This window comes from Pygocentrus nattereri, chromosome 21 (genome assembly GCF_015220715.1).
Source record: "Pygocentrus nattereri isolate fPygNat1 chromosome 21, fPygNat1.pri, whole genome shotgun sequence".
Classification (NCBI taxonomy): domain Eukaryota; kingdom Metazoa; phylum Chordata; class Actinopteri; order Characiformes; family Serrasalmidae; genus Pygocentrus; species Pygocentrus nattereri.
Genome location: NC_051231.1, coordinates 13,577,501 through 13,680,714, shown reverse-complemented (window position 1 = coordinate 13,680,714; position 103,214 = coordinate 13,577,501). Strand labels below are relative to the sequence as shown.

The 103,214-nt window shown below is 39.1% G+C and overlaps 3 protein-coding genes across 4 annotated transcripts in view; all 3 read left to right on the top strand.

Annotated features, from left to right (window-relative positions):
* Positions 1-964: 964 nt before the first annotated feature.
* lima1b (LIM domain and actin binding 1b) lies at positions 965-59,775 on the top strand. Of its 2 annotated transcripts, none has more exons than XM_017692755.2 (11): positions 965-1,129; positions 25,660-25,809; positions 31,033-31,078; positions 38,807-39,196; positions 48,746-48,806; positions 49,654-49,751; positions 52,272-52,355; positions 52,815-52,854; positions 53,767-53,843; positions 56,289-56,428; positions 57,886-59,775. In XM_017692755.2, exons 2-11 carry the CDS (start codon positions 25,688-25,690, stop codon positions 59,003-59,005), a joined length of 2,178 nt encoding a protein of 725 aa, XP_017548244.1. In that variant the 5' UTR covers positions 965-1,129; positions 25,660-25,687; the 3' UTR covers positions 59,006-59,775. The 2 variants fall into 2 exon arrangements, with proteins under 2 accessions (XP_017548244.1, XP_017548243.1); XM_017692754.2 differs by lacking the exon at positions 965-1,129 and adding an exon at positions 6,788-6,935.
* Positions 59,776-94,114: 34,339 nt separating this feature from the next.
* Positions 94,115-98,164, top strand: igfbp6a (insulin-like growth factor binding protein 6a). The gene is made up of 4 exons (XM_017692753.1): positions 94,115-94,557; positions 95,500-95,534; positions 95,737-95,856; positions 96,966-98,164. Exons 1-4 carry the CDS (start codon positions 94,230-94,232, stop codon positions 97,077-97,079), a joined length of 597 nt encoding a protein of 198 aa, XP_017548242.1. The 5' UTR covers positions 94,115-94,229; the 3' UTR covers positions 97,080-98,164.
* A 1,137-nt stretch (positions 98,165-99,301) lies between these two features.
* Positions 99,302-103,214, top strand: part of pip4k2cb (phosphatidylinositol-5-phosphate 4-kinase, type II, gamma b) — a 25,020-nt gene continuing 21,107 nt past the window's right edge. Inside the window, exons 1-2 of the mRNA XM_017692750.1 lie at positions 99,302-99,840; positions 101,593-101,690. Coding sequence (XP_017548239.1) covers positions 99,685-99,840; positions 101,593-101,690 — 254 coding nt within the window. The 5' untranslated portion in view covers positions 99,302-99,684. The remainder of the gene's footprint in view (positions 99,841-101,592; positions 101,691-103,214) is intronic.

Below are 103,214 nucleotides of genomic sequence, written 5' to 3'. Positions count from 1 at the left end.
CTTGCTCTGATAACAAGCTGAGTGGTCTTTAGCCCAGAGGACACAGTGCCCATGATTTCCAAAACGAATTTAAAATGTTGATTTGTTGGACCACAGGACACTTTTCCACTTCACCACAGTCAATTTTAGAGTTGAGGTGCTAAACTGATCTGCCTCCAGTCCAGACTTTCACTCACTGAAAACATTTGGTGCATTATGAAATAAAAAATATGACAAAGGAGACCCTGAACTGTTGAGTAGCTTAAATCCTGTATCAAAACAAGACTGAGAAAACAATTACCTTTCAAAACTACAGCAGTGTCTCCCCAGTTCCCAAACACAGAGTGTTGTGAACAGAAGAAGTGATGAAACACTTTTTTGTCCCATCTTTTTTGGAACGTGTTGCTGGCATCAAATTCAAAATGGGCATACATTTCTCAAAAAACAATAACATTTCCCAGTTTCAACATTTGATGTTTTGTCTTTGTATTATTTTCCTTTATTATTATATTTTTTTAATTATTATTATTATTTTTTTTTTTTTAAATATTATTGCATCCTCTTTTTATTTACATGGTGCACAGCGTCCCAACTTTTTTGGGAATGGGGTCGTATATATAGAACACTATAGCATGTTCTCCATTAATCTGAAGAACCCTTTCACGATGGAAAGAACTATTCAAGCACAAAATGGTTCTGTATAGAACTCAGGTCTAAATAGAACCGTTGCCTTTACTAAAGATCCACTGAAGAACCATCTTCTGTAAGTATGTAATGAATTGTGCTCCATGGCTCAGAGTTGAAATAGTGGTGCGAGAACAGCGCCCTCTGCTGGACAGAGGACAGAGTTGACAGAGCTGGCTGTGAGTTCGGCAACGTCGCCCATGGCCGCTAGATGGAGCCAGAGTCTCAGCCTGTGGGGAACTATGAGGTCGCTTTTGTTGCGTTGTCCCAAAACCTCTAGCATACAAGTGGTTTGCAGACAACAGCTGGAGTTTATAGACAGCGGTGTGCAGTTATGTGCCTTTTTCGAAAGGCTGCGTTTATCTGACTGACTCTGAATTGCCTGCTGGATGTCTGCAGTTTGCCACGTTCATCCCAGAGGATCAGCAACTTACTTGCCCCTCCTGTCCACCCCGTCCATGCACCTGTAAGTAAGACTAAAAAGATTGAAAAGTAAGACCAGACTGTTCAGTCCATTTTTGTAGATTTACACCGAGTTGCTTCTTGTTCTGATGGTCGTGCTCGGTTCAATCGAGTGTTCCAGATCTTGTTTGTTGACTCATGTTGACTTTTGTGGTATGCAAAGACAAAGCTTCGTCTTATTGGAATTCTCCGTTCCACCTTAAATACTGTAGCAGCTACGTCCTGCACGCACCGCTCAAATGATAGTTCAACATTGCATAGTTCAGTTGTTGAGATGTGGAGTCATTCAGAGTGGTTTGGTGTGAGATGGTTCAGATTTCTTTACACTAGTAGTGATAGGAATCAGGGGTCACCATGACAACACAAGTGGAACCATTTTATTTACTGTCCACAACCACCAGTGAACCTAAATTACACGTGTCTTTTGAGTTTTGTGTGGAATGTTGATGATGGCAAAATAGTGATAAATCTGAAAAATAAACAATAATGAACATTTCTTTGGGGACTATTTTGACTCACAACACCTGTCTGGTATCCTTCCAGCATTCCAGTATGAATTGATTATGATAAATTTATTAAAACAGGTTTAGACCAAAAACCTCAGAGAAGTGCTGAACTACGTCTCGGGCATCAGGCAGTGAATCCATGACCATTTCATTAATAACCTTCTGTGAGGGAGCTTTTAGAGGTGGACGTCTGGTTCCTATCACCACCACTGTGAATAATTCTGACTCTGCAAGTTTCTCTAGAACAGAGCATTTCACCCCAAACCGCTCTGAATGATTCTGGTTACATCTTAACCATTTAATTGTGCAGACGTTTAGAAAAATTGGTGCAGTTTTCCTTTAAGGTGAACAAAAGAATCTAATAGGAAGCCTCATCTTTCTCTGTATTTACACTGAATGCATGGAAGCACAGGTAAAAGGAATCATTGTGTGGGTTGAAGACAACTCATCTCCGACAGATGATACACTATAAGTCCAAAAGTCTCCAAACATTAAGCAGCATTGGGCTGTGGAGTAGTGGAACTCTGCTCGCTGGAGTGATGGACCTCCATCCAGTACATTTGGGAGGAGTAGGAGTGACACAGAACTGACCATCCAACATCAGTACCTGACCTCAATAATGCTCAATCAAATCCTCACAGCAATGGTCCAACATCTAGTGTAAAGCCTTCCCAGAAGAGTAATAATAATCTTTATCTATAGAGGACTTTTCACACAGGTGGCGGCTCAAAGTGCTTTACAGACAGGAGATAATGTTTCACAGTGAAATAAGGTGGAATTAAGTTCCACAATTTAGAAGCACAATCATAAAAAGATGTTTTTAAGGGTTCTTTACCAAGGAAAATATTCTATACAGAACCCTGAACACTCTAAGAACCCTCTGCATGCTTAAAGGGTCCTTTGCATTGGGAAATGTTCTTCAGATTAATGGAGAGTGTTGTAAATAGAACATTTTGGAGAGGGTTGTACGTAGCACCAAAAAGGGTTCTTTTATTGATATGATGTCAAGCCCGTAACAACAGAGGAATCCTTTCTGGTGCTACGTAGAACCCTTTCGAAAAGGATAGAGAGCCATGTAAAACACGCTCTCTATCAACTCTTTCACCATGCAAGCAACCCTGTAAACATGCAGAGGGTATTTTGAGTGTCCAAGATTCTATCTAGAACCATTTCTTTGCTAAAGAACTGCTGAAGAACTTTTTTTAAGTGTGCAGTTTAACAGAAAGAGTCTCTCTACATTTTCTGTATTTTATGGAAGGTGTTTTCAGAAGGTCAGTATCTGCAGATCTAAGATTATAGACAGACATAAAGGAGCTTTAAGGTCATTTAAAGCTTTGAAAACCAGCAGCAGAGCTTTAAAATCTCTCCTTAAAGACCCAGGCAGTCAGTCCAGTGTGTAAACAGGGGTGATATGAGCTCTCTGTGCTAGTGTTGTGAGGATCTGTGCTTCTGCATTCTGTACGAGTTGTAGAGGATGGGCTGTTTTTTTCCAGGGAGAAGATCATTACAGTGATCAACTCTGCTGAACAAATGCATCAACAAGTTTCACGGCATTGCTGTAAGATAGAAAAGGCCAAACCTCAGTGATCTTTCTGTATTGTTAAATTAGAGGCTGTTACTGCTGCAAATGGGTGTTCGTGCCCTTCATTTCAGAAAACAGCTTTGTCTACAAACTTTTGAAAGCACAGTGTAGCAGCACTTCCATAGAAATACTCACGAACACTACACACTATGCATGAGTGTCTATTGTAAACCAGCCTGACGGTGATTTGAATAGATGATTTGAATACGGATCCTGCCTCATTTGAAAGATTATGCCAGGAAATAAAAACAGACTAGCTGGCAGTGTCCAAGATAAGCATAACTAAGACATTGAGAGGGCTCTCTAGGCAGACAGTGTGTTAAGAATGTTCTCAGGGAGTAAATGCTTTTTATTTAAAGGGAAATTACACCCTTACTCCACTTTTTAAAAAATGTCTGCATAATTCAGTGGTTGAGTTGTAAATAGTCATTCGGAATGATTTGGTGTGAAATGGTTCTTTGTAGAGACTCAGATTTCTTTACAGTGTACCCCTCCACCAGGAATAGATGTAAAAATATAACAATTTCATGTATTAACTTTCTGTGAGGAAGCTGTTGAGGTGGACGTCTAGTTCCTATCAGCACCACTGTGGTGACTCAGTAAGTTTCTCTAGAACAGAGCATTTCACACCAAACCGCTCTGAATGACTCTCTTTGCATCTTACTCATTTATTTGTGCAGTAATTTTAAAGAAAACGTGGAATTTCCTTTTAAGATTACAGCCATAATAATTTAGTGTAAAAAGTGAATTTAACCTTCACTGATATGCAAAAGAGTAGATCATTAGTAGCATGCCATAGCAGTGCTCCTGTAGCTTTTTCCTAGTGAGAGCACTGTGGATTAAGCTTGTCATGCATTTTACTCGATTTCTAACCGTCTAGTCCTGTGTTTTCAGGGCTCTAATTTGGCATCATATGCAGTTCTGTGTATAATTCAGAGAGGATGAAGCAGTTTTTTTAAAGGGCCCACATCCTTAAATTTTCTTACATTGTATTTTTTCCCTGAGGTCCACTTCACGTGGTTTATGTACCAACATACATTATATAGACAAATGGATTGGGACACACCTCTTAATTGTTGAGTTCAGGTATTTCAGCCACACCCATTGCTAGCAGGTGGATAAAATTAAGTACATAGCTTTGCACAAAGACAAACACTGGCAGTAGAATGGGTCATACTGATGAGCTTAGTGACTTTAAACATGGTGATGTTGCAGAATGAAACCTCTGCCACAAGTCAGTTTGTGAAATTTCTGTCCTGCTAGATCTGCCCCAGACAACTGTAAGTGTTATTATTGTGAAATGGAAGCAACAAAGGCTCAGCCACAAAGCAGTAGACCACACAAACTCACAAAGTGGGGCCAACGAGTGCTGAAGTGCACAGTGCCTGTCCTCTGCTGAATCATTCACTAAAGAGTTCCAAATTGCCTCTGGAAGCAGCATCAGCAAAAGAACTGCCCATTAGGAGCTTCACCAAATGGGTTTCCAAAGCCAAGCAGCTGCACACACGCCTAAGATCAAAATGCACAAGGCCAAATTTGGGGGAGTAGTGTGAAGCACGGTGCCACTGGAGCAGTGGAAACGTATTCTGTGCAGTGACAAATCACACTTTTCTATTATTTCAAAAACTGAAAATGACAAAAATGGAGATACGAGTTTTTGTTCCGACAGCAGCCACATACATTGTTGTTTATTCTTTTTTACATGATCATTTTTCAACCTATCTTATCTCTCTCTTACCTATCTCGCTGTTTTTGTTGCTGTGCCTTTATGAAAATAGCCAATACATTCTCTGTTCCGATTGGCTGCTCTGTATTATACCTAATTCCAAAAGCAGTCCGTACTGAAACACCCCTTGTAACTTGTAACTGTCCATTCTCTGGGATTCAGTAACCAGAATTAGTTGTATTTCAATCTCAAGGCAGAAGACTTATTAAGGAATTACTGTAAATGAACAATTACAGCATTTTATCGTTCAATACCTTTGGGATGTTCCCCAAAATCTATAGCAGTAAATGATCTTAATCAGTAAATGATCATTTAAATGATCTTAATCATTTAATCAAATGTGCCTCCTGGTGTCGAGCATATAAGTTCTTTCTGAATAAAATAAGAGCTATTATTAATATGAGAAGTGATTCCGAACTTTTGAATGGTGGTTTATTTAGAAAACGCCTTTGCATGTGGCAGCAGGAGAGCAGGGAGCAGTATTTTATCTCCAGGAATAATACATGAGGATGGAGTCAAACGCATACGTACAGAGTACACCTGGCAGGTGAAATGCAATACACGAGGTGCAGGGTGTCGCATAATCAAGTTCTACCACTCGCAGGCTGCATGTCATTACACATTTCATCTGCTATGCCCTTCATTATGTCTAAACGGGGGACGTTGCATGTCATGAAGCTTCATATGCAACAGTCTGAACACCTGTGGTGAAAGTACACACAATATATAATCAGTATTTAATGTGGAAACTAGGCCATTTCCACAACTCAGTGTGGTAATTTTCTCCTGGCTCTAAATGTAGGTATTGTGATATAAACAGAGTCTGTTCTACAGTTTCTCATTAGGCTGAATGAATAACTGACTTTAATTGTAGGTATTGTGATATAAACAGAGTCTGTTCTACAGTTTCTCATTAGGCTGAATGAATAACTGACTTTAATTGTAGGTATTGTGATATAAACAGAGTCTGTTCTACAGTTTCTCATTAGGCTGAATGAATAACTGACTTTAATTGTAGGTATTGTGATATAAACTGAGTCAGTTCTACAGTTTCTCATTAGGCTGAATGAATAACTGACTTTAATTGTAGGTATTGTGATATAAACTGAGTCACTTCTGTAGCTGCTCTAAATGTAGGTATTGTGATATAAACAGAGTCTGTTCTACAGTTTCCCATTAGGCTGAATGAATAACTGACTTTAATTGTAGGTATTGTGATATAAACTGAGTCTGTTCTACAGTTTCTCATTAGGCTGAATGAATAACTGACTTTAATTGTAGGTATTGTGATATAAACTGAGTCTGTTCTACAGTTTCTCATTAGGCTGAATGAATAACTGACTCTAAATGTAGGTATTGTGATATAAACTGAGTCTGTTCTGCAGTTTCTCATTAGGCTGAATGAATAACTGACTTTAATTGTAGGTATTGTGATATAAACTGAGTCAGTTCTGTAGCTGCTCTAAATGTAGGTATTGTGATATAAACAGAGTCTGTTCTACAGTTTCCCATTAGGCTGAATGAATAACTGACTTTAATTGGAGGTATTGTGATATAAACTGAGTCAGTTCTAGAGTTTCTCATTAGGCTGAATGAATAACTGACTTTAATTGGAGGTATTGTGATATAAACTGAGTCAGTTCTAGAGTTTTTCATTAGGCTGAATGAATAACTGACTTTAATTGTAGGTATAGTGATATAAACATAGTCTGTTCTACAGTTTCTCATTAGGCTGCCACAGACAAGCTCCCTTTAGGGAGCAAAAGTAAAGAAGGGGACGCTTTTCGGGTGGAATGAGACGCGCTCACTCAGCTCCGCCCTTTACAAACTCTACACCCTCACGGAGAGCAGGCAGTGTCAGGTGTCGCAAAGGTCTTTCTCTGGAAGCAGGTGACGCGTCCAGAGTGTGGAGAGTTAAAGACTGGACTGATCCTTGGGAAATGAACAAAATCTGAAATTCTCAAGAGCACAGTAGTGGAGCAGCACAACAACATAGGTGGGTCTCACTTTATTTCATTTCATTGTGTGATGAGCACATCCAGTTAAAGAGATCCAAGAGGTTCTCTGCATTTTGAATGAAAGCAGAAACCCCTCCCGTCTGCTATTGTTGGTTTTCTTCTTAGGATTTTCTCTCAGCGTTATTTCTTAGAGTTCAGAATGTCCTTGGCTTGAAGCGCTGCATTAGTCAGATCTTATGAGACAGCGGAGTTGAATGGGGAGTTTGGCTGCTTCAGGCACTTAATGCTGTGGCCTCAGCTGAAGAGCCAGTTTGACTACCAGCTCCTCTGCAAAAGAAAGAAAGAGCGAGAGAGAGAGGCCTTTGTACTTTTTCAGGAGGAGGAGGAGGAGGAGAAGGTCACACTTGGCACATTTGAAGAGATATTGTTGTTAAAACTCAAAACAGACAGAAAGCAGATAAAAAATTTTTTTTTTCCTCTTCAGAGTTTATATATGGTACTAGACATTCTGTCACTTTCTGTTTTCTTTAGTAGTTTCAGTTTTCCTGCAGGCACAAAAGAAGGTACTTTCCAGGTAAATGTATAATCCCACAAGGTAGAAGCAACATAAATGCCCCTCAAATGTACAACATGGGATTGAAGGTATAGTTTTGTACCATAAAAAGTCATGAATATGTACAAATGTGCACATTTTTTCTACAAAGTCAGTAGAAAGATAAAATAAAGAGGCCAGATTCAAGACATGGTGTATGGAGCCGGTGTGACCTGAAGGGGAATTCCACCAATTTTTCAACATTTCTGAGGATAATGTAGAGAAACCTAGAGACATGGAGGAAAATTTCTGAGTGGACAGTTTTCAGTCATCAGTGGCAGAATTTAAACTTGTCCCACTTATTGGAAAATAAACCAGTTTTAGCTAAAATATTCTAAAAGGTATGAATGTTATAAATAAGAAAAATAGATGGAAAGGTGTTAAACAGAGCCTGTACGTTAAGCTGCTCGAGCTGTATTAATTGTGTTAGAAAAATAATAAGCATAAAAATACAGTGCTCGCATTTCAAGCACTTAAATAAACCTATTAATGTTTACTGTACAGGGTATAACTGAGCAAACAGATTTAAAATTCAGAATCTGTATTTATCACTACACCTGCTTAGTGGTTAGGAATTTCTCAATATGATCATTAGAGCAAAAACACAACACATCAAAGAGACCAGACAGATACAACATAAAATCCACAAGAACTGTCAGTAATTTCACATTAAATTAAAAAGAAAATGCATTTATAACAATTAAGATGGTATATTAACCACAAAAGTATAAGTGCTATAAAGTAGTGTTAAAATTATTGCTGTAAGAGCGCACAGCTATTAAGCATCTGCAGTAAATCCAGCAATCAGTAATATTTATACACGGAGAAGGTTTTTATGATTGATCTGAATCTTTTTCCTGAAGGGAGGGGTGTTAGAAGGGGGCTAGCGAGGTGCTCAAAGCCCAGAAATCCCATCAGACCTTCAGAGTTTCATAGATATTCCTAAGCACATTCTTGAAAATGATTTATCTTGGCAATAAATGTGTCTGTGCCTGTAAAAACCCCACATCTTACCAGAATAGATGTGAATAAACATGGATACAGTAAAAAATGTACTATATTTCAGTTTAGTATTTCAGTAGTTGGATCTTTTATAAGCTTGTCTGAAGAGCACAGCCTCCATTCATCATAGATTTGGTGAGTTCCATCAGCAGCACACTGATTTAACAAAATAAAATACTGTAGATTTTGTAGATGGTATCTCTGGGCTTCCTTGGGGAAGGTAGGAAATGGCTAAACGAACATGCTGATATACATAAAATCACTTCTTATTGTGTTAATGCCAAAAATATATGCAAAAAATGTAGCATCACAAAGGTATTTTCATACCTGATCACAATATTTAGCTTTTTTGGGACATTTAGATAAATTGGAACAAAAAAAAAGTGATTTTTATTCAGTTTCTACACTAAAACTGGTTAAACAGGCCTAAATGTGCACTGTATTGAAATGCAGTTGGTCAGTGCTCTTTACCAACTGACTACTTGCCCAATATGCTCAGAAAAGAGTACTGCATACTGCATACAATGTCATTTATCATAATAAATATTATCATATTGTCCACCCCTCGTTAATATTTGTTTGTATTTATTGTAATATTAGTGTTTTTTCTGAGCATTCAAAGAATTACTGCTCAGATAAATAGCATTTTAAGCATAATTCTGTCAATTGCCTAGAACTTTTGTACAGTACTTTATTCACACTATATGACCAAAAGTATGTGGGCAGCTGACGATCACACCTATTTGAGCTTGTTGGACATCCCATTCCAGAAACATGGCCATTAATATGGAGTTGAACATTTGTGAGGCCAGGCACTGATGTTACACGAGAGGGCCAGGTTCACTCGACGTTCCAGTTCATCCTGAAGGTGCTCAGTGGGGTTGAGGTCAGTGCTCTGTGCCGGCCACTGGAGTTCCTCCACACTAAACTGGTCAAACCATGTCTTTATGGAGCTTGCTTTGTGCACAGAGGCTCAGTCACGCTGGAACAGGAAAGGCTCTTCCCCAAACTGCTGCCACAAAGCTGGAAGCATATAATTGTGTTAAATGTCTTTGTGTGCTGTAGCATTAACACCACCCTTCACTGAAACTAAGAGGCCCAAACCCTGAAAAACAGTCCCAGCCCATTATCTCTCCTCCACCAAACTTTTCCAGTGGCAGCGTGCGTGCTTTACACCACTGCATGTCAATATGTGCTTTAACTGATCATAACTCTACCCAAACTTTACAGTGTTTCAGTGGTGACAATTTTAGATCATTTTGAGCTCAAAAACAGCCAGTACATGACTAGAAAACACAGCTTTGAACAGCTGCACTCATGAAATCATGATATTTTTCATTGAAACACAAAAAATCTGTGTTTTGGTAGTGACAATTCAATGTTCCGCACTGATTTTCCGACTTGGGGACACATTTACTCCAAAACCATGGGATCTCACCATGTGGCCATGAGGAACAGGGATGCAGCCTCACTTCCTGAGCTAGAATGGTAGGGGTGTGGCTACAAGAGGCAGCTTAGAACTCTGTGGTGTACTTCTTCACGGATGAGCTGTTGTTGCTTCTAGATACTTCAGTTTCACAATAATAGCACTTAAAAGTTGACTGGAGCAAATCTAGCAGGGCAGAAATTTCTTGAACTAACTTTAAGCAAAGGTGGAACATGTTTAATGTTCAGTAGAGCAGTGTGCAGCAGTGTTTGTCTATAGAAATTGCATGGGTGTGTGCTTAATTTCATATGCTTGTTAGCAATGGGTGTAGCTGAAACACCTGAACTCGGTAATTGTTTTGGTCCTATTATGTGTAATGTGTATGTACACAGTCTGTGTACTGATGTTGGATGGTCAGTTCTGGATCACTCCAGCTCATGCCAAAGGTATTAGATGGAGCTCCATCACTCTAGAAAACACATCTTCACTGCTCCACTGCCAAATGTTAGGGGGCTTTATACCCTTCTGGCCTACGCTTGGCATTGGACATGGTGATGTTAAGCTCATGTGCAGCTGCTCCAGAGCATCCTGTTCTGCTTTCCGTCCCTACGCTTTGTAGAAGAAGGAAAAAGAAATTCCTTGTAGTCTGGAGAAGGGCCATCTTCTCTTGCGCTTGAATGTTATCAACATTATCATCACCTCGTAACATGACCTGCAAGATCACTTCGATCACTCACTGCTGAGGAAGTTACCCCAGAAATGCAGTTGACTGATATGCCAGCTGAGCTTCACTGGAATTAGCCAAATCAAAACAATCCTACCATACTGTGAGTGTAACAGTGGGGAGCGAGGATGCTGATGCATACGCTGAGATAAGCGACTTTTATTGAGGGCAAACCCAGGGTCGAACAGTTCAGGTTCATATATCCAACACAGATTGATATGCAGACATGATGAACAGAAACACAGAATACAGAAATCCAAAGCACTTCAAACAAACTCAAACAGACAAACAATCAGCACATCAAAACCAGCATACAAACAAATCAAACATACATCCAAACAAAGACCTGAGGGTAATACTTGAGGGTAAATGAGGGACAGTTGGAATCACAGGTGGAGACAACCAGGGGTGGAGTCACAAAACAAGAGGGCAGGACTGAAAACCAAAACAAAGAAGCACATGGACAGGACTGGGAAGTATAAAACCCCCTTAGAGGAAAAGGAAAAAAACTGCTTGTTTTTTAATTAACTTAAAGAAAAATTGCAAGTGGTTTGACATGAAATGTGTGCAGGCTCAGATTTCTTTACAGTGATGGTGATAGGAACCAGGGGTCACCATGACTACAACACACATATAGACATTTCACTTACTGTTCAGTACCACCAGTGAACCTACACAAGTTTTTATAAGAAATGTTGATGATGGGGAAAATAGTGACAAATATGAAAGAAATAAGTTTTCATTGGGGACTATTTTACCTCACCCAGCATGTATCCCTCCACCATAAATGGACTTTAAAGTATAGGTTTCTCCAGCTTCAGCCTCAGGCTTCAGGCAGTGCATTCATGACCATTTCGTGTAATAACTTTTTGTGAGAGAGCTCTTAGAGGTGGATGTCTGGTTCCTATCACCACCACTATGAACAATTCTGACTTGCTAAGTTTCTCTGCAATAGAGCATTTCACGCCAAACCACTTTGAATGACTCTGTTTGCATCTTAATTATGCAGAAATATGTATAAAAAAGTGTGAAATTCCCTTTTAATGTAGTGAGTTTCAATTTCAAATCATTTTGGGCTGTTCATCGCAAAAAATGTAACGTTTCCAGACAAAGAAAAAATGTTGCTATAAGGTGTTTAGATATGCCAACAACAAGTAGTCTGCTTATGAGAAAAATGAACTTATCTGACTATCTTTACTCTACATACTTTAAAAAAGAGGGTTCTTCATGGGTTCTTTAGTACAGAAAATGGTTCTATGTAGAACCATGAACAGTCAATTAAGCCATTGCATGATTAAAGGGTTCTTGGCATCATGACATGGTTCTGCAGACCAAAGCTTGTTTGATAGGATTCTATAAGGCACCAAAAAGGTTCTTCTGTTGTAATGATGTCAAGCTTGTTACAATAGAAACACCTTTTTTGGATGCAAAGAACCCTTTAATCATGCAAAGTGTTGTTTGCGTGTTCATGCTTCTATCTAGAACGGTTTTTCGTTACTAAAGAACCTTTGAAGAACTATCTCTTTTAAGTGTGTATATAGAGCTGCTTGACTTTAGATCAAAATAAACTACCAATAGAACAGGTTTCTGGTGATGTAAGGTTGTTGGCTCATCCGCTGACCTCTAATTCGGAAGTGTTCTATCTGCCGTATATTTATCATGTCTTTGTCATTCACTGTTTGTGTGCCAATCTGTTTTTTTGCTTTGGTTGCTCAAGGCGTTTCTAGGGTGAAACAAAGAACAGGTACAAAGGTCTGTCCTTTACAGCAGCTGACTGAGTTCAGTGAGCTGAGGAGCTGCAGTCGCAGCACCAGTGTTACAGTCTGTTAACTGTGCCTTCTTAACACACGGGACATGTGATTTTAAGGTTTAATAAGGTTCTTGAAACTGGCGAAGGCAATTCGTGGCATCAAAACTGTAGTATCTAGTCTATGTTGAAGATTAGTCTAGCATACTATGATTCTGTAGTAGAACTAATTCAGTTCAATGATATATACTCAGGTTTGATACGATTTTCAATTCTGAGGTCTTGATTTGACTCGATTTTTCATATTTTAAAGCGTTAAAGGGACAGTGTCCTATATTTTTATTTGCATGTTCTGTTTTCCCTTCAGGTCAACTTAATAAATTGAGTGGCTTTGTGTGCCAAAATCGGTCAGATATAATTTTTGCACAAACATTTTTCAACCTCTCTGATTTAAAGAGGCTATTTTTTTGTTGCTGTACCTGTAAGACTGGTATATGTAAATGAGCTCTGTCCTGATTGGCTGCCCTGTATTGGTGTAATGCAAAAAACAGCTGAAACACTGCTTAGACCTACACTGTGAGTGGGTGAATCTAAACTGCTGAAGGCGGAATAGATGGATTTAGCATTGGTTTTCGTGGCATCACAAAAACAATAAATTCCAAGGCTGTTTTTGCAGCTTGGTTTCCATATCTGGGCTGTATGGATTGAGTACAAAACAGTATCAATGTTAACATCGGAGTCCTCTATTGAGAGTAAGTACAGGAAATTCAGTTTTCCATGGGCCCTTTAACGTCTTCACTCCACACAGATTACAAAAAACTAAAGCTGCATGTCAATATGTGCTGCCATCTAATCAGCTACTTACTACTATGCAGTCTATGCAATTAATGTATGGATTATTTTACCAGATTGGCTTAGTCAGAGTTGAAACACATTTCAGACTTTTAACTGATCATAACTCTACCCAAACTTTACAATGTTTCAGTGGTGACAATTTTAGATCATTTTGAGCTCAAAAACAGCCAGTACGTGACTAGAAAACACAGCTTTGAACAGCTGCACACATGAAATCATGATATTTTTCATTGAAACACAAAAAAATCTGTGTTTCGGTAGTGACAATTCACCGTTCCACACTGATTTTCTGACTTGGGGACACATTTACTCCAAAACCATGGGATCTCACCATGTGGCCATGAGGAACAGGGATGCAGCCTCACTTCCTGAGCTAGAATGGTAGGGGTGTGGCTACAAGAGGCAGCTTAGAACTCTGTGGTGTACTTCTTCACGGATGAGCTGTTGTTGCTTCTAGATACTTCAGTTTCACAATAATAGCACTTAAAAGTTGACTGGAGCAAATCTAGCAGGGCAGAAATTTCATGAACTAACTTTAAGCAAAGGCGGAACATGTTTAATGTTCAGTAGAGCAGTGTGCAGCAGTGTTTGTCTAGAGAAATTGCATGGGTGTGTGCTTAATTTTATATGCTTACTAGCAATGGGTGTAGCTGAAACACCTGAACTCGGTAATTGTTTTGGTCCTATTATGTGTAATGTGTTCCGGTAGTGACATGAAAATGTGGGACTGCATTTTTAGAAAAAAAAAGTTTTGTTTTTTTTTTTATTTAAAAATTAAGTTATGATAAATCTAAACATTTTAAACTAAAACAAGTGTAAATTTAAAGCTTAGGGTTTGGGACAGACACCCACCAGTAGAAACTATCCTATAAATGATGTTTGTTTATGTTTAGCTCATGACTGTCTCAGTTTATGTCATTTGTTTATATCAGTTGTCTCCAATGCTGGTGTCCTGGAGGTCCTGGGGATCTGCCGGTTTGCCACAACTGCTTCAGCTAATCAGCCACTTGCCGCAAGTCCCTGATTGTCTGGATCAGGTGTAGTTAAATAATTGGTGAGGCAGCTTAATGGATACAGTTTGGAGCTGAACTTAGGAAGGAAAGTAGCTGTCCAGGAGGAGAGTTGGAGACCACTAGTTTAAATAAATCATGAATCAGTGATTTATTGTAAATGTCTAAGGCCTGAGCAGGCTTTTGTACATTGGTTTAGGTCTGTTTAATGTTTTCTTTATATAAATCACTGTGGTAGAAGCACTTATGACACTCATGATATACTGAGGAAATCATATTGTGAAGTGATTTCTCATAATAAAGATGACATCATCATATTGCTCATTTGTAATGCTGAGGCTTCCTGACCATCTAATGGCGTTCAACACAGGCCAGGGTTCAGTTCCAGTTGAAGAACTAAATGCATGTGTTGAAGTCAATCCATTCCTTTCAAAACAAATCTGCTCTGGATCTGCTTTGTTTGAATTTGTTTCTCTTGGATTACTTCAGTTCAACCAGAAGCCCCTGCAGCCCTTTCAGAATCCTGCAGCCTCCATAACGACAGTGAATCTTTCAGTGAATGCTTTTCATTTTTTCATTAATGACTCACATCCCTTATTATTATTTCCACTGGAAACCTTTCGGCTGTTTACAGTTCGCCAAGATCAACTCTGAGCAAACTGTGTTGTTCTGCTTTGAATATATGCAGAAATATACAGTCGTGTGCAAAAGTTTGAACACTCCTGGTAAAAAGACGTAGTTGATTTTCTACGTGTGAATAAGTTAACACATCCTCTACATAGAGCACACTCCTGCACATTTTAATAAACAGTTACTGCCCGTTTGCTGAATAAAAAAAACATACTGGGGGAAACAATGAAACAAAGTTATGGCACATTTTATATTTTGTTTTTCCCTAATATGTTAAACTGAGCAAATAAATAGAAATTGTGCACTAAAATGTTCCGTTTGGAAATCAACAAAACTGTTGAACAAGAGTTTAAAATTGTTTGATTCGAACTTTAACCATATTAAGCAATCTTGTATAGTTTCCACATTGAAGGGAAATACCACAGATTTTTCAAAATTTCTGCAGTTACATTTTTAAGACGTACCCAAATTCACTCCGAGTGGTTGGGTGTGAAACGGTTGATTGTAGAGAGAGATTTCTTTACAGTGGTGGTGATAGGAACCAGGGTAGGTATTGTGAGACGAACTGAGTCGTGTTCTATCGTTTCTCATTAACTAAAGACACTGAAGAACATTTGTACATCTGCAGTGGGGAATTTTCTGAAGTATAGAGGGAAAATGAAGTAGGTCACTTTAAAATCCACTAATCTTTAAATGTTCTGCATAGTTCAGGGTTTGAAATGTAAACAGAGTGATTCAGAGTGGTTTGGTGTGAAATAGTTGAGATTTCTTTACAGAAATCTGTGTATACAAATTACAAAATGTGTATGCTGAGAAAATCTGCAACGAACACCACCTTCAGCACCGCATCGTGGAGGATTGTGACAGCATAGAAAAATAAAATAAAACGGTGTCCTGTGACTTTTGACTCACCCTGTATTTTATGTGAGCCATAGCAAGCCACTATTATTTCCACATATAACCACAACTGAACTTTTAAACATGTTGGTGATGAGATCTCCTGTATTAAAGGAGAAGATTCCGATTTCTTTACAGAGGTGGTGATAGGAACCAGGGATCACCATTAAGTCCACTTAAAATTTGGTGTGTCTTTAATGTTTGTTTGTCACAGTTGTAATCTCCCTGAAACTCAGTGCTTCCTACATGACCTGGATATCATGTCAGGCCAGCGGAGGTGTGCAGTGTTGAGGAAGTTACTCCAAAAATGCAGTTACTAAGCAACCAGCTAGGCTTCACTGGAATCAGCTAATGCACAGCAGTCTTTCCAAAGAGAAAGAGGGAATTACATTAAAGGGGAAGTTTCTGTTTAAAAAAGTTTTGCATAATTAAATAGTTGTCATTCAGATTGGTTTGGTGTGAAGTGCTGCTTTCTAAAGAAACCTACAGAGTCAGAAGTGTTCACAGTGGTGGTGATGGGAACCAGACATCCACCTCTAGATCCCTCACAGAAATGGAAAATTTTAGGCTATTTTTCCAACATTCCATATAAAACTCAGAAGACAAGTGTAGGTCACTGGTGGTTCTGGATAGTAAATAAAACATTTATATTTGTGTTGTAGTCATGGTGACCCCTGGTTCTTATCACCACCACTGAGCCATTTCACACCAAACCACTCTGAATCACTCTGTTTACATCTTAAGCATTGAAGCTATTTAATCAGTACCATAAAATTTTTCAAGATTTTGTAGACTTTGTGGACTGTCATTATTGATTACTTTAGCCTTTTTATAATTTCCACAATTGTTCGAGTAATCTTTTTAACGCAAACAATAAAAATAGATTGTAACAGTAATAAATCAATAATAAAGTGTGGGTGTGGAGGCGTGCACACTGTGATAGTGGAATGGGATGCTTGATGTTAATCTCTTAGTCTAATGGGCTGAATCTATCAGCAGTCTGGAATGTGTAGATAATCTAGTATAATGTATATTGACTTACATAAAGTTCTTTTGAAACTCCTCCCAGACACGTCTGCACCAGTGCTGTTTTTTTCTGAGCTCTGAAGGCCTCACAGATCTTTGCATTCTGTAAAGATTAAAACCAAATCTAACCAAATCTCTCAAGTTCATGTAGACTTTGGCTCTTCAGTCTGTCTGTAGTAATTTGCTTAAAATTTGGACCTGTTTTACACATTATAATGACTTTTCCACTCTTGGAAATCACATTTATGGTGACCTGTTGGCTGGAAAAGTGTATAAGACATCAAGTGTTGGCATGCAAGGAAATCATTTTATAATAAGTCCTAAATTGTTATTTGTAATTCATAAAATGTGTGTTAGCATATGTGATTTTTGCAGAATGGAAAAAAAAAATACCCTGATTTCATGCTGCTTCTGATTTACTTTTCTTGTATTTACTGAAATGTCAAGGAACATAAACTGTTCCTCAACTGACACTAGGGGCCATCTATAAACAAACAAACATCAAATAAACAAACATCACTCACCGCTGCCCTCTAATAGGCTCTATTAACAAACATTAAATAAACAGTCACTCACCGCTGCCCTCTAAAGGCAACATTAACAAACATCAAATAAATAAACATCGCTCACCGCTGCCCTCTAAAGGCAGCATTAACAAACATCAAATAAACAAACATCACTCACTGCCGCCCTCTAAAGGCAACATTAACAAACATCAAATAAATAAACATCGCTCACCGCTGCCCTCTAAAGGCAGCATTAACAAACATCAAATAAACAAACATCGCTCACCGCAGCCCTCTAAAGGCAACATTAACAAACATCAAATAAATAAACATCACTCACTGCCGCCCTCTAAAGGCGACATTAACAAACATCAAATAAATAAACATCGCTCACCGCTGCCCTCTAAAGGCAGCATTAACAAACATCAAATAAACAAACATCGCTCACCGCTGCCCTCTAAAGGCAGCATTAACAAACATCAAATAAACAAACATCACTCACTGCCGCCCTCTAAAGGCGACATTAACAAACATCAAATAAACAAACATCACTCACCGCCGCCATCTAAAGGCAACATTAACAAACATCAAATAAACAAACATCACTCACCGCTGCCCTCTAAAGGCAGCATTAACAAACATCAAATAAACAAACATCACTCACCGCCGCCATCTAAAGGCAGCATTAACAAACATCAAATAAACAAACATCACTCACCGCCGCCATCTAAAGGCAGCATTAACAAACATCAAATAAACAAACATCACTCACCGCCGCCATCTAAAGGCAGCATTAACAAACGTCAAATAAACAAACATCGCTCACCGCAGCCCTCTAAAGGCAGCATTAACAAACATCAAATAAACAAACATCGCTCACCGCTGCTCTCTAAAGGCAGCATTAACAAACATCAAATAAACAAACATCACTCACCGCTGCCCTCTAAAGGCAGCATTAACAAACATCAAATAAACAAAACATCACTCACCGCCGCCCTCTAAAGGCGACATTAACAAACATCAAATAAACAAACATCACTCACCGCCGCCATCTAAAGGCAGCATTAACAAACATCAAATAAACAAACATCACTCACCGCCGCCATCTAAAGGCAGCATTAACAAACGTCAAATAAACAAACATCACTCACCGCCGCCATCTAAAGGCAGCATTAACAAACATCAAATAAACAAATATCACTCACCGCCGCCATCTAAAGGCAGCATTAACAAACATCAAATAAACAAACATCACTCACCGCCGCCATCTAAAGGCAGCATTAACAAACGTCAAATAAACAAACATCACTCACCGCCGCCCTCTAAAGGCAGCATTAACAAACGTCAAATAAACAAACATCACTCACCGCCGCCATCTAAAGGCAGCATTAACAAACGTCAAATAAACAAACATCACTCACCGCCGCCCTCTAAAGGCAGCATTAACAAACGTCAAATAAACAAACATCACTCACCGCCGCCATCTAAAGGCAGCATTAACAAACGTCAAATAAACAAACATCACTCACCGCCGCCCTCTAAAGGCGCCATTAACAAACGTCAAATAAACAAACATCACTCACCGCCGCCCTCTAAAGGCAGCATTAACAAACATCAAATAAACAAACATCACTCACCGCAGCCCTCTAAAGGCAGCATTAACAAACATCAAATAAACAAACATCACTCACTGCCGCCATCTAAAGGCAGCATTAACAAACATCAAATAAACAAACATCACTCACCGCCGCCCTCTAAAGGCAGCATTAACAAACATCAAATAAACAAACATCGTTCACCGCAGCTCTCTAAAGGCAGCATTAACAAACAGCAAATAAACAAGTGTTGCTCGCTGTCGCCCTCTGAAGGCACCACTAACGAACATCAAATAAACAAACATTACTTGCTGCTGCCCTCTAAAGGGGCCATTAACAGACATTGAATAACTAATGTCACTCACCGTTGTTGTTTTGGGTGATGACGTTAATAGGGTTGTTTAATCATTAAAAATGTATTGTTTAAGAAAAAGTATCAGTTCAGGATCAGCAAGTTTCAGTGTTGATATCGGAACCTTTCTACTAAGTTGAAGATGTATAGCCCAGTAAATCTATACTGCTCAGATAATGCTCATTTGTAGTGTAAGAACTGTGCAAAAATGAGGGTAAAGTGCAGCCACACTGTGCAGTGCATTGTATAAAAGGATTCTTCATATACTAGTTTCACAGTCGCACTTTATGCTTTTCTTGGCCATCAAATTCAGAGATGTCAGAGAATAAGTATGGAAGTAGGAGTAGCAGACTGGAAAATATTTTCACTCCTGTGAAGCCAAGAAGCTGAGGACCACTGTGTGGACAAACTTCCTTTCTCACCATACTGAAGTGTTATGCTTTACAGAGACTAGCGTAAATAAACAAGCGAGATAAACCACCTAAAGATCTGACCAGTCATCTTAAAGTGAGTAATGGTTCTTTACTTTCACACATAATTCTGATTACAAGCAAGGATATCATAAAACATAGTCAGACAGAGTTTGTATCAGGGGTCTCGGATTACTGTTAACCAGGTGGTCTTCTCCAAAATGCAGGGAAAAAAGGTTTTTCAAGGTATGAATTTTATCAAGCACACATACTTTATACACATACAATGCATCTCAGTCAGTGTTTATTAGCAGGTCTGCTGTCACCACCAACTAAAACCGCCAGTATTCCTACCTACTACTACTAATAATAAGAAAAAGACGGCGAAGAATTATTATTATAATAATTACTGTTGTTGTTGTTGTTAGTAGTAGTAGTGTTTGGTATTATTATTATTATTATTATTATTATTATTATTATTATTATTATTAATATTATTATTATTGTTTTGTTGTTACATTTATAGTAGTAGAAATATAAATGTATAGCGTTTAGTAAATATTTTACTGTTTAATTAAATTGGGTAAACTTAAATTTAACAGTAGAACTATAGGACTCTTATTTTGATAGCATTGGCATTCCTGCTGAACTTGATTGAAGTTACTGAGAGTGAAGTGTTGGCCAAACAAGCATTTACTTCTGTGTTTTCAGCATCATTTTTGATCATTCAGTTAATATATTCATTTTGATGTGCTGTATCTCCCTCTGTGTCCTGAATGAATCCATAAAGGCAAATGTAACTAAATATTGGACAAAATTAATTAGTCAGTCTCTGCTGTTAACATCATAATCTTCAGTCTGAACTGATTTTATCGCACTTCTGTTGGGTGACTAGACTATGTCTGGTCAGGGAAGCAAATCTGCATGTCAGATGGAAATATTTAGCCTCAGAAAAACAAAAAAAAAGTATGTTGGATAAATAGAGGTTTGTACTGAACCATATGCCATATGAGGCACTGATTTATATGTTTGGTTGACACTTTAACTATCTCGCATGTCAAAGTCCTGCATCACACTGCTGTAGAGCAGGTGTGGCTGTGATGATGTAAGTTTAATGATAACGTCATAAAGTCTCTGTGCGCTGTCGGGATTTACTGAATGAGTCAGACCGCCAACAACCTGAACAAACACATTCATCCCCACTCATAGAAAGTCTTATTGTTCCTTGGTGATAAATGACAGTTTAGGTTACAGTAGGTTTGACTGTGCTGGTGTTTCCATGTATGTGTGTGTGTGTTTCTTTGTGAGTTTGAAGTCACAGATGAATCCTAATGTCAACCACACTGATAATTTTTCAATGGGAAGCCTCTGGGCAGATGGTGAAACTCTGTGTTACAGTGGATGACTCATTATGTTGTGGACTCAGCAGTGATGAAGTGACTATAAGAAGTGTGTGAGCATGTTGGGTAATGTTGTCTGGGTAATATATGTCTTCAACCCTGTTCATAGAGTTTCGTTCCAAGTCTAATAGACCACTGAAGGCATCTTGTCATTTTGGCATCATGCCCATCATATGAATGCCAGAGCCAATAAACCAGCAATCTTTGTCTAGTTGCTTTGGTCGTGCTAGAGCACATTTTTAAAAGCTTCAAATGGTATTTGAATGATTTATTCTGATGAGGAATACTGTGTTTATATTCAGCTTTTTAATCAGACATTCTGTTTTCATGCAGTCGTTTTTAATAATCTTTTCCCCAAGGGAATAAATGTGGTGCAAAAGTTTGTGTGCTCAACGTACTTCATGTTCATACAGCTCCATTAGTAACACACTATTAACCATGGGGGGAACCATAGCAACCATTCGGTATACCATAGCAACCACCTGGCAACACCCCTGCAACTGCCTGGGATGCCATAACAAACACTTAACACCTTTGCAACTGCCCAAATATACCATAGTAACCACTCCACAACACCCTAGCAGCCACCTATAATACCATAGTAATCATTCCACAACACCCTAGCAACTGCTTGGCATACCATGGCGACCACCTAGCAGCACCCAGGCAACCACCTGGGATACCATAGCAACCACTTATCTACACCTTTGCAACCACCCAAATATACCATATTAACTACTCCACAACAATCTAGCAACCAATTTGTATACCAAAATAAACCACCTTTTATGCCATAGCATCCACTTATCAACACCTTTTCAACCACCCAAAATACCATAGTGGCCATTCCACAACACCCTAACAACCACTTGGCATACCATAGCAACTACCTAGCAACAACCTAAAATACCATATTAACCACTTATCAAAACCTTAACAACCACCTAAAATAGCATAGTAAACATTCTATAACACCCTAGAAACCACTTGGCATACCATAGCAACCACCTAGCAACACCCTAGCGTTTTTTCCCAATATGTGTAAATTCAGCAAATATGAAGATTGGGCACTAAAATTTTCAGAACAGTGTCATATTTACGTGCATTCTGTGTAGAAATTGGGTTAGCATAATTTTACTTAAGCAGTCATCAAAACATGAAACGTGACTGGAGTTTACAAACTTTTGTGTACGACTGTACATTAGTAACTAGTGTTGCTATGACCTGGATTAATGTCGGGTTCCAGTTTGTGCAGACATGCAGTCCAAGCTCATAACACCTCGTTTCATTATTTTTCTCTGTTTTGCTTTAAAACTACTTCTCTCCTCCTGATTTCTCAGTGCTGTTTTGATATTTAACAAACACAGTCCAACAGAGGCAAAAATTCATAGATTTCTGCATTGTTTTCATCTCTAAACAGCAATTTGAACAAGCATGGGCATGAAAAGAAATGCAGATCCAACCTGGACATGAACACACTCACCAACTAGATTTTAATATTTAGCAAACACAAATGCTGTGAATGTGTCGCCTGCGAGACGAAAGATAAGATAGAGTTAAACAGGAGAGCTTGTTGGTGCGCATGGCCAAAACAAACACCTGCAAGACTGTGCCCTTCTCCTGTAGCGGGGTTTGTAGAGGCTTTGATACTGAAACATTTAAAAGCTGTCCAAACAGTTACGTAAGCACAGCGCTAGACATTGAGGTGCTCTTTAAGAACAGACCATGATGTGATCGACTTAGTCTGTAATTTTAACGGAGCTCTCTGTGATTTTTATACAGGTGTAGTTTGGTAATAACCTGAGTCTCACAGTTAAGATAAAATATATATATATTATGTGAGTGTGTGCAGCTGGCTTTTCTCTTGTTCACCAAAATCTTTATGATGTTATGTTAGATCACTGAGGTCAGAGTTAACTACTGCTAGGCTAGCTATCAAGATTGGCTATGTATTTGTGTAATGAATGTTGGTCTGGGTTTGATTCCTAAGCCGAGTGACCAGGATCCTTTCTATGTGTAGTTTGAATGTTCTACCTATGTCTATGTGGGTTTCCTCTGGGTGCTCCTGTTTCCTTCTACTGTCTAAAGACACATTTAGTGGCTTCCGGCCAGTGAGCACTGGGATGGGCCCCTGCACCGCCTGTGACCCAGGAGGATAAGCGGTTTAGAAGATGAATGAATGAATACTGGGTTTTGAGAAAACATTGATGAACAATGTGCATTCTTGAATTCTGTCAGAATGCTGAGACTTAGAGATACAACATTGTATATAACAACTGTATATAATAACTGTATAAAATACTACATTTTATAACTACCAACACATTAAATGCTAGTTTTAGGCCCTTAAACATGTGGTGATAGTATGAGGGTAGACTGATTGAGGGAGGGCAATATTTCTGAGAGCCTGGGCTGGAGTTCTGGGCAGCTTCTGCCTGTCGCTAGAATGCCAAACCCCCCTTGTAGCCGTGGTAAGACAGTCGTGGGACTGAGGAACTGATGGGGTGGTGGTGGGAATTGCAAGAACTTTGTCACTCCTCTCACTTTGGGGATTTTGCATCTTATTTTGGACCAAAAGGTTGCAAAAAGAGAAGAATAGAGCCATACAAACTTCAGTTCCTGTGCTAATGGATGATGAATAGACTGGGAAGTTAGTGCTTTAAGTTGGTAAAAAAAAAATTAACAGGCTGGGTTAACAAGTTTTTTTTAATAATAAACATTTAGCAATATTCAGAGAAAAGCCACATCATTTGCTGCTGAAACTGACATTAGAGGGTCTAACCTTGATAACAGGGAGGGTGTAGCAGCCAATTTAGCATGAAATATTCCACCCAGTCACAACCTCAGCATGATGGGCTTGGAGTACTCCGTGTTGGCACAGTAAAATAAATATGCTGAGGTAAAAAGAGGTTTTTCCAGTGTCTTCTGCAGATTAAATATGTAATTATTTGTAATAACTATAGCAGGAGTGGTTTCCTCTCTTGTAAACAGTGTACATTTCAGTGTAAAGACTGGAAAAATAGGTATTTTCTGACTTGCGCCATTGCAACAGGATATGTGACATTTTAAGTAAGCTGATCTTTTGAATGCCACTTTCTTCCTGCTATTCAATGTTCATTCTGCCTTTCTTGGCTAAGAGGACCGGACACAGAAAGCAGCAGGCCTTGTAAGTTCTTGTTTGGATTGGTTCACGGATGATCAGTTCAAAGTTCTTAACTTGGTCCCAGAGGATCCTCCAATCTCCACTAATTGCCTCTGCGCTTAATGTCTGGTTGGCTATGTCAGCTAATCAGCTAAACTGTTCATTCAGGTGTGCAGCTGGATGGACCAAGCAGGGAGTCAGTTCGTATGGAAAGCACTTAATCTGCAGTTTATCTTCAGATTAACTTTACTTGAGCAATCAGACGCGCATTTATCTCAGATAAGGAAAATACACAGTAAAGAACACTGACGACCGCTTAGTCTGAAGCCTGACATTCACAAACCTTGACGTCATCATGATTTCATCTTACTGATAGTGATGGTTAAGAGAGTCACCATGGTAACAGCACAGTGACATAAAAAATTAAAAATGTCTGTTATTTGTTGATCTACAGGGTGAGTCAAAAGTCATAGGACAGGTTTTATTTTTTTTATTTTATTATCGGCTTTTATCTCTGAGGTCATCTTAAACAAATTGTGTATGCTGAGAAAATCCGCAGCAAACACCACCTTCAGCACAGCATCGTGGAGGATTGTGACAGCATAGAAAAATAAAATAAAACGGTGTCCTGTGACTTTTGACTCACCCTGTATTTTATGTGAGCCATAGCAAGCCACTATTATTTCCACATATAAACACAGTCCGTCCATCCATCCATCCATCCATCCATCCATCCATCCATCCATCCATCCATCCATCCATCCATCTTCAACCGTGTATCCGGGTCCGGGTCGCGGGGACAGCAGCCTAAGCAAAGAGGCCCAGGCCTCCCTCTCCCCCGCCTCTCCTCCAGCTCTTCCGTAGGGATACCGAGGCATTCCCAAGACAGTCTATATATAAACACAATATATAAACACAACTGAACTTTTAAACATGTTGGTGATGAGATCTCCTATATTAAAGGAGAATTCCACCAATCAAATTCAATCATTCATTCATTCTAAAGATTCAGATTTCTTTACAGAGGTGGTGATAAGAAGCAGGGGTCACCATGATTGCAATACAAATATGGACATTTTATTTACTATTCAAAACCACAAGGGAACCTACATGTGTCTTGTGAGTTTTATATGGAATGTTGATGATGGTAAGATGTTTTATTTGGGGACTGTTTTGCCTCACAACACCCTGCATGAATCCATCCACCATGAATTACTCTTTAAAACTCATTTTAGCCCCCAAAAAATTGTATTACGATATTAAAACTATCGTAAAACAGTGCATCAGACGTCATGCCTTCCTCCATTTTTATACATTATTATTATGTTTTCATGATGTGGACAGAATGCAGTATTGTAGTTATATTGCTACATATTGCTCATTTGCATATTGCAGCATTCTGTGATGTCAGTACAATTATTAATATTTTTCCAATTGTTCCTCATCAGAGTGACCTGAGTGTCATCACAGAGCATCATGGAGGCGGGGCCATTCAGCCGGAAGCAGTGGGCTTCACAGTCGCTGCGCATCACAGCCAAAGAACTCTCATTGGTCGGCGGTCGTGGCAAGAACAATGCCATCGCTGAGCGCTTTTCCAAGTGAGTGACAAGCTCTTTATTATGACTGTCTGTGTGGTGTCTTGGGTTCCTTCAGGACTGAACTAAAGACTGAGCTTTAGAATATGAATGTGGCCCACACAGAGAAGAAGAGTGACCCTTAGTGCAGGACTGTACAATGCAACAGTATTTGTCACACATGCTGGGAGAAATTATTACAAAAAGGTCCCATGTGATAGACCTTCAAGCTCCGTTCCAATATTTTGTGTACTATTGAACAGCATTGCCCTGCTGTCCAAGCCAGCTCCTCAGCACAGTCTTAGAAGCTGCGATGCAGAGTAAGTTTTGGTGTATATGCTCCATCAGATAGCTCTCGAGAACAAACCCAGATGACTGGAAAGAAGGGATTGCGATGTACAAAATCCCCAAAAATTGTGCAGTTTGGTACTATAATGTTTTACGCAAAGCCTGCAAAATGATTTGGGATTTTGCAGTTTTCCTGCTGAAAAAATATTCCCAAACTAAATGATCCCAAATCCTTGACTAATCCCATCCCAATAGACTGATACAGATTTTCCACCTTCAGTGCTTCCCACATTTACTATCTTTAGCCTATATATCATTATTATAATGTTTAGCTATTTTTATCTGTTCTGAAGTGGGTTTCCCTGTGCTCACAAATGCAGAAAGAAACGGTACTGGAGTGTTTATTGCGCCCCCTTGTGGGGAAGTAGAATTACTGTGGAGAAAATAAATTGACCGTCAAAGACACACACACACACACACACAAACACACACACACACAAACACACACACACACACATTTTCTATGCCGCTTCTCCGTCAGGGTGGCGGGGGAAACCTTTTACACCCTACTTTGGTTATTTTACAACTAAAATGACACTCACTGTGTTCCACTCATTGAAATGTATACTTTTAGAATCAATTTGTCATTTTTAAATGTTTTAACACATCAGCGCTATATGTTCCATTGCGTAAAGCCCTGCACTGGTGGCACATCAACTGCTAGCAATTTCTACATACTGCCATTTTAATTTTGTTCAGGCTAAGAAATTTTCATTGTGGTCATAATGTTTTGTAATCTCAGATTATTCCCTTAAACTCCAAGGAACCCACATAGGAACTCACCAACACCAGTTGCATAGCAGTTGCAAAATTATTAATTAATAATTCATTATTTACTAAATGCTAAGTCTTAAGATTAATAACTAAATAATAAGCCTAAAGTTTAAGTGGTTCATTGGTGGACCTCTAAAAGAATGATTAAACCACATTTTGATGCTTGTTTATAATATTCTTGAAATTAAATCTACCAACTGGAGTGTGGCTTTATATGTGCTTTAAATATTCTGTATAATTACTTTACAGTGGTGGTGACAGGAACCAGGGGTCACCATGACTACAACACAAATATAGACATTTTCTTTATTATCCAAAGCCACCAGTGACCTACATGTATTTTCTGAGTCTTTATATGAAAGGCTGATGGTGTGCCATTAGTGGTAAATGTGAAATAGTGAGGTTTTTTTTAGGGACTGTTTTTACCTGACAACCCCCTACATGTATCCCTCCACCATGACAGCATTTAAAAATACATTGTTGGCTGAAATCTTTATATAAAACCATCATAGAACACTACAGTGTACCCTAGGGTCAGCAATAAATGGTCAGCATGCTTGCTAAGATGCTTTGTGAATGTCAGTTCTACAAGAAATGCAGGAAAGGCTGGTGCCCCCTACATTCATGACTGGATAACTGCAACTACAAAAGAAAATAAAGATAAAAGTTGAGCTATAATATATGTTATAATATGTAATATTTTCATGAAATTTAATTTTTTTATTTAATTTTATGTTCTTGTTTAGATGTAGATTTTCAAAAACCTGCATTAGCACAGTTTTCATTGTCATGTTTTTAAGCCTGGGCTGATTTAATACATGATGATGAATGGCTCATGAGTGGCTCCATCCTCTTATCCTCTTCCTCAGCTCCTTTAATATTTAATATTTTTGTACTTTATTTATTTATTTATTTATGTATTTATTTATAGATAGCCATGTTAGTAAGATCACTGTTAAACCAGTGAGCACCAAGTCTGTAGAATAGAACACACTGCCTTGTACTCTTTTCTCTCCTGTTGAGCGTTTGTTGCTGGAAACATTCCTATACAAATCCATTAAAAGATAGATGGAGAGTGAAAAATCATTCAAGTGCAGTCATTTCTACGAGCATTTGTGATTCATAAATGATCAGTCACACTTCAAAAATTGCAGGCGTTCTTGAGAACGAATGTTGGTATGAACGTCAGGTTAACTCAACATCATGGAATGTGTTTGATTACTTCAGAAAATGATCCAAGACTGAACTTTGGAGGTGTGTCTGCAGATTTCTTTGAGAAACTGAAAGTGAGCCTCCTGAAAAGAATGGAAGCTGACTCTTAAAAATAATGGTTCTTCGGGGTTTTTTTAGTAAAGGAAATGGTTCTATGTAGAACAATGAAACACATGATTAAATGGCTCTTTAAATCATAAAATGGTTCTTCAGATTGATGGAAAATGTAGAACCTTTTTGGGTTCTATAAAGCACCAAAAGGGTTCTTCTATTGTTATGAAATCAAGCTTGTAGCCATAAAAGAACCTTATTTGGTGCTACATAGAACCCTTTTCAAAGAGGTTCTGTATGAAACCATCTACAACACGTTCTCCATCAACCTGAAGATTCCATAAGATATAGTAAGATAAGACAATCCTTCATTTGTCCCACAGCAGTGCTATAGCAGCAAAGGGACAGCAAGGCGAAGGGTTCTTTGAGTGCTCGTGGTCTTATATAGAACCATTTTCTTTACCAAAGAACCCTTGAATAACCATCTTTTTAAGTGTGTAGATCACAGAGCAGCACTACTAAAGGAGCCACTTGCTAACCAAGAATATTCATCTTCACTGAATCCTGTAATACGTGTCTAGCATTGTGGTCACTTCTATGATTAGAGACAAACCTATTAGAGCCAGCTATGATTAGCTGGGAGTGCTGCTATTGAGCCTTGAATGTGTTTGTCCTCAGGGCACCTCTGTTAACCAGTTTGTCCTGTTCTGGTTCTTCTGTACTACCTGGTGACAGACAATGATTTCATCTGTCAGTGTCTCAGTGGGATTAAATCCAGAATTAAGTTTACTGAATGAGACAGTAGCAATTAAAAGGCACACATGCTGCATTTTGCTTGTATTTCAGTTTTACATTTTTCCACTTATGATGTTTGTGCAGTTTTATGTACCAAAAAGTGTCATCATTGCTTTTATCCAAACATTTTCCTGTCTCTCTGTATCCCTTACACCAGGAGTGTCAAACTCAAACGCTATAAGGGCCATAATAAAAAAACCTCTACAAATCTATGATCCAGAGAACGTCTGTGCTGTTATCTGATGGTTAAATAATATTTTGCCATAACCTAAACTCGACATTATTTATTCAAAATACAGCAAAACACCAGCTTCAAAATAAGGGCAGTTGTAGTGAACCTTGAAATATTACATAATGAACACTTGAAATATTAAAAAATAAAATAAATAAACGATTACATTAAATGCACATTACAGTAGACTGTTACATTACATCATGCTGCAGTGCATGCTGGGGATTGTAGTGCAGCGTGTTGTGAAACGGGTTACTGTTTTGCGGGCCAGATAAGATTATACTACAGGCCTGATCTGGTCACCAGGCCTTGTGTTTGACACATGGGCCTTAGACTAAAGTAGTGTTTTTGTCACTGTGTCTTTAAGACTGATACAGTCATATGCAAAAACGTTTTAAGTGATTTTATTAAGTAAAATTATCTTACTTTATTGGCAGATCATTGTGCTTGTTTTAAGAAATGTGCTTGAAAGCAACTATATTATGTGCCAGTGTAGTGAGATAAATTTACTTAATAATATTACTTAACGCAGGTAAAAAGTGTCTAAAAATAAGCTAAATAATCCTATAATAAGTGCACAACCATATCAAAATAAATGGGAAATATTAGATATATTAGACTAGAATAAAGATAATTTCATTTGACAGGATACTATTTTTTGCAGTTACATGTGCAAATGTCGGTGGCGTGGTGGGTAGCGCTGTCGCCTCACCTCACAGCAAGGAGGGCCTGGGTTCGATTCCCCGGCCGGGTGACCGGGGTCCTCTCTGTGTGGAGTTTGCATGTTCTCCCCGTGTCTGCGTGGGTTTCCTCCGGGTTCTCCGGTTTCCTCCCACAGTCCAAAGACATGCAGTCAGGCCAATTGGACATGCTAAACTGCCCCTAGGTATGAGTGTGTGGGTGACTGTCTGTGTCTGTGTGTCTGCCCTGCGATGGACTGGCGACCTGTCCAGGGTGTATACGGCCTTCTGCCCGAAGACTGCTGGGATAGTCTCCAGCTCCCCCCCGCGACCATGACGGAGAAGCGGCTTAGAAAATGGATGGATGGGTGGATGGATGTGCAAATGTTTAATATATTGAAAAAAAAATCCGGGAAGTTATAAAATGTGTCGTAACTTCTGCACTGGCCATGTTTGATGTTTAATTTTTTCCCTCATTGTTGATTTAGCAAATAATAATGATGCATGATAAATGGTATTAATAATGATGCATTAACATATGTGCACATGTGTTGTCCGTAGAGGAGGTGTTCACTTATTTGCACTTAGAAAATCAACACAGTGTGCAGTTTGGCCAGGAACCTACAACCTTATAAGATATTCTTTTACTTTTAAGGAAATTTCTGACTAGAAAAGTAATGAAAAAGTAGAAAAGTAAATGTTTTTAACCATTTGGCTCCATTTGCCCTCGTTCAGCGAAGGAGCTGCTCGAGCACCCTCTAGTGTTTTGCAGTCTCATATTTGGTATAATGGGAGGAACAGGAAGTGAACAAGCTCCTGAACTGGCTCTGGGAGTAGAGTATGTTCTGTAGGAGCTGTACTACTCTCTTTGACCAGCAGAGGTAGTAGAAGATACAGTTTGGGAGGAGGAATATCACATGATTATTGCCACAGTTTTGAAAAGATTAGATTTCCTTTCATTGTCACTGCCGATTTACCTCCAGTGAAAATCAGACAGTATGCTTGTACATACAGGTATGAGGTGGGATGTGATTAGTGCCACAGTTTCAAGCTTATATGAGTATTTTAGTCATTGTAATGATAATTTTAGTCATTGTAATAAATACATGGTTTGTCTCCATGATTATTATTTATGAATAAATCTCCTTTTTTCAGATATCAGAAGGCTGCAGAGGAAGCAAGTGCGGATAGGAAGAAATCGGTGAGTTCCTATTAATAAAATTTATAATAAGTGCACACTCAAACACCATGTGTTCAAAAGAATCCAGACTGCTTTAGGGTGTGCTTCACTACTGCTAGTATTGTGTAACTTCCATAGAGAAGTATTACAAGGACAGTGGAGCAACTGCACATAAGCCTAAGGTCAACATGCCAAATGCCAAAACTGGGCTATAGGAGTATAAAGCCCCCCCAGCATTAGGCTGTGGAGCAATGGAACTGCTTTCTCTGAGTGATGGAGCTCCATCCAATAGCTTTGTGATGAGTTGGAATGTCCAGAACTGACCATCCAACGTCAGTGCCTGACCTCACTAATGCTCAATCAAATCCTCCAACATCTAGTTTAAAGCCTTCCTAGAAGATAGAGGCTGCTATTGCAGCACAAACTCACTATTATTACCCTTCATTTCAGAAGAAATGCTGGAGTCTACAAACTTTTGGACATACAGTGCTTATTAGTCCAACTTGCTGTCAAATGAATCACTTTCCTGCTTTTTTCCACATAGGCAGGTGTTTCGGAAAGCTCTGACACAGCTAGTTCTCCAATGCCACGTTTTCTGTGAGGGAATGTGGAACCAATGCACTCGGTTTAACATGTGGAGCAGTTGGCCTGGAAGTGCAGAGGACATTCATACAGGGTTTATTGATTTATTTATTTTTTTTCCTGGTCTTGGCGAGCACCACTCAGTGCAACTGTCTGCTTGGACGGTGAAGCACATTCCAGCCTCAAATTCACTTCTCTGCTCAATCAGTTCAGCTGATTCAGCAGAGAAAACACTGAAGTTTCTGTGTGGACGATGGTGTCGGCACTTTAACCATTATCTCTACACATTTTTAAGCAAATAGTATTTAAATGTCCCAGCAAGAAAATAGTTTTATATTTATTTAAAATATGTATTCGTCATTTTTGTATTTTACATTCATATTGTTACTAATATAAAAGGTGAGTCTTTGCAACTAGCATAGGAGGTTATCTGTCTAATGGTTTGGCTGATTTAGTGGTATATCTTGGTGTTTTAGCATCATTTACTGATTTATCTTTGTGTTTTAGTCTGATTTAGTGAATTATCTTTGTGGTTTTGTCTGATTTAATGATTAATCTTTGTGTTTTTGTCTAGTCTAGTTTTACAATTATTTTTTTTTCCTGGACAGGCAACCCTGAATTTGGACAAACCAGGGAAATCCTGGACATGTGGAAGCCCTACTGTAAGCTTCCACAAAAATTTTAGAGTAAAGTCTGTCCACTGTGCCATCTTAACACCCTTAGACAGTAATTTCCAGTCATACGAGAACAGCCCCCATCTCTTTAAATGAGTAGAGTCCATACAAACTTGAGCCTCCTGCTTAAAAATTCAATACAAATCAATATGAATTCCATGCTGGTCTAATTTCCCACTCACTTTTTATCCAGTGACTTGTCTCCTCTTCCTTTATAATGTCTCAGGCTTCTATTATAGTTTAGTTATGTTTGCTTCGTAGCTCCAGAAGAAGCAAACCTCAGAAGACAAACATGTTATGGCTGTTCGATTACATTTGGGGTAAAAGGGAGGGAGGCCTGGAAACCTGGATTAGATGTGTCAGGAACCGAACACTGACTAGCTGAGGGTCTTTTTGGAGAAAATCTGATAAACATGAGCCACATACTAGCCATTATTGAGCACTCAGGAGACGAAACTAAATCTGCCCCTGAGACCATCTAATCTGTTGTTATGTCCATCTGACATGTGTTTTAGTTCTATTCAGTCCCTTTTCTTTGTTCTAGACCACCTGCAGGGACGTCTCAAACACTACTAATCTTCTCCCGTACACTAAGGCCTTCTTATTTTTTACTCCTACCCGTTGTTTTCGAGTGTCCCTTGGAACTGAATTGGTTGAAATCTCCCCCTACAAAATGGAACACCCATCACCTAAAGAAAAACAAGCTCTGTAGGTGACCCTGCCAGTCTTCAAGAACCTTGCTGCTGGGCTTTAGATAAATTTAGGGCATCATATTTCTTCAAAGGGTGCCCTCCCCCTAATTCTTCAGTAATGTGAAGCTGAAATTTACCAGCTTCTTACTCGTATTTTCCCCTTCCACCATCTCAACAGAAATTGGGACACCTTACCCCTAGATGTAATGGATTTGGACCAATCTTGTTGTATAATAGCCTCTCATTAAAATGAATTCTGTGTGAGTTTGGTGTTGCCTGGAATTGGAGCACTAGTTTTGTACTGGAGAGTGAATGGAGTAGTGGAACATATCTGATATCATATTAGGTAACTAGTTTATAATGTGCTATGCTAACTCATTAGGCAGCTGCATGTATTATCTTTCAGTGTTGTTCCAAAATGAGCCTTTAAAATGTTGAACTCTGCTGACTGATCACACCTGTTTGCAGCTGTTTTCATGTTACTTAGGCCTACAAGAGAAGAACAAAATTCCCCACTGTGACTGTATTGCTAGTTATTGTGATATACTGTGCAGTATATTAACACATTGGTGAACACTTTATGTAGCATTACAATGAATTAATTACTTGTCTGATTTATTTTGACCAGAATAATTTGTAAGTTCGATCACATGAATACTTGAACTAATCGGAACACCTACAGAAGCAGTGTAAATGTTCTTCAGGGAATCAAAATCTGTTCTCCTATGACAAAGAACGCTTTTTGTGCCTTTGTCTTTAGGCGCGTAGCTGCATGAAACTGTGACTCACCGACTGCAGTTTCACATTTGAACAAAGTATTGCTTGAGAAGACTCAGGAAAAAAAGACTCAGATACACTCTAAGGACAAAAGTATTGGGACACCTACAGGAGCTTTTATGACATCCTATTCTAAATTCATAGGCATTAATATCGAGTTGGTCTCCTTTTGCAGCTGTAACAGCTTCAACTCTTCTGGGAAGCTTTCTACAAGAAGTTGGAGTGTGTCTGTGGGAATTTTGCCAGGGGATTTTTTTTTTTTGGAAATTTAATCCAGAAGAGCATTTGTAAGGTCAGACAGGGATGTTAGGTGAGAAGGCCTGGCTCACAATCTCTGTTCTAGTTCATCCAAAAGGTGTTTGCTGGGGTTGAGGTTTGTCAGGGCTCTGTGAGGGCCAGTTAAGTTCTTTCACAGCAAACTTACCCAGCCATGCCTTTATGGACCTTGCTTTGTATGCTAGGGGCTCAGCCATGCAGGAACAGAAAAAGGTCTTCCACAAACTTTTCACAAAGTTGGAAGCATACAATTGTCCAAACGTTTTCCCTTAACTGGAACTAAGGAGCCTAGGCCAAGATAAACAACCCCATAGCATTATCCCTCCTTGACCAAACTTTACAACTGAGACAATGCAGTCAGGCAGGTAACGTTTTCCTGGTATTTGCCAATCCCAGACTTGTTCATAACACTGCCCGATAGAGAAGTGTGATTTTGTCACTTTATAGAATACATTTCCACTGCTTCAGATTGTAGTGGTTTAAATCACTCTGTTTGATGCTTGGCATTGTGCTTGGTAATGTAAGGCTTGCATGCACCTGCTTGGCCATGGAAACCCTGACATGCAGTTTTTGTGCTGATGTTAGTGCCAGAGGAGGTTTGGACCTCTGCAGTGATTGAATGAGCAAAGCTTTGGCGACTTTTATGCACTATACCCCTCATCACTCGGCGATTCACTCTGTAACTTTACGTGGTTTGACACTTTATGACTGAGTTGCTGTGTTTGCTAAACACTTCCACTTTTCAGTAATGCCACTCATGGCTGATTGTGGAATATCTTGGAGGGAAGAACTTTTGTGAATGCCATCCTTTTACAGCACTCAAATTTAGTGAGCTTCAGTAAGTGAACAACCCATTCTCTCACCAATGTTTGTAAAAGCAGACTGCATGGCTAGGTGCTTGATTTTATACATCTGTGGCAATGAGACTGAAAGAAATTCAGTGATTTAGAGGTGTGTCCCAATACTTTTGTCCATATAGTGTATGCATTGAGATGACAAAATGGCCAAATATAGGAGAGCAGACAAGCTGAGGAGAAAATAAAACATTTTACCACATTTCAAAGTGCAGAGAACACCTTAATGTGACAAGCAGACCAGGAAACAGACTCAGTCACTCAGGGACTCATACTGTAGCGCAAACATTGTAAATGTTTTGTCTGAAATTCTTCAGAGTTGTTTGTCCTGCTGCGAAGAACAGGGCTTTGCAGTCTTTTTCACTTTCAGTCTCAGAAGAGTAATACTCATATCCTCTGTTTGCTGTGTCTGTAGGGGACAGCTGATTAGCAAGGACAGTAATATTGCTTTACTTAGTAAAATAGCAGAAATCCCATAATGTGACTGAAAACCCATTAAAAGAAGCAAGTGGTCTAGTGCTGAAGCTGATGCCCTTTAATGTCCATTAGTCTCTTTTGAATGTTTTCAGTAATCTGTTCTTGCAAGTATGAGAATATTATTGTCCTCTGGGATTGGCCGTGTGCTACAGACAAAGCAAAATTCACCACGATTCATTTATTGTGTTGAGGCAAATACGTGTAAATAAAAGTGCAGAATGAAAATAAAATGAGTGGGTAGTCATTTGTAATGATTTGAAATATAGATATTATAGTATAGTATATTGAATTTTTAATAGGTATTTGTTTTCTTTTCATTTTTCATTTGGGTTTTTGATTGCAGTTTAAACATGCTATAATCATTTTAGTTTAAGTTTTATTTTCTGAAAAGTACGTGTTCACATTTTTATCTAGTTTAGTTTTTAGTAGTATGATGAATACTGTTATTGCAGATGTTTACTGAGAGTAGAATAAAATAAAATAAAATAAATAAAATAACCCTACAGTAGAATGAGGTCAGCTCGGCTCCAGCTTTCCATAAAGATGCCTGAACTCAGAAGAGATCCACTTTAACTCTCATGCATGTTCTGAAAAAAGCTTAAAACTATTGTTTTTATTTTTATAATATTTAATTAGCACATTTTCACTGCTAGTTTTACTTTTTGTAATAGTTGTAGTGAATTATAACAACCCTGGTTTAAGCACCTCTTCAATGTACAATTTCTGATTATTTGATAATTCTTTTACATATTTAAAAAAAACACATAAAAAGTGCTAAAATTAAGCCACATTTCAGTTTTTCCTCAATATGTTAAGAATTCCACTTATTTTTCTACATTTCTGTGTAATTATGTGGTTAAGATGTAAACAGAGTCGTTCAGAGTGGTTTGGTGTGAAATGTGCAGTTCTAGAAAAACTGAATTTATCACAGGTGATGGGTATCAGATGTCTGAAGATGTCTGAAGGCAGCATAACGCAAAATAGTCTGATTTTTAAACCCTCATCTCAATGATGGATGTAAGGGTTCCCGAGTGGCCCAGCCATCTAAGCATTGGCCATATCGTCAGGGGATCGTGAATTCAATCCCTGATCATGCTACAGCCATCCGTAGCTGCGAGTCCAAGAGAGAACACTTGGCCTTTGAATTGGAAACAACTAAATTGGGGAGAAAATCCAAAAAAAAAATCCCAAAAAAAGAATGTAATCGCCACTTCAATTCCTCAAATAAACAGTAATTGTGCATAAAAACGTATTATTGTTCAAAATCAATAAAACAGTGAATGATGTTTGTTTATTTAAGTTTGAGCTGTTTCTGGTCTCCATTGGAAGCTACTAAGTCCTGACGGCAAGGAGGCAAAATAGCTAATCAACCCGTTTGGCCTCTTCAGGTTCTTGTTATTCACAATTATTTATGTCAGTTCATCATCAGCCGAAAATACACAAACATGGCAGGCCAAGTTAGAAATTGTGGTTAAATTTTCATGATGCATTGAATGCTTTCTTAAAGAATTATGAGGAAATGTACAATGACAACAGCAATTAAATGATCATTTCATAAGTGTTTAATGACCTGTATAATTTTAGAGCTTGCATTTAAACTTTCCCAGAACACGCTGGGAGAACGTGGAGAGGAAAGAGTTAATTTTCCTCACAAATATATCATTTCCTGCCTTCAGGTCCCAATGAACTTCTCTCAACTACTTCCTTTTCTCTCTCACTCATGCTGTCTCTCCCACTCGCATCTCAGTTTCCTCAAATTCTGTCTGTCTCACTCTCTTATAGCTCACTTTTCTCTCCTCTTCTCTCCCTCCACCTCTTTTTCTCCCCTATCTGTCTCATCCAGTATTCCACATAGTCTTCCTCCCTCCCTCCCTCCTTCCCTCCCTCCCTCCCTCTCTTCCTCTGGGTCGATTGGCGGGGGGTTTTCTCTTACACGTCTCGTTTTTCTGCCTGCTCAACATCTGGGAGAGCTTTCTCACTCATAAAGCTGCGAGCGCTGAAGGAGCTGAGAGAAAGGGAGGAGAATAAAGGAATAAAAGCAAGGAGGAAAAAGCGCCTACCTCATCCACCCAGGTCTTTACGCTCATTTCCTACAGCTACTCTTTTGTCCTTAACAAGTTTCAGCAAGAAAGACGTTTGTGTAAAGGTAGTTTCTCTCTTTCTCGCCACTTCAGCTGGAGATGTTCGGGGGGTTTGGGGGGTTTGGTGGCAGGATCTAGTCCAGGAGGAGATAACTTTGCTATGGAATGGCTGATAGCCTGCTGTACAGTCAGTTAATGTAAGTTTTTTTTGTTGTAGTTGTCACTTCCTATTTGTGCTGTCAAAGCCATTTAGCCTTAGGTCACCACGTTGCTGCGTTGGCGTATGGACGGGGAGGATGTACCAATTGTCCTGAGCTCAAACAAAAGAATAGTGGGTTTCAAACCACTTTAAGCTCCCAGAAGAACCTTTCGTCCAATGGAAACATACTTTGAAATCTTTTAGGGAACCATGGAAACATGCTTGCAAACGTGTTGTTTAAGGAACCAAGTGGCATCAGTCCAAAGACACCTTGTCGGCACCTTGATTTGTAGGTATGAAATCGAACACAGGTTCAGAAATCACATTGTGGCCCCTGTTTACTGTGAGCTATTGGTCCAGACATGTTAGTGTGATTGTTTCAGCTCTCAAAGTTATCACTGAAGCCTCTATCTCTGAACTAGATTGCAGTTCGCATTGGAGAAATGTGCTTGCCTGTCTTGTCTTGTCCGTCCTCAAGAATGACCGTGTTTGCTTGCCTCAACTGGGCTGATTTAGCTCATTATCTTATCTCAGTTTGCCTCAGGAAAGCATTGGACATAAACAGTGTAGAGCTTTTTGTGTAGTGAACCTAAAGCTACCCTTACATCTCATGTATAGGTTAATAAAATAAAAATAAAAGAAGGTTGAGCATCAAAAGATTTGTTCAGGCTAATTAACCCCTAGATTCATTAGTCAGCTGTTGATCTTAAGGATTTTTATCCAGCAACTGCTGTGAAACTAAAATGTAAGTTGCACTGTGTGTCCAACAATTTGTAGACACCAGCGTTTAAGGGCATAAATAGTGAGCTTGTGTTGCAGTAACAGCCTCTACTCTTCTGGGAAGGCTTTACATTGGATTTTGGAACATTGCTGTGAGGATTTGTTTGAGCCTTAGTGAGGTTGAGCACTGATGTTGGATGGTCAGTTCTGGATCACTCAGACACATCTCAAAAGTATTGGATGGAGCTCCGTCACTCCAGAACACAGGGGGGGGGGGGGGGTGGGGGGGTGGGTGAGGAATAGTAGAGTTCAAGTTCTACAGACAGAGTGTGTGTGCGCATTGTTATTAAAGCAGAAGTGAACCTAAAACTACTTTTTGTTTACATTAGCCTTCGTTCCTCTCATCTCCACTTTTAGCCTGTCGATAGCCGACCGCCGACCTTACGCTCGGGCAACCTGAGTGTGCTGAAGAAGCGCTGGGAGCAGGACAAAGCTGGACTGCAGCTCAGCGTCGCACCTCCTTTAGAAGCATCGAGACCAGAACCTCCAGCAGAGCCCCAACCTCCCACTCGCTCCAGCAGCTTTGTCCGGCAGGGCAGCCTGAGGCAGCCCCTGACCCGCTGGGAGCGACCTGTGCAGGTGAAGGAAGAGAAGGAGGCGGCAGAGATGGAAAGGAAGCAGGAGAGGCCGGTGGAGGAGGAGCAGGAGGAGCACCCACTGTCCCCAACCTCGCCCTGCTCGCCACTGGAGAAACCCAGCGTGCCCCTCAACAGCCTGAAGATGATGTTTGAGAAAGGGGAAAGCAAGGTAACCGGAAAACTTTATGCTCTGCTTGTAGTCTTTTTATACTTAACCCCTTAAACCTTAAGTTTACTATTCAGCTATGAGTCTTAAGGCTTAAAGTGCCTACACAATGAAAATTGTAATTTCTACCCTTTTTAAAATGTATTTGATTTATTAAAGATTTATTACGTAGATATTAAACCATGCCTCCTGCCTGTTCAGCTTACAGCAGTTCATGCTGAAGTTATAAGCAGTGTTTCAGCCTGGACTGCTTTTGAAGTGCAGTACAGGGCAGCCAATCAGAACAGACCTCCTTTACACAGATTAGTCTTAAAGTTTTAGAAAAAGAGAAGTTAGAAAATAGTCATGTAAAGTTGTTTTTGTTGGTACATAAACATAGACAAACATCATAAGTGGACACCAGGGAAGAAATAAAATACAAGAAAAATGCAGAATATAAGCCATTTAAGATCATTTAATAATTACTATGAATTAATTGAGTAGTATAAAGTTATTACAATGAGGAACTGAAGTGTGGGCCCTTGCAGTTGTAGGGTTTTGAATGATTTTTCCATCTTTAATCAGCTCAGACATGTTTGGTGTCTGAAGTTTCTTACAATGAAGCTATGTAACTAAAGTAGCTAACAAGTAATGAAAGCTTGAAGCCCACCAATTAGCACAGTGCTAACTGCATGTCTAAATCATCCTATACTTGCCTCAAACCACGTGGAGGTGTTCAGCAATCTAGTAATCCTAGTAGACTTGATAATGACACTGTATGACACACTGTTATCTATAAATGTGGACTAAAGTATAGACAGAACCCAGGCTTCAGTATGGCTGCTACTGTTCTGTGGCATAATTTTCTGGCCATATTTAGTGATACTGGTGTATCACATGGGGTCAGGAGTTATAAAAGCATATCTGCCTTTGGAGTACGTGGGGAAATTGCGCAAATTCAACTTCTTACTAAACTATCTTCAGGAAAATGAAGGTTTTCGTCATGTGTCACACAAAATGATGAAATATGATTATTTGGTCTTATACGGTATCATAAGGAAAAGCCTGGCAGGCAGTTTTTTGACACTGTTGTTGCATTTTTTCCCAAAGTTTTAGCACATAATGTGGAAATACAGTTGAAGTTTGTATCAAATGAAATGTGGAGGAATTTAGATTGCAAAGGACTACATATGAACTGTGAGAATTAAAGGGGACTTCTGCTAATTATTCAAAATCTGCCCATTTAATCGATATTTTTATAATTTAATCTGCCAGATAAAAGCAAAGTTATTCTCCTTGTGGAAAGATATTACACGAAAACGTTATGAATACATTATTTTATGATAGTTTTGAGAAGGTTTTAGCCTTAAAATATCTTTTTGTAGCACATTCATGGTGGAGGGATACGTGCAGGGTGTGCCAGGTTTCCAAAGAAAACATTATTTCAGATTTTTTTCACATTTTTCCATCGTCATCATTCCATATGAAACTCAGAAGACACATGTGGGTTCACTGGTGGTTTTGGATAATAATTAAAATGTTTATATTTGAGCTGTAGTCATGGTGATAGTTATTGCTGTAGTTATTTGACTATATAGACAGTGGTGGTAATAGGAACCAGTGGTAGTAGTTCCTATCACCACCATTGTAAAGACATCTGTTAATAAACATCACTATTAATTCTCATTCCGTTTTTACACTGTTAACTGCAGTGCATTTGTGCTAATCTACATCAGCATTAACTCCGCGCTCTCTTTTCACCCACCCTGCAAACGGCAAAGGTCAAGAATGCACTAACATTCCTTTTTAATTCCCTGCAAAGGATCCACCTTGGAATTTCTCTGGTGTTCATTCTGTTGTGCTCTTACATGGAGACAGAGATGTGCCTTGCTGGAACGTAATGGCTGATAGAGGGCCTTTGATGTGCTGATAGGCTTCGGTTGAGGTTGACTGTGGATTAACAGTGGGGGTGGCGAAGTCAGAATCTTTAACAGATGTTGCTGTTAAAAAGTCTTAAGCCTCCATAAAGGACATTCCTCTATGTTCCTCATAAAAAGCCAGCATCTCTGCTCGCTCATTAGGTGTGGATGGCTCTGTGGGAACTAACTTTGTAAGAAGTTCCCCTAAACGTTAAGGGCGTGATGCAGGCACAATGCTTCTTTGTAGTCCATTACAGTGACACAGTTGTTTGAGCCATTTCCTGCCTCAGGAAAAACGCTGATTCAGTAAAGTGGTAATGGGATGACAAAGTGAAGTCTCTTTTTGGTCTGGTCTGTTAACATTTAAGCCTAAGCTGCTGATAAGTTATTGGTCTGAAGCGTTATTTTTAAAGAACCTGTTTCAGTTTAACTCTATTTAACCATCATTATTATTCCATATAAAACTCAGAAGACACATGGAGGTTCAGTGGTGGTTTAGGGTAGTAAATAAAATGTGTATCTTGGTGTTGTAGTCATGCTGACCCCTGGTTCCTATCACTACCACTGTAAAGAAATCTGAACCATTTCACACCAAACGACTCTGAATCATGCAGTTTACATCTCAATGTCTGAACTAGACAGAAAATAGTTTGTCATCTGAAATAGACTTGATTGTTATTTTGGACACAGTGACACACTGTTACCTATAAAAATGGATTAAAGTACTGACAAAATTAGGGCTTTAATGTGACTGCTGTTTTTAGCTACAGTCGTATGTAGAGTTGCCAGATTTCAGTCCTATCAGAACCAGACAGCTTCTGCTTTTAAACAGTTTAGCAACTGTCTTGTTCTTTTAATAAAATAAAACTGAGAAAACAACCTGTTGTGTATTTGGAGAGTCCAAATACCGGCCCATCAACGGTCCTCTCCGGTCCAGAACCCTGCCACCCTAATTTTGGCAGTCATTACAAATTAGTAAATTTACAATGTTTTAGTGTCTCTGTGTTTGTATGTGCAATTCTCTGTACTTCTCTATCTTCTATCTACTTAAGTGATATTTTAATATTCCTTGCTTAGTATTTCTATAGTATAACCCCAATTCAAAAAAGTTGGGGCACCGTGTAAAATATATATATAAATGTATATAAAAACAGAATGCAATGATTTGCAAATCTCAGACCCATATTTTATTCACAATAGAGCATAAAACGCATGAACAGAGGGTGCCCAAACTTTTGCATAAGACTGTACATCCATGTTTATAGATAACAATGGGTCATACAGTGTCAGGAAGCATATAAATATATATGATGATTTAGGCATGTTGTTAGCACCATGCTAATCGGTAGGGTATAAGCTCCCATTATTTTTTACCTACATTAGCCTCATAGCTCCCATGCTAAGCTAAAAACACCAAACAAGCCTTGGCTGATAGATTATATATGGGGCAAAGGGGGGGAAATTGTGTGAAAGTGAGTGAACTATCACTTTAAGGCCAAGTCCATGCATATGTTGACTTCATCAAACACATCTGACAGTTTTTTAGTGCTGTTTTGAAAATGTCTGGTCACTTGTTCACTTTTACAGTCCCCTCTAAAACGCCTCAGCCATTGCTGGTTTTGTGTGGCTGCTCTGTGCTGATGTCTTGAAGCGATGATGTCATGGGAGCGGTATGCACATACCCCCCCCCCCCCCCCCCCCCACACCCCCAAACAAATCACTGGAGGCCTACAAAACCAGCCTCATGCTGACCAACCAGACTCAATGTCTGTCTGTCTCTCTTTCCTCACATCTCTCTCTTTGCTTTCTTCCCTCACCCGCAGGTCCACATCTCTTTTCTTACTAGTTTATGGTTAGACTTGAGGAATTTCTCAGGTAAAGGTCAGCATCCTGTGGATGAAACTAGTGGGGAGCAGTTAACATGATGTCATTTCTTTTCATTGGGTTGGCAGTTTACACTCACTGGCCATTTTATCAGAAACATCGACTGTACAGGTACACGTGGTAGCAAAGAGAGGGTCCTGTCTTGGTCTAATGTTTGCTAGCTAGGTACAACAAGACTGCAAGTTGGCTAACTAACGTTAGCTTCTTCCACATGGAACAAAGTTAAACTTACAGCAAATGGAAAAAAAACTGTTCAAGAAGTGCCGGTTGAAAAAAATGTGAAATGTTGTAAAAGTTACCCAAAAACTAAATTATGGGGAAAGGTGTTGCCCCCCCCCCCCCCCCCATTATGACTCATAAGTACATAACATACACTATATTGCCAAAGGTATTCACTCACCCATTCAAATAATTGATTTTAGGTGTTCCAATCACTTCCATGGCCACAGGTGTATAAAACCAAGCACCTAGGCCTGCAGACTGCTTCTACAAACATTTGTAAAAGAATGGGTCGCTCTCAGGAGCTCAGTGAATTCCTGCATGGTACTGTGATAGGATGTCACCCATGCAAGTCCAGTCATGAAATTTCCTCACTACTAAATATTTCACAGTCAACTGTCAGTGGTATTATAACAAAGTGGAAGCGATTGGGAACGACAGCAAATCAGTCACGAAGTGGTAGGCCATGTAAAATGACAGTGCAGGGTCAGCAGATGCTGAGGAGCATAGTGCGCAGAGGTCACCAACTTTCTGCAGAGTCAATCACTGCAGACCTCCATGTGGCCTTCAGATTAGCTCAAGAACAGCATAGAGAGCTTCATGGAATGGGTTTCCATGGCTGAGCAGCTGCATCCAAGCCTTACATCACCAAGTGCAATGCAAAGCTTCGAATGCAGTGGTGTAAAGGGCCTCCACTCTAGAGCAGTGGAGACGTGTTCTCTGGAATGACGGATCACGCTTCCCCATCTGGCAATCAGATGGATGAGTCTGGGTTTGGCGATTGCCAGGAGAACGGTACTTGTCTGACTGCATTGTGCCAAGTTTAAAGTTTGGTGGAGGGGGGATTATGGTGTGGGATTGTTTTTCAGGAGTTGGATTTTGGAGATTTTGGACGGTTTCATGCTCCCAAATTTGTGGGAACAGTTCGGGGATGGCCCCTTCCTGTTCCAACATGAATGTGCACCAGTGCACAAAGTGAGGTCCATAAAGACATGGATGAGCGAGTTTGGTGTGGAAGAACTTGACTGGCCTGCACAGAGTCCTGACCTCAACCTGATAGAACACCTTTGGGATGAATTAGAGCAGAGACTGCGAGCCAGGCCTTCTCGTCCAACATCAGTGTCTGACCTCACAAATGCTCTTCTGGAAGAATGGTCAAAAATTCCCATAAACACACTCCTAAACCTTGTGGAAATCCTTCCCAGAAGAGTTGAAGCTGTTATAGATGCAATGGGTGGGCAGACATCATACTAAACCCCTATGGATTAAGAATGGGATGTCACCCTAGTTCATATGCATGTGAAGGCAGATGAGCGAATACTTTTGGAAATATAGTGTATATGCTCATTCAGGCACATCATAATCAGTGTTTAGTAGCAATTCTTCTTTCACAGCAAGAACCACTACTACTTATAAGATATGTGAATGGGGTTCATTTAATAATTGCCTTAGTCTATTCATTCTGACATGCCTTATCGCCTGCTGTGTCCTGGATGAATCCATGAAGGCAGATTTAACTAATTATCAGTATAAATTGCAATAATAGCAGAGATATTTGTTGCTAAATTACAGTCATGCTTGCTTAGTGTGCATAGTTTAAGCTGCATCTCATAGGAGACCTCATAGGAGAAGTATTATATGGTTTATGTACATGTAATTAAGGCAAATCTGAGGGTAAATTATTTCTGGATAGTACAAAGCACGGCTTTCTAAGCATAACCTTTAAATTAGTCAGTTGTTCAGTGCTGACTATTCCCATAAAACATAAACAACATAATCTGAAGTAAATTATCATTATAATGATAAAGCATTATCATATTGCTCACTTCTTACTGCACGCAGCCCTTCTTCTGCCATATAGGCCTGCTAAAATGGCTGAAACAGGGCAGCACTGCCAAAACAAAGCAGAGAAAGCGTTCCACATGACTTTAAAGTAATGCCTTCTAGCCTAACAAGGTTCATGCATTGCAGCTGTTCCAAGCAGTTGGACAGTTTTGATTTTCCAGCAGAGGCAGCAGCCGCAGCCAAGGCCTCTTTCAAAGGAAAACAGATTTTTTGTAGCTGTTTTGAGTTTACTGTTGATTGTTATTATAGTTATTTCACTTGGTAGCAGCCAGCAGCAGTAACTCTGCATGAGCTGATTTAAACTGGTCAGATCCTCGGCTCACTTATCTGCATCCTGGATTAGGACTAAGCTCCCTTATCGGCCTTGGTCATCAGCCACCTTTTGTGTGTTTGTTTGTTAAACCCCCCTTTTTCGTATCTGTTCTCGTGCTGTGGCTTCCTTTGGATGTTTGTGTGCAGTCTTGGGTAAATGTTGGGTCAAATTATGTGTTTAGTGAAAAAATGTGAACACATCCTCTACAGACAACAAACAACTGCACATTTTAATGCAGAATTATTGTTTATTTTACCATGTTTAATACATATAAAAAAAAGCCAAAACATAGAAAGTGGCGTGTGCAGAAGTTTTGGCACCATATTTCATCTTTTATTTTTCTCTCATGTATTAAACTCAGCAAATAGAAACTCTACACTAATATTTGCAAAAAGATACAGTATTTAAATGTGTTCTCGATGATATTATTTACAAGAACTTTCTGCCAATACAGTGTTTACACTTTGTTTACTCGAGTACCGTGTATATCTTACCTCAGGAACTGCTGTGCTGACGTATTCACAGATCACAGCATGTTAATAATCTTTGCACCTTATTCCACAACCCTATTTCATACTCAGAAATGAGCGCTGTGTCAGCGCTGCACTGTCCTGTCTGTTTACTGTCTCTAATGTTTTTTGTGTGTTTTTTTACAGTTTTTTTATCGTATTTATTGTATTGTTTCTAGTCTAACGTTTTTTGCACACTTACGTCTGCACTTTGCACTTTGTTCAGCCTGTTCTCTTTCATGTTGCACCATGTTGTTCCTAGGAGGAGCATAATTTGGTGGTTGGTTAGTGTAGTGGTTAACACCTTTGCCTTTCACACTGTAGACTACGGTTCAATCCCCCACCAGGGCAAGCACCCTACACTATACCAATAAGAGTCCTTGGGCAAGACTCCTAACACTACCTTGGCCTACCTGTGTAAAAATGATCAAATTGTAAAGTCGCTCTGGATAAGAGCGTCAGCCAAATGTAAATGTAAATTTCACTCCACTGTGTACTTGTAGATAGATGGAATGACAGTAAAAGCCTCTTGACTTGACTTGTAGTAGGAAATGAACGAGTAAAACACCATTTGACCAGGGATGCCCATACTTTTGCACAAGACTGTATTTTATTGCACATTTAATGCACTGTTTATTTGCTGAATTTAACAGGACATAAAATGTGGTCAGTGCAACAGTTAGGATACAGTTACGATTTTTTAAAGTACTTTAGACTCAGCAAATACATTGTGCACCAAAAACTTATTTTCCTTAAAAAAATTGTAACTTTTGTACAACTGTATTTATTCTGCACACACACTTGTGCACATAGATAGCTTTGATAGTTTGATTTATTTGTTTATTAACATGTTTATGCTTGGTAAATATTCCATAATAGTCTTAATCTGCTAGTATATACTGTTTGTTTATATATTTCTGTCAGTTGTTGCTCATTTATTGGATGTATATGTTTGTTAAGTGTATGTCACTATAGGCATTTGTGCCACATAGTATTGAATATGCAATGCTGTTCTGTACCTGTTTTAATTTAATGTAGGACTGATTAGATAAACTAGATATTGGGCGATAGCTGTAAATACTGGACCTGCTTGAGAAGAGCTTTGGAAATGATTAAACTATTACACAATGCATTAATTACTTGTTTATTTGTTTATTCTAATGTTAGTGTTTTCCTTCCTGTCCAGATAAATAGCTTTGAATTAATAGCTTTGTTTAAAGGCTTCCTAGTTCATCTTTTCTACTAAAGCATTTTGAAAGGCTGTGCATGCTTTGTTAGCTTTATTGTTTAGCCTTGATTGCTAATAGGTTACTAATATAGTTAATAGTGATAGCCAGTGAATTTTTTGGGAATTGTTGCTATTTAGAGAATTTGTAGAGTCAGATTGGGGCGGGGGTGATAGACAGACTAATGACTGTCTCTCACTGCTTCTTAAACTCATTAGAGGATTAACTGTCTCCATCTGTTCACCCATCAGTTTGATCACATTGATGTAAAATTGACCTCATTTGACTGCATAAAATGTCTGTATCCAATTTATTTAATGTAAGAAGCTTAAATGTTCATATTAAAACTCCCAATAGACTCTTAAAATCTACTATAGAAATCTGCAGCTCTGTTCCAGTGTTTACAAAAGGCAGCCTTAAGATGCTTTGATTAACATGGCTTATTTAGCTTTGGACCCAAATGAATAGGAACCTTTACTATGCTAATGGAATTGCCAGACAAAAGACGGCTTTCCCCAGCGAGGCTGTTTGCAGTGTGGACTCAGACAAGAGATGATTTATTTGTCTTTCTGTATTCACTCATTGTGATGTTAAAGAGTATTGACACTTCTGTGAAGTGGATTACACCTTTGTGTGCTGGGGGTGGGGGCGCTTTTGTATATTTTCAAGAAGAAAATGTCCTGACTTGTGGTAGGAGAAACAGAATAAAACAAGACTGACCCACAGAACCAACCCGTAGTTTATTTAATCTTCAGTCAAAATAGCCACTAAGTACATGTTATTACTTTCAAGGGATGTTTCTGAGGAGATTGGTTATAAGATAATCCACTTGCATAAGAAAGAAGAAAGTCAAGGGAAAATAAATGAAAAATAAAAGGTTTAAAACTGGAGTTCATACATGATTAAAATTTACAGAGAAAACAGGCCTCCTAACAACCACCTGGAATACCTGGCAGACAACAAAACTGTCCCCATCAGATAAACAGCACTTAAAGCTTTCATCTTTGAGAGAGAGGAGAAAATCAAGCTGCTTCAGATCTGAAAACATTCACAGGTGTTTCTGTCCACCCTTCCACTATGAGAAGACAACTCAGCGCTAAGGGTCTGAAAGGATGTGTAGCTGAAAGAAACAAAGAAGCTGAACAATGGACTGACGACTGCAGAGTCCAGACCTCAACATCACTGAATGTGTTCAGTGATTTCTGATCAACCAGCTTCTAACACTGAACTTTGGAGGAGTGTCTGCATATTCTTTGAGAAACTGAAAGTGAGTCTCCTGAGAAGAATGGAAGCTGGAATAAAGTTTTTTTTACATGGCTGTCATAAGTGTAAAGTGTTAATGTCCTCAGACTGTATAAAAACAGGTGTGCGTGTGTGTTAGTGTGTTAAGGACAGTGTGGGGACGGAGCTTTGAGGCTGTGAAGGTGTAGAGGATGTAACAGTGGGGTTTCCTGGGGAAGACAGCGAGGGCAGCAGGAAGAGAGGGGGGCTGTAGTCAGCTGTGCTGTGGATTGTGTGTTTGCTACTCTTTGCACTCTTTTCCTTCCTGCTTTGTTCACAGATTGGAACTTTTCTGGATTTAAACTCTTCCTATGGCACCGGCCCGTTTTTCAGATCGCTCTCTGCTGGGCTGATATTCTTTCTTCTTTGTCATTCAGGTACGAGGGGGACTGAACAGCACTTCTTCAGAAGATATGGATATCCGACCAGCAGACAGAGGTAGAGCCAAACACTCAAACTGTTACACAAAGAAATGCACGCACATGTTGTGTTTTTTGCAAAGTTGTTGGTTTTGTTTGATTTACGCAACAACAACACTGATATTCCTTGATTGCCATGAATTGGAACACTTATGAATCATGTATGTTGATCAGAAGTTATGGAAAATTGTGGAAAAGGTAACATGATGCCAAATAGTGCACATACAGTCATGTGCAAATGTTTGTACACTCCAGTCAAGTTAACATATCCTCTATAGAGAACACACTTTTGCACATTGTAATGTACAGTTAACGTGCATTTTAACATATTGGAGGAAAAAAACAAAGGATGCCAAATCTTCTGCACAGGCCACATTTTATATAGATTTTTCCCAGTATGCTAATTTCAACAAATAAACAGTAGTTGTGTGTTAAAATGTGCAGAAGTGTGTTCTCTGTAGAAGATGTGTTCCCTTATTTACACTCAGCAAAAGGTCATTTTTCCAGGCCACCTAAACTCTTGTTCTGTATCAAATTAAAGCACAGAGCGTTGTATTGTATCTAATTTTTATCACAGCATATCATATCAAATTATGTCTTAGTGTTTATTTAATATATATTAGCAATATACATCACAGTGTTTCATTTTGTATCAAATTATATCACAGCATATCATATTGGATGAAATAATATCACTGCATATTGCATTGTTTTAAATTATATCACAGCATATTGTATTGTATCACTATTAAATATCTAAGTTCACCACTGTTTGATTTGATTCATTTTAGGGATATTATTTTCATATTAAGGTATTTAAAGTTTCGCCACCTAAAATTTAAACTAATGCTCTTGTGTTTTCTCAGGTCTGATCACCCTGGAGCGGACCAAATCACTCAGGGACAGGTTGGCCAAGTATCAGGCAGCCGTTTCCAAACAGGACGCCCGCTCCCCTCCGCGCTCAGTGAGTGGACTGTGTGGTCATTTGCTTGCATGTTATTAATGGTTATAAGCCTGTTTGGTCATGTGGGTGTAAGGATTATACGACTGCTTTCATAATCTGTACATTTATAGCCTTTCAATCTCTTCTTTCAGGTCAGGTTCTAGATAGCTGGTCTGTAATGTCTCATGACAGAGTACATTAGATTCTCCCCTGGTGTTTGTTAAAGTAATATTTTTCATTTTTAATTTGAAATGCTATTCATTAAAGAGATTATTGCACAGATGCAATGAAGGTCAAACTTGGCTTTTCTCACAGTTTCTTTTTTAAGAAGTGAACTGCTTGGGGTTCTCCAGTGTTTCTCAACCGCATCTCTGTCACACTGTCAGATGATGCTTCAAGACATTTTTCATAATAGACCTTATGCATCACGATAGTTCATTTTTTCATGTTGAAGTCTGTTTGTCTGTTGAAGTTGCAACAGACAAAATAGAACTTGTAGTGACACATTATAAATAAACTGTAATAATTCATAAAAATTAATTAAACTTACAACTACAGTTATTTTTTATTCAGTGTTTTACAAACTGCACTACACTAAATCTGTGTAGTCATGGAATAGATCAGGTTTAGGAGAAAGTCCATCAATGACACTCCTTTCCTGCCTTTATAGAAAGTTTCATCTCAACCTCCTATTTCCAGTGGTAAAGTTTATCACATACCTTCATTGAATGCACTGAAGGCAAAAGTTATTTTGTTTAGATTCACCACTGTTTCACCATCATGAGCATTACATATAAAATCTCAGCACTGCTGTTTATATCCTAACAATTAAATTATGCAGAAATGTTGAAAAAATGGTGGAAATGCCCTTTAAGCAGTGGAGGACTGGTAATTAGAGCTAAATAACTTTTATTTATGGGTAGCCTTTTAACATTTATAGTTAGGAATTTGTTTACAATGCAAAACTGAAAGCTGATATATTGAAACATCTAAAAATACCTCTTGATTTTACTAATTTCACTTTGATAGGGTAGAGTGGTACTTTCTCTTTGCTTCTCTTAAACACTTTGGATTTGGTCCATATTTTACCAACTGGATAAAAACACTATACAACTCACCTTCTGCCTCAGTCTCAACAAACAGACATATATATCCAGACCCTTTCAGCTACAAAGAGGAAGTCGGCAAGGATGTGCATCATCACCTTTATTGTTTGGTCTTTTTATTGAGCCCTTGGCTGCTTCTGTCAGACAGTGTAATAAAATCTCAGGTATACAGTCAAAGTCATACCCCCATAAAATCAGTCTATGTGCAGATGATGTTTTACTATATATTACTAACCTGTCCCTTCTATCAGTTCATGAACTGATAAATAAGTATAGCAGGGTTTCTGGCTATTCCATTCATTTTGTCCAAATCTGAGTTTCTACCTTTAAGTAAATTCAACTGGGATGACAAGGTCTATGATGGACCATCTGAACATATCGCGCAGTCTATTAAACATCTTGGTGTTCATAATTCTCCTAACAAAAACGATTTGTATAAACTTAACTAGATACCTTTTAATGCAAGAAATAAAGGAAAATCTAGAAAGGTGGAACAAACTACCATTAACTCTAATAGGCTGAATATCAGCAGTTAAAATGAATAATCTCCCTAAAATCAATCTGTTTTCTGTAACCCCTGTTACCCCACCGTCAGGCTGGTTCTCCTCTCTTGACAACGCAGTTCTATTGGAAGCACAAAAAGCCTTGAATTAAGTTAGCTACCCTCCAGAAACCAAATACAATTAAAAAAATACAATATACCAGATAATTGTAACTTTCAGTGTATATACAACTCAAAGGTGTTCTAAAGAGTTATTAGTGAAAAATTTCTGCAATCACCCCCCCACACTTAAAACTACACTCCTTTAAACTTCAGAAAATTTTATCTCACTCCCAATTGAAAAATGGACCTCAGATATAAAATAAACATGTAATGTCAAGTGGCAAAATATATGCAGTGACATCTTCTATATGTCCAGCAATTCAAAACTCCAGCTAATTCAATATAAAACACTTTACAGAACATATATTACAGGCTCTAAACTACACCGTATGGGATTAAAAAAATTAATAATAAATAATAATAATTATATAAACAGTAATACAGGCTGCGTGTTTCATTATAAAAAGAGCCTCATTAGCTGTTTGAGTGGATTCAGTGCAGTACAGGATGTAAAATCTTGAATATGAATCTTTGTGTTTGATGGTAATTTGAAGTATGACACTACTGGTTATTTATTTATTTATTTGCATGTTCCAACTTATGCCAGAAAAAGTAGATGCATATATCTGTATATATAGTATAAGTAAATCATGTATCTTGAATAGTTATTGTAGTATTGTGATATATTTTTTTTTTTGCCATATTGCCCATCTCTAGATTACAGTCAGACAGGAAATTTGTTCTGTTCTGTTGTATTTAATTCTGAAGACATATTTAACCTAAGCATGGTGTCAGATTCTCATTCTCACCTGCTGTTTCTCTCCACTGCAGTCTAACCCATCTGAAAGTGAGGGAAGCCCTTCCACCACGGACCACAAGGAAAATGTGCCCCCTGGTGGCAGAAGGCAGGCAGTGGTACGTCTCTTTGCTTCAAACAAGACACATTGTTTTGCTTATGCTGTGTTAAGTTATATTTTTTAAAGTCAGCCTCAAAACTGAGCCTTGTCATCTTGTTAGTTCACAACACAGCTTATATTAATCATGATCCATCATATTTAATTTAAAATACTACACTTCCGTTTTCCCTCAAAATGTAACGACTTTAGCCCGACCTATAAAACATCTTCAGATCTTTTTTTTTGATGATGTCATCGTGCACCAGAGGGTGGGGCAAAAAACTTGAACAATAATATGCTTCACTCTCAAATACGTCACAGTATGCAAGAAGAATGAGTTGCAAAGTCGTGCTTGTGCTGATTTGAAATTCTTTTAATGGCGTCTTTTTCTTACTTTTTTCTGACTTTTCTTTCCTTCCTTTTTGATTTAGTTTTGTTTGTTGTTACCTTTGTCCACTTATTCTTTGTTTCTTTTCAGAATGCGCCCTCTTCAGATACACCAAGCACAAAGACCAATGGTGAGTCAGCCCCCCGCACCCCGCTACCCCCCAAACTCTGATGTCATCAGTTTCTTTTGAAACTAGAATCTGAAAACATTTTCTCCATTTTAAGCCCCAATCCTGTTTCTTATTTGTACCCCTACCCCTTGTTTTCAAGTGTCACCTTGCCACTTGGAACTGAGTTACAAGCGGTAGTGGTTGAAATCTTCCCTCTGAAATGGGAAGCTTAAATAAAGAAGAACATTACTTCATTATCAGGCTACTAGTGGTGCTGCCAGACTGCAGTGATAGCAGAGGAGTAAAGTTCAGCAACCTCTGTGCTGGGCTTTAGTTACATCCAGGTAATCAATACATCGAGGCAATTATTTATTTATTATTTATTTATTTAACGCCCACCCCTAATTCTTCAGTTTCTTTCGTTATTTACGCAGCCATCTTGCCTTATTTGCCTTATAACACTCTGAACAACTTCCATTTGGAAGAGCATGTAGCCCTAACACTATGCCTGACCTCTCTATTTCATCAAGAGTAGGGACACCCTATCACTAGACGTGAACATGCAAAACAGAGGGGTAGAGCTGAGTGGTAGGGGCAAGGGGTGAAATGGGATTGGGCCTAAATGACCTCTTTTGAAAGTGAAACTAAGTTAACACATCCTTTACAGACAACACACCTCTGAACATTTACATCACTGTTTGTTTGCTGAATTTAACATAAACCCAAAGTGTCAACTGTGCAAATGTTATGGCACTTGATGTGTTTTCCCCCCAGTATGTTAAACTTAATATAAATTATGCATTAAACCAAACAGAAAAGTGCCATATTTAAACAGTAGAGGACATGCTAACTTGTATACGTCTATACATTAGAAGTCATTTATCTCTGTGTCTGTCTTAAAAAGTTGGCTTTGTGAATGTGTGGCTGTTTCAGGCGTGTTGGCTGATGCAGTGAGCCCCAGCACTGAAGCCTCTGAGCCAGAGAGCAGCGACACACCCAAACTGGTTCGGGTAAGTGACCGCTAATGTGGCTAATTTGCACATAGTGTCTCCTGTTCTGCCACTTCAGGCATGCAGTGTGCTTTGTTTTGGTTTTGTTTTGTCTTGCATGCTGTCTTTTCAACAAATATTGAATCCTAGCATTTTCAGTGACTTGGTAAAAATCACTCAGGGCTGCACAGTATATAGTTGGCTAACTGTTATCACGATATTTGAAGAAGGTGGATACATTAAAAAAAAAAATCTTTCAACCCCAGAACTAATAATCTTAGTATGTCCATTAACATCACCTATAATATATGCAAAAAGGAGAGCTCAATTCCAAACATATTTTATGGTCAGATGCAATTTTTGCATTGAGAGTGTTGGTAGAGAAGTACAAAGAAGGTCAGAAGGAGCTGCATTGTGTCTTTGTGGATCTAGAGAAGGCATATGATAGGGTGCCAAGACAGGAACTGTGCTACTGTATGAGGAAGTCAGGTGTAGCTGAAAAGTATGTTAGGGTGGTGCAGGACATGTATGAGGATAGTGAGACAGTGGTGAGGTGTGCAGTTGGAGTGACAAATGGTTTCAAGGTGAAGGTAGGGTTACAACAGGGATCAGCATTGAGCCCCTTCTTGTTTGCAATGGTGATGGACAGGTTGACAGATGAGGTCAGGCAGGAGGCTCCATGGACCATGATGTTTGCAGATGACATTGTAATCTGTGGTGAGAGTAGAGAGCAGGTGGAAGAGAATCTGGAGAGGTGGAGGTTTGCACTGGAGAGGAGAGGAATGAAGGTCAGTAGAAACAAGACGGAATACATGTGTGTGAATGAGAGGGAGGCAGGTGGAAAGGTGAAGACGCAAGGAGTAGAGGTCGTAAAGGTGGATGACTTCAAATATCTTGGGTCAACCATCCAGAGCAATGGACAGTGTAGAAAAGAGGTGAAGAAGAGGGTGCAGGCAGGATGGAGTGGGTGGAGACGAATGTCAGGGCTGATGTGTGACAGAAGGATAGCAGCAAGAGTGAAAGGGAAGGTTTACAAGACAGTAGTGCGTCCTGCTATGATGTATGGTTTGGAGACTGTGGCTCTGTCTAAAAGACAGGAGGCTGAGCTGGAGGTGGCGGAGATGAAGATGTAGAGATTTTCGTTGGGAGTGACAAAGATGGACAAGATTAGAAATGAGCAGATCAGAGGGACAGTGAAGGTGGAGCAGTTTGGAGATAAAGCCAGAGAGGCCAGGTTGAGATGGTTTGGACATGTGTTGAGGAGGAATAGTGGATATATTGGTCAAAGAATGTTGGAGATGGAGCTGCCGGGCAGAAGGAGAAGAGACCTCAGAGAAGGTTTATGGATGTAGTGAAGGTGGACATGGAGATGGTTGGTGTGAAAGTAGAGGAGGCAGTGGATAGGGCAAGATGGAGGCAGATGATCCGCTGTGGCGACCCCTAAAGGGAGCAGCCGAAAGAAGAAGAAGGTGTGAATATGGTGTAACACCAGAGACTGTCACTCCAGTGAACACTCTAGTTAAAATTGAGGATTTTGTAAATTGGCTGACTCATGGGCGGTCAGGTGACCTTAGCTATTTAACGCAACGAGTTACCTGCTTCATGTTATTTACCTCATATAACTGTAACACAGATCAGCTAAAATCATTATAATGAATGTGTTTGGAGAGAAAAAACCTGGTGATTCTGATCACGTATCCCTAGTGCTGTGAAAGTCCTGACTAATCACAGTTTCTTATACGTTTCTGTGGGTGTTTTGATTAAGGTATATAAATAATAATAACAAATAAAATATATTTTTTTGTAAAAATAATACAAGCCAGTCTTTAAGAATATCACATTATTATATTGCTTAAAAGTGTGTCACAGTCAAAATATATTACAATATAACTGCAGTTTATGAGGTTCATCCATATTGTGCAGTAGTTTTAGTTTGTACGAACATACAGTTGTTTGCCAAATTTGATCACCCCTACTTTAATATTCTATATCTGTTCAATTCAACAAATTGGGGAAAAAATAAAACACAAAACATGGCCTGTGCAATAGTTGTGGCACACTTTATATTTTGTGTTTACTTTTTTCATGCAAATAAATAGAAATTGTACAGTAAAATGTGCAGAAAGAGTGCCATATTTAAGTGTGTCCTCTGTGGAAGGTGTAATTACTTTCGCTTGTAATGTGGCTGGGAGTATTCAAACTTATGACTGTATCTGCTTTGAAAATGCACCCTCACTGCAAACAGTGGTTTTTGATCCCTGTTTGATCAGCTCATCCTTAATGCTGCTCTCCTCTTGGCTATTATGAGGACAGCTGTCTTTTGTCATTTGTGTTGATTAAGTTACTATTAGTGCAGATTTTTCAGTTACACAAAGCTTAAAACCATCAGTCTACAACTTAGTCTCACTCACAGTTTCCGTCCAGTCTCAGTTACAGCTGTTCATGAAGATTTTTCTTTATTTGCAGGGACAGAAGTTCCGTCTGACGGCGAGGGAGACCTGCGTGGCCTGCCATAAGACTGTTTATCCAATAGAGAAACTGGTCGCCAATCAACAGATTTTCCACAACACCTGCTTCCGCTGTACACACTGCAGCACCAAACTCAGGTAAGACTGAGATGAGTTAGATTAAATGTGTAGTGGTATTAGAGTACGTAATTGTGAATAAGAACTAAATATATTGCTATTATTATCGCTACTAATACTAACTTTATTTATTTAGCCCCTTATACCCCACAGGTCTTTATATAGAGTATAGTAAATACTGAATAATTCATAGTAGATACTGAATAATTCATAGTAGATACTGAATCATTCTTAGTGGATACTAAATAACTCATGGTAGGTACTGAATAATTCGTAGTAGATACTGAATAATTCTTAGTGGATAGTGAATAACCCATGGTAGATACTGAATAACTCATAGTAGATACTGAATAATTAATAGTCGATACTGAATAACTCATAGTAGATACTGAATAACTGATAGTAGATACTGAATAATTCGTAGTGGATAGTGAATAACCCATGGTAGATACTGAATAACTCATAGTAGATACTGAATAATTAATAGTCGATACTGAATAACTCATAGTAGATACTGAACAATTCATAATGGATACTGAATAACTCATAATAGATACTGAATAACTCATAGTAGATACTGAATAACTCATAGATACTGAATAATTCTTAGTGGATATTGAATAACTCATAGTAGATACTGAATCATTCATAGTGGATACTTAATAACTCATGGTAGATACTGAATAACGCATAGTAGATATTGAGTAATTCATAGTGGATACTGAATAACTCATAGTAGATACTGAATCATTCTTAGTGGATACTGAATAACTCATGGTAGATACTGAATAACTCATAGTAGATACTGAATAATTCTTAGTGGATATTGAATTACTCATAGTAGATACTGAATAGCTCATAGTAGATACTGAATAATTTATAGTGGATACTGAATAACTCATAGTAAATACTAAATAACTCATAGTAGATACTCAATAATTCATAGTAGATACTCAATAATTCATGGTAGATACTGAATAATTCATGGTAGATACTGCATAACACATAGTAGATACTGAATAATTCATAGTAGATACTGAGTAACTCATAATAAATACTGAATAACCTATAGTGGACAGAACAAATGTGTAGTAGATAATAATTCATACTATATGCAAAATAATTTACAGCAATTCCTGAATAATCCATACTCAATTTGGAATATATCATAGTTTATACTGACATTGAATGATTCATAGTAGGTATTGAATGATTATTATATATACTTTATGATTAATAGTATATATAATATTATATATATTATTATATACTCCTGAATAATCAATAGTAGATTTTGAAAACTAACAATTACTGAATAATTCATAATAGTGTCTGACTAATTCCTAGTAGCTACTAAGCAATTCTTGGTAAATAATTAATATTTTATTGCAATTACTGAATAATTCCTAGTTGTTGCTGAGTAACTCTTATTTTTATAACTCTTTTTTGTTTGTTTTTTCCTGTGTTTGTCTTTGTAGTTTGGTCAACTATGCCTCTCTACATGGTAACATTTACTGTAAGCCCCACTTCAACCAGCTCTTCAAGTCCAAGGGAAACTATGACGAGGGTTTCGGCCACAGGCCCCACAAGGAGCTGTGGACTCCCCGAGCTGATGATGAGGAGGAGGCTGAAGAGTCTGAAAAACCTCAGCTTGCCATGCCTGAACCTTCACCAGTGAAATCCATCCCAGAGCCCACTCCCAAATCGGACCCAAGCTCCGCAGTGGAGGAATCTCCTCTGGCCAAAGTTACCGACCTCACAGCTTCCCTTGAGACAAAGGCTCAGATGAGCAGCTTAGTGGAAAAAAACCCAACTGCCTCTCTGGAGACCAAGAGGCTGAAGATTGCTTGGCCCCCATCTTCAGACAGTGAAGGCAGTCCCAAGGGTGCCGGCATCGAGAGTGTAAGGTCTTCATTCAGGCCATTCAGAGCAAAGTGGCCACCAGAGGGAGACACACCGTCCACTATGGAGAGCAGTGAGCGGGCTGAGCTGAGGAGTCTCCGGCGCAGCTCCTCTCTCAAGGAGCGAAGCCGGCCGTTCTCTGTGGCACCGAGCTTGGAATCTGCCAGTTCTGTGCAGCAGGAGCCACGGCGCCCCCTCAGGTCGCCAGTGGTGAGGCGAGGCTCATTGGAGGAGCTTCGCTCATCTTCCAAAGTTCAAACCATGCAGAAAGAGCAGGAAAAGGAAAAAGTAGAGAAGAACGAAGAAACCAGGAAGGCTCCGATCAACAAAGAATCCAGGAAGGCCTCAGTCACTGACCGCAAAACCATAAATGGCGATACTAGTTCAGAAGAGGAGGTGGAGAGTCCCAAAAAAACGGAAGAGAAAGCCAAAATGCCTCATTCAATTCTCAAACGGCCACAACCGACCAAGGTAGAAGCTCTTGATGACCACGAGGACGAAGCTGAAGAACATCGCAGCGAGTCTCCTGAACTCTCGCACCCTCCAGCTGTAGTAAGCAAGGCCAACAGAACGTCCCAGGACGTGGGCTTCTGGGACGGAGAAGAGGCGGAGGAGGCTCTGACAGTGGAGAAGATGATCAAGAGGAACCGCTATTATGAGGAGGATGAGGACGAGGAGGAAGTGGCAGAAGTGTGAAACCCCTTGACCCAGCTTCAGCTGCACCTGTGGCACAATGAACCTGCCATATTTACAGTTTTATTATCTCAGTTCAGTCTCTATATTCTTGTTTTCAATTTTCATATTCATCTCATTCATTTTCACACTAGATTAGAACTGGATCAAAGAAAAGCATGTTTATTGCCGGTACTCCTTTCCTTTTATCTCCATTTTATCTTTCAGTTACTGGAACAAAAAGTACTTTCTTTCTTCAGGTTTTGTTTCTCCTATGGGTCACAGTAAACATTCTTATTCTTTTTTTTTTAATTCCTGCAATAAGACAACACCATAATTGGCCAAATAATTTGATACTAGAGATATTTTTGTCAATTTTTTTTTTACAGTATGAGAACAAAGGGCAAGATATCATTGAAAATTGACATTTTTACAATTTATAATTTAATTATATCTTTTATATTTGTAAGAGGATCATATTAAAATAATCTATACATTCTACTATGCATTTTAAATCATTTTCCACTTTATTTATACTTGAAGAACAGGTTGGCAGGTCAGTTTCATACATTCCATTGAACGTGTTCTCTTTAAGGGCTTCTCATTTGGTTATCTTATATGAAAACAAACATGGTGCCTATCAAACTGTCTTAGTGAATGGTAGAATTTACAATTTCCAAATGTTTTATATTCTGCTTTATAAGAGACCAAAAAAGGGTTTATTTGCCTTATGTTCAAGATTTTGACTGTAAACTGTCTCGGAAATTTAATAAATGATCTGAAAAGCAATATTATTAATGGCTGTTGTGTTTGTGTTTATTGTGGTGTGTATGCAATTAACTCACATCACAATCTTAGATGTATCTGTTTTGAACCATAGAGTGAGGATCATTACACAGTTGAGCAGTGGTAGAACAGGATTGATGCTTGTAAACAATTTGCTATAATAGTTGTTAGCCATAAGTTATTTTAAAGGGGAATCCAACCAATTTTTCTGAATTTCGACACAATTTCATTGTTGAGATTCAGTGCGGTTTGGTGTGAAACGATTGATTGTAAAGACTCAGATTTCTTTACAGTGGTGGTGATAGGAACCAGGGATCGCCATGACTACAAGACAGCTATCCAAAACTACCAGTGAAACTGCACGTCTTCTGAGTTTTTGTTGGACATAAAATAATGATGCTTCTAAAAAAGGTTTTCCTTGGGGAATATCTTACGTCACAGTCCACTGCAGGATACGTTTTATACCAAAATCTCAAAACTAATTTAAAACAATGTCTCAGACAGTAGGCATCTCAGTTCATAACCATTTAATGTAATAACTTTCTGTGAGGGGGCTTTTAGAGGTGGACGTCTGGTTCCTATCACCACCACCGTAAACGATTCTGACTTGCTACGTTTCTCTAGAACAGAGCATTTCAAACCAAACCACTCTGAATAACTCTGTTCACATCTTCAGTGGTTGACCTCCCCTTTAACCTTTCAGCAGTGAGAGTGGAGTACAAACAACACTGATAAAGCAAGTCTGTTTTTTTTTATTAAACACTGAATTAGCACTTTTTTCCTTGCAGTTAAAAGGATTTTTAACTTTTGTAGAAATCAGATGTGTGGCCGCTGTATTGAAATAAATCCATGTACAACACCAGTGTTACAGGGGAAGAACTGATCATGAACTTTTAAGAGCGAATCTGATTCCAAATGGCAGATTTTCACTGTTTTTTTTAAGCCTTTGTTAAATCCAAAAGTTAAATGAACACATGAATCACACCAGCACAACGTACTTCCAGCACTTTTTACTAGACACCATATAAATAACATTATCCAGTCCTTAAATGGCCAAACTGAAACTGTAACTGAAAAATTAATTTATTATTTAATAAGATGAATGAACAGTACTGACTTTTGTGATCTGCACTGTACTTTACATTAAGTATGTACGTATGCAGTAAGACATTCACACACAATGTATTTCAAATAAATGAGCTATCAAACCATGACTGAATTTTACAGAGTATCAATACCTACAGCACTTGCTTTTGTCATGTTAAAGGTTCATATTTGATCATATTTAAAATGAAGATACTGGAACACAAATTAATTTCAAAAGGTATCAGACAGTAAAGTGCATTAGTGTTTTCATACATTTCCATATGGATTTGATAACATCTTGTGCATACATTTATTTTGTGTGGTACATTTCTATGTGTTGTATTTCCCCATACATTTTAAAATAAAATATTTGAAATATACTTGGTTAAGATGGCAATATACTCAGAAATACATTTTAGTGTTTGGAATGTATTTTGGCTTAGACAGCAATGTACTTGAAATGTATTTCAAATATATAAAAGTATATGTCCACATATTTTTTCCTATATGGAAATGCCTGTCTAAATATCCCCAATAATCACAATAATAACTCAAAATCCAAACCTTCAAAATCTTTCTGTAAGTGTAACCATTAACAGCTAATATTATTATCACCTCTATCTATAGACACTCATTGCATCCCAAATTAATCACAAAATCTACTTCTACAAAACGTAAAAGACTTGAAAAACTTAAAAATCATATGCAAAAGTTTGGGTGCCCTAGTCACATTCTATGCTTCTGCCAATTTTCTAAGTGTAAATAACTGAACACATCCTCTACAGAGGCACACTTCAGGACACTATTACTGTTTATTTGCTTAATATCACACCTGGGGGGAAATAAATGACCAATAAGTCAGTGCAATAGTCACTTTTTTCTATTTTATGGTTTTCCCAGTATGTTAAACTCAGTAAATAAACAGAAAATTGGACTAATAAAGATTTCTAATTCAAGTGTGCTCTCAGTTCATCTGTCACATCATTTGACTAACTAAAAAAAGCAATAAAGTGTGCCTAACAGTTTTGTCCACAAGGGGGCAGAAAGTAATGAATATCCATTCCCCTAAACAGAGGTTTGTTCACTGATCTTGCTTTTGATTTAAAGATACTGTCACGTTCTACACTTTGTCTGAGAATGATGAAAGGATAGTACACAATATTATCATACACTTAATTATTATATGTATCAATAAATCAATCCTAATGGTCAGAGTTCTGACACAAATCGCTGCAGTTTACAGAAAAGCAAATCTCCTTTTAGGAACGCTTCACAAACAGACAGACAGACAGACAGACAGACTGACTGACTGACGGAGTGGTGGAGCATTTTCTAACTTTTATTTTTAAATAAAATTTTGTTTGAGAAAGTCCATGGAACAGCAGTTTGATTTTAAAGGGGAGAGATGGCCTTCAGGCATTTAACAAATTGTGCTCTCTGTAGAGGATGTTTGAATTTTTTTCACTTAGAAAATCAATAAAACGTAACCTGACTGGGGGTGTTCAAAGTTTTGCACGCTACTGTACATCTAGTAAAACACTTTCTCATCCACACGCACTCTTTGTGTGGTTCACAGCCCACCTGGATCAGAGGGATTACCCTCATGGTGATTTTAGTGTGAACAATCCTTGATAGAGAGCTATGTGTAGTGAGATCATCGCAGAGTACATCATCTACCACTATACCATCATGCTTACACTTAACTGCTGGAAGATACGGGTTAAGATGATATCTTAAAAATGAGAACAACAATTCTGATCACCACCATCTGCTTACACTACTCACTCTCAGGAAATGGAGCAAACTGGTTTTACTAGTGAAAGAACCACTGAATAAAAAAAAGAGCTTACCCAAAGAACCCTGCATCTTACCTTGAAATGACCTTACCTGCCTGACCCATTTTTCTCTCACGAGCATCTAGAACAGCTAAAGGAGGTATTTCTGAGGAGATTACATGTAAAATAATCCAAACAGATAATCCAAGAGACGCTAAATACTGAATGTAGATTCTTATGTCAGTAACTTTAAAATAAGTAAGTAATAAGTAAGTCTTTAAAATAAACATTCTCTGCTTTTTTCTGTCATTGCAAAATGGATAACTTGTACTTAAAGGCTGTGCTGACCAGAAATGAAGTAAATGAAGGCTATATAATTATATGTCAATGTCCAAGACCATTGCTCCATATAGAATATCTTTAGTCCATCTACAGAAGTAATACGCACCATGTTCATTTTCCACTGGAGCTCAGTTGATGGTTCTGGGATGGCATTTGCAAAAGGCTCATTCAGTATTTTGGATCACTGGCCGGATGAAAGACACAGTGATGACCCAGTTGTAGCCTAACAAAGTTCTGAGAGCCTGATTAGCAAATTCCAAGTCTTCATGTTTGCTTTGATGAAAGTAAAGACTGTCTGGCAACCCTTTCAAATACCTGCCTGGCATGAAGGTGACACCTTATCATAGGTCTCTGAGAGCAGGACGCCAACATCAACAGTTTTCAAACTGTTATTATTGGATCATTTTAAGTCTCTGTATGAATTCTGTTTCCAGGTGTTGTATTGATTGACAAATTAAGCTCAGAAATCATTTCTGTGTTCTCAGACCTTAATCTTTTATGGCTTTTGTGAGTAGAGCGTTTTCCATTCACCTCTTTTATGTCAATTTTACAATGAAAATAAAGAATAGATGAGAAAGTCAGAAATTTGAAAAATTCCTAAATCTCACAAAGACGTCTTTTGGCTTGTGGATGTGGAAAAGTTGGTTTATCGATAAAGGGAAAATTGTGAAAAATTGTGACATTAACAGATTATTTGATGATGTAATAGAAATTAAATTCAACAGTTTGTGCTCCATATGACGATAACAAACATTGCGGTAGATGAAAGTCATCTCAAATGGCATATATCAAACTAAACAATACACCAAATACGTTCAGCACCAGTGGTGCCACTACTAAAATGAATATACTGTTTTTTTTTTCAGTAGTATGCAAGTTGAGACACAGTCTCTACGTTCGGACTGACGTTTGCATGGATTTGGTGGAGGGCACTGAAAGAGACTTACCAAATGTTGTTTTCCTAAGCAAATGAAATGATTTTCTTCAGATGTTAACAACAAAAGTTTTATTTCTCATGAAAAAAACAAAAGTTAAATTTTCACAAGACCTCAGGGAAATGATTAAACACAGCCAATGAACCAAACTGGGCATCAACATGCATCCTGTCAGAATAAAGTGGGTGAGGGGGGGGCGGGGGGGGGGGTGGGCTTATTCTACAGGCACACTTATGCCCAAATGCATGGGCTCTTACACTGACATTGAAATAGTCACGGGACAGGATGCAGTATTGTGTAGAGCCCCTCTAGCCGGGCAAAGTGCAGCAACTCGATATGGCGTCAATCCCACAAGTGGACGGAAGACATCTGGAGGGATGTTTCTGATTCTGGATAGCCGCCCACAGCTCTGTGGTATTTGTAGATACAGGATCTTGGGTGCAAACAGGCCTCTCTACCACATCCCATAAATGCTTGATTGTGCTAACGTCAGGCAAATGTTCAGAACACACTGTTTCTCAGAACTCTCTAGAATGCTCCTCAAACCAGTTCTGGACAACTTGGGCCTGATGGCACGGTGCATCATCCTGCTTGAATGTCCCATCTTTGTGGGGCTGCATGAAGTCCATGAAAAACTGCAAATGGTCACCAAGCAGTGAATCATAGCCATCAGTCACTGCTGAGTGACATAGCAGTGATATCTTCAGACTAACCAGTCAGTGATATCTTCAGACTAACCAGTGGGCACAACCCATGGCATGAGACCACATCCCACACCAACATGGAACCACCACTAGCCTGCACAGAGCCTTGTTGACAACTGGGGTCCATGGATTCATAGAGTCTGCACCACACATGTACCATCAGCCCGAAACTGTTGGTACCATGCCACATGTTGCCAGTCCTCTAGAGTCCAATTAACAACCTCACCCCAGCCCAGGTGAGGCACTGTGTCCGGTGTTATGGTGTTAACAAACGCACACTGGTGGGTCTTCTTCTCCTGTATCCCATAGAAGCTAAAAAAAGCTGCACTGACCTGCAGGACATGCGTGAGGGGCCTCCGCCATTGACTTTGGAAGTAAATTCTGCCAGAGTCGCTTGACTGTTCACACAAACAATTCTAGCCAGACACTGTGGGTCATTATCATCAGTGGTGGACAGTAACAAAGTAAATGTCACTCGTTACTGTATTAAATAGTTTTTGTGTATCTGTACTGAAGTTTTTCCATTTTGGGTGACTTTTTACTTTCACTCCACTACATTTCAAAGTCAAATATCTTACTTTTCACTCCACTACATTATGTAAAATCTGTCGTTCCTTTTGGTTTATGTGTGTATAAAAGCGAAATATATTAAAAGAAGCGCAAAGCACCAATCAGGGCACAGCGTTCTTTGTTTTGAGCTTGTTTTGACCTGTTGGTCATACCAATCCAGTGCAAGCACACAGTTCAACATCAGTGCAGCAGCGTAATATTTTGGGAGAGTCTATTCCAACATAAATGATGAACTAACCTAACTTTGTGTAAATAGAGCACAATATAGAAATATGTCCACATATGCAGTCGTGACTGACGTGTCTTTTTTCTGAATTTACAAGCAATATATCATTTTATAGTAAATGTGTTTTGGCTAGTTTATGTTTATGAACAGAGACCTACAGATCAATATAGTAACTCATTTGTTAACTTGTGTTTAAAGCAAGTTTTCATTAAACTTAAACTTGTAACTAAGTTGCAAATAAATCTTAAACTGAAACTTTGCTTGTTCGCAAAAGGTTATTTCAGAGCCAGTTGGTTCTACCTGATGGTGCCTGCAGTGTTTTGTGATCATTTTAATAGACATCAGCGTCAGACTAATTAATGACATTCTATTAAAAGACTGGTTTACCAAGAGTGACACTGGAGTATTTTCACCTAAAATGAGTTCATGAAGCAAGAGCCTTACTAGAAAAATGCTAATAGGATATTAGAGTCATAATTAATCTTTTAGTACTTTTTCTTTAGATACTTAAGTACATTTGAAGGCAAATAATTTTGCACTTTTACTCAAGTGGAGGTCTAAAGGGAGGAACTTCTACTTTTACTGGAGTAATATTTTGCCTCTACTTTAACACAAGTACATGATTTGTGTACTTTGTCCACCACTGATGATCATAAAGCACCCGTGGGCCACCACTGTGCTGTCCACTGTGGGTGATAATGCCTTCTGTGATGTATTTCTGGTGCACACATGACACTGTGGATCGAGGAATGTCAAATGTCTGCGCAACTTCGGAAATGGAATGATCCAGCTGCTTGGCACCCACTATCATGCCTTGTTCAAACCCCGATAATTTATGTCGACTTGCCATGAGCACTCTGGCTAGTGGTCAACCTCACTCACAAGATAACACCTCACAATTTACACAGGTGTGGGCATTCCCAAGCTGCCCCCTGAAGTAATGCCACTTCATAATCAGTTTACATACTGCTATCCCAAAACTTTTGGCATGTCAGTGTTTTAACCAATTACAAACACTAGGGGTTGTGTTTCCCAGGTAGAAGGTCCTTTGACTACCTCACTGCTTCGTACAGTGCACATAAGGCACTGTTTACAACTATAGATTGCTAAACAAATAAACACTGATGGACTCCACATTGTCCATTTGCTTGTTTTGCTTCAAAATTTTTTCAAGGCAGCCAGCACATCAAAGGGTTTGTGTGGTCAGTCGAGAAACCCCCTTATACCAAACCTCTGCCTCTATTATGAAATTATTAATCAGAGTTTTGACACATTACCACACAAATCAGCAGCAAATAAGAAAAATATATTCCTCATTTGTCTGGAATTGTGATAGTGTCAGGTGGAGCTGGGGCTATAAACAATCCCAGCAATGGGTAGTGGAGCAGTATTCTCTGCAGTCTCTGGAATGATGGAACTCCATCCAACATCTTTGGGATGGGTTGGCGTGATCCAGAACTGACCACCCAGCATCAGTCCCTCCTATCACTAATACTCAATCAAATCCTCACAGCAAGGCTCCAAAATCTAAGCATTCCCAGAAGAGTAGAGGCTATTACTGCAGCGGCTCCTTCTTTACGAGACTTTTGAGAAAGTCCATCGAACAGCAGTTTGATTTTAAAGTTGAGAGATGGCCTTCAGATGTTTTAACACATTGAGGTCACTGTTGTCTGTCAGTTCCTGCAAAACTCTCGCAGGCCAGCAATAACAAGCGCTCATTCTTGCCACACTGCATCATTACCCACAGGGCTGAAAACATTAAAAGCAGCATTATGTAATTTGTTGATAACTTTAAAAGTCATAACAAAAGCTTGGCTCAATAACCTACTTCAACACACAAAGCGTTTTGAAAGTGGTTCTTTGTATTATTCCTGGAAAAGCTGATGTCTCATTACACGCCACTCTTGCTACGAAATGCTGGAGGCAAGACCTCCACCTCAGAGTGGAGTGAGTCTGTGTCTGTGATGTCTGTAAAACAATTACTGGAGAGGCTCAGTGACAGACAACAATGGATCCTCTTTGTACAACAGAGCAGATCCCATTAAGGGGAGAAAACCACTAAACCACAGATACTGGTACCCACAGGCACTGTGAATGGAGCAGATGCAGAAATAATTCTAAGCTAAAAATAGTATCTTGTCAAGTGAAATGATTTATATCTAGTCAATATATATAAAATTTCCAATTGTGAGATGGTTGTGCACTTATAAGATAAAAATAACCTTAAAGTAAGCTTACAACAATCCTTACAATCCTAAATACAACCTTGTATTTGCTACTGAGATGTCCACTTGCAGGTAACACATAGAGTCCAAAAGTCTCAGACTCCATTAAATATATGATGTTCTTTCATTTAAACCTGAAAATAAGGATTAACATTTTTAAAAATTTTAAACAAAGAAAAGTTATGGCAACACAAATGAAGAAAATTTCAACATTCTGTAGGTCACTATTCAAATTGAAGCAAATTTTAGACAATTTTTTGTCATTTTTGTCTTTTCTCTTTCAAGAAAGGTCACGTTCAGACTCTCAGGTGGATCTGACCTGCTCATTAGAGGCCTTTGCACAAACGTGTGGAGTCCACTTTATGTTTGTGTGAGTTTATTAATTAGTTCACTAGTTTTTGAGTTTATTATTTAAATAATTATGAATTCATTCATTTTTCTCAGGGATCGAAGGTCACGGGCATTCAATGTTGGTTTTCTGCCTTGCCACTTACTTGCAGAGATTTCTCCAGATTCTCTGAATCTTCTGATAATATTATGGACTGTAGATGATGAAATCCCTAAATTCCTTGCATTTTCACATTGAGAAACGTTGTTCTTAAACTGTTGGACTATTTGCTCACAGAGTTGTTCACAAAGTGGTGAACCTCACCCCATCCTTGCTTGTGAACGACTGAGCCTTTCAGGGATGTTCCTTTATACCCAATCATGACACTCACCTGTTTCCAATTAACCTGTTCACCTATGGAATGTTCCAAACGGGTGTTTTTTGAGCATTCTTTTGAACAGTCTTTTGTTGCCCCTGTCCCAACTTCTTTGGAACATGTTGCAGGCATCAAATTCAAAATGAGTGAATATTTACAAAAAACAATAAGGTTTATCCGTTTCAACATTAAATATATTGTCTTTATAGTGTATTCAATTGAAGAAAGTTTGAAAAGGATTTGCAAATCATCGTATTCTGTTTTTATTTATGTTTTACACAATGTCCCAACTTCATTGGAATTGGGGTTGCATGTAAATAAGCTCTGTTCTTTGCTGCCCTATACTGTGACTCATTTAAAAAGCAGAAACACTCCTTATAACTTCAGTGCAAGTGGGCAAGGCTAAACTGTGGTAGGCTGAAAAGGCAGATATGTACAGTACTCTGCAAAAGCAGAAATTTAAAATTAAAAAGCTGTCCATCTGGTCAGTTAATTTTATTTTTTTTGCTCAGAAATAAATGCAGATACTATTAATACATTATATGAACAAAAGTATTTGGACACACCTCTTAATCAATGAATTAAGGTGTTTCATTCACTCCCATTGACAAAGGTGAATAAAATCAAGCACCTATCCATGCAGTTGACCTTTGCACACTGCGTGAAAGAATGGGTCGTTCTAAAGAGCTCAATGAATTTGAACGTTCTGTAATAGGATGGCACCATTGTCAGCTCGTGAAATTTCTTCCCTCCTAGATATTCCACCATCAGCTGTGAGTGGTATTATTAAGAAGTGAAAACATTTAGGAACAACAACACAGCCATGAGGTGTCAGACCATATAAAGTTCCAGAGCATGTCACAGAGTGCTGACGCACGTATTGCATAAAAGTTGCCGACACTCTGCTGACTCAACAACTGCAGTGTTCAAACCTCCTCTGGCATCAACATAAGCACAAAAACTGTGCCGAGAGCTTCATGGCATGGGCTTCCATGGCCGAACAGCTGCATGTAAGCCTTGCATCACCAAGCACAAGCAAAGCGTCAGATGGAGTGGTGTAAAACACACTGTCACTGGACTCTGGACCAGTGGAAACTTATTCTGTGGAGTGACGACTCACACTTGTCTATCTGGCAGTCTGATTCATGAGTCTGGATTAGGCAAATGCCAGGAGAACGTTACCTACCTGACTCCATTGTACCAACTGTAAAGTTTGGTGGAGAAGGGATAATGATATGGGGTTGTTTTTCAGGGGTTGGTCTAGACCCCATAGTTCCAGTGAAAGGAAATCCTAATGCTTCACTATACTAAGACATTTTGGACAACTGTATGCTTCCAACTTTGTGGGAACAGTTTGTGGAAAAGCCTTTTCTGTTCCTGCATGACTGACCCGCAGTGCAAAAAGCAAGGTCCATAAAGGCATGGCTGGGTGAGGTTGGTGTGGAAGAACTTATCTGGCTCTCACAGAGGCCTGACCTCAACCCCATCAAACACCTTTTGGGGCGAACTAGAACGGAAGTTGTGAGCCAGGCCCTCTCATCCAACATCAGTGTCTGACCTCACAAATGCTCTTCTGGACAAATGTAAGCAGTTATAGCTGCAAATGAGGAACCAACTCCACATTAATGCCTATGGATTTAGAATGGATGTCATAAAAGCTGTAGTAATGGGTAGGGGTCCCAATTCTTTTGTCTATATGGTGTGTTATAAGTAGTGATTTCACATAAATCATAAAATGATCTGCGTCTATTCTAGTGATGTCCTAATGATTTAAATAATAATAATAATAATAATAATATGTGCCTTTACTAAAAAGGGAAATATAAAAGCACTGCAAGAAGCTGAAAGATCACATGACTTCTGAAGGGGATGGAAGTGGTTTGGTAGCTGTTAGCCATTTCGTTAATGAACACTGTTTACAGGAACTCCTGTCTTCATGCCCAGTGAAGAGTGCCTTAACTGACAATTAAGCATCTGCTTCCAAATGAGCTGGAGATCACAGTAAATACATTACATCACCTTCAGGACAAATGGGGTGACCAAAGCCCTGGCTGCTGCAGTGATGTGAGTGACACATTAGTCCAAAGCAAAACATGCCATTCTTGGAATTTGAGGCAATTTTAGACTTCAAAATTAGGAAAAACACTACAAGCATTTTTCATATCATCTAGCAGAACGTCTGAAGTATTTCTGACAGAACTGCTGTTTTTGACTCTGGCGGAAGGAGACCCCACTTCTATGACATCACTTACAAGCACAATTAGCTTGATGTGGAAAATGGGTCTTGAGCTGTGGTATATCGTGATGCTTTCAAGGTGCAGCTGCCAATCGAGGTGCTATACTGGGCCTTTTAAAATGCCTTTTAATTAATCATCTAAAAACACCACACACTTCATCAAGGGGTCTTCTATATAAAACCATGAACATTCATGCAAAGGGTTCTTTGCATCATTAAAAGGTCAGGTTTGGGACCTTTTCGTGTTTTTTGTCTGTGAAGCTGCTTCAGACAAATGCTTCTGTAATCCTCAGCTTTGATACTTGCTCTCCAGAATCTTCTCCGTTAAAAAGTTATGATAACCATTGTATTATCTTAGTTTAATGTTGTTTCAATGTAATATGGTCCCTTTCTTCATTTGGCCTTTGTGTCTATCGGTCAGCGCTCCATGTACTTTGATTTCTTAATGATGTAAGTGAGCTGAACTTCACCCAAGTGGTGGGTCAAATGCCTGCTCACCTCCTTGGTTTCCGGCGGCCCTGTGTGGCAGGGTTCAAGCAAAGTGTTAACTTTGATTCCTTAGGCAATCAAAAGTGGTTCTCCGCTCAAAGAACCCTTTGTGTTATATTAAAGAGTGTGTCTGGAGTAGTGGAGTACAGTGGCTAAAGAGCAGCCTATCTAAGATCTCCATCCATTTTGAAGCTTGAACATCCACATTGAGACACCTAATTCACTAAATCATGCCGATTGTTGTTGTGTGAAGCTAAGGAACTCACAGGAATCTTTTCATTTTTTTCTCTGTTAGGTCATCACAAATATCTCTGGGCTTGGTTCATGTTGGGAACATGTCTTTGAGTGAGGATATTCCCATTGTTATTCCTGTCCTCCAGGCTGTACAGTCAGTTTGAGATTAGCACTGTGCTGTGGAGGTGGCTCCGAACACTGACATCTCAACTACATGACCAAAAAACCACAGCAAATAAAAACAGTGTTTGAAAAGGAATTCCACTGTCTTTTCTTCTAAAACTTCTCACAACACAAATTAGGCAGCACCAGCAGGAATCACTGATTCTACATTTTTCTACATCTTCCAGACGGAGCTACAGCACCACCAAATTTGATGTGCTGCCCTCTACCTGAAAATGTGAAAGGTGCCCTCTAAAGCCATCATTTGGTTTCTCCGTTCTGGACTACGGTAGAAATATGGCGGCGCAACATGGTGACCTCTTGGAAGAGGAACCGCTCCCTATGTAGATATGAAGGGCTCAGTCTAAGCTAACTCATAGCTCATAATGACTCATAGTTACAGGTGATTATATACTAATGAAAGCAATGTTTTGTGTAGTATATTCCATTTCTGGTAATAGATCTGCCTAAATCTTACACACCGCACCTTTACACAATTATTTTTAAATACTTTTTTTGCATGTTCAAACTGAACTCTTACACATGAACTTTTAATTATCGCTTAACTGTTGTTCGTATTTCACATGTATCACATGTTAAATGAAACAAACTAAAGAAATTTTTAAGAACTAAATTTGTATGTGAAATATTTCCATTCAGCATTGTTTCATAGGCTTTTTAAAGGGAAGTTGTCAACTTTCTAGCTACTTAGGGGTGCAACTTTGCTAGCTATAAGTGAGAAATGTAGGATTAAGATTAAGCAACCCTTACTAGTCCCACAGAGGGGAAATTTCACCTCTGCATTTAACCCATCCATGCAGTGAAACGTCACATACACATGAGTGAACACATACACTAGGGGGCAGTGAGCACATTCAGCTGGAGCGGTGGGCAGCCCTATTCACTATGCCAGGGAGCATTTTAAGGTCAGGTGCTTTGCTAAAGGGCACTTCAGCTCAGGAGATCCAACTGGTGACCTTCTGGCATACAACTTTGCATACATATCCATCCATCCATTTTCTAAGCCGCTTCTCCGTCAGGGTGGCGGGGAACTTTGCATACATATGTTTTACTAAATGCCATTTTTGTTCATTTTGTTCTTACATAGCGATATAGCACACGTTTCACATGCCCAGGTGTTGTGATCTCTACAACACAGTCATGCAATTCTGTCCAAAAGCACCAGTAAATCTACATGTGTCCGCTGAGTTTTCATATGGGAGCTTTTAGAGGTGGACATCTTGTTCCTATCACCACCATTGTAAACAATTCTGACTCAGTAAATTTCTCTAGAACAGAGCATTTCACACCAAACCACTCAGTATGTGCTGATGTTGTAGTACAGGCTAAAAATATAAACATGAACTCAGACTTACTTTGCTCTGCTTTAAATTTAGCTCAGCTAGAGCCACTATTCTCGCATCTCAGGAAACTTCTCCACAAGTTTCTTGTAAAATGTCTCTCAATGTTTGACTTTTTACAAGGTTGAAGTCGCTTCTCATTCTCCAGCTTCTCGTTTGAATTCTCCCGTTCCACCTTAAATAGTGCCTGAGGTGCCAGATTGTACTGCTGCGCCATTTAAGGTGGAGTGAGAGAATTCAAATGCTGGAAAAAGAGAAGCTGCCTTCATTTTTGTGAGTTTCTGCAGATTAAACGAATCAGCAAATCAGAGTGATTTATAAATGTAAATTCATGTAAAGTCCGTTCATCTCCAAATTATCGATTTATTTCGTTCTCTGCGTTGCTGTGTGATCAACGGTCTGCGGATCAGTCTTCAGCATTAAAGCTTGGTGAATTAGCGGTTATGCATTAACTCCAAAAATCTAGTTCTTCTGCGGAGCTGCAGCAGCACCTCCTCGTTTCTACACTCATTTTTAAACACTGTGTCCACTCCCTGTCCACTCTATTAGACACACCTGCATTGTTGGTTCACCCTGTAGATTGTCGGGACCAAAGAGCTCCCCGTCCTCCGCTCCGAAGTACCCGACGATGTGAAAAAAACATTACTAATTAATTAAAGTTCAATCAAAGTTTTAGTTTTAATTGAATCTGTTCTCTAATGTAAAAAGTGGGTAGCGAATTAAAAAGATTGAAAAAGCCTTCTTGCAAAAGTTAAAGAAAAGTGAAGAGTCAATCTTGCAAAAAAGTCAAAGTCAGACGAAAAACCAAACTTCAGCCGCAGGTTCGGCTTGAAGGAGAGAAAAGGCCCTCTTTATTAGTTCCAATGTGACAAAATGGTGCTGAAAGCCAAAATGTACAGACACTTCAAAAACCATAGATCATGACCCCTCCCAGGGGTGAGATCATCGCAGCATCCTGGCACACTAGGTCATCTTGACCAAGTGTTGGGTGCTCTCCTCATTAATTTTGCTTTATGGGCTAGCTTCTACTGGCTCTTATCTATTTCGGTCACTAGCGGCGGGCTTATTTTCGCTGAATGTGCAGCATTTCTCAGGTTCCTAGGCCAGGTGCACTCACCGTCAAAGATCTCTTTCATAATCTACACCTTTTCCTGGAGCGGAAAGCCCATATTTGCAAGTTTTGGGCCTGCTGTTCCGGCAAATGGGTCTGTTTCTCTCTGGGTCTGTTTCTCTCTGTTTTAATACTCATAACTCTGTCTTTAATAATTTCTAAGTTAATGATTATTACAAAACTTTTATTAAAAGGTGATTTAGGGACATATTTCTTCAAAGAACCCTGACAAGATGTAAAAAGAGAGAGATGACATCTCTTGCTGTACAGTATGAGCTAATCATCTTCTAGTCCTTCATTAGTGGTCACAGGACACTGTTGGCAGGATGTTTTTGGTTGGCGGACTATTCGCAGTGACACTGAGGTGTTTAAATACTCCAGCAGCGCTGCTGTGTATGATCTACTCAGACCAGTGCAACACACACTAACACCCCACCACCACGTCAGTGTTACTACAGTACTGAGAATGATCCACCGCCCAAATAGAACCTGCTCTGAGGGGTACATGCTCTCCATGGGGATCCTGGCCACTGAAGAACAGGGCAAAAGGTGTCTAACAAAGTATGCAGAAAAACAGATGGACTACAGTCTGTAACTGTAGAACCATACAGTGCACCTGTATGGTAAGTGGAGCTGATAAAATGGACAATGAGTGTAGAAACAAGGAGGTGGTTATAATGTTATGCCTGATCGGTGTATCGCGCTGAAATGTTTAAAGTGGAGCAGTTTCATTTCAACAGTTGACAAGGCTTCACACAAAGTTCTCTGGTTTGTTTTTGTGAGCAAAAACCTGGAATGATGGACTTTGCCTTTAGTCTTAATTTCTGTTGGCTATAATGCCTTTGGGTGTGAAAGTTTGATTGTTGATTACGTGTAAACTCACTTTTTGGTGATCTTGTATATTTGCAGCTTTTTAATTGTGTGTTTCTTTCTGGCACAGGGTTAAATGCAGTGTCTTGTTCACACTGTCAGTTGGGCTTGTTTGGTGTGTCAAGCGGAGATTCACAAGCAAACATTCTGACAATCGCGCTTTGAAAGTAGCTAAAAAGTAGCCACTGCTTTTGAAAAAGTAGCTAAAAAGTAGCCATTACTTTTTTGGGAAAAGTAGCTAAATTGTAGCTACAAATTTTGAGAAAGTAGCTACAAAGAAGCTAACTACTAATTTTTCTGTAGCTATCCCAACACAGATTGTGTCACTGTGGAGTGATATAAATGAAGAATATAGTATTAAATTGAATGACTGCAGACTCAGCACATCATGTGGGTGCCTTGGAGCAGTCTCAGTGACCCAGCGAGAGGGTGGGCACGGTGGTCAGCTCACCAAATTGTGCCCAGGGCCATGGATGAAGACATCCATCACTGCATGCATGACTACATGACCCAAGGCATGTGCCGGGGGTGGGGGGTGGGGGGGTTTGGGGCACTTTATTTTAAATTAAACATGATGAAGGAACAACCATAATTATTGTAAAATGACAACCTGTCACCACCTTCCCCTTTTTCCCACTTCATACTCAGCAATTAGTCCGTCTCAGTTTTTCTCTCCCTCCTCACGCTGCTCTCGCTTGTCTGGACTGAAGTCAATAGAAGAGCTAATGTTTTTCTCTGTCCATCAGCTGACCTCGGTGTTCCCTTCGACGTCCTCTGTAGACGCGGACAGTTGTGTGCTGTTTTGAAGAACGAGAGGAAGCCTGATTAATGCTCACCACACCTTTCTGTCCTCCCAAAAGCAAAAGGTTACCTGATTTCCCATTTGGGCTTTCCCAGAAATTCTCAGAGCTGTCAGACGACCGTGTAGACAGATCCTTAAATCTCTTTCTCTGAAGTTAACCACAGATGGAAGGTGTGGACAGGACGCTGCTTTGTTTTGTTGACCCGCTGCCCTGGCAACAGCTGCGTTACGGCGGGTAGGCATTCCATGATTATCGCTCCACTAAATACTGTAGTCGGCATTTTATGAGAGAAAGTGGGTGCCAGTTTTTCAGGTGGGTGGTTCATCGTGGCTCGGCTGCCAAAGCTAGTAGCTCTTTGGCTCTAGAGACCTCTGACCTTTGTTGAACTGGTGATTGATGAGATAATGGCTTGAATTAATCAAGACAAAGTGCGTGTCACGCTTTTAACATGCCATTCAAAGTGAGAGATATGACCCTTTAACCTCAGTCAAAGAACAGACAGGGAGATCATGACACCACTTGCCGATATTGTATTTCATACATTATAGTCATGTGTACATATTTTGGACGTTCCATCTCTCTAATCAGACGTGAAGATAACACTCACTGTTTCAAGTCAGTTTCTAAGGAGTTACCAAAATCTGTCCTGAGCTGGAGATAAAAAATGAGGTGTCTAGACTGTGAACTCCCTGGTAATCTTAAAGATCAAATAGGGCAAACGGACACCCGGGGCTGTCGACATCCACTGAAATTGATCTTCCACTGCTCAGCAATTCTGAGTAATGCAGTAAAGCGTCATTTTCGTGGAATATGGCACAAGCTGAGATCACTGACTTTGCTGCAAAGCAGTCTTGTTCGGCCTACTCACAAGAGCAAGACCACTTTTCTGTCTTAGGGCCACTTTTCTGTCCATTTCTTTGAATCTAGATGACCTCTTGATGTGTAATGCATAGCAGTCATGCCTGAAATCTGGGGTTTAGATGTACAGATCTAGCTACTGAGAAAATGAGACTCCTAACAACCACCTGGAAGAGCTGGCAGACAACAAAACTGCCCCCATCAGATGCCCCCACCATTTGCCCCCAAACAGCACTTAAATGTGATGTGTTGTGAAAACTCTGACTGGGATGCCTCTGACCTTTAAATGACGATTTCAGGCTTTAGAGGGACACTCTCAGCAGTGCACATTCATATTTTAGCCTGTTTTTATTCTCCTTAAACAGTAATGACACTTCTTTCAGTTTTAACCACAAATTCTTGCATAGTGCAGCTTCAAGGAAGAACATGAAAGCCGCTTTACCTCAGGATATGATAGCATGTCTATTTTCATTAGATGAATATAACCTGGGGTTATTTCTATGGTTTGTTGTATGGTAAGTAAAAATGACGTCACCCCACCTCCTCATGTAAAACTAATCTTGCCACACTAGTAATTTAGCCATTTTACAGCAGCCATTAAATGCAGGTTCAAAAGTTTCAATGGAGAGTTTTATGATTTACAAAACAATCTGGGTTTTCATCTACATAGGTGAGCAGGCACTTTAACATCTATAAAAGTTGTGTTTAAAGGCTGTTTATTGTGTCAGTTGTATAGGATTGTTTGATATGAAGAAAGCTGCAGCTGTCCTTTTTATCTCAGCATAGCCATCTTTGTGGAGAGGTGTGAATTGTTTTTCACAGAAGGGATTTTCACTCCTCCCCTTTCAACCATTATTGCTCACTAGCACCTCAACAACATTTCACACACAGAGAGACCACAGAGTCCTAGTTCAGCTGATAGCAGTTACTGGGAACAAATCTGGTGTTTGATTATATCAAATCAAAATATCTGAGGCAATTTCCACTTACCCACTAGGGGGCTGCAGAAAGAGGTCAGTTGGACTAGCATCCAACTGTTGGTGACTGCATCCTCTGTAAGGAAATAGATGGGAAGTAATTAAAAAGTGCTGTTAGTCAAATCCTACAGAGCTCTGATTGTGCTTTTCAGACATGAGGCATTCTATACCATGTACAGTGCTGTATAAAGAGTGGTCTTGAGCAAGTCTTGAGGGATGTTAACCAGGGCCAGGTTTCAGTAATGCATCATCGCGCTGTTACTCACTCACAGGAAATTCTTAACCTTTGGAGAGAATGTTCAAAATAAAACTTACAGTACCATCTTTGTGCTGGGATGCTTTTGAGAAACTCAAAGGCATCACCCACTCTGGGAGACTCCCTGACTTCCTATCTCTGTTTGTTTTTTAATTAAAAGACTGACAAGACTCCCACATGAAGGGAATGTCCATTAGCTGAGCTCATCAGATCCTGGAAAACAAGCAGCATAAAGATAAAGTGGCCAGTTAATGGATACACAAGGTAGGTGTTTTTAATAAAGTGGCCAGTTAGTTGATGCACAAAGTAATCATTTCTGATGAAGTGGCCAGTTAGTGGAAACACAAGGTAAGCATTTCTAATATCCTGGCCAGTTGGAAGCACAAGCTAGGTGTTTCTAATAAAGTGGCCAGTAAGTAGACACACAAGCTAGGTGTTTCTAATAAAGTGGCCAGTTAGTAGACACACAAGCTAGGTGTTTCTAATAAAGTGGCCAGTTAGTAGACACACAAGCTAGGTGTTTCTAATAAAGTGGCCAGTTAGTAGACACACAAGCTAGGTGTTTCTAATAAAGTGGCCAGTTAGTAGACACACAAGCTAGGTGTTTCTAATAAAGTGGCCAGTTAGTAGACACACAAGCTAGGTGTTTCTAATAAAGTGGCCAATTAGTAGACACACAAGCTAGGTGTTTCTAATAAAGTGGCCAGTTAGTAGACACACAAGCTAGGTGTTTCTAATACAGTGGCCAGTTAGTAGACACACAAGCTAGGTGTTTCTAATACAGTGGCCAGTTAGTAGGCACACAAGCTAGGTGTTTCTAATAAAGTGGCCAGTTAGTAGACACACAAGCTAGGTGTTTCTAATACAGTGGCCAGTTAGTAGACACACAAGCTAGGTGTTTCTAATAAAGTGGCCAGTTAGTAGACACACAAGCTAGGTGTTTCTAATACAGTGGCCAGTTAGTAGGCACACAAGCTAGGTGTTTCTAATAAAGTGGCCAGTTAGTAGACACACAAGCTAGGTGTTTCTAATACAGTGGCCAGTTAGTAGGCACACAAGCTAGGTGTTTCTAATAAAGTGGCCAGTTAGTAGACACACAAGCTAGGTGTTTCTAATAAAGTGGCCAGTTAGTAGGCACACAAGCTAGGTGTTTCTAATAAAGTGGCCAGTTAGTAGACACACAAGCTAGGTGTTTCTAATACAGTGGCCAGTTAGTAGGCACACAAGCTAGGTGTTTCTAATAAAGTGGCCAGTTAGTAGACACACAAGCTAGGTGTTTCTAATAAAGTGGCCAGTTAGTAGACACACAAGCTAGGTGTTTCTAATACAGTGGCCAGTTAGTAGGCACACAAGCTAGGTGTTTCTAATAAAGTGGCCAGTTAGTAGACACACAAGCTAGGTGTTTCTAATAAAGTGGCCAGTTAGTGGTTAGTAGACACACAAGCTAGATGTTTCTAATAAAGTTGACAGCGGATGCACAAGGTGGGTGTTTCTAATAAAGTGGCCAGTTAGTGGAGGCACACATCAGAGAAAACATATATATGCATCATGCCACATAAGCAACATGCTTCCATCAAATTTATGTAAATTCGTCCTTCATCACATTTCATTTATGCTTTGCTGTACCACAAAAATGACTCCTAGGCTATATTTAGGTGTCCAAAAGTCCCAGTTACAGTAATCTGAAAAAGGAAATCTCGTTACAAAGTAACTACCAGAATGTCTGTCCTCATTAATTCATTTCAGTCAGCTGTATTGTGATGAAGAAGGGCAGAGTCTAAAGAGTCCTATTTGGTAGAAGGCCAATTTCTGACTTGTCATTCCATATGAACTATATCAAAATTTTAATTTCTTCAGTATTATTGGAAAACATGAAAAATAGTGACTACTATACATCAGTCAGAAAACATATTTTACAGAAAATTACACAGAAGCATCGACAACTAACTCTTTACCTTTTTTCCAGCTTCTACTCTTTTCAGGAGACTCACTTTGTTTCTCAAAGAATCTGCAGACACACATCCAAAATTTAGTCTTTAAAAGTTGGTTGATCATTTTCTGAAGTAATCAAACACATTCAGTGATGTTGAGGGCTGGACTCTGGGGTGGTCAGTCCACTGTTCAGCTTCTTAGTTTGATGTGTGTGTCTCTTTTTCTCAGTGAGGCTTCTTGACAGCTACACATCCTTTCAGACCCATAGCACTGAGTTGTCTTCTCACAGTAGAAGGATGGACAAAAACACCTGTGGATGTTTTCAGATCTGAAGCAGCTTAATTTTCTCCTCTCTCTCAAAGAGGAAAGCTGTAAGTGCTGTTTATCTGATGGGGTAGTTTTGGTGTCTACCATGTCTTCCAGGTGGTTATTAGGAGTATGTATCTTGAGCTTCAGTTTGAGAAACTCCTTAAATGAATGAAGGAAAGTATATGAATTTTGCACAGAACTGTACAGTAATATCATGCACTATACACACTGCAGCGCAAAAATCCAGCTGAAAATAATGTGGTGAAAACCAAGATCTGCTGTTTATGCTTTAGTGGTACACAAAAAATTGTGGTGGAGCATCACTGGTGGGAAAAAATTTACATTTAAAAAAAACATTCTTGAAGAGTTCCTTAATGAAGACATTTGTTCTGTGTAGAACCATAAACACATTTAAATGTTTTTTACCTCATGAAATCATTCTTCAGACTGATGAGATGAGAATGCATTGATGATGGTTCTATATAGCACCAAATAAGTTCTTTTATTGTTACAGGCTTGACATTGTAACAAGAACCCTTTTGGTGCTATATAGAACCCTTTTCAAGAGGGTTCCACATAGAACCATCATCATCATCATCATCATTAACCGCTTAGTCCAGGTAGGGTGGCAGTAGCAGTTGGGAGAGCAGAGAATCCTAGATGGCCCTATCCCCTGCAACTTCCTCTAGCTCATTCCCAAGGACCCCAAGGCACTCGTAGGCCAACTTGAAGATTTAATCCTTCCAGCAGGTCCTAGGACGACCCCGAGGTCTTGTTTAGTAGGCCGTGCCTGGTACACCCCCACCAGGAGGCGTCCAGGGGTCATCCGGATCAGATACCCAAACCACCTCATGTGGCTTCTCTGAATGCGGAGGAGTAGCAGTTCTACTCAGAGCTCCTCCCAAGCTCCTCACCCTATCAAAACCACCACCCTGCGAAGAAAGCTAATTTCTGCCGCTTGTAATCACAATCTCATTCTTTCGGTCATTACCCACAGCTCATGACCATAGGTGAGGGTCGGGCTGTAGACCGACTGGTAAACAGAGAAATTCACCTCATGGCTCAGCTCCCTCTTCACCATTATAGTCCGGTACAGTGACCGCATGACTGTTGCCACCTGTCCCAGCCTGCGGCCGATCTCACGATCCCTCTTCCCATCACTTATGAACAAGACCCTAAGATACTTAAACTCATCCACCCGGGACAAGTCCTTTCCCCTTACCTGGAGTGGGCATGCCATTCTTTTCTGGGCTAAGACCATGGACTCAGATTTGGAGGTGTTGATTCGCATACCAACTGCTTCCCACTCAGCAGCAAACCACTGTAGTGAGCGCTGGAGGCATCCATCTGGTCCAGCCAAAAGAACAACATCAACAACAATGAGTAGCAGAGACACCACCCTCCGGCCTTCACACATAGTGCCCTCTTGACCACGGCTATGCCTTGACACCTTGTCCATGAATATCACAAACAGGAGTGGAGACAACCCAGACGGAGTCCAATGCTAACATTGAAAGAGTCCAACTTAATGCCAAGTATACAAACACAGCTCTCACTCTGGGAGTACAGAGATTGAATGGCCCAGAGTAGTAGCCCTGGAGGGTCTCAGATAAGATATCTCGGGGAACACGGTTGTAAGCCTTCTCCAAATCCACAAAACACATGTAGACTGGGTTGGCAAACTCCCATGCCGCCTCAACAATCTGTGAGAGGGTGAAAAGCTGGTCCATTGTTCCACAGACAGGATGGAATCTGTATTGTTCCTCCTCAATCTGAGGTTCAACTATAGGTTGAAGTCTCCTTTCCGGCACCTTGGCATAGACTTTCCGAAGGAGGCTGAGCAGTGTGATACCCTGATAGTTGGCACACACCCTTCAGTCACCTTTCTTAAAAATAGGGACCACTACCCTGGTCTGCCAGTCTAAGTGTACTGTTCCCAAGGTCCATTCAATATTGCAGAGGAATGTCAGCCATGGCAGCCCCACAATATCCAGAGCCTTAAGCATCTCTAGACGAATCTCATCCACCCCCAGTGCCTTGCCACTGTAGAGCTTGCCAACTACCTCAGTGACCTCCACCATATACCATTAAATGGTTCTTTGCATGGTAAAATGTTTCCTCATGGAAACATGAGAGATCTCAAGATGGAGAATTTGTTGTATATGGTTCTATGTGGAACCTTCCTAAAAACGGTCCTTTGGGTATTACATTGTCAAGCCTGTAACAATAGAAGAAACATTTCTGGTGCGATATAGGACCAAACAACACATTCTCCATCAATCTTAAGAACCATTTCACCTTGCAAAGAACCATTTAATGGTTCTTTGAGTGTTCATGGAACCCTTGTAGAACCATCTTTTTTGAATCTGTATAAAGCAGAGATTCGCTGTATAAAGCAGAGATGATCCACTGTGGCGACCCCTAAAGGGAGCAGCCGAAAGAAGAAGATAAAGCAGAGATTCTACAATGAGTCAAAATATTCTGGTTCAGCACTGTGGACTGTGGTTTAGCCTGGACTGTGTGTGCGCCTGTACAACACAGGATGGGGATTTAAGGAAGAATGCAATAATTACTCTGCAAAGTGGCTCGGGAATGCAGGCAGCTTCGCTTCAAGCCATTCAGCTGTGCTGGTGCTCCCCACCATAACCCGCCCTTCAAAATGTCTCTTTTCTGAGTCAGACATCCACTCCACACTATTTGCGACAGAATCAGCTGGCCTACTGTAAATCTCTGGCGCAGAGGAGTGATGAGAGGAAAACAGAAAGGAAGGGAGGACAAGCTGGAACACTGATTTGTAGTATGACACACAAAGAGAGACCCCCAACAAAGGTCTAATTCTTTTTCATCATCATTGTTCACTGCCATCGCCAGAGGCATCCAACCACAAACTCTTTTTTCACTGGGAAAACTGGACAGTATCTCCAGTTGTGACATGATATCCTACAGTCTAGCTCCTGTGGTCAGCACTGTTACAGATGACGTGTTTCAGATACAGTACCTCACTGTACTGCAAATACACAAACACAAAAATCATTTATGTGACTCCTGACACATTCTCAGCTGAGTGAACCAACCACAATCTTTCTTTAGGCAACACTGTGTGCTGAACAGAGATCAAAGCCCTGATTGCAAACAACAGATGTACGAATTACTGTGTGTACCTTTGAAAAAATTAATATTTTGTGTCCACCTTCACTGGAACTAAATGGCTCAAACCCTGAAAAACAGTCCCAGCCCATTATCGCTCCTCCACCAAACTTTACTGTTTGCGCTGTACATTCCAACAGGAAACGTTCTCCTGGCATCTGCCAAGCCCAGATTCGTCATTCAGACTCTGATATGATTAGTGAAGTGTAATTCGTCACTCCAGAAAACACGTTTCCACTGTTCCAGAGTCCAGTAGCAGCGTGCTTTACACCACTCCACTGGACACTTGGCATTGTGCCTAGTGATCTTACACTTGTTTGCAGCTGCTTAGCCATGGAGGCTTTCATTTTAAATCATTTTACTCACAGTTCTTCTGCTGATGTTGCTTCCAGAGGTAGTTTTGAGCTCTGCAGTAAGTGATGCGACAGAGAATAGGAGATTTTTATGTGATACGCACTTCAGAACTCAGCTGTCCAGCTCTGTTAGTTTGTGTGCCGTACTGCTTTGTGGCTGAACTGTTGTTGCTCATAGACACTTCCAATTCACAATACTAGCAATAGAGTCTATTCAGAAAAGTGATGGTGATAGGAACCAGACATCTAAAACAATTCAGCTAAAAGTTCCCTCACAAAATGGTTTTGAATAAGTTGCTTAATACCAGAGACATTTTTTTTAAATAAAGGATTGGCCTTAAACGTTTTTTTCAAAATCTTTTCATGGCACAGAGGTATATGCAGCCAAAACAGTCCCAAAAGAAAGAACTTATTTTTTACATTTACCACTACTTCACTATCATCTACTTTACATATAAACACCCAGAAGGAATAGTAGTAATATCAGCACTAGTGGAGGGTGGAAAGCTCCAGTTCCCCTCTATAACAAGTCACCAGAATCCAGACGCTTGCAAGTAAAACGTAAAAGACTGGGTTTATTATCACAAGGAAAAAACGTGGTCAAAGAACAGGCATGGGTCGATACCAAAAAACACCGAAGAATCACAATAGTGATAATAACACCAGGTGAGCAATACAAAAGGGCAAGGCAAAAGACGTGGTCAAAAAAGCAGGCAAAAGGTTCAAAAACACAAAACATATCACAGGCAAAATTACAAAAGGGTCAGGCAAAAGGCAAAGTCAGAGAAACAAAGCAACAGTCATAAATCAGATAAATGCTAATAGAATAAAACACTCAGTAAGATCACTAGGAAGCAATACCTCACACTGAACTGTTCTGAAAGCCCAGCCTTTATACTAAAGCTAATGAGAGGTCACAGGTGTACCAGATCAGTACTCCAGAGAGAGAGAGAGAGATCTGTGACAGGAGCATGGTGGAGGGTCAGGAGTCATGTGATCTCCTACAGGATTCTGGGAGATGAAGTCCGTAGAAACCTCTGATCCATAAGGATGCATGACACTCTCAAACCAAGAGGTAAAATAGTGGTATGAGAGCAACAGTTGTGAAGTTGTACATGCAACCACTGCTGAAAACTGGAATCTGTGTTCATGTGATTTAATGTTCAGGATAAAGTTGAAAGTCTGAAGTAAATAAATACAGTCTGACAAAGCTGATTCTGTCCATTCGTATAGCTGTAACAAACTGCACTGCTTTTTAAACGGAAAAATACATTTTTCTGGTCAAATTAGAGCCACAAATACAAACGTGATTACTTGTGATTAAGTGCACAAACAAATCTTATTAACTGTGATTAACTACAAATGCGAATGAGATTATTCATGATTCCTGATTACCAATCTGTTCTATTCTCTTATGTTTTCATGTGTTTTCCTGGTAAATATCTAAAACCAAGGTCACCTTTTTCTGAAACAGGACTGCATGAAATACAGAAAACATATTTGCTGTTTTTTGTGGAATAGCAGGAATAGGCGTAAAGGTTGGCAAGAGAATTGCTTGAGTTAATTACAGACTTCAAAACAGAAACAACGTTGGTATGTCTGTCACCATGTGTAAATGATGACCAAACTTTTGTGCAATTTGCCCCAGCCTAGATCAGTATTTCCCAGCACTGATCCTGAAGTTCCTCCTGCCTCACATAACTTTAGTGTTCTCCCTGCTTTAACACACCTGATCCAACTAATCGGCTCATTAGCGAGCCTGTCCTGAGCTAGAGTGGGGGTGGTAGAGGAAGAAAACACTGAAATCTGCAGAGCAGGGAACATAAGGCCTTGATAATATTTTCATAACCCAAGAGCTGGGTTATGGATGGTGGGTCATATGTAGAGTGTTTTGTTGTAAAAGGAAAGTTTGGGTTGCACACCGTTTCTGCTGGCAGTGGATGGAATGAGTCTGCCTCACACACCACCTTTGCCAGAGGTTTTTGTGCAGAGACTGCTGGCTTGCCAGGACAGTTCACTGCCCCTGGAACAACTGAGCCATTTGGCGATCTCCACCTACTGCAGAGAATGTTGAGGACCAGGCCCACCAACCATACTGTCCACCCATCAGCTGACTTACATATAGAAACCATGCAGCCATATTTAGCATGTGTAAAGTTTACAGTTAATCAGTAACACAGTATGTGTATATGCACCATTCTACTGAATTAGTTCAAACTGCAGACCCACTGTTTAAAGCCAAGACTGAGATGGTAATAAGTTCACAGAAGCATCATTTATACAGTACTAACCCCTAAATTTACACTTGTGGAAAAATGTTTAAATGTTGTTCTTAAAAAGATCTTTCTTTATTCTTTTAAGGTGCAGTTGAATGGTTTAGATGTATCATGAGTTTGATTTTTCAAGAAAAACTAAACTAAAAATGATGCCCTACGTTTTTATGTCACTACCGAAACAGAAAGAGTTTTAGTCTATAGGGTGGAGCCTTATTTTAGCTACACCCCTGCACTTTCCCTGTCACATCCCTGTCCCTCATAGATCCCGTTGTTTTGAAGTAAATTTGTCCCGAAGCCTGAAAATCAATGTGAAACATCAATTCTCACAAAAAGGTGCCACTACTGAAACTTTCAACTTTTTTGTGGTTTTGTTTTTGAATGTAGCTCAAAATGAGCTAAAATTGTCACTACTGAAATCAGTCAGTCAATATGATAAAGATTTGGATAGTGTTATGATTGCTCTGGTGGTGACAGAATGGAATGTTCTGTCATTTGTTTTAATAAATAAACATAATTAAGGTATAGAGTCACTCAAAGCAAAAGGATTTTAGTGTAAAGTGCAAGTCAGTTAAAATTCCATTTCATTGTTTTAAGCTCTGATCTGGAACCCTGCTTGAATGAAGAATGATGTGTATATTTTCAGGACACATTTGTATATTTGCATATTTCAGTATGCATCTCTACATTCATCCACCTAGATTTATATATCTGGTATATTTTTGCACTTTTATGTAAATATACATTGTAGCCTTATACACCAATGAGCCAATAGCATGTGTCAATGTCTTAGGGATATTAGACTGTAAGTGAACAGTCAGCTCTTATCCTTAGTCAACATTTTGGATACCCAGGTGTGAAGACCTGAGTGACTTTGTGCCATAATATCCCTTCTTTTGGGTCAGACCAGATACGATACCCTTGCACATCACTGAGCCATGGCTGGTTCATCCTCAACCCTCTGTAAGTAGGTACTCACCACTGCTGACCGGGAGAACCTGCTGCTTCAGACACACTCTGACCCCGCTGACTCTTTTGTTTAAGCCAGAAATATCACTGCATGGTGATATGGTGTGGTTTATTTAATAAAGTGATTTTAGCTCACTTTCTTGATCACTTCAGGTCACTTTTTGACGAGAACCACTGTCCATGCCTCCCATATTCCCACAGCAGCATGGCCAATGTCTAAAAGGGCATATCAGAATTAAAATTGTGTAGTGTAGGCCTGGCTTAACACAGTCCAAAGCAGTAAATGCTCCACTGTAGCTTATAACATGAGGTAAGAAAGCCCTCAGTCACAAACAACTGATAATCATTGCATGATTATTCTTGCCTCACAGTGATGATAAAGCTCCTCCAAAGCTGTACGTTATTCCTATAAGATCACCACCCGTCCCTCAGCCAAGTGCGGTAATCCCAGGTGAAGGGTGCAGGTGCAGAGCCTGACTCCAGTTTGCATAGGGGCCTGCACCCATAGAGGTGCAGGTGGGCTGCTGGTTGCCAACAACATTTACACAAACCACTTTAAAGAGGCACTGTCAGGCAAACACACATAAACAATGATGGAACACTTGACGTTCTGTGGAGATACCACATCTACGGCAGGTTTCCTTGGATATCAGAAGGAGTTTAAACATCAACTCGAAGGGGGCTTGCTAATTTTTCCCTTTGTCACTCACAGACACTCGTACTCTTTTTCCTACTGGGGAGAATTAATTATGACATCATTGCGGAGGCGAAATCAGCGCAGTGACAGATCAAGAGCAGAAAAGGCAAAAAAAAACAAGTGGCCATTAAGCCTCGAGCCATGACCTCACTCTGAAAGTGCACTGGCGTGGGTGGGGATGTGAAAAAAATATTCTTTTTTCATCCTTTTGCATCGATACATCAAAGCCGTAGATGCCCCTGCAGCCTAGAGGTCCGCTACCCAACTGAAGACCAATGTTGCCTGAAAAAATATCAGGTTTCAGGCCGATTCGTCATGCACATCAAGCTTGAGTTGGCTAGGGATGTAGGCAGAAATAAATTATTGGAAAGGCCTGTGAAAAAGCATGTAGGCCACAAATGGAGTTTCCAAACTGCCCTAACTGTTCCAACTCTACAGCTCTATGGTGATACAAAACAACAGCAAGCGACCAAAAATATACCACAGATGCCACTACAGCCTAGAGGTCCACTATCTGACCTGATTAATCTGGGAAGCTGGATTCACATGAACACAAAAAGCACTGTGACACTTTACATCAGGGGTTCTGAGCCTTTTCCACCCAAAAGCCCATCTGCATATAACTATGAACCATAGTGGCCCACAGGAAAAATAACATCAGCTTTATAACTACAATTTTATTTCCCTTTTCTTAAACCCTGACACTGAAGAGAACCTGAGAACTGAGGCCTGAACAAGATCAGATCATCCATTCCAGTTGTCAGCAGGTTTGTAAAATTTGCTGATAGATTAAAACAACATATAAAGTTAAAAACGTATGGTTGTGGTCATGTTAAAAAAGGGGAAAAAGGGGAAAAAATGAGTAGAATTGTAGATGTGGACTGTGATTTGGAGCTGCAATCCATCAGGTTTTCACTGAAAATACTCCATTATCATTTACACTGCCTCTTGAGATGTCTCTTTAGTTATGAGGATTTTTGTGATTAATTTGAAACCTGCTTCTTTGTGATTGGTCTCTATATGTATTTGTGATGTACACATCCCTATTAATATTTATATTGGTTATAATTTGGTTCTGATATTTTTAATTATTAAGTTCATTTTTTTCTACTTATGGTTTTATGGCTACTAGCACACTATGAACTACTGTCTCCTCTGAGTACAGGCCTGCAGACCACTAGAGGGGGCTTCACAGCCCACTGGTGGTCTGCAGCCCATAGGTTGAAAAACCTTGTCCTACACTATAAAGCACACACTTGCTCAATGAAGACAATATTACCGAGTTCAAATCATACAGATATGTACAAAGATGAGGAAAAAAACACAGTAAACCATAAAACATAGTTTAAATCATGCTAGACTAAAGCACACTGGCGTCTCAGACTCAGAAGCCGACATGACTGAGACAAAATGGGTCAGTTAATATGTGCAGACACCAACTTAAAAAAAAACGAAATCTAACTATCAGGCTAAATAATATTGTCACGGTGGGCATGAAAAATGTTTGGGGCCCATTCATGTCTTACCTGTGACTCAGTAATGTTGCACTGAAGTAATGTTAGAAGTTTGCTTTGACATTTTCACAAAGACAATGTCTGCTTTTGCAATAAAAAAGGACTGTAAATACCAAGTTCGCAGAAAACTGATAACGACAGCATTTTTAAAAATTGTTTTTGGCTTTGGATGGGTAGAAAACAGTATACTCTACCAGGGATGGAATCTTACATTTAAACGTCCTACAGGTACACACTGGCACGCTAATAATGAACTGAATGCTTGAGGCAATGGAGAATAGCAATGGTTGCTACGCAGTGATTAGAGGGCTAAGAAAAGAAAGCAGATCTTGGGCAGAGAATGCATTGATTTTATTGGCCAGCACTCACAGAAACAAATCAAGTTTCATTATCTAAAAAACGTGGCTTAATGAATTTTGTTTCCCCATTTGATTGAGTAGACTTGTGTTCATCATTCTATATAGAAGCATCTTTTTTACTAAAGAGCCCTTAAAGAACCAGCATTTTTAAGTGTGTAGCCAACATACTGTAGTAATTTTAACATGTTTGTGCGTGTGTCCTAAATTTTGGCTTCGGCCAACAATTTTCATTGTCATGCATCATCAGTTACATGTTAATTGTGAATTTATTAATTGTAACTTTAATATTATAACTTCAAATGATTAGATATCAATAGCCAAAAACTAAATAAATAAAAACCTCTTCAGCTCAAATTTGTGATCCAGTTACTTGGGCCTTGAAACTTTAGACTGCAATCTTGTACTGCAGAGCTTTTCAGATTATGTTTTACAGTCATTTGGCACATGATATATTAGTGTGGATCAGTCCAAAGTTAATACTCTTTTGATCGAGGCTATTTATACTTAAGTGTGTAGGCTGAATCCAGCCAAATATGCTGATCCAATGCTACAGTACGCTGTTAATCATCAGTTGGGTGCGACTGTCCATAGACATTTTAGCCAACATCTGGAAGGAAATGTCTTAGTCCAGCCAACATGAAGCCCTTTCTATCTCACAGGCCAAAAGTAGAAGACAGAAACCCGATGGCCCAGATATACTTCCCAAATCTTCGACGTGCATAAAGATACATTATTGCATGTCTGCGCTGTCCCCTCAGGGAAATCTAGTTGCGTCATTTAATAACAAGGCGTTCACAAGACACATCATGAGGGGAAAAAAGAAGAGAGCAAGTAAATGTAACATCCAGAGACTGTTCGGGTAGTTTTGACAGAGGCCAATAATTGTAAATAATTCAAAATTTTTTCAGAAAGGCTTATATTTATGGTTTATTGCACCAGTGTAGAAATGGAGGGAGGCTGTGCCAACGTAAAGAGGAGTGTTTGGAAGCGGGATGTAGACAGGGCAGGTGGGTGGAATAAGATTAATGCACCGCCTCTGAAAACAGAACCTCGTTGCTGGGGTGGATCAGTTGGAAACTTTTCCAATGTGCCGTGCTTATGAATGTGTGAGAATGATGGTAAATTTGCTTATTTTGGCTCATGCAGCCTATCAATAAACAATTATCCACAATCCACAAAACTGCTGAAGATATTTACATTGAAAGGCAGCACAAGATGAGAATATATTACATATGAACAAAATAAAAAGGAATTTTTATTTATTTGCTGAGTATTATCCAAGGCTCTTATTCTCCTGGGTTGTGGGTGGTGATGAAACCTATCCCAGTGCTTATTGGGCAGAGGGCAGGAAACACCCTGGACAGGCCACTAGTCCATTACATGGCAGGCACACAGACCCATTCACACCTAGGAGTAATTTAGCATCTCCAACTGGCCTGACCGCATGTCTTTGGACTGTGGGAAGCAACCAGAGCACCTTGTGAATCCCATGCAGATACACTGAAAACATGCAAACTCCACACAGAAGAACCCTGGTTGCCCGGCTGGGGAATCAAACCCAAACCCTTCTTGCTGTGAAGCACCACATTTTATGATATGAGAAAGTGTGTATTAAATGTGCAGAAGTGTGTCTCTGTAGAGGATGTGCTACACTTAGAACTTAGAACAACTTGTTTACTCTTAGAAAATCAACAATGTCTCTGCACACATCTTTACAGTAACTATACAGGTACACACTATTTGATGACAGAGGGGATTTGGAGACCTCTCTGGTGGACATATGTAAAGGCCTGCAAAGTGCAGAAGAACATGGGTTGTTTCAGACCCCTTCCCCAAGTGGATGAATCTGATGACTGAAATAGAAATAGTCTAATAGAAATAGTCTAAACCTGGTGAAGGATGTGTCGTCTGAGGATGTGAGTGAATTATCTGCTATTGTCATCGTATCTTCATCAGTATAATATTGATTTTGCATTTGAGACCTAAACATTGAGCGGGACCTTCTTTTTGAGCGTGAACATATGAGTCAATTCTTCACAGCGGTGGTGATAGGAGCCACACATCCACCTCTAAAAGTTCCCTCACAGAACGTTATTACATGAAATGGTTATGAATACAGTGCCTGATAACTGAGACATTGTTTTCCAATAGTTTTGAGAAGATTTTGGACAAAAATGTCTTTTTTTCTGAGCTATTCATGATGGAAGTGTGCATGTGTACAAGTGTTGTGAGGTAAAATAATCTGATAGACAGGTAAAAGGAATATAGCACGGAGAACCCTGGTTCCTTTCATCACCACTGTAAAGAAATCTGAGTTGGTAAGTTTGAATGACTTTGTTTATATCTCAGCGATTGAATTATGCAGAAATTCTGTAAAATCAGTGGATTTACAGTGCATTACGCATATCTTCAGCTCTCCCTCCCAACATCCTGCATTACTGTACCATCATACCAAGATGCTTTGTAACAATTAGGTGCTATTTCCGGTACAGTTGCTCTGAGGGCACAAAACATGTCGTGTCATGCCAAATCAGTTTCTCCAGAAAATGACACACTCTGACTTACTTTTGGATCTAATAAACGTGGCTCTACCATGACAACTTCAGACACAAACAGCCATTGATAAGTGCCTTTCCAACACATTCTAGAAGCACGTGTCATAGCTGTAATGGATGACTGTTCATTCCAACACATTTATGTACATGACAGCACACAGGGTCACAGGGTAGTATTAGTTATTCACAGCCTGTTGTTGCACAATCTGACTTTAATTACAGAGGAAAAAGTAAGAATGGGAAAACTGAAATGGCACAAACTCACTTTAGCATGTGGCTCTGAAGGCCATTCTAAATGAAAGGCTGTGTGCCGTTGGTAAGGCGACAAAACATCCTTCATTTATTTAACTTCCAGTCCACAGAGCCATCAAATACAAACTATTCATTTTTCAAGAGATATGCAAAAGGAAGGAGTTATTCAAAAATGTATTAAAAGCTACAGAGAAAATGTGCCTCCTAATAATCACCTGGAAGACCTGGTAGACACAAAACTGTCCCCATCAGATAAACAGCCTTTAAAGCTTTCATCTTTGAGAGAGAGGAGAAAATCAAGCTGCTTCAGATCTGAAAACATCCACAGGTGTTTCTATCCATCCTTCCACTGTGAGAAGACAACTCAGCGCTATGGGTCTGAAAGGATGTGTAGCTGTCAAGAAACCTCACTGAGAACATGAGACAAACACATCAAACAAAGAAGCTGAACAATGGACGGACCACCTCAGAGTCCAGACCTCAACATCACTGAATGTGTTTGATTACTTCAGAAAATAATCAACCAACTTCTAAGACTGAACATTGGAGGTGTGTCTGTAGATTTCTTTGAGAAACTGAAAGTTAGTCTCCTAAGAAGAATGGAAGCTGGAATAAAGGTAAAGAATTTTAAAAAGTTATATTTAGTTGTTATCCTGCCTTCCACCCAATGACTGCTGGGATAGGCTCCAGCTCCCCCTGCAACCCAGAAGGATAAGCGGCTTAGAAAATGTGTGTGTGTGTGTGTGTGTGTGTGTGTGTGTGTGTGTGTGTGTGTGGGTGTGTTTGTGTGTGTGTGCGTGTGTGTTTGTGTGTGTGTGTGTTTTGTTGTTGTGTAACTTTCTAAAAAATTCATATATTGTACATAATGACTGTTTTGACTGGCAATTAAATAAATGAAAAAGAAGAGAAATAAAAAAATAAAAGTAGCTGATATATAATGGAAAACACATTCATGTTTCTCTAATGAAGATGAGATGAATCATAATATGGCATTGATATTTCTTGTGTGTGTAACTCTGACTCTCAACATTGCAGATCAGGACGCGAGGCTGCATCCCTGTCCCTCGTGGCCACATGGTGAGCAGTTAGATTCCACTTTTTTAAAGTAAAGTCTGCAAATCAGTGTGGAACATTAATTGGCACTATGGAAACACAGATTTTTTTTGTAATTAAGCAACTTTTTTGTGTTTTAAAGAAAAATATGATGATTTTATATGTGTTCTTCTGTTCAAAGCTGTGTTTGCTGGCCATGTACTGGCTGCATTTTTGAATTTTGTTCAACTACCGAAACTTTACCAGATCTTTTGGTAGAGACCGTTTTGGCTAATTTGAGCAGAACTCAAAAATGACAGTCAGGGATTGTTTTAGTTGTGGCAAAATGGAATGTTAAAGCTTTTTCGCCAGTAAGAAGGTCTCTGCAAATGTGTATCTTCTTCAGTCCAGTTTGAAAAACATCTCAGATCTTTCCTTTTGATGCTGCTTAAGAGAACATTTACTAATGCAACTCAGTCTTAGGCTAATTTCTGAATGAATCTAGATTCTTTTTTTTTCAACATTGTTTTTGTCCTCATGTGTTACTTCATTATTTTCCTCCAGTCTCCTGGCTGTCATCATAAAATGTGCAAAACAGTAAAAGTGAGGAAACTCTCCTCTGAGGAGATGTGTCCAAAGTTTTGACCAGTAATGTATGTGTGCGATTGCTTCTAATTACGTGCAAAGTGCATGTTTGGTCTAACGCTGTGCAATCTCAGGACAATCGACTATAAATCAAAGTTTTAACACACCCAAAGGGCAGATGACTTCAACTCCTCTCCCAGCAAACACTACCAATACAAACAGGGGTAAAACAATAACTGTATAAAACTGCCATAAATTCAGAGCAGAGAGGAGTGTGTGTGGAGGTGATGCAAAAATGGGAGTGAACTTCATATATGATTGCCTTCAATTGTGTGACTCCACCTCTACATCTCAGCATGCCACCTCTCATCGAATTCCCTCCTACCTCAACGTCTCAGGTCTTTAAAAGCTGTTGAGGCTGCAGGCTTCCACAGCAGCCACTCACTCACTCATCTTCACACCACCGTCGTACGGTGCACTCCACTCAGAGGTTCTTAAGGCTCCTGAACTGAAGAAGGACAAGTGCTTTCCTACATCTCAGGTGCTTTCAACAGGACAGACATGCCTTCTCTTCATGACATGCTCACACTTCTGCTCACCATACAACTCCATCTGTATGGTTGCTACTCCCTCGTTCCTCAAGGAAGGAAGATCTGCCCATCCTGCCAGGGTTCCATTGTGAAGGGCCATGTAGCTGCTCCTCCGTCCAGGGATGAGAGCACAACTGTGCTAGCATTAGGAGAACCCTGTGGGGTTTACACGCTAGCATGCGGAAGGGGTCTTCGGTGCATGCCTCCAGAAGGAGACCAAAGCCCTCTTCAGGCACTGCTCCAGGGAAGAGGGGTCTGCAGGAGCATCAAGACCAGCATCGAGACAGTGCGACCCACAGGTAAGATTACTAACCTCAACAAGGTCTCCCTGGGGTCAAAATCCTGAGAAGAGTTAAAGCTAATGACAAAATGATTTTCTGTTGAAAATGAATAAGAGCCTGGTGGCTTATGTTATGGAATTGAAAGAGTTTTGGTACAAACTGTTCAATTAGCCTTCCTAACCATCTGTATTTACCCTGTAACTTTCTTATGCATTTAGTTTTTTTTTTTTTAATGAATTTTGTTGGTCGAAAAGATTATAAATAATTTATTTCTGCATTAAAGAATGGAAAATATAACAGGCAATGCTCAGTAAAGATCATATATATGTATATTATTATGTAATAATAATAAGTAATACTAGCAATACTTCATTTATCGAACACCTTTCATATATGTAGTAGGTCATAGTCACTTAAAATGGAATGGAAAGTTATGTACATCATGCATAACATGACAGAATATAAAGTGAAAATATAATAACTAAAACCTACATTAAACTACATTAAAAAGGTGTATATATATATATATATTAAATATATATATATTAAAACAGATAATTAGATCTCTCTCTCTCTCTCTCTCTCTCTCTATATATATATATATATATATATATATATATATATATATAGAGAGAGAGAGAGAGAGAGAGAGAGAGAGAGATCTAATTATCTGTTTTAAATAATACTACCTTAATAAATAATAGCCTAATTAATTAATAAAGGAATTAAAAGGTGTTTTTCTTGATAGCTATTCTTCTAAACCCGGTCCAGCCCTTTGGAATGAAAGTCTTCAAATGTTATAATATGTGTTTTTTCTGAGAAAATAAACACTTTCTGCAAAGATTTCTCACCTGCTTAAAACTGTGCAAATGTTTGTACACCCTGGGTCAAATTTAGTAGTGACAATAAGTCACTGAGTTTTTTTTTCCAGAATGAACCATATTTCTGTTCTGTTTTCAGAGTCTTGGATGTCAATCAGTCACAACAGTGAAAAGGTAATAATTCTTACCTCACAGTGTTTGAACGGATGCAGCAATGAACATTCGCCCAAGATTAGGTGTAGTGCATGTATTGAGACCACAGAGAAGCCTAATGTTGCATTTCTCATATTCACAATGGGATTGTATGAGAATTAAAATGCAAATACAATGATGAAACACACCCACACAGTGATAACAGTGCTGTGTCTTTCTGTAGGGCCCCTGCCGCAAACTGCTGAACTCTGTCCTCCAAGGAATTGACCTCACAGCAATCCAGCGAGACCAAGACATCTACATCCCCAACTGTGACAAAAAAGGCTTCTTCAGGAGGAAACAGGTCAGTTGATTCGGAGACTACAACTGTATACAAGAAGTCGCAGCAGATACTAGTCATCGGAACATTTTACACTATATTACACATCTAATTGCATGTTTTATTTTTATTTTTTTGAAAATGAGCTAACACATCCTCTACAGAGAACATACGCCTTCATCAAACTTTCACTGAATTCTCTTTCAACATGCTCAATTACACATTTCCACCAGAGAGGGCTCCAAATCACACAAACTTACACAGTGTAGCTTTTATTATTTAAAATTTTTGAAAAATCAGTGGAGTACCCCTTTAATGGCAAGGTCAGCAAACTGTTTGCTCCTATATACTTTTGACATGTTTTGTTTATTTCCTGTGTGAAAATAAGTTAGTACATCATCTAAAATGATAAATACATTTTCAGGACAATCATTTATTGTCATCATTTATTTAACTCTATGTAAATGAGTTTGGTTCTGATTGGCTGCCATGTATTGTACCTCATTCGTTCACTCATTGAATCACTCTGGGTATATGTAAATAAGTTTTTTTGAGACATCACAAAAACAGTTCATTCAAAAACAGGCCGTTTTTAGTAGTTTAATCCCCGTATGTGGACTGTATAGACTAGGGAGCGAATGGTACACCTGTGAAACTTCATGTTAAAAGTCACAGTGATTTGTCAAAGGGGGAATCACACAAATTTCTCTGTAGAGGATGTGTTAACTTATTTTCACTTAGAAAATCAACAAAAATTCATTCAATCAGCCTTTTGCAATCGGCTGTATCTAAAGGCAACCATGATAAAACAGCCTTAATAAAGAAAAGCCTGGTTGGAGAATGGCCATGTACAAATTACTTACGGCTGTTTTTGATACATAAACCCACACAAACAATAAAATACAAGAACAAATATAGGATATGGGCCCTTTAGATCATTACAATAAGCTCAAAAAACTCTGCTTACTGCATTAAAGAACCGAAGCCTGGATTTAACTCCTTTATGCACATTATTAATCATTTATTCCTTTTCCTGTGCAGGTGCCATTTTATAAATAAGAGCTTTCACTGACAGCAACAGCATGTAATGCCCTGGATGTAAATCTGAGTGAATGTTCTCTTTTCCCTCACAGTGTTGGTCATCGCGGGGCATGCAGCGCGGCCAGTGTTGGTGTGTAGATGAGAAAGGAGTCAAAGTTCTATCACGCACCAGAGATGACGGTTCTATTGCCTGCAGTGGTGCTTGAGACGGTCGTGTAGAGATTCAAGTCAAGTCTGAACAACATTACAACACAGGACTTTAATGGGGGGATGATGAGACAGACGGGTGTATTCATTGTTTTCTTGCTACACATTGAACCAGACAGTAAGACAGGGCTCATTTTTAGGTCCTATGATGCCCTCTAGTGGGCCTACTGGACTTCCACTTTTCTAATATACACAGATCACAGTAATTCCTTCAGGACAGATTTCAAAGTGGTTCAAATTCAAGTTCAGTTCTTTCATCTTATCTAAAATGTTCTCTGTGGCATAACTTGGGGGTTAGGGGCAGATCACAGAGTGCAATCACACTGGGGCCCATGGTACAGGATCCCACTAAAATCTTTGTTGAGACCCTCATATAAGTAATGACTACCCACAATTCACAGCAAAAGATCTATTTTCTTAACAACATACCTCAGTAGTTAGCTTCCATCAGCACTACACAGAGAGAACTGATGTCTGTTTATCTCCCTTGTGTTCTTCTATCTCTGTATTTGTCATTAGTTTTTTCTTATTTGGCTTAATTTGACAGCTCCAGCGGCCTTTAATACAGTGTTAAAATGTAACGATGTACAAATTCATTTAAATGGTCCAAAATTGCATGACGTTAACTTATTATATTATTTATGACTCTTAAATCTTGAAAGATCCGAAAGGCTGCGTTCAAATAACACATCAAAATATGTACATTATCAAAATATATATGTCCTAAAATCAAGTTTTACCAAGAACCTCTTCTCACAGACATGATCAAATTAGGGCTAATTTTTTATACATCTGTACATATATTTAATATGTTCTATATAACACACAAACTTTTATATGCATCATTATTCTCAGTTTTCCAGATGAGAGAAACTTTGTATAGCCTATTTTCTTACAGTATGTATTCCTAACTTAAAAAGTCAAGACATTTATTTATTGATCTTTCCTTTTTTTACGTATTTGTTATTATTTATCTTTTCTAAAGTTCAAACCGCAGCTTTTGGGGGATCACATTAATGCTAATAAGGAACTAAAGTCTGTGATTTTCAACATTTGATGGTTTGGTTCTTCATCTATGAACATTTTCATGGAGTTTTGTTTTGTTTGTACTTAAAATATCTGACGTAACTGTCAATAAAGTGCTGTAATGAAAAGTGCAGAGGACGTTGTTTTTTATTACTGTAAATGGGCTATTTATGTCTGAAAAGTGCGCCAGGTTCATATTCATTGAACATATTCATTGCAAAGGTAGTTAGCCAAATGTTAATAATGGCGTCTATAAGATGATGCAAGAGAACTAAAAGGGGAACAGATTTTTCAGACTGTTATTCAGAGTGGTTTGGTGTGAAATGGTTCAGATTCCTTTACAGTGGTGGTGATAGGAACCAGGGGTCACCATGACTACAACACAGAGATAGACATTTTATTTATTATCCAAAGCCACCAGGGAACCTACATGTGTCCTCTGAGTTTTATATAGAATGTTAATGATGGTAAAATAGTGGAAAAGCTGAAATAACACAAGAATTTTTGGCAGGCATGTATCCTTCCACCATGAATGGCTTTAAAATATGATTTTCCCTAATTTTGATATTCAAGTTCATTATAATTAATGAACTGATATATGAAACTGTATATAAAACTAAATGTAATAGAGTTACTATTTTAGATGAGAGCACTGCTGTGTCTGATCCACTCACGCCAGTGCAACACACACTAACACACCACCACCACGTCAGTGTCACTGCAGTGCTGAGAATGACCCACCACCCAAATAATACCTGCTCTGTGGGGGTTCTGACCACTGAAGAACATGATAAAATGAATGCAGAGAAACAGATGGACTACAGTAAAACTACAAAGTGTGCCTATATATTAAGTGGAGCTGATAAAACAGAAAATGTGTAGAAACAAGGAGGTGGTTGGAATGAAGTATATATGTTTATCAGTAGATATTATATAATGTTCATGATGATATAGTAAACCCATCAAACCAACATCATTGATCAAAGTAGATTTTGCATCAAAACCAAATGAAGCATACTGTGGTTTTTCAAAGGCAAATAACATCAAGCCTTAAAAGCTCAACAGGGTTCTACCTAGAGCCTGAGAGAGAGAGAGAGAGAGAGAGAGCGAGAGAGCGAGAGAGTCACGTGTAGATCAAATGACCCTAGCATTTTTCTCTCCGGAAAAAAAGACACAGAAGTGACATTCCAAAGCCTCAACAGTGACTCAGTTCATAGCAGAAAAACCATACGCTGGTTTTCTTCTTGTCCAACCAGCACTTTTACATTATAGTGCTTCTGGATCTTCTACAGCCTCAACTTCTTGATGAATAAATGACTTTTCACCAAACGTGAGGCTGAGCTCTGAGGGGAACACGCCCACCAGCACTCACCTGAGCTGACTGTCCTCTATCCTCACATTTCACTGAGAGATGTCTGAGCTGAGCTGCCGCCTGGCTTTTCAGTCACAGAGGAACAGAAGAAGTAAGGATTAGCTCAGAGATCTTCTGAAGAATGCTGATATTGCTGAAGGCTGGTCTGTTCTGTAGCTCACTCAGTCAGTAACTGACGTCCTCTGACCATCTCAGTGCTGAGGGTCATGGCTTCCCCCAGTAAGTCGGCTGCCGTCTTGAATCCTGCCTTCAAACTTTCCCGGACCAAAAGCAAGAAAAAGCATTTTGTGCAGCAGAAGGTTGAGGTGCTGAGAGTGAGCGACCCGGTCCTTAGTGTCTTTATGTGGGGGATAAATCACACGGTGAGTCGCCCTTTCAATCCTCTCTCTCTAAACAGAAAGTAATGCAGGAGCTTGTGGACCCCCCAACACTGTGCACGTTTCCTTCATTAGAGTGCACCTGATTCAACTCCTTAACTAATTAACAACATGATGTGCTGGTTCATATGGAAGCCCACTGAAAACAGAAAAAAACAACTGTGTAACTGTGTCAAGTATAAAAAATGACTTATTCTCTCAAAATGTTGACCAAGTATCTTAAAATAATGATATGTCTCAAAATGTTGACTAAGTATCTCAAGAAAATGACTTATTATCTCCAAATGTTGACCAAATATCTCTAAATAATGACTTATTAACTCGAGAAGAAGAAGAAGAAGATTGACCAGGTATTTCTAAATAATTACTTCTTATCTCAAAATATTGACCAAGTATCTCATAATATTGACTAAAAACACTCAAACAAAAAGACTATTGATCTCAAAACAATAACAAAATGTTGACTTAGTGTCTTGACATAATTTCTATTTTCTTTCAAAATAAAGACTTATATAATTAGTAGTTTACTCAAAATATTGACTTACCATGTCACAATAATGACCTGCTTTCTCAAAATATTGACTAATTATTTTTAAAAATTAATTATTATCTCAAAATGTTGACTAAGTATCTCACAATAAGGTCTTCTTTTCTCACAATATTGACAAAGTATCTCAAAATAATGACATTTCTCAAAATATTGTATACTTTTAGCATCTGGATATAGTTACTAATTTTCTGAAAATAATGACTTAAATACTGAAAAATATTGAATTACATGTCACAATAGTGACCTATTAGATATTAGAAATTTTGACCTAATATCTTGAAATATTGAATACCTTTGTAGAAATGATTGACTATAATATAGAAATCGTGGTCTAATATCTAGAAATAATGACTATTTTATCAAAATGGTGACCTAATGTCTTGAAATAATGACTGCTCTTCTCAAAATGCTGAATTAGTGTCTTGAATGACACATTGTCTTTAAATATTGACAATATCTTGTAATAATGACTGATTTTCTAAAGATGATGAGAGGCTATGTCAAAATAAGTGATTCAATTTGAGGAAATTAATTGGGAAAGTGAATCATAATTATAAGATAATGCCATCTCAATATAGTAAGTCAATGTTTTGAGATACTAAGTTGTTTTATTTTGACTAAGTCAGTATTTTTAGAAAATAAGTAATTATTTCAAGATACTATGTCAAAATTATGACATAGTGCTGTCAGAAACAGAGAAGAACAAAAGGTCTTATGTGTTGTCCTGTACCTGGCAGGAATGAGCTTCCAATGGGGGTCAGGTGTAAAGTAAATGAGGGGAGTGCGGGGTCTGCAGGACTGCCATTGGGAACCACTTAATTACAGCTTGATGGTTGCTATCAGCACCTGCCCATTACATTTACTTACAGTGTTTCTTCTGAAATGAAGGGTATTAATAGTGAGTTTGAGCTAGAGTAACAGCTTTTACTCTTCTGGGAATGTTTTACACTAGATGTTGAACATTACTGTGGGGATTCGATTGAGCATTAGTGAAGCCAGGTACTGATGTTGGATGGTCAGTTCTATGTCACCCCAACTCATCCCAAAGGCACTGGATGGAGCTCCATCACTCTAGAGAACACAGTTCAACTGTTCCACAGCATGGTGACCTTAGGCTCATGTGCATAACATTGCTTATCTGTAGTGCTTAAAGAAACAGTGCTGACTAATCCATCTCCCCTCGGCAGGTGAATGACCTCTCCCAGGTGCCTGTACCTGTCATGCTGCTTCCAGATGATTTCAAAGCCAGCAGCAAGATCAAGGTCAACAATCACCTGTTCAACAAGTATGACCCACCAGACATAATCTGCAGGCAAAGATCTGCTAGCGTATATGTGCTGTTGTAATTGGTTGTCCTGTATTGTGCCTCATTCAAAAAGCACTCTTTGTAACGGAGCTAAACAGCCTGTTTAATTCTGATGAATAAAAAAGGCTTATTTAAACATGTATAATTACAAATTTTTGCCACATAGAAAAACTAGATCTCAAAACTGGACCTTAGTGGACCCAATGCAGCCACTCTGTTTTTATTAAAACATTTATTAATATATGGCACACAAACAGCAATATTCAGGAACATTTGTTGTCATTGGCCAATAAAAGCAGCAAAGCAGGTGCACAACATAGGAGTTCAACCTCACCTGAGCTCTCTGTATTCAAATATACTCCTGATGCCACAGAGCCTGATTCAAATTACATGCAACTAATCATGTGTCAGTCTGTGTGTGTGTGTGTGTGTGTGTGTGTGTGCGCTTGTGTGTGTGTGTGTGTGTGTGTGTGTGTGTGTGTGTGTGTGTGTGTGTGTGTGTGTTTGGATGTTTGTAGGGGCAGGCTTGAGGGCTTCAGGCATATCTAAAAAATGTTCTTAGGAACAGTTTGTCAAAATATCTAATTCACACAATTTACAGTTTTATTGACTAAGGATGATTTGTGTCTAAGGTTTGCATCTTTTATTACAGACGTAATACAACCCCATTTCCGAATTGGGACACTGCAAAACGTAAATAAAAACAAATGTTTTCAGCAGTGACAGGTCTGGACTGCAGGCAAGTCAGTTTAGCCCCTGGGCTCTTTTAATACGGAGCGACACTGCTGTAATACATGCAGAATGTGGGTTGACATTGAAATAATTAAGGCCTTTCCTGAAAAAGATATCATCTGAATGTCATCCAAAACATATGATATTATGTACTGTAGATGATGAAGAGCAAAAGTTCTTTGCTATTTTATGTTGAGAACCGTTATTCCTGAATTGTTGCACTATTTGCTCATGCAGTCTTTCACAGAGGTGTGAACTCTTCCTCGTCTTTACTTCTGACTCAGCCTCTCTGAGATGCTTGTGTTTAACCAATCATGTTACTGACCTGTTACCAATTATTTTGATGTTGTCTTTGAAGCATTTCCAATGAAATATAGGGTTTCAATTATTTGCACATTGCCTTTTTATTTACATTTTTCAGTGTCCCAACTTTTTTGGAAATAGGTTTGCAAAAAATGGTTCCATATAGAACCCTGAACACTCAAACATCCTTTTCCATTATTAAAGAGTTATTCAGAGTGATGAAGTGTGTATGTTTAATATGGTTCTATGTAGAACCTTCTTGAAGATTCTGTATAGTACCAAAAGTGGTTCTTCTACTGTTACAGGTTTGATGTTCTATATGTTTCATATAGAACCATTTACAGTACATTCTCTATCAATCTGAAGGACCTTTTTTAAAAGTACAATCCATACAACTATCAAGCTAAATATTATGCACTCTTTAAAAAGATGGTTCTTCAAGGGTTCCTAAGTAAAAAAAATGGTTCT

Coding starts and splice junctions, on each gene's coding strand:
- lima1b (XM_017692755.2), top strand. CDS start 25,688: ATGGAGGCGGGGCCATTCAGCCGGAAGCAGTGGGCTTCACAGTCGCTG. Junction 49,752..52,271: donor CCCGCTCCCCTCCGCGCTCA/GTGAGTGGACTG, acceptor TCTCCACTGCAG/TCTAACCCATCTGAAAGTGA. Junction 52,855..53,766: donor ACCAAGCACAAAGACCAATG/GTGAGTCAGCCC, acceptor TGGCTGTTTCAG/GCGTGTTGGCTGATGCAGTG.
- igfbp6a (XM_017692753.1), top strand. CDS start 94,230: ATGCCTTCTCTTCATGACATGCTCACACTTCTGCTCACCATACAACTC. Junction 95,535..95,736: donor TCAGTCACAACAGTGAAAAG/GTAATAATTCTT, acceptor GTCTTTCTGTAG/GGCCCCTGCCGCAAACTGCT. Junction 95,857..96,965: donor GCTTCTTCAGGAGGAAACAG/GTCAGTTGATTC, acceptor TTTCCCTCACAG/TGTTGGTCATCGCGGGGCAT.